Source organism: Tamandua tetradactyla, chromosome 11, assembly GCF_023851605.1.
Source record: "Tamandua tetradactyla isolate mTamTet1 chromosome 11, mTamTet1.pri, whole genome shotgun sequence".
Classification (NCBI taxonomy): Eukaryota; Metazoa; Chordata; class Mammalia; order Pilosa; family Myrmecophagidae; genus Tamandua; species Tamandua tetradactyla.
In genome coordinates this window covers 7,395,277-7,536,652 of record NC_135337.1, presented here as the reverse complement: position 1 = coordinate 7,536,652, position 141,376 = coordinate 7,395,277, and the positions used below count along the sequence as shown (strand labels likewise).

Below are 141,376 nucleotides of genomic sequence, written 5' to 3'. Positions count from 1 at the left end.
ATGGTTTCCTGACTTCAGACAAAGGGATGTAGGCAACTTCTGCTTTTCTTGTTTCTTCCTTTTTCCCATCTCACCTCACCCCTCCTTATTTTGCTCCTTTTTAAAAGAGTGATGGTTTTAGAGGAGGGATATGAGGATAGGACAGTTCTCACTAGATTAGATTTTGTGTTCTTTGAGTCTGGCAGTTAGTTAAAGCTGAGGACTTGTGGAGATTCCAGTCATTGCTAATGCTTCAGACCAGGTGGATGCATATCAATTGTGAGGGGTTATTTGTTATTTTTTCTTAGCCCTAGGAATCTGCCCTTCCCTTCCAGCTTCTTTTTTTCTGGGATTGTTTCATCCTCTAAGTGCTCCCATTGGGGAGAACCCAAGACAACCCACTCTGACTCTTCTCACATGGTCCATATTGGTCTATAGGAAATACTCAGGGATCCCTCATGTGAACGGGCTTTGGAAGCACAGGCTGAACCCAATACAGCTTTCTCTATCCTGTTATCCCAAGCTGATCACTTTTGTTGTGAGAATCAGGAGCAAGTTCAATATCTAATACCCCTCTTTCCATCTCTCCAACTTGAGGGAAGTATACATATAGTACACTCTCTAAGTGGTCCTCTAAGGCCTCTTCTCCACAAGTTTGAAGGAGGTAGCATTTCCCATCTCAGCCCTTCCCCTTGGGTGGAGGGAAATGGCTCTCACAGGAAAACAACAACTTCTTCCAAAGAAATCCTTTGTAAATCCCTCCTTCTTTACTCTGTTACCTCCTTGTATATGCTTGATCTGGTTGAGGGGTTCAAGATTCATGGAAAAGCTCTTGACCATTTCCTTTGTAGATTTTGCATATGATGATCTAGCTTTGATTCTCACACCTTTGTCCCTAAGTGTCTCAGTGGAAACCTCTATTTTCACATCCTGTTACATAGGTAAATAAATAAATTAAAGGGAAGATAATTTCAGATAGTAATAAGCGCCATGAAGAAATGAAAACTGGGTCATGTGATAGAGAGTATCTTGGGGGAAAAAGGGCTCATTTAGAATGTATGATCAGGGAACGCATCTCTCTCAGAGGAGGCGGTAATTTGAGCTGTGACCTGAAGGACAAGAAGCCAGTTCTGCCAAGATCTCTGTCTGTGTGTGCGTGTGTATGGTGGGGGAAGATAAACATTTCAGGCAGTGAAATCATCAAGTACGGAATCTCAGGTGGGAATAAGTTTGGTGTGCTCAAGAAAGGCCCACTGGGACTAAATTGTATTGAGCAAAAGGAAGAGTGGTGAGAGACGTCTTCGGAGGAAAGAGCAGGGCCTAGCTCGTGAAGGACTTCGGAAAGTCACAAGGACTTTGGATTTTATTTTAAGTGCAAGAGGAAGCTGCTGGAGAGCTGCAGGCTGGGAAATGACCTGATCTGATTTGTATTTTAAAAGATCCATCAGTGGCATCATCTTAGTTTGCTAGGGCTGCTGCAAAAAGAACCATAGACTAGTTGATTTAGACAACAGATAACTTATTATCTCACAATTTCAGAAGGTAAAAATCCAAATCAAGTTGTCACAGGATTATGCTTTCTCTGAAGTCTATGGCATTCTCATCATGGCTTGCTGGTAAGCAATAACTCAGTCTCTGTCTCCTTCACATGGCCATCTCCCTGACCTATCTCTGATGGACTGTACAAATTCTCTCTGCATATAAAGATTCCAGTCACCCTGATTCAGTCTGGCCTCACCTTCACTAATAACATCTTCAAAGATCCTATTTACAAATGTGTTCACATCTACAGGACCAAGGGTTAGGAGTTAAACAGGTCTCTGTAGGGGGCATGATTCAATCCATAACAGGCATGATAGGAAAGGAGGGGATGTTAGACTAAAAAGCCTTATGGGACATAATAACCAACTGTAATGTAAGAGACTGAATGTGCAAATGGACAATCACCAAAAAATTCTGATCCACTGTGGTGGTTTGGAGCTGTATATACCCCCAGAAAAGCAGGTTCTTAAACTTGATCCATTCTTACAGCATGAACCCACTGTAAGTAGGGCATTTTGATGAAGTTACTTCTGTTAAGGCATGGCCCAACTCAATCACACTGGATCTTAAGTCTAACTGGAGTTCTTTATAAGTGGAATAAAATTCAGACATAAAGAAAGAAAGCCACAGACAGCAGCTAGAAGGTGAAATGAATGGAACCCTAAAGAGAAGAGAGAGGCTGCCATGTGCATTGTCATGTGACAAGCTAAGGACGGAGTATCACCAGCAGCCAGTCCCAGAAGACCAGCCAGTCTTTGGGAACAAAGCATCACCTTGGCGAAATCTTACTTTGAACTTTCCCTTAGCCTCAAAACTGAACTAATAAATTCCCACTATTTAAGCCATCCCATTGAATGGTTATTTGCTTGAGCAGCCCAGCAATCTAAATCACCAACTACCAGCAGTCACCAGATGAAGAAAGTATGGCCCACTACCTGTAAGCTCTGGGAGCTGGCCATTATTTATAGCAAACATCTCAGTAACAATTGACCCAAAATAGACAGGACTTGATTGATAAGACAGATTCTCTGATTTTTGCCCCTGCGTCCAACTCAGGACCAACAGGAGAAAGCCAAATATTTTCCCCTAACCAATCACAAAGAATACCACCCCCCACCCCACCCCCCTTTTAGCTAGCCTGCCTCTAGCTTCCCCAGGCCAACAGACTCCATCAGGGCCTACTCAAGGCCTTACCTTTTTTTCTATTCTAAAGCTTTCCTACTACTCTGCTTGTTTTTAAGTCTCTGTCAAACACGAGTGATGGTGGCTAACTCCTTTGCTTTAGGAAGCTCTGAACACATTGCTTTTGTTCTCTTTTGGGTATTCTTCATTTATTTCTACAATTATTGTGGAGGTTCTATTGAGATCCAGTCTGCATTGTCCATTGTCATGGCCCCAGCCTTTTACCAGCTGCAGTACCCACAGAGGCGCCTTGTCGCTTGCTACTCATGGATTGTCAAGTCTGTGCCAACATGGTAAGTCAGCACCAGCTCTGAGCTCTGCTTTCTTTGAATTGAGTCCCTCACCTATTTATTCTAAGTTTGGAATCTGAGTTTTGTTATGGGTTCCCCCCACCCCCCTTTTTTTAACATTCATGGTGGATCAGGCCATTCCTGTTCTTCCCTTTTTGTTGTCTTTTGTGTTACTATTTCGTGTTGTGCTGTCTAAAGGCACTGTTTGTCCTAACAAGGAGAATCACAGGATAGAACACAGGTACAGGCCCTATAAGCCTGTTGGAGCCATCCTCACAGAAGGGTGGGTTTGCATCCACTTGAACAAATTGCTGTGGGTCACCAATAAAACTGGACAACTTTCTCCTGCATCAGTTTTTGACCTGAGAGCTGGGCTTTGATCCAAAGAAAATGTCTTCTGACATTTTCTGTCTTCCGGGGTGCACACATTGTTGGGTTAGCATTCAGAGGTGGCCAACCATCAGATTGGGGGCCCCAAACATGGGGTGTATAGCATTACATTTTGGCCAACCATTTCCAGTTCTCATGGATCATTGAAGTTTAAATCCTTTTCCCCTCCAGGAAAATCTCCTGTTTCTTTCATGAGCTCTCATTACAATCCTAATCCTTGCAGCTATTTTTCTAAATGGTATAACTTCACCAAAAACGACTTGGGCCTTCAATGGTCACTTTGAGGGAACATTTGACTTGAACAAAATTGTTCATTTGAAAGGTGGCTCAGAAAAGAAAATAGGATTTCTCTGGCCCAATGAGCAGCATTTTTAAATTGGCATGCTGAGGCCTCCAGACAAAATTCCGAATAAAAAATTGCTTCACTGAAATGTTCTTTGGTCAAAGCTAATGAGCAATTTGACAAACATAAGCAACAACAGCTAAACTTATTTCCCTAGAAAATCGTCCATTCTTGTCTTGCAGTTTCTTCCTTATATTCAGTTCTTCCTCTTCTCTCTTATCCTTTTGATCTCTCTGCTTTTGCATGTCCATCAATGTCTCCCTCCTCTTCCCCCGTCCCAATTCCCTACATTTTCCCAACAATTCTCCAAAAACCATAAAATGCCAGATGTCTCTAAAGGTCCAGTCTTCCCATGAGCCAGATATTCAGGTAGCTGTAGAATTTAAATTCTAGACCTATGCTGAATTAAGAACTACAAGTAAATGTTTCCCTAAACCTCAACAAGACCAACAAATATTTATAGAAGAATTTAGAATTCTTTTGAGTACATATGAACCAGGCTTAGCTGACCTATATAACTTTGTGCATATGCTTGTTGGAACCTCAGATGCTAAATACTTGATGGTGAAAGCTGTTTGGATTGACCTGGAAAAGCCCATGTAAAAAGAGATAATAACGAAGCTAATGCTCAGAAAAATCATTATGCCAAATGTGCTGCCTTCACCTAGGTTATGATCCTATCTAAACCCTCAAAGGATAAATTCCCAGAGGGATTCAAAGAGGACATTATAAAATACCAATGTTTAACCTCTAATGATTTCAAATGGATATTAACTAATTACTCCATTAATCTCTTCATCATGGAATTAGCAAATTGATTACTATATTAAATCAACATTGGTGGGGAAATTTTTAAAAGATACTTGAGGTTAGTTATTTTGGGGTCATATCTCATCTGTCAGCACCATAATCTTGGAAAAGCTGTAAAGGTGGGACATATCCATAAACCAAAGCCTCAAGGGTCCTTTGAACATCTTCAGATGGATTTTATCCAGCTTCCACCTTCCATGAGATTTGAATATGTTTTAATTATTGCATATCTCTTTTTAGGATGGGTTTTAGTTATGCATGGTCTCTTTTCAGGATGAGTTGAAGAATTTCCATGCTGAAAATCTACACCCTCTACAGTTGCTGAAAAACTGCTTGATTTTGTGTTTCCAACCTGGGGCATCTCAACTTTTATATAAAGTGATCAAGGTACACTCTTTACAGGAAGTGTTATGAATACTGTAAAGTGTTACCCCTTACTCCAAAAACTACACTGTCCTTATCACCCACAATCTTCTGAAAGATTCAGTGGCATTCTAAAATTAAAACTAGCACAATTTCAGAAACCCATGAGTCGCTTTGGTCAAAGGCACTCTTACTAGCTCTTTTGGTTATGTGGCCCACTCCTTCAGGGACACTTAAGTTAACTTCCCATGAAGTAGTAGCTGGCAGGCCATATATATTAGTTAGGGTTCTTTAGAGAAACAGACCCAACAGGAGATATTTGTAAATATGAGATTTATAAATGCGTCACACACAACCATGGGAATAGAAGAGTCCAAAATCCGTAGGGCAGGCTGTGAAGCTGGCAACTTCAATGAAGGGTCTGGACATACTCCACAGGAGAGGCTTGCGGGCTGAAGAAGGAGTGAAAAAGTCTCTCTTCTCTCTTAAAAGTCTTCGACTGATTGGACTATCTCGTTTGTGGGAGACATGCCTTAGTTGATCGCAGGAGTAATCAGCCACGGCTGCAATGCACTGATAGATAATTTAATACACCAGCCTTCTGGTTTATCAACCAGCCACAAAATATCTTGCAGCAATGGTCAGGCCAGTGCTTGTCTGACTAGAAAACTGGGCATCATCACTTGGCCAAGTTGACACCTGAACCTCACCATCATCCTGTGCATTTAGAGATTTTACCTCTAATACTAGATTCTGCAGATGTGGCAAAATATTGCGAAAGGCTTACATACTATACCCAGTCCTATAATCAACAGGTTAAAGCTATTTTCCCATAACATCTTCCTAAGCCTTTCCACAAGCCTCTTCATGATCTTCAACCAGGAGATTTTATCTTTTAGAAGAGATATCAGGAAAAACTTCTCTTGAACCTCATTGGAAGGGACCTCATCAGGTATTGCTAACAACAAATGCAACAGAGAAACTCCAGGAAGTCTATCCTTGGGTTTCATGCTTCACAACTAAAGAAGCAATTTAACCATGCTGGAGACCTGGGTTTGATTTCCAGTGCCTGCCCATGCAAAAAGAAAAAAAAAGAAGCAATTTAGAATTTCATAACTGGAAAGCTACTCCAATAAGGGACCTCCAATTGAGGATTTACAGAGATACTTGAGGAGCAGATATTATTTAGGAGCAGACAGCTGACCAAAGACATCAGACCAAGACCCCTATCTAATTCCTGTTTTGTTTTTTATCTGCTTGCTTATAATCATTCTTCTTCTCATTTTCTATGGGTCCCTTGTTGTCATCTATCCATAATGGGCCCTTTTCTCTTTTTTTACCTCCTTACTATAGCTGTTAGGGCAAAACATACTCATTTTAATGCCATTCTTAGATTATCCCAAACAGTTGCCACAATCCTCAATCTTACTGACTGCTGAATATGTTATCCATTACCAGACCACCATGATAAAAACTTCTTGACAATTCCAGTTTCATCAAATAAGACCACAGGGAATTATAACCAAAGGTGTTTCTACTTACATCTACGTGAACTGACATTAAAAAATCAACTTGTGACTTTTCTAGTGTTCTTCTTCCCCAACAAAAAAAATCATTTATTATAGTGTCTATTGATCAGACCCCAGGTAATTTAACAAACTGCATAGAGTGATGGGCCAAGTACTTGCCACTTGCAAGAGACTGATAGTGATCCAGATACGGAACCCAGAGACTTAAGACCTTGACTCCAAACTTGCATCATGAATAAGTCCTTTTCTTCTGGATCCCTACTGGATACTACTTTCTTTGAGGCCAGGATTCCTGGTCCCATTTGTCTCAGAGTGCACCTCATGTACTTTAGGAATAGTATTCCAAGACTGTAACCAGAGACCCTAATTCTATAAATCATGATGGTAGGAAATTCTAACTCAGGCATGAGCTCCAAAATGAGATCATTCTTGATTATTCAGGCATACTACTTGGGGAGTTGCTGACTCATTTTTTACGCAAACAATCAGAGAAGTGTTCTCATCACTGGGAATCATACAAATAGAAAAGGCTGTGAAAAACTTATCACTAACTCTGGCAGAAGTTATTAATGGTACTACCTCTGTCTTAGATGAATCAACTCATTGGCTTAAGTAGTGATGGACAACCACGTTGTTCTAGATTTCTTGTTGGCTAGTCATGGTGGCATCTGTGTCATTGCTAATACATTTTGTTGCACTTAGATTAATGAAATAGGCAAAATGGAGCAGGCTATATATCACCTTAAGGAGAAAGCTATTTGGCTCTCCAAGGGTGATCCTCATGGCCTATGGGATTTTTTCTTTTGGCCTGTGTTTTAGTTAGTAAGCTGCCAGAACACAATATACCATAACTAGAATGGATTTTTAAAAGGGGAATTTAATAAGTTGCAAGTTTAGAGTTCGAATGTCCAAATTAAGTATTCAAAGGAAAGATACCTTAACTCCAAAGAAAGGGTCAATGAAGTTCGGGGTTTCTCTCTCAGCTGGAAGGGCATATGGTGATGTCTGCTAGCTTTCTTTCTTCATTTCATAAGGCTTCCCCAGGAGCATTTTCCTTCTGTTCCAGATGTCTCTGGCTGCATGGGCCCTGTTGGTTCCAGTGGCTCTAAAGCTCTTTCCAAAAATGGTTCCTATTAAAGGATTCTAGTAAGCAACCCCGCCTTGACTGGGTGGAGACACATCTCCATGGAAACCACCTAATCAAAAGTTACCACCCACAATTGCGTGGGTCACATCTCTATGGAAATAATTAGACAGATCTTACTCAGCAATATTGAGTGAAGATTAAAGGGCATGGCTTTTCTGAGGTACGTAATAGCTTCAAACTGGCACAGCTTGGGTTGGGCAACTGGAGTCCCCAGTCCCAAAATATATTGTGTTGACTATTAATTGGTCTTGTTCTTGTCCTAGTGGCCATGGTGCTGGCCCACTGCATTCTAGCTGAAGTCTTAAATGCTTCTGCACAGGCTGTTTTAATTTTCTGGCTGCTAAAACAAATACCATGCAATGGGTTGGTTTAAACAATGGGTATTTACTAGCTCAGAGTTTTGAGGCTAGGAAAAGTCCACAATCAATGCATTATCAAAGTGACCCTTTCTCCTAGAAGACTAAGGTATTCTGAGGCTGGCTGCTGGCGATCTTTGGTCTTTGACTTTTCTGTTATGTGACATGGCACATGGCAGCCTCTCTTGACTTCTCTGGGTTTTGTTGACTTCAAGTGTCTTCTGAAGACTTTCTATGTGTCTGAATTTCATTCTACTTATAAAGGATTCTAGTATTAGAGTTAAGATCCATCCTTATACAAGTGGGCCAAAACTTAACTAAAGTAACCTCATCAAAAGGTCCTATTTGCGATGGTTCATGCCCCCTGGAATGGATTAAATTTAAGACCATGATTTTTTTCTGTGATACATAGCCTCAAGTGACCACATAGCCCTTCTCTCATCATATGATTGCCATGATGCTGCCACGTCAAAATAGTCAAGATCTTGCAGTACAGTTGACTCTGAAGACAATTGTACAATCTCTGAGCTGTGCAGATCTGGAGCACTATCTTTCCTTTATCAAAAGCAGAGCTGAGAGGCTCCATAAACAATATGTATACAAATGGACAACGAGCAGAAAAATCTGACCCACTATCGGCAGTAACCAGACTGAGACAGTCTGACCCACTACCTGCAACAATTGGTTCAAGAAGCTGGCCGTTATCTGCAGCAAACATCACAGCAAGTCAAACCAAAAGCTTTGTAACAATTGACCCAAAATAGACAGGACCTGGCTGATAACACAGATTTTCTAATTTTTGCCTCTACTTCCAACTAAGGACCAATTGGAGAAAGCAAATATTCTCCCCTAACCAATCACAAAGGATGCTTCCTTGCAGTTAGCATGCCTCCAGCTTCCCCATGCCAACAGACTCCTATCAGGGCACACCCGAGGCCTTTTCTTTTTTCTTCTCTAAAGCTTTCCTACTCCTCTGTTTGCTTTTTTTGTATTTACTTTATTTTGTTTTCTGCTTAACTTTAAAGTACATAAAGGTTTATTTCCACAAGCCTCAGGAAATTGGTAGAAGTCACAGGACAATCTCTTTCCTATCAAAAAAGCTTTTGCCTGTTTTTGAGTCTTTGCCAAATGCAAGTGATGGTGGCTGACTCCCTTGCTATAGCAAACTCTGAATAAATAGGCTTTGTTTGTCCTCTTTTGGGTGTCCTTCATTTATTTACACACATGTGTGGACCTAGTCTGGATACTGATTCAAACTAAATAACTGTAAAAAGAGATATCGGAGACTCTAGGAAAGCTGAATATGGACTTAGTATTAGATGACTTTAAATAATTATGGTTAATTTTGTTGAGTGTGATAATAGTGTGATTCTTAGGTTAAAAGAAAGTATATCAGAGAAGCCTAATGCAGAAGTGTTTATTGGTGACATGCTGTGCTGTCTAGGTTTTGCTTTCAAACATTCCAGAAAAAATAACTGAAGATTCATTATACTTTGCTTCCTACTTTTGTGTATGTTTTTAGAAATGCATATTAAAGTTACAAAGACAAGATTAATCTGGCTGTTGTGTGGAAAATGGATTGCAGGGTGCAAGAATGGAAACAAAGAGACCAATTAGGAGACCTTTGCAGTAATCCAAGGAGGAGAGAGGTGATGGTAGCTTAGAGAAGGGTGGAAGCTTTGAGGAGGGAGACGGAAATGGAGAGAGACACATTTTAGAGATAGAGTTACAGAGACTGCAGATTGGGTGTGAGGGATATGGTACCTCAGGTGAGACTAGTATAAGAGTGGCTTTGGGGACAATGTGGAAGCCCATTTCTCTACACCAGGGCTGGCATTCTCAAGTTAGTTCCCACCAGACTGGGAATGGGGGACATGGGGAGCAAAGGTTCTTCAAATTATGTCTCAAGTCAAATGATGTTCGCGCGATCTTGACTTTGCTGAGCCCAAATTAGAAACGCAACTGTGAAGAGCTAGAAAAGAGGCAGGGGCAGCTAAAGGACTGGCTAAAGAGTTTGAAGTAGTTGGACATTTTGTAATTCTACAATATGGGCAACTGGAATAAATCACTTCCTATCAGGAGCTGTAGTCTCCAATCTTTAGGTAAAATCTTTGATTGTTTGGAATAAAATTTTTCTCATATTGGGTATATGATGGTGCATTTCAGCAATGGAGCTCAGAAACACAGATCTTACATTTATTCTGAGTTAGATCAATTAGGCAAATACTCATTTTGCTGCTAGAACCACTGTGTCAGCATTTAGGGAGCGCTAGCACAGTAAAGGAATTCCCCAGCTGCTTGAAATCTGCCCAGAGGCAATGTTGTTTGTTGGGAACTATTTGCTTTTGTTGTCGCTATTTTCTTTTTCTTTCTGTACAACTGGTAATACAAATGGAGATGTGTACCTGCCACTATAGATCTATCAATGGTTTGGGTTTTTCTGGATATAATCTAATTTTATGGAGTCAGGTATTTTTTTTTTGGTCTGAGTTTTTTCCCTACGTGTGAAACAGTTTTTGTTGCTAAAGTGCTCTGATGTCCTGGCACTAAAAGTGTCCAAAATGCAAAGTGCTCTGATCGATCATCAGGAGAGGAGACTCTGAATGGCGCTTGGAATACAGTCGGGAATGAGCCATGCGAGACGGGCATACCTCATTCCTCATCCCTCCCAGGCAGCAGCTGCTCAGCCTGTTCTGTATTCTATCATTCTCCCAGACCATAGATTTCCTCCCTCTGCTGGGCCTACCTCGTCATGTTGTTCTCCAGAAAATCAGGTCACCCTGTACCTAACTTTTTCCTGGCCAATGATTTTAGGCAGCTTATTGAAGCTTGTTCTGTTGTGGCTAATCCTTGCTCAGCCCAGCCATGTGTGCTGCCATCAGGGAACACTATTTATTACTCAGCATGTAAGGATCATAATATACACTGTGATGGTTGGAACACAAAGTAACCCCTCCCTTGTGTCCAAGTAGCAGTGGCAAGTTCCTAGAACAGGTCACCCATTGTCTTCCCATAGCTTCAGTAGCGGCTGAGTTTTGGGTCTCAATTTCCCTCTTCATAGCACATTTCTTTTTAGAACATGCTCTTTCTTGTGCTTTCTCTGCTGTCAGAAATTGATACCTGCTCCCCAGCTTCCTATCTCCTATCAGAGATAGGAACCAGTCCTAGCCACTTCCCATCAGGCAAGTCACTTAAGATATTTGAATCATATTTTCTTCTTAGGTAGATAGGAGTAATGATCCTTCCTTCTTTCTTTCTGGTGTTGGGCCAAGTGCTGGGAGACTTTTGTGTGGAGTTTGCCATGATAATCCAATGAGATATGATTTGTGAGTGTCCTTTACAAGATTTAAGGCTAAGAATCATTGCATTAGCAAAGAAGCACCTACAGGAGATGGGGAAGTTAATACACAGCCACAAACCTGTATTGAGTATGTGCCAAGCACAAAGATAAATAAAACACAGTCCTTGCCTTTAAGGAAGACCTCCTGGACGAGGTGTTGGGTATGTGCAAATGCTGAGGTAAAAGAGGGGCTGGAAGAGACTGGTTTCTCAGAGCTGTAAGTTGTTCAGTGTGGCACTAAGAGTGAAGTCAAGTGATACAGCTGGCAAGGTAGGCAGAGTCCAGATTATGGAGGGTTCTGAAAATCTGAGGCATTATTGAAAAATTTTAAGGGGAGAGTGACATGACCAGATTTGTCTGAATGCTAAATGGGGAATGTTTTGGAAGGACAAACAATTCAAAATGTTTTGGAAGGACAAAACTGGATGAGGAAAATCAGTAAGAATGCTACTGGGATAAACTAGTTTAGGGATTATAATAGCATATAATCTATGATCATACTGGAGGGGTGAAAAGAAGTGGATGGATTCAGGAGACGTTTGGGAGGTAAAATCAATCAGGTTTGATTTTTAAATTGACTATGGGGATGAAGGAGAAGAAATTGCCCAGGGGAATGCTCTGCATTTTAGCTTGGCAAACTGTATGGATGGTAGTGCCATTCACTGAGATCAGGAAGATGGAAAGAGGAGAAAGATTGGGGTGCAGAAAGATGATCATTTCAGTTTGGGTTGTATATTAGTTAAGGTTCCTAGGGAAACATAACTGATAGGGGATATATGTAAATGTTATGAGATTTTTCTCATGCAATGGCGGGTGTGGTAGTTAGATTCCAAGTGTCACCTTGGCTAGGTGAAGGTGCTTAGATCTATTGCTGTGGACATGAGCCAATGGCATGTGAACCTCATCTGTTGTTCATTACATCTGCAGTCGGCTAGGAGGTGTGCCTGCTGCAATAAATGATGTTTGATTTAATTGTCTGTTTCTTAAATGAGAGACTCAACATAGCACAGCTCAAGCAGTTCAGCATACTTTATCTCAGCACTCGCAGCTCAGCCCAGACCTTTGGAGATGCAGAAAGAAATCACCCCAGGGAAAGTTGTTGGAACCCAGAGGCTTGGAGAGAAGGCCAGCAGAGATCACCCTGTGCCTGCCCACAGAAGAAAGAAACTCAGTTGAAAGTTAGCTGCCTTTCCTGTGAAGAACTGACAAATAAATCCCCTTTTATTAAAAGCAAATCCATCTCTGGTGTGTTGCATTCTGGCAGCTAGCAAACTAGAACAGTGGGGATGCACAAGTCCAAATTTTGTAGGGCAGGAAACAAACTGGAAACTCTGATGAAGGTTTTTGATGAATTTTCCAGGAATAGCTGGCTGGCTGAAGTAGAGATGGAAATTCTCTACTTTGACTGCTGAAATCTTCACTTCTCCTTTTAAAGCCTTCAACTGATTGGACGTGACCACTCTCATTGTTGAGGATGATCTTCTTAGTTGATTGTAGATGTAATCAGCCATAGATGCAATCACCTTACTGATGACTTAAGTCTGTGAAATTTCCACATGGTAACAATCAGGACAGTGCTTGCCTGATTAAGCAATTGGACACCAAAACCTGGCCAAGTTGACACATGAACTTAACCATCACAGGTTGTGACTCATTTTCAGGACCTATGACTCCATTAGCGATACACACAGTAGTTGGATAGTCAGCTATTTATGTTTCATGATGCTTGACTGATTGCAACTCCAGGAAGGGACAGAATTACAGACTATATGATTCTTACACAAATGCTGATGCTGACTAGATATAGAATAGATGTATGACACAAAGGTAGCAAATACCTTTGCGGGCCAGTGACTCTTCATGTATGGTGTGGCTCAAACAAATGAGTTATTCTAATCAGATTCTGTCTCTGAAGAGTTTCAACCAAGCCATTGAGTATTGTCAGTTAGTAATGGACATTGGTGTTGGAAGTTCTTCCTGAAAGACTAGGAAAGGGAAGAGGATTGAACAGACACAGATTGATGAAGAACTAGGAGATCTTCTGAGAAGTTATCACACATAGACAGAGTTAGAGAAAGAGAAGATTCCTGGCTTATTCTCTGAAATTTTCATTTCCAGTTCCCATGAATCTGGCTGTCCCTCCAATCTGTCTGCTTATATATCTCTATCTATTTATATCTGTATACTTATGTACTTATATGACATTTTTCTTTTTATTTTAGCTCTTTTGAGTGTGTAACCAAGAAAAGTCCTAATTAGGATATAAACTGATATCAGGAGTGGGGTTTGAAGTCATAGAACCTTAAAACTCAAGGTATCATTGGGATTAGATATAATTTAAAAAATTATTAGAGCATGGGATGCTTGCAGTCTGTCATTTTTGGTGGAAAAATAACTTACATAGTCATCTGCTATTCCTTGAGACCCACCCTATATCATACCAGTGGTGAGGCTTTGGCAGGCTTGATGGCTGAACATAAGGATAATTAAGCAGATTCTACTGGGCGTTAGTAAACTATGTCTAGTTTCAATTTTTTTTTCTCATTGAGCTGTCATGTCAAAATTAAAGCTCTGATAAACAAAGATGGATATTTAGGCCATTGGGAAAAGATTATTTGGTAGGAGAAGGCGTTGGTGGGGAGTATGACACCTGCACAAGCATCTCCAAGGAATTTCTCATTCTGCTTCCCCCATCAAACAAGAAATCCTTCTCACTGAGAGGCGAATCTCAGAGCTTGAGTTGAAATATGGATAAAGAAAGACATTAGGAAAGACATACCTAGGATCTTCTCTACCATGAGGTATCAACCATTTGGAGAAGGACAGTCAGGTTGAAGGAGCCAATCCTGAGTCCTAATCAACAGAACATTGGTGAACCTCCTCCTCAGGATTAGCTGCACCTGTCTTACAGAGCCAGCCAGGGCTCTCCTGTTGCTTCAGGATGTGATACATGCTGGGACCAGGAGCCACTACATAGCCTTGTTCTAGAGATCTTTCTTTCCTCTCTTTTGGTAGTTTGGAGCTATTGTGAACCCCATAAAAGGCCATGCTCTTTTAATCCATTCTTGTAGGTGCAGACTTATTGTGGGTGGACACTTTGATTAGGTTGTTTCAATTGAGATGTGACCCAGCTCATTCAAGGTGGGTCTTCATCCTTTACTGGAGTCCTTTACGAGGGAATAAAAGGCAGAAGCACAGAGAGAATTTAGAGAGAAACGCCCTAGAGATGCTAAGAGAGGACCCACAGATGCTCAAAGAAAAAGTCACTGGAATCAGAAGATGAAAGCAAGGGAACCTGGGAGTAAAGGACCAGCAGACACCAGTCATGTACTTTCCCATGTGACAGAGGAACCCTGGATGCCAGCAGCCTTTCTTCAGAGAAGGTCTCATCCTCTTGATGTCTTAATTTGGAAATTTTCATGGCCTTAGAATTATTAATTTGTAAACTTATAAATCCCCATTGTAAAAGCCAATCCATTTCTGGTGTATTGCATTCTGGTAGCTTTAGCAAACTGAAACATCTCTTTTTCTAAGTAAATGATGTTTTCCTTGTGCTGTTGCCTGTCTTTTGCTCCATTGTTGGATATTGGGGGTATGATGAAGATGAAATTTACCATTTAGTTCATAGATTGCAAGAAGGTGAGGAGTCACATTTGGACAGGATCTCACAGAACTAGCAGAAAAATGGACATAACCTAAATATTGTGGATTGTGAGGTAGGCAAGCAACTTTTGAGGTGACCATAAGTAAACCATAAGCCGTTTCTTAAGGGGAGAATATGTATGATTTATAGTTGTAAATGTGACCAAGTTAGGAAAGAACATCTTTGAAAATGTGTCAAGAGGAGATATGTTGTATCTGCCAGACAGGCAAGCAGTAGAATAAAATTGAAGGGTTTTTGAGATTTGTCCTATCCAGTGACAGTGGATGTGGTAGCTCTATCAGCCACATGATCCCCTCTCTCTAAGTGCCATAGCTGATTGCACCTGGTGGACACCCAAACCAGGGTGGCCAGTTCTAGGCTTTTCTGTTGAAGTGGAAAAGGCTTATCAATCAGACTCTTTCTTCCAAAAGTTGAATTTGAACATGAAGACATGGAATCTACCATCAGTTGGAGTGGACTTTGTAATTGGGTCCTCTACATTTGGGGGATGGTAAGTAGCCAAAGGAAGGTAGGGGTGAAAGGAAAACAGAGCTGACATATGGAGCCAAACAATATGAAAGGAAGGTGGGTGGCCCCTGAGAGGTAAAGATAGAATTGCTGCTTTTGCTTTCAGTGGGTTCCCCTAATTTAAATTCTAGCACCACTCAGGTCTTATTTTATTTTTTGTCCTTGGAGTTCATTGGATTTCTGCTTTCTTACAATAAATCCCAAACTGTAGAAGAACTCTAGAGTTCAGGAGAAAGATCTGGAGTAAAGATCTGTTTTTTTTTGCTTGTTTGTTTGTTTTAGGTGCGGGGTGGGGGGCTCTCCCTACATTTCTGTGGAATTGAGACCCTGGAAGTGAATGAAATCACCCAAAGAGGATAAAGAAAGAAACAGAAAAAGTTGTTTTCTGATCATTATAAGTACTTTACATTACACAATGCTTTTTAAGAATGTTTGCTTTTTAGCTTTATTTTTTATTGTGAAAAATAACATATATACAAAAAGGCAATAAATTTCAAAGCACACTGCAACAATTGTTATAGAACATATTTCAGACTTTGGCACGAGTTACAGTTCCACAATTTTAGGTTTTTCCTTCTAGCTGCTCCAAGACACTAGAGACTAAAAGAAATATTAATATAATGATTCAGCACTCATACTCATTTGTTAAATCCTATCTCATCTGTTGTAATTCCACCTTCTCCTTTGATCTTTCTCCCTATCATTTGGGGTATTTGGACTATGCCCATTTTAGCTTTTTCATGTTGGAAGGGGCTGTTGATAATATGGGATAGGGGGGCAGAACTAGTTGATATTCTGGAGAGGCTGGCCCCTCCGGGTTTTAGGACCATTGCGCAGTGCTTTGCAAGACATTAAATGCTTGTGTATATTATTTTATTTATTCTTCCAATCAACTCTATGGGGTAGTTATTATTATTACCCTCATTTTACAATTGAGGAAAAGGTGATAAAAAGATTTACGTTTTATCACACAGTCTATGGCAGTGGCAGTGACAGGGCCAGGTCTTCTGTACTGAGTCCATTTTTCAGCTCCTTTAGGAACAGTTAACACTTGGAATTCACAGGGCAGAGCTACCTGCCTGGACCAGAATCTTGGGGGAGCAATTCTCTTGGGGCATCACTTTGTAAACGGAAGGATAGGCATTGGTTGATGTTTGCAGAGAGGTTGGAAAGACAGGAAATGAATGGAATGAGGGACATTTATCCCCAGAGCCCCTCATCTCCCATGAGATGCTTTACTGCTACAAGCTCCCTGGGGGTACACCACTGACACCCCCCTGTCTCTGGGGCAGGGATGGAGCTAGGACTCCAAAGTTAACCTTTCCCCAAGCCAAATTCCCATCCCTTAGGGCTGCGTTTATTGCCCGAAATTTTACTAGTTGGGCATAGCACATGGTACTACGTGGGACAGGTATTGCATGGTCAACTCAGTTTGGGAAATGCTGAGTTAAACACAAATGGGTTTCTTTACCGCAGTTCTTACCAGAGTGTTAAACGCATTATTGTGCACCTCCCAGAGGAGAATATTATGGTAGAATTTCCCGAACTTACTTGACTACAGAATAACTTCCTAATGTGGTAACATTTTAAGCAGTAATGGGGAAGAGGAGAAAGAAAGGGTAGCAGGAGGCTTACAAGAGTATCTCAACTCCACCTCAAGAGTTAGCAAACCACCTACTCTCTATTCATGAGCAACTGGCCTTGAGGGATAAGAGGGCCTGTGTGTGTGTGTGTGAGCAAACGTCTGTTTGTGTGCACATGCACCCACGCACGTAGGCACAATTTCTGACTATTAGCTTAGAGTCAGAAACCAGATTGATTTTTATTACTTCGCTCCCGAGGCCGTGCATCCCTTAATATTTGTTCGCCTGTCTTTGGGGACTCCCAGTTGAATAAGGCATCTCGGAGGCTGGGAAAGGCAAGGGTGGGGGTGGAGAGAGAACTCACGGTCATTTTAAAAGTGTAGACAGGAGAAAGGAGAAAAGTTAAGAGAATACTTGCTCCCTGCACAAGAGTCCTGGACCCTCGGGGACTTTCTCTCTCTGGGCTGCTCTATGGACTGAAGATGTGTTGGAGGAAGCTTTGCAGAAAACAGCTCTCAAATCGACACCCTCTGTTTGTTTTTGCACCCCTAATTACCCTTTCAACTTGCACCGTGGTTTATTTTTAGAGGTTTCCCATCCACCTCATTATCAGCTCATTAAAGATCCTGTCTCATATTTCTTCCATTTATACCCTTAATTAAACACAGCGGCCTTTGTTATATCAGAATACTGGTCTTGTTAGAATTTAAATGGGATGACTTAGCTGTTGCCTAACTGAACTTTAAGTATTCCTTCCTCTCCCTTCGATGCTTTTGTCTGCCACAGTGTTGTCCAGAGCCCGGGCTCCCCAGAGTCCTCTCTGTTCCCTTTTGGTGATTCTTTTCAAAATCAGGGGCTGAGCATGCCGAGGAAGAAGGCGTGGGCTTCTGTCTGCTTTCTGTTTTGTTTTGCTGCTTTTTTGGCCTCCTTCCTCCACCCCCACCCAGAGTGACAAGGGGAGAGGTTGGAAGGGATATTTTTTCCCAGCTTTGCCAATGTGTGAACAGAACAGCGATACCTAATTAAATGCCCAGCAGGACACAGATCCCTGATCTCACAGCTGCTGATCCCCCCCACCCCCCGCCTCACCTGGAAAACACTACCTAATTACCTCTTCCCGCTGGCCCGGTTGGTGGCCAAACCTTCTTAGTGGGACTGGCCAAAATACTGAAGGTGTCCATCATCAGAGGCACCTGGCACCAGGTACCCGGCCTCACAGGGAGAAGCCTGGCATGGGGCAGAAGCAGCACTTACAATCTGGTGACTCTTGGTGGCCTGGGCCCAGGTTTCAATGGCAGAAAGGAGAAACAAGGTCTAAGGTCCCCCCAAAGTACCTGGGCAGTGTTTGAGGGCTTCTGGGGTGTCCCGCACTTTGGCCAGGCCAGGGCAAGCAGCCAGAGGTGGCCTGGGCTCCAACTACCCTGTGGAGCTCACAGTCTCCTTGGCGAGGGATAAACCTGTCATCTGTGCTGATGGCTCAGAGAGACCTGGCAAGAAGCAGGCTCTGGCGGTCCACGTACTGCCCATCCCCCATCCCTGCCCCCCTGGAACAACTAGGGTTGGGCTCATCTAGGTTTGAATTGGGGCTTCTTCCCCTCTCTCAGCTTGTTTCCTCTGTATCATGAGACAAGACTAGTAGAACTCACCTCATAGGCCAGAGGTCAGAACTGAACCAGGTAATGCATGTAAAGAACCTGGAGTGGTGCCTGGTATATCATACTCATTTAACGGATGAGAGTTAGAATTAGTATTAATATTAGTATTATTGGCAGACAGCCGTTCTGGTCCTAACGGCTGTCCCAGATAACAGGGACAGTGGGAGCACTTAGAGAATCTTCCAAAAATGGATTCGCTTCAGCTTATTTCTCCCAGAAATGACTCTGTGCTCTGTGGATGGTGGAGTGTGATGTTGGATCATTGTGGTGGTGTTGATTTTAGCCTCTAGGAAAGTCATCGACTCATTCATTTACATTTCAATTTATCCAGCAAATATTTATCGAGTGCTTCCTATGTTCTAGGCACTATGGAAAAGGCAGTGCGGACATCAGCTTTCAAGCAACCTCTACTCTGGTGGTAGAGACTCTAAGAATAATGTATATCAGAATGAAACACATACTAGAATAGAGATATAAGCACTGGACTTATAAGTACAGAGAAGCAGGAGCCACTAATTTTGAACTAGAAGGCATAAAACTTGGGAGAGACAGAGGAGGGTCCTTTGAGCAGAGCCACGAAGGAGAAGGATTTCAGGGGACAAAGGGAGAATACAAGAACATCCGGGATGAGGGAACAGCGTCAGCAACATCACCGAGCAGTGGAAATGCAGAGGTGTTTGGGAAATGTGGCTTGTGTGGTGAGAGGAAGTGAAAATAGCACTTGGACTTGACTGGTGCTTGAAGGAATCTGAAGGAACGGGGGCCCTTAGAGAAGTGACATCAGACCCAGGTTTCAGAAACTGTGAAGACTGACTGGCAGGGGTCCACCTTCACCACAAGGAAGGCCCCTTCATTTCTTTCTCGCCATAGACCTCACAGTTTGATTTTCATCATTTAACAAGCCACATTTGTTAATAGCCCATGTGGTTTTCTTTAGGCAAATGTACAGTTTCCAGGAGTTCCTTTAAACACTGAAGACCTGTAGGGTTCTGAGAGTGCCAGGTCAGAAGCTAAGTGGTAGAGAGGTGTGAGAACAGAGATGGGAGGACCCCTTGGGCAGCTACCCTACTTGTCTGGGCCAGAAGTGGTGAGAGTCTGAACTCAGGCAGGAATGTGGCATTAGAGAGGAGCTGACAGGTATGGACAGAACTTGGTGACTGATTGGATGGGGGTGCTGAGGAGAGAGAAATAGAATATGATTCAGAGGCTCTGAGCCTGGGGATGAGAATATCCGTGCTGCCATCACCGAGAGGGGTCCCAGGAGGACTGCTGATCTGGAGGGGGGAGAGATAGTAGAAGGTGGAATGCAGTGTTTTGAGGTCCTCATAGCCGCTTATGGGGTGTGTACCTGCAGAAAGTTGGGAGTTCAGGAGAGAGGCCATTGCTTTTGGGCATCACTGGCAGAGAAAGTGAGGTTCACTTAAGCTCCCATTGTCAGACTCACTGGACTGACACCAGCCTGGGTATCCACTGTCTTTAGCCTTCCCTTCTGTCCCAATTACTCCCCAGTCATAGACAGTCTACTTCCTGAGATTCTCCTGTGTCTTTCCACCACAGCCTGGGCAATGCTTGTTGATGGGGAGAAGTAAAAGACTGGGAGAGGGGTGGGTGAAGTGGCCCTGGGTGAGGCTTTCCAGGCCAGGGGTCTGCCATTGCCTCTCATCCCTGCTCAACCCCAGCCTGTGGGCTGCCTGGTTTAGAGCAGATGCTCTCAGTCATGACCAACCTGTCTGCTCCTACTTGTGTTCTTTGGAGACACAGGCCGGGAAGTGGTAATGGGGAGCAGATGACTAGTCCCACTGTAGGGATAACAGAATTGCAATAGACTTGGTTGAAGGGTGACTTACAGGGCACTGGGAAGAGTTTCCAGAATTTGAACCAGATTTTCTGGAGTTAGCTTTTGCTGGGAATACTCCTTCCTGTTTAAGTTGACAGTGTGGGGCCCATGGAGCTGCCAGAGAAATGCCCAGGTTTCCTCGGGGAGAACAGTCCCGCTCCAAGACCGTCCAGGAGCAGAATAGGGTAGTTCGGGGTAGACACAGACCTCCTGTGAATACCTGCCATGCAGAATTCAGAACATATCACTCTATGGATGGGCTGCAGGCCAGGCCTTCTCTTCTTGGGAACAACTATCCCGCACTCAGGTAAAATTAAATCCCTGATTCCAGGACCAAATTAGAGACTGGGCTTTACCGGGCACTAGAATCATCTACAAACTTGGCTCTGACCCAGATCTAGAGCCTCAGAATATCCGTGGGTGGGCCCAGAGAGTTCCGTTTTTCACAAACTCTCCAGGTGGTTCAAATGCATGGTCAAGTTTGAGAGCTTCGGCTGGGACAGTCCTCAGTTACTGATAGCTTGGTTCTTTTAGAAGCTGTTTTCTGAGCCAGACATTTGCTATTCTGAATCTGGGCACTTGATTTTGGTCTTGGCCCATGGGTCCTCCTCATCTCTCGCAGTAGGTGGCATTCCCTCCGGTAGGCTTGCCACGATGGGGCACCTGGATTTGAAGGGCAGTGGGAGGGAGCCGGAGAACGGAAAGGCTCCCATCCTAGTTGCTGGTGGAGGTCACAGCATATGCACGAAAAAATAACTAGCAAGCAAGGCGGCACATACCAGCATCTAATCAAAGAGAGTGCACCAGCAACTTGGCTTCAGGAGTGCAGGGAAGGAAAATCCCTTGTTCCTAGCAGAGATTTGGGAAGGCTTTCCCAGGAGGAGAGATTTGAATGGGTGGGATTTAGGTGTCCCGAGAGAGGGCGTCCTCAGGGTGGAGAATCAGCATAAGCAGGGATTGCATCTAGCCGTAATAATGGGTGGTGAGATGTCTGGGGTTGTCAAGTGGTAGAGGGTCTCAACTGCATGGCTAATACATCATCAGTTTATGTAAGGAAAGTCCTTGCCAATTATTAAAGCTTTATGCAAAAACATTAATCATTCTTTTCACGCCTGTGGGCAAAAGGGGAGTCAGCAAATATTTTTGAGTAATGGTGGTTTGCATACCAAAGGTATTAGGATGATTAAACTACCAGGGAAGTGGAGTATGGCTTTACTGGAGCTGTGAAATAGTTGTCTAGGGGACAAATCTGATTAGTTTGTGCAGTGCAGGTTTTTTTTTTTAATTTTAATTTGTATGCATTTATAGAGTTTGCACCCTCCAATTTCCATAATCTGTTACTTAACCTTTGTTCTACAGTCTCCAAAATTTATGCCACCTGCTTAGCCCCTGGAGGTAGAGTTTTCAACCCCTGATATGGCATGGGGGGCTGGGAGGTAGGAATTCCAAGTGGGAGAAATGACGCCATAGTCCAGGAAGGAAAGTTATGAGGTAAAGGGCAGTGCTGTTAAGAAGAATAAATAAATATGGCAAATTGATTGATTAAGGGAGAGAGAGGAGTCAAAGATTAAACCAATGGGACAAAGCCTACTGAAGTTCAAAGATGGCCCAGGAGTTGACTCTTGGGGGTATTCACTTTTGGACACGTTGGGTTTAATTGCAACTAAGTCTTGTCTAACAGCAGACGGCAGATTAGGTCTGATGCTTAGGAGAGTTGTGGGAACTGGAGATGCGAGCCAGCATCAGCAGGGAAGTAGCAGGTGACGTGCAGGTGGTAAAGTTGCCCAGGGAGAAGATGGAGGGTTGGGAAAAGACGAAGAACTGGGTCTGGGGGCTGTCTAACTTCTAGGAGTGTGTGTATAAGAGTAGCGGTGGCAGTAAAAGTGGATCCAGAGTCAGATAAGGTGAAAACCTCAAGGAAGAGCTGATCAATTGCAGAAGACACTCCAGAAGCCACGAAGAAGATGAATTGGGGCTGTTTAGTTTAATAAGCCATAGACTTTTGTATACTGGAAAGGTGGAAAAGGTTGGAAAGGTGGTGGGGGCAAGTCTTCCTGTTATTTGGCTCTGCTGCCTAAATGGGGGCACAACTGGGTGGTGGAACTCCTGGGGAGTTTGCTTCACCTGGGGCTGGAACTGGATACCCTGGACAAGCTGGCTGTAAAAGTGGACAATAGAAGGCTGGCCTCTCCTCCGACGTGTCCCTGTGTAATCTGTAAGCAGCTGTACTTGGATAAGGCTGAGCTGTTAACATTTGTACTGAGCCAGCTTACCCTGCCCTTCTCCCCAGGCAGCTCAAACACCATGGTCCTTCTCAGCATCTCGAGCCAAAAGCTGCACTCTGGTAAATGAGCTGGAGTTGCTGGAACTTTGGAGCCTGCCTAGGCCACTTAAACTTCCAGGTTGGTTGAACACGGCCAGGTTTCCATTTAGGCTTTAGCTGTTCCTCCTCCTTGCACCCCAGCACCCTGTAAAGTTGAAAAGAATGGCCAACTCAGCTGTGACTGGGGCTCACTTTAGGGGGTCAGAATTGGAGTTTGGAATGTAAACTATTCGGTGTTGCTTGACTTCACATTCTTTCCAGAAATGAAAACCCAGCTGGTTTATCCCTCCAGTTAGTCTCTGAAGCAGTATCTGGTATTTATAGAGGGCTGAAACTGAGGTCCAATCAGCTCAGAATGGAAATTCCTGAGCCTGGAGTTCTCTGGAGCAGCCATCTCTTGGCTTTCTTTCTCTCAGAAGTTCAGCTAAGGTTTTCTCTTGAGAGCTTTCAAGCTTGGAGAAATTTGGAGAGACACAAATAGGGAATCTACACTAAAACAAACTGACTGTCTTTCTCTTGGTGTCTTTTGGCATGCTTTTCCTTTTACATTGGTGGGCACCAGGAAACGAACCCCAGTCGCTGGCAGGGCAGACAAGAATCCTGCTGCTGAGCCACCATCGCACCACCCTTGGCATGTTTTTTTTTTTTTTTTTTGCCATGGTCGAAGCAAGAAGGTGGTTGAAGGGCAAGGAGGATGGCTTATGGGGGCGCCTGGATGAGCAGCTGCAGCGTCCAGCACTCTGGGGATGAGGTGGGAAGCCCACTGTCTCCTCTTCACGCAGCCCCCAGGACCTCCCGCTTCTGCAATTACATGCCCGTGCTAACCTACTAGTCAGAAACCAGAGCCGGTTGTTGTGAGCACAAGCCTTCCAGCTGCAAAGAAAAGGGCTTGTGAAGTATTTGACATTTAAAAAGACAACTGGAATGAGTGAGATATCGACTGACACATTTATTAAATGTCACCACTTTTGTTTCTCTTCAACGTTCAGTGCATAAGCTATTCTAAATTAATTACACTGCCACTTGATTTATTCCTTACACCCCCCTCCCTGCTCCCTCACCCTCTGCAGGCTTACGAGCGGCATGGTGGCTTATTCCCAAGTTACCCAGTTGCAGAAGGAGAGCATGGGCCGTCAAGGAAAGGGGAGACCGTTCTGGCAGCTGCCATGATATGCTCTCAGGGTGCAGGCCAGGAGCTGAGCCTGTTCCCTGCCTTTGCAGATGAGGGAAACGAGGCTCAGAGAGGTTACGTGGTCTGTTTGGGGGTGAACTGGGGAAGTTTAAGGGGCCAGAGCTCACACTTTAATGTCCTGGCTCTAAGTTCTTGGGCTTACCGGATATGTGGGTGTCTAAGAAGTGAATCCATCCTCATGTGGCAAATCTGGCAGCAAACAGCATCATGGGCCCGGTCGCCACTGGGGTTAAATAATCTGGTGAATACAAGTTCACCCCCAGCTTCATCACCAGGGAGAGAGAGAGGCAGGAGCATCAGGGAAGCCACAGGTGGAGTCTAGGAGGGACAGGAGTAATCTCTCTGCGTGGTAAGTCAGACGTATTTGGATTACTGGAAGAGAAATTTATTGGTAATTTAAAGAAGACTGTATCTGCAGCTTGTCTGGCTCTTTGATTTCACAATCCATTTTAACTGCTGTGTATCATTGGCGATCATTTCTCCAGGGAGATGAAAGAGCAGTGTACAAAGGGCCATAGTCCCTTCAGCTGTGATTAGCAAGTCCGCTGTCATCACAGAGACTCACATTTAAAAAAACAAAAAAACATTTCGAATTTCTAGCCACAGGCTTTCATTCCTATTGCCCCCAGCCTGAAGCATCCCCACAAACCTAGCTCAGGCACAGACTGCAAAGGTGAAGTCACAGAGAAAAGAAAAAGTGCTACATGCCTCAGGGAAAGCCTGAGGCATCTGCCCACACCCATCCTCTGTGTCTCTCTAGATAATCCCTGATATGTCACCACATTCCCCTCATCTGTGCAAAAATAGAGTCACTTCATGGAAAAGAGTCACACAGCCACCCTCCTCCCAGTACTAATGGACTGTGAGTTCGTGGTTCTCAGCTGACGTCTCTGCAGGAGGAGATTCATGGCTCTGGTACCAAAAGGAAAGAAATGTAAGAAGGCAAGAGAACCAAGCTAGCCTGTGTGAGTTCCTGAGCTTGCATGGTTTCTCTGAGTCCTTGGAATTCTTCCTTCTATCTTTATTCCGTAGTAGCTCACCATCAGATCTCTTTTTCCAAGTCCAATGTCGCAAGCTTTATTTGGAACTGCATATGGTAGAGTGATGAGCTGTCCTGCCTTTACTGAGCTCAACACTGACTTTCCGATAGAGCAGCTTAGTTACACCAAGACTTCCACTCTTCCTTGCATTGTTCATGGGGTGACTGGCTGGGGTTCGGTGCCATGAGTGTTCCTGGAAGAGTAACTCTGATGTGTGGAATCAAATTAGCGTGCATGACGACGGATGGTTCACAAGGAAGACATTGCAGAGTCCTCTCTGAGGAAGGAGGAGACTTGTGTCTCAAAGGATACATTCTGAGGCACCTCAAAGAGGACATGCATAGATGGCTGGATTAGGTAGCTCTTCTCTAGGATGCTTTAAATCCCTGGCATACGTCTAGCATTGTCTTTGCCACACAGTAGAGTAATTCTCATTTTACATGCCCCTCTTTTTCTTGGATTGTGAGCTCCTTGAAGAGTTGGGTTTTATGAGAAGGCAGTTTAGTATAGTGGTTAAGAGTGTGCGCTCTGGGAGCTAATTATTTGGGCTCAACTGTGTGATCTTGGGCAAGTTCCTTAAACTTGCAGGGTTGGAGAGAGAATGAAATGAGATGAAATGTGTAAAGCAGTTAGGACAGTGCCTGACATACACTAAATGCTTAAGGTATGTTAGTTATTACTAATTTTTATATCCTCAGCCCTAGCATGTTGTCTGCTCTACATTAGGTGCTCAGTCATGGTTGGTGAGTGAAAGAATTAGTGACTACCTACGTGCACTCAGGAAAAGATGTGAGCCTGCATTTACAGAACTAACTCCAGCTGGAGTTCTTGAGTGTGGTGGTAGGGTTGGGTGCTTTAAAGTGGGGCGAAGGCAGGGCAGAAGAGAAAAGAAGTTGGGTTGAAGGGTTGAGTTTCATCGACAGATTAGGAGGGAACCAGGGAATTTGCACTTGTGGGAAGTGGTTTCCAGAGGAAATTGGTAAGTCCTGAGTTCAGTGTAAAAGGTCTGCCGAGCTAGGTTTGAGCTCCACTATGTGCTTGGTCTTGCCCTAAGGATCTCCAACAAGCGTGTATCAGTAGGGCCTTGAGGATGGGTTTGTGGATAGAATGTCAGCAAATGGCACCTTGTGGGGCGATTAAAGTAATAAATAGTGTCCTCAAGAGTTGGGCCCCCATGAATGTGGGTGAAAACAGACTTTTATGAATCAGGTTATATCTAAGTAACTTGGATTAGCTTGTTATGAAGATTCATTTTATGAACCCCTTGAAGAATCTGTTTTTGTACATCAGCATTTTCATCAAGCCACTTTGCTTGGACACATCTCCGTTATTATGCACACCACTTTCTTTTTCCTTGACCTCTACGTGTTGATGGTTCCTGAAGAACTTCTGAGTCTCTCCTTGTCTACTTGCACCCACTTTGCAGTGTCAGCTTCCTGTCTTCACATCTAATTTATTTTATTTTCTTTTTTAGCGGTTTTATTGACATATAGTCACATACCATACAATCCATTCAAGGTGTACAATCACTGGTTGCAGTTTAATCACAAAGTTATGCATTCATCACCACAATCAATTTTAGAATATTTTTATTACTCCAAAAGGAAAAACTCCATACCCCTCAGCAGTCACTTCTCAATCCCTCTTTCTTTCCTCAGTCCTGCATAACCACTAATCTAATTGTCTCTATAGATTTATTTATATTTAAAGAATGCTAAAATATTACTGTTACCTAGGTGCATAGTTTGCATTAGCTGTATTTTTTCCCATATACCACCCTATCATTAATACCTTGCAATAGTAATGTACATTTGTTCTAGTTCATCAAACAACATTCTTGTATTTGTACTATTCACCGCAGACATCATCCAGCACAGGGTTCACTATGTTATACAATCCTTTCTAGTAACCTACACTACTTAAAACTACCCATTTCATCTACATTCACACACATAATTCAGGACTGTTGATGAATACTCACAGTAATGTCCTACCATCACCTCTATCCATTTTCAAACATTAACTGGCAATCTAAAGAGAAATTGTGCACAAATTAAGCATCACCTCAGCACCCCATTCTCTACCCCTATTCTATCTCTATATTCTAGATTCTAACTTTACGAGTCTGCTTATTATACTTAGTCCATTGTCCTTTTGAGTCTGGCCTATTTCATTCAACACAATGTCCTCAAGGTTTGTCTATGTTGTCACATACATCAGGACCTCATTCCTTCTTACTGTGAAATAATATCCCATTGTATGTATATACATTTCTTTTGGATATGGATATCCCATTCTCTCAGCACCATTTGTTGAAGAGATTATTCTGTCCCTGTTAAGTGGACTTGGCAAACTAGTCAAATATCAATTCACCATAGAACTGTGGGTCTATTTCTGAACTCTCAATTCTATTCCATTGGCCAGTTTTACCTATCTTTATTCCAATTTCATGCTGCTTTGACCACTGTAGCTTTGTATTATGCTTTAAAGTCAGGAGGTATGAATCCTTTGACCTTGTTCTTCTTTTTCAATATGTTTTTGGCTATTCAGGGCCCTTACTCTTCTAAATAAATTTGATAATTGGCTTTTCCATTCCTGCAAAATAGGCAGTTGGAATTTTGATTAGGAATACATTGACTTTGTAAATCAATTTGGGTAAAATTACATCTTAACTATATTTAGTCTTCCAAACCATAAAGATGAAATGTCCTTCCATTTATATAGATCTTCTTTGATTTCTTTCAGCAATGTTTGTAGTTTTCTGTGTACAGGTCTTTTACTTCCATGGTTAAATTTATTCCTAGATATTTGATTCTTTTATTTGCTGTTTTAATGGATTTTTTTCTTGAATTTCCCCTCGTATTTCTTATTACTAGTGTATAGAAACACTACTGATTTCTGCATGTTGATCTTGTATCCCGCCACTTTGCTTAACTCATTTATTAGCTCTAGTGGCTTAGTTGTCAATTTTTCAGGACTTTCTATATATAGAACAATGCCATCTGCAAATAGGGAAAGATTTACTTCTTCCTTTCCAATTTGGGTCCCTTTTATTTCTTTTTCTTGCCTAACTGCCTTAGTCGGAACTTCAAGGACAGCGTTGAATAACAGTACTGACCGTGGGCATCCTTGTCTTGTTCCAGATCTTAAAGGAAAAGCTTTCAGTCTTTCACCATTGAGTATGATGCTGTGGGGTTTTTCATATATACCCTTCATATACACCCTTAATCATGTTGAGGAAGCTTTCTCCTATTCCTAACTTTGCAAGTGTTTTTTATCAAGAAAAGATGCTAGATTTTGTCAAATGTCTTTTCTGGGTTATCAGGATGATTATGTATTTTTTTCCCCTTTGGTTTGTTAATGTGGTGTAGGAGGTTAGCTAATTTTCTTGTGTTGAACACCCTTGCACATCTGGGATAAAGCCCACTTGATCATGGTGTATAATTCTTTGATGTGTTGTGTGATTTGATTTGAAAGTACTTGGCAGAGGATTTCTGCATCTATATCCATTAGAGAAATTAGTCTGTAATTTTTTTTTCTGTAGTGTCTTTATCTGGCTTTGGTATTAGGATGATGTTGGCTTCATAGAATGAGTTAGATAGTGTTCCCTCCTGTGTTAGTTAGATTCGGTTGTCAACTTGGCCAGGTGAGCATACCTAGTCTTGTTGCTGAGGACATAAGCCAACGGTACGTGAACCTCATCTGTTGCCAGTTACATCTGCAGTCAGCTAGGAGGCGTGTCTGCTGCAATGAGTGATGTTTGACTTAATTGGCTGGTGCTTAAATGAGAGATCACAAGGTAGCACAGCCTAGCAGCTCGGCATTCCTCATCTCAGCACTCGCAGCTCAGCCCAGGCCTTTGGAGATGCAGAAAGAAATCACCCCGGGGAAAGTTGTTGGAATCCAGGGGCCTGGAGAGAAGACCAGCAGAGATCATCTTGTGCCTTCCATGTAAGAACGAACCTCAGTGGAAAGTTAGCTGCCTTTCCTCTGAAGAACCAACAAAATAAATCCCCTTTTATTAAAAGCCAGTCCGTCTCTGGTGTGTTGCATTCCGGCAGCTAGCGAACTAGAACACCTCCTCTTCAATTTCTGGGGAGAGTTTGAATAGGATTGCTATTAATTCTCCTTGAAATGATTGGTAGAATTCATGTGTGAAGCCATTTGGTCCTGGGCTTTTCTTTATTGGGAGTTTTTTTTTGGGGGGTGGGAAGGTTTTTGATGACAAACTTTTTACTTGTAACTGGTCTGTTGAGGTCTTCTATCTCTTCTGGAGTCAATGTTCATTGCTCTCGTGTTTCTGGAAATTTGTCCATTTCATCCAAGTTGTCTAATTTGTTGGGACATAGTTGTTCATAGCATCCTTTTATGATCCTCTTTATTTCTGTGGTGTCACTAGCTCCCCCTCTCATTTCTGAGAATAAAATTTGCTTTTTTTATTCTCAGAAACGAGAGAGAAAAAAAATTTCTCTCTTTTTTCCTCATCCTGTCTTCTAGTTTCCTTATCCTTTCTTCTGCTCGTTCAATCTGCTGTTGTATGCCTCAAGTATATATTTAATATCGGTTCTACCTTTCATTCCCATAAGTTCAGTCATTTTCCTTTCTATGTTTTCAAATTCCTCATTATGCTTACCCAGTGTCCTGATAATGCCCTTTATCTCTTTATCCATATTTTCCTCCATCTCTTTGAATTGATTTAGGAGATTTGTTCAAATATCTTTGATAAGTTGATGCAAGTTTTGTGTCTCCTCTGACTTTTTAATTGTTCCTTTGATTGGGCTGTATCTTCCTATTTCTTAGTATGGCTTGTAACTTTTTGCTAACATCTGTCTTGTAACTTTTTGCTTATTATTTTATTGAGTTTTCTCTAATGGTCAGTTTTTCTCTTTTGCCCAGGGTTTTATTGTTGATCAACTTTGAGTTAAGGCTCTTCTTTTACACCTTATTCTAGATCTTTTATAGTGCCCATTTTAACTGATCAAAATATGGCAATAGGCCCACAAAAGGGGCCCAAACCTGTTCCAAATGGCCCTGGATATAGGATCAGATAAGATGCCATGAAAAGCCCTTTTTTTGGTCAGCTCCCCAAGGCTATACTTTCATGCCTTCCCAGCAGATGGCACTCTTCAGCAACCTACTTCCTACAGGCCTAAGGAGGATGGTGTTAAACAATTACTATGAGGAACCCTGTTGGGACAGGCTACAACTGCGATTCACAGTGTTCCCACTTCATTGATCAGAAGCCACACTTGGCACTTGGCCTCGCCACCCCAACCCCATTCCCATGTCCTGATCCATTCCCAGCAGCCAGCCACTGACCTCATGGAAGCTGTGTGCCTTGAGGGTGGGGTATGGGCGCTGGCCACTGCCACCACATGGCTCACTCACAATTTATTTGCTGCAGCTTCTCAGTCTCCCTGTCCTTTTCTTTCCTGGATGCTGTACAGGGAGCCTGGCCTTTGGAGCCCCAGGACCATTATTTCAGAGAGTGTCTGCCCTTCAGCTTCCTACTCTACCATCATCTTCAGTTCACTCTCCACATCTCATTTTTGTGTGTAAGCTTTGTTTAAATTAACCTCTCATGCCTGACTCTCTGCTAAGCTGCATCTTGAACACAGCTGTCTGCCAGCCATCCATAAGCATCTCAAACTCTGTTTCATCCAAACCAGACTCATCATTTTTGCTTGTTCTGCTGGGTTCCTGGTTGCTATGGAAGGCACCATCACTCTTCTGGTTCCTCGTATATAAGTCCTACAACAGTTTTGAATCTTCCTTCTCTCTCCTTGCTTTCCAGATCTGATCAGCAGGCAGCTCTGTTACACTTTCCCTTTGTAATCACCACCTCTGGTACAGGTACCCTGTGCCCATGAGCACTGTCTCGGCCCTGGCTCAGGCCTCCCCCGGTCCCACCCCTCTCGAGTAGATTACTGCAACTGTCTGTTGGCTTCTTTGCTTGTAGTCTTTCCTTGTGGCTCAGCCACAAGCCATGCTGGCTCTACAGCTGTGAACTAGTTGGAAGAAAAGAAATAGGTAGAAGCAGGTCTTGTTCCCTATCCTAGGAGATCACACATCTGGATAGGAGAGCAGGGCATAGCATAAATCCAGATGTCCCAAGGAGCTTTAGGCTGAGAAGTAGCCCAGGGAGGTGAGGCTGGTTAAGTGGATAAGGTATGGCAGCTAGATGGATCCCTCAGAATCAGACAAGTCTACAGTTCCTGGCAATGAGCCCATTTGAGAACAACTCAGCAATGGAAGGATGGACAGTAGGTCCAGTTTCCAGTAGATGTGTTTAGCGAGAACTAGACAGGACCAGGTTTACAGCCTGGAAGTATGGGGTTCTGGGCAAGGGAAATGGAGGGCTCTTTGGGGAGACCAGGCCTGGGTTAACCAGTACAGGCAAGGTAGTAATTCAGCTTAGGGGGGATACTGTCTCCCTTAGATTCAGGGTACTTGACAGCCCCAAAGAAACTTAACCCCCGCCCCCCGCTCTGGGCCCTTACCAGAAGGGACCCCTCATCTTGGAATAGTCTCCTCACGACTTCCGCATCTCCAAACACCGCCCGCCTTTAAAGGCCCAGATCATACTCCATCTCTTTCTTGAAGCCGTCACTCATCCTGCTGAGCTGTGATACTCTTTCTTGGGCTTCTAAATACTTTTATTTCACCTTCCTTTATTGTAGTTAACAACTTTCTATCTTGGATTATTGTTACTTATATCGCCAGCTTATTTCCCTTCTTAGACTAAATGGTCTTTGTGGGCAAGACTGATGCCTGAGTAGTTTTCACAACCCCAGCCTTTAGCAAAGAGTTGGGCGCAGAGTAGGAGCTCATTAGGTAGTTCTTGATGTCTTTCAGCAATGAACAAAACAATTTGTTTCTCCTGATTAGTTTCTCTGAATCAGCCATTCATTGGCTGTAGAGGTACAGATATGCTAAGTTCGCTGAGGTCCTTGTTAATGCTGTTAGCCAAATATTTCCAGTGGTGCTTCTCCGGGGCATGTGGTCGGACTGAACACCCCAAACCCCTTGTGTGTTGGGGAGATCATGTGCTGAGCAGCGGTTCTGGGCAATGAACTGTGAAGGGAAGTGACGTGTGTTACTTCCAGCCAGACACTGGTATGAGAGCGTCCAGAGTGCTTTTTGCCCTTGGGCATGGAAACCGGCCAAGTTTGAGATGTTGGCCAATCTTTCATCTTGGTCCTTGTGAGTAAATACAATGGGCAAAGCCCCTCCCCTGTTGACCTGCGATAGATATACGGCACTACTGAGAAATAAGCCTTTCTTGCTTTCAGATGCTTAAGTCTGAAGTTGTTCGTTATTGCAGCAAAACCTAGCCCATTCTGACAGACAACATTTACTCTGTTGGCTTATCAGCTGTAGGTATGTCCAGCACAGCACTGAATCCTATTGGCTGATCAGTGACCTGATGGAAAGGCACTAGCATAAGGAAGCCACATCTTTAGGCAGCAGAGTGCTTCTCTCAGCAGTTCAGTAATTTAGATGCAGATGTGCAGAAACGGATAGTACCTTTTCCTCTCCTCTCTACAGGCTGCCTTCTAAATTAATTAAACGCTGGGGATGAGCAGAGAGGATATTCTATTAAGCTAGCATGCTCTTTTTTTTTTTTCAAATTCGAGACTGCAATAGGATTTTCCCACCACTTTGTCAAATTTTGTTTTACGAGAGTTAGCAGGATTCCTCTCCTGGTGGGTGAAAGCATCATACTTTCCAGATATGAGTGTGACCCACTTTCCTAGAGAAGCTTTAGCATCTGGAGGTGCTGCTTGTGGAGCTGAACAGCTGAGGAAACAACCAGGCCTCATACACCAAATGCTCTGCCAACCACAAGCTTGACAAAACACAGGTGGATTTGCAGCCTTATGGTGCATGTAGGTATTCCTCAGGCAGAATGAAAAATAAACAAGCCCTTCTGCTCTACCTCTGATAAAAGGGAAGTGGTTTTCTGAGTAAAAGAAAGATTAAAAATAGAAGCTTTGCAGTGTCCGGTCCCTGTGCTGACTGCTAAACCTCAGGAACATAAAATGACAAGAGAAATGGCCAAGAGACAGAGATTTAATTGAATAAAAACTCCAGGCTGTGACAGGGGTGGGAAGACAAGAAGCAATAATTAACAACATAAATTTTTAAATGACAATGCAATTCATTAACATCCTGAGTAAGCAGAGGAGGGCAGGCATCTCAGTCTAGAAACATAGCTGGGTAAGGAAGGAAACTTTGTGTCTTTTAAAAAAGATCTATATGCAAATAGGTCTAGTTACAGGGACTTGGGCAAAGCTCACAACAACAACCCAAGAGACATCTCATGCCAGAGGAAGTCAGCAAATGAATCACCTTAGTATGTCATTTTATTCTCATCTGGGAAGGAGAGATATTCGGCTAGGTAATGAAGTTGGCAGACATTCAGTTTTCATTCATGCTTCCGGCTGAGAACTAGTTTTCCCGGAGGGCTCTGGGGGTGGGGCACCAGGAGCTAGAAGCCGCCTACGAGTGGGCTCTCCCGCCTGTAGAAATTTATTCGAGCCTGCTGGAGCTGGAATGTAGCAGTTAGTCGGGGGGTTTGACCTTATCTGCTCAGGAAATGATTTTCTGAAATCTTTTTGGGCTGCTTACTCATGTGAGAGCTGCTTGGACACAAAGGGACTGTTGAGAGCAATAAGTAGCCTATGATTCAAACTGATAAAACTTCTTTCTCCAAAAGGTTAGGCTAGATCATCCCCACCTGCCTAAGGGTTTAAAGATGACAACTGGATGTTCATTCTGAGCTTATGTCTAGAAGGATCCCTCACACTAATTTCTGATCTCCTTGTGACGGAGGAAACTCAATTGCCCCCTTCGTAGTTGTAGAACCCCTGGCATCTTCTCAAGGATTGGGATGGCCACTTTGAGGGGGTCAGCCAAGAGGGAAGAAACAGAATGAAATTTATCACCTGCCTGTCTCATCATGACCTTGGGTTTTTCTTCTTCATTCTCAAGCGAGCATCCAGCTGCAGAACTGCCCGACTAGGATGGTCTATCAATAGCAGGACAGCAGGGGAGAAAAATTATCTTTAAACCATGACGCACTAGCCCCTGACTAAGGCTCTTGAAGTTTGGGGGTTAGCTACATTTCATTTTCTAAGTTGAAATTTTTTTTTTAACCTGGGCAGGCACTGGGGATCAAAACTGGGTCTCTGGCATGGCAGGTGAGAACTCTGCCTGCTGAGCCACCATGGCCCACCCTGAAAACTTCTTTTGTCACCATACATTATTACCTTCTGCTTCATCTAGTCACTTTTAAGACTAGAAGACACTATCCAGAGTTATATCAGTAGGGAAACCTGATAATTTGGCTGAAAATGAGAGTTACTTTATTAAGTGACTGCTCCTATAGCACATGACTTATATAAAGAATAAGATGTAAGGTTGGTGAGTAGCTTCTAGGTTCTTGACCCTCCATTGTTAAGAGAAAGGGTTCTTCAGCAGACTTGTCTCTTGCGAGTCATGCACACAGCTCTGGAAATCCACATCATTTAGTCACAAGTTCAAGTGGAAACACACCTCCGTGTGCTTACCAGGGCTGTACAAACTCAGATGGAGCAAATCACCCTCATTATAGGGGTAGCAGGAAGGCCACTATTCATTTCACAGAAGTGTGCTATTACAATACAGAATCGCTTAAACTTTTTTTTTCCTAAACTGAATTTGGCCTAAAGTAGAGATCTAAAGGGGGGGGCGGGAATCCACTAACACTGAAATAAAGAACACTGAAGTACTTAGTAATTTATAGCACTAAAGTTTATGGGTGGATATTGTCCCAGAGTCAATAGGGCTGAAATAGGCGTAAGCTGACTTGGTTTCAATCAAGAAGCGTTTCTTCCTATACAAGATGGACTCAAATTGTTGCTTGCACTTGGAAACCATCCATTCTGAAAAGAACATTTAATCTAGGGTTTTCTTTGATGTGTTTAGGCATTTTAAACAGCTGCTCAATACTTCATGGAATGATAAAGCTATGTATAACACAGAAATCATTTCGCAACATATGTGCCTCTCTCTCTTTCTTTGCAATGAAGGTTATTTTTGGAGAACAAAGATCCTGGTTTCAAACAAATGTGATCATTAACCGTGGAGTGTCAGAAAACATACGGCACGTTTAGTTTCAGCAGAATCATTCCTAAAGAGAATGACTCGGTTCCCATGAGAAGTCAGCACATTTTCGGTTTGTGAGGAAAAGCAAATGAGGAAGGGGAACAAGGAACCTTGCCCAACCAGCTGAAGGTTCACAAAACAGCTCAGAGCACTTGAGATTTCAACATGGAACCAGGAGTCCACATCTTGGTTTATGTCCCATCAGTGAAGAGCTTCAGAGAGTCATAATTAGGCTCAGAAAGGCTCTTGGATTGGCACCATTCCCTGTGGGACACCGAACATGCAGCCATAGCTTCATTCCTCTTCCTTTTCCTGGGCTGGAGGGCTTGGTGGAAACACAAAATTTCAGAAACTTGATACACGTCCCCAGAAAAGTCTGCTATTTTACACTGCTTTTTAAAGAACCAACCTCTGGGCTCGCCACTCTTCATTTTTTCCTACTTTTTTTTCCTCTTCTTTTCTTGACAGCAGAGCCATAAAAAGTGAAAAACCACAAAAACATCACCTCGGAAGACAGAAAAGACTTAAGACAGGTCCGACTACACAACAAGTGTCTCAGCCTTAACCTGCAGAATAGTTAAGACCCTGGAGTGAGAGAGACTCACGGCTGCCGCTGCCACTGCACAACACTGTCTTTAGACTGTTGAACAAGTGCAAAGGAACGTGGCTGAGTCCCGTTTGTGTGGCTCGGCCATGCGGCTCACGGAGTCGGAGGTGGTTTTGGAGAAGGGCATGAGCTCTCACTGTCGAAGCTGGCAGCTCGGCCCTGCCACTGCGGAGAGGAGAAAGAGCCGATCATTGAATGCCCAGGGAATTTATATTATAATCTCCAAAACTCATCTGGTCCATGCACTGAATTCACCTTTCCAAGCTTCTCAGAAGCTTTTTTTGAATTTTGCTGTCAGCCATGCAAAAATGTAAGGAAAACATCTTTAGACTTTCCAGTTTGGGATGTCTGATTTTTAAAGACCTACTGCAGAGATAAATAAAGCGCTCTTTATTATGTGGAATGAGTGTGTGTGTATGCATGTGCACGCATGCCTGTGTGTTTTAATGAGGTGCTACGGCTGGACCATTTCTGAACGCTTCAGCCATTTTTCACGCTGAAAATCGGATTATGTTAGCGGCGAAAGAGGCAGGCTGCAGAGTGTGCACTTACTGCCAAGAACCCATGATCATGAATTATTAGCAGTTTGTCTGGGAGCTGTTAGTACAGCTAAAGCCCTGATATTGCTTTAGCTTTGGGCTCTCTTCCTTAGTCCCAATGCTTCCTATGGGCATTTGCACCCCAACTTGTGAAGGGGTAGGGGGTGCCAGCGGGTTGCAGTCCCTTCCCCTTTCTGGTACCTCAATCCCTTTCTTCTCACCCCTTGGCTCATGGATTGTTTCCTCTCACCCTGACAGTAACCCTTCCATTTGGAGGGGGTGATGTCATGAGGCACTGTGGAGTGAAGGAGAGGGCTGGGGATGGATGGACCTGAACCCTGAGCAATTCAACCCTTCTTTAAATCGAAAAGTCAGTCATAGCGGCAGCTGTGTCTTCTAGGCAAGGATCTGACCCAGTGAATGTTCTTAACCTGTCTGGGGCTGCTTCACTTCAAAGCGAGTCAGTGTCTACTGCTCACCCCAAACTTTTCATGGGCTGAGGAGACCCAAGACCCTCCCAGTTGCCTGTAGGTCAGGGCACCAGAGAGAGAGGTTATTTAGGTAGGTGGTCAAGATGGCCTTCCTGAACCCAAAGTGCTGCGCCTTCTGCTTCTCCTGACCTTTAGGGGTCTCCACCATGGAGTGACGGGGACGAGTAGAGGCTGAAACAATGCAATTGTGCATAGATGCAGTTCTCCCCTCAACACAGCCATCTCTAGAGAGAGTTGAGCCACCTAAATAGACCATTTGCCATCCAGCAACACCTATGGAATGGATGGGAAGCCCACAAAGCTGAGTAGAGACCCAGACCTATTGAACTAGCGTAACACTCCCAGTCTGAGCACCTCTGCTATCTTTCTCTTGGCTCAGTTCTTCATGGGCTCCTTTGCACTCCCTGCACAGGCCAACCTGAAGAGCTTTACAAATAACCAGGAGCTGGACAATCACGTACGATGATCACCATTGTGTGACTGAACCTGAGTGATCTTTCCATGCCAGAACCGGACAAGAAAACAAAGACACAGAAAAAGGCAAGGTTTTACTCAATGTCACACAGCTAGCTGGGGGAGAGCCAGGATCCAAAACCAGGTCTCCTAACTCTCCATTCAGTGCTCTTTCCATGCCATCCTGCTGTCAGCTCGGCATCTGGCCTCACTAGGGGAAGAAGGAGACATGAAATGTAATAACAAACCTAACCTCTTTGGGTCCACACCAGGTACTTACTCCTAACTCCGGGTGGCAGTCTCTCTGCTTGCAGCATCCATGCGCATGAAATCACAACCGAGGGTTTCCCTGGTGAAATATCGTAGATAAATAAATGCCTGGTTGCTGAGCCCATTGTGACTTCTGACTCAAGAGTTTCCCAACCAGAAGTTGACAGGAGCCGATTACTAATGCTTCCATTTAACAGACCTTCATTTTAGGAGTTCTACTTTTTTGGTTACAACCTTTAATGCTGGTGAGAGATACATTGTAATTACCGGCTTCTCCCCTGGGTAAGCATGCCACTTAACCTGATTGGTAGGCCAGGTCAGAGAAGAGAAAATGAAGTGGTTACACAGGGTATTTTTTTCCCCCCCTTTATATAACAGCCTAAAGAGTCTTCTCAGGGAGCTTAATTGTTTACTGGGGACAAAGGAAGAAGGAATACTGGCTCCCCTGCTAGGCCCTGATTTTTTCCTATGCAGATAAACAAAGGGGGGAGATCGGGTTGGTGAATGGTGAGGAGAATGATTCCAGCCGGATTATCATGGTGGCTCTGAAATAGCAGGGAAATGGTCCCTGCACACACAGGAAGACAATTGTTCCAGGGTGGCTGTGTTCCAGGAAAGGTCTTTTTGTTGTTCTGAAATGGGTCATGTTCCAACAGATATCTCAAACCTCTGGCAAATGATCCAAATTTGACCCTTCTTAGTAAAAACAGCTGGTCGCTGGTCAACCTGGACTCTGGGTGGGGTGACACTGGTGACACACAGCACTGAGCTGGAGTCCTGAGCAGGAGGGGACTGCAGCCACTGCTGGAGAAGGGCACACACTATGGCTTAATTAATTTTTATTCGGGAGAAAATCCCAGCAGGGAAAAATGTCTTTTCAGTTAATTTGTTCCCCCAAAAAACCTCATTTTAAAGTCCAAACAAGCAAGCAAGTATGGTGCTCTCTGTTCTCATTAATAAAAAAGGAGCGATCACAGTGCTTGGAACTCCTCTAAGAAAGGTGCAATATAAATACAGAGTGCTTTACAGATGCAATGCCATTTATCTTCCTGGAAGCCAGAGAATAAGATTTCTCTCTGGATCAGACAATTGAGAGAAAAAAGTTCCAAGAGCAAAGCTCTTGCTCAGTGTCCAGAACAGGACTGAAAAGAAGGCAGGTTGTGGGCTCTAAGGATGACGGAAAGGATGCATGTTCAAGTGCAATGCACCATATAAACACAAAGAGGGCTGACTTCATGTTAGCCTGGGGTGGGGTTTAGATACATTTTTGTAAAGATACTTGCACTGTAGATGTTCAGAGTATAGGCTTTTTTTTTTTTTTTTTTTACAAATTTGCACTGGTGAAATCCCAAGATGCCAAGAGGAATGCCATTTTCAGCTTCTTGATACAAAGAAATGATCAGCTGAGCAGAAAATGGTAGGAAAGTGAGTGGGGGAGGGAGTTGTCTCGGGCGCTGGGTGTAAGAGATCAAGAAAAAAAGTAAGCCCAAAGGATATGAATCAATTTATTCTCTTTTCGTTTTCCATATACTGTAACTTTCCCTTTACCGTCTCATCAAATATTCATTTTCAAAGGCTTTACTTTATCTTTTATTCTTTGGCAGTCTAGACTGGTGAGTTGGAGTTCTCAAAGAAATAGGACTTGAAATCAATTATTTGGCTTAATTAGTTGTATTCATCATGAAGGAAAGTGGTTTGGGGCCTGAGGTCCAACACTTCCACGCTTCTCAGCACCCCCAGGCCCAACTCCAGCCCCCTGCTCTGTCCTTTATTTTCAGTTTGCCAAGGACAGGCCCAGTCAATTCAAGATCAGAAAGGCAGTTACAGTGCAAGAGGCAAGGAAATGGGCCCAGTCATTATTTAGGGTGGGAGATTCATAGAAAAGCAGAGTAGGGAAGGGATTGTCTGGCCTTAGAAATCATCTCACCTACCCCCTCATTTTGCCAGTGAGGAAACAGAAGATCAGAGTGGGACAGTGAGTTCCCTGAGGCCCCACAGCTTACCAGAAGGTCAGCCAGGACTCTTAGCTTCCATCTCATGCCCTTGCCCCTAAGCCATCCTAAACACTTTAGTTACTTATTCTATTCTTAAATATCTCCAAATGATTAAGAAAAAAGGGGGGGTAGTTTTGCCCCCACCCCCACCCCATGGTGCTCAATGTGAGGTGCCAGATAATGCCTGGAGGCCTCTGAGACCTGCCCGCAATGTAGGTGGAGGATGGTCCTGCAACATCACCCACACTCTGCAGAGAGGCCTCCTGGAAAAGAGCCTTTCCTATTGTGGACAGAGGCACCCCAGCAGGTGGGGAGCCAAGGAGATGAGAGCTACAGTGGTGGTAAAATCAAAGCAACCACAAGACAGAAACATGAGGTCTCACTGATGGGAACTTTGTATCTATGCCTTGGTCCTTGCTGCTTGCCTGAAAGGCCACATGGCGTGAAAGCTTTGCAAAGCACACACGTGTACCTGGGGAAGTCAATCAATTAGCCTGGCTTCCCTAGGTGCTCTCTCTTTCTCCCACAGCATTCCTCATGTCCAATCCCTTCAGCTCTCAGTCTTTCCTGAGACCCCTCACACTGCTGGAGGCAGGCGGAGACAGGTTTGTCCCTCCTGAGAAGGTAAGAGAGCCAGTGCTCCTCTGGGGTTGCCGTCCGCACCTTTTCTGCTTCACAGAGAGTGGGGATTGTTTTTATTTTTATTTTTTTTATTTATTTATTTTTTTGGCGTGGGCAGGCACCAGGAACTGAACCCGGGTCTCTGGCATGGCAGGCAAGAACTCTGCCACTGCGCCACCATTGCCTGCCCTGGGGATTGTTTTAAAGATGGCTCTGCTCTTCAGTTGATGGCCATGTAGTGGAAGGGATGAAGCTTTAAAAAGAAACTTAGATTTTTCCACTATTATACAGCTATCTAGGCTTACTAAGCTTGAAGGCTGTTAAAATGAGTGAATAATCTCTCAGATTTTCTGGGGGGTGAGATTGGTGAAAATGGGGCTTAAGACTTGCCTGTGCACCCCCACATCTCAATCCATTTGAGAAAAAGTAGTCCTGGGGACCACCAAAGTGATAAACCACAGGATCTTACAATGGTGGGGCTCAGGAGAGGGTGGGATAGACTGTAAATATCATTCAAAGGACATTTTCTTTGCAGTGGAGAAGGAAGAGACTGGCTCAAAGTTATATAGCAAATTGGATGGGGCCAGCATTGGAACCCAAGTTCTTGAGACTCTCAATCCAGTGTCTGTTAGACCAGGTTTCTCTACACAGAAAGTGTGACACCATGAGGCCATGCTACCTTCCCCATCAATGGTGAGAACCAACATCATAAGAACAGGCAGCTGCTCTTGCTGCTTCTCCATCCATCCAAGCAGTGAAAACTACCAAGCGATTGACTGGCCTGAGTCTCGGGGAACTCACTGCTCCAACAGGGCTGGAATTTCTTGCCAAGTTCTGATCTCACCCCCTCCCCCTTGCGGCTGCTCCTAGAGGAACATGACCCAGGGGCTTTAGGAAAGCATTCTGGACTTGGCAGGGTGGAGCTTCTGGGCAGACTTCTTCCAAGTTTCTTATTTTCCATTAATGACTCAGTTTTGCTTTCAGTATGCACAACATCGGGCTTTTTGTCAGGCAGCTCCCTGCCTTCTTTCTCCATTTCCTGTCTGCTGGCCACACACTGGGTGAGAAGCATGTGGCCTCAACTACCCCCTTCCCATGAAAGGCCGAGGGTCTCGCAAGAGTCAACTGCCATTCTCCAGCCAACGTGGCCATGCAACAAACGTGCCAGGGCCAAGCGTGACCTCACCCACCTCTTTGAAGGATTTCTTTACCTCCACCAAGGAGTGCCAGTGTGCGATGGGCTTGCGGGGGTATGCCAGCATCTCGTTCCAATGGTCTCTGCCCAGGCCTTCGGCACTGATCCCCACACGACACACTCCTATGATCTCATTGTGGCCCACTCTGCGGGGGAAACAAAGGCCCAGCATTGGTGACAAGGCCTGGGGCCTGGGACTCTAACCAGAAGGTCCAACTCAGAACTCTGGGCTCTGAAGACAGATGCTTGGCAGAGCCTCAGGGTGCCAGCCTCCTTGGACAGACATTGGGCAGAGACAGATAAGCAAAAGCTTATAAATTTTTGAAATCTCAGGAAACAATGGGCACATGGCCTGACTTTAGGGGGTGGGCAAGTTTAAATCTCTTCCTTTATTTGGCTCAGCCAACACATCACAAACTGGCTTGAGACACCAGCATTTGGTAATAAATCAACCTGCTTTGAGCATCATTTCTCCATACCCCCAGTGGCTGGGATGTGATTGAGTCACTCAGCAAGAACATTGATCATTACTCATCAATCATTACTTGGTGAAATACATTCACTCAGCAAGGACATCAATCACTACTTGGTAAAATATGTTCACCAAGCACCTACCAGACCTAAGAACTTGTGCTAAAAATTGAGGGCTAAAGCATTACTACACGGCTTCTTTCCCTTTTACTTAAAGTAACAACTGGAGAGCTGGAGTAGTTGGAAAACGTTTTCAGCCAACCTTGATGGAAGAGCATGATTTGGATAACTTGAAGAGAGGAAGTATATCTGAGGAAGGGGAAATCAAATTGTATGGATATGCCATGACCAGATTATAAAAGGTCTTGAGAGTCTGGGCAAAGGGTCTGGACAACAGGAGTCATTGATGGTTCTTGAGGAGGGCAGGTTTTTGGGAAGGAGTGTCCTTACTGTGTTGGCTGGATTGGGGCAGCTAAAAGGCTTCATGGCCATCCCAGAGTGAGAATGGCAGCAGCAGCAGAAATGGAGAGGATAGGTAGACATTTTAAAAGATAGATAATAGGACTGAATGCCATGGCATGGTATGGGAATAGGCAGGGATGAATCCAGAGACTCCTATTTTGGGGGGGCTGATGAATGAAGCGACCCTTGATGGAAATAGGCCAACAGGGAAGGGGAGCTTGAGCCCTCTGCTTAAGGGGAATCCAAGCTCTTTCTCAAATCCTTGTACCCTCCTTGGGTGGCGCCATATTTGCGAACAATGTGCACCTGAACCCTGAGCCACACCATCCAAGGTCAAGGCATCTGGTACTGCATCTGAGTCGGGCTGACGGGCAGGGCAATCATGACCTCCTGAAAGGCACACCTACCGATCGTAATCCATAACGGAGATGAGCAGGCTGACTTGGTCCATGTTCTCCGGGGGAATGTCAAAGATGATGGCCTCGTTGTAGACAGGGTTGAGAGTGTTTTTCTTGATGGTTGTTTTCTTCTTCTTCAGCCTCCGCCCATCACAAAGCAGGGACACTTTGACATACGGATCTGTGCCGAGGGGGAGCGGTGGAAAGGGGAGGGATTGTGTTCAACAGCTGTTCTCAAACATCATCTGCAACAGAGGAACTGAAGCCCTAGGCCTGCTGTTGCTCATCAGATGGTATCAGTGGGTTGTTAAGATAATTAAATCACCTTGTATTTATGTAGCACACCTGTCTCCGAGGACGCTCAGGACTTAATAAACACAGTCTTTAGCTACTTCAGTTTTCTTGGGAGAACTTAATGGACTTTCACTAATGGGGAAGCTGGTCCCAAATCAGCCAGGACACCTCCCCACGGGTCCACGGTTTTAAATCTCGAACCCTCGGCGGCCGGCTGGCTCCAAAGGGTGGTGAAGCTGAACAAAGGCACTTTCTACTTCTTTTACCTACTTGGAATCTTTGCCTCTGGGTTTTTTTCAGCATTATTAACCAAAGGATAAGGGTGATAAAAATAGAATTCAGTGATACCCAAGGAGCAGCAACGTGCGAGGGCAAAACGAACAGTGACGATCCGGCTGCTTTTCCTGTCCCCCGCCTCACCTGACAATGTGATTATAAGGCTCATTGTCCCAACAGGCTCATCACCACTTGGCATCAAGAAGGGGACTCGTGGCCCTGCTCTCTGCTTCCCTGGAAGTCATTTCCTTCTTGCTCCAGGGAAGTAGAAGCCGGAGCTCTGGCCAGGGGGAGTGAAAGCAGATCTCATGAGATTCAGGGCTGCAGGTTGACATTTCATTTCTCAGTGGGATCTTGGATTCTCTCCATCCAGAGAGACAGTCTCAATAGGAGACGTCTTTTTACTGAACTCCCACATGCCTCTCCTCTTTGTGTCTTCTTTAGTTTTCTTGGTCATCTCTCTACCCTGAAATTTTCTACTCATCCAAGTGAACTGGCACCTATTGTATCCCATAGCACAGGTGTCTCGTTCATGTAATAATTGTTATTTATGTGGTGTAGCTAAAGAATCAGAGGGCGACTCACAGGTAATAATAGCTTTTGAGATGCTGATGTTCTGAGACACCTTCTTGCCCAGAAGCCAGGGCTCATGTGAATCTGTCAAAAGGTACAGGCTAAAGCTACCTGCTCCCCCAAGCTCCATGATTCATGGGGTCTGGCAGGGTATGGTTCTCTCTCCTGGCATCCGAACACCCACTGGTGTCTCATCCTTCCTGAATGTCATTTAGATAGGAGATGAGGCACAGACCTATGATGGAAACTAGAGACAACTGCAGCACCTGCTCAGAAACTCCAAGCTATAAAGGCATTTTCATAGACATCTTAATGAGCTGCAGACTAACCAATGTGACAGTGGCAGCTGTGTCTTAACCATAGGGACACTTGGGTTTATGGGGAAACTGGGGAGACCATCAGGTGTTTAATCAACCTGCTGTCTCTGACTACACATTTGGAAGGGCCTTCTCTCAGGGGGATTTTCAGTGCAAAGAAAGGAGGATTTTTTTGAGAACTGAGGCAAGACAGCTTTCTAGTTCCCACAAGCTTCACTCTCTGTGCATAGGCCCTTGGGCATTTCTCAGGTCCAGGCAGATAAGGGGGAGACACTAGCTCCAAGACCCGTCTTTAATGTGGAAGTTTCTAAACTCCTTAAGGGTGTACATTGCCTTGGAAAGCGTCTTCAGGCTTGAGGTTGCTCAAGTGCTACCTCATTCCCCCCGGTCATGCCTATTCCCATACACTCAACTGTCAGCATATTTTCATGTCACCAGGCTTGGAAAAATATAGGCAGAGGCGCCTGGCCTATGGGTCACTGAGCAGATGCCTTATTACTGTCTGGGAGATTCTAATCTTCCTTCTCCCAGCTCCATCTACCCCTGCCAAACATGTCCAATTTATAAAGTTCAGTGGATGTGCTTCTTTGGCAGGAACCGATCTTACCATCAATCAAGAGACTCAGCAGAGAGATGACTATTCCCTAGGGTTTTCTGAGGCTGGAGAATGTGGCCTCTGAGGCCCCTTCCCTCCCCAACAGCCGAGGGAGAAGGCACAAAGACCAGCAATGAATTTCATGAAAGCCATCAAAATTCATCTAGTAGGTGCCAGGCGCTACGCTAGGAGCTTTATATATATCATGCCATTCGAACTTCACATCAACCCTAAAAAATTATTTTAATCGTCCCCATTTCATAGATGGGGAAAGTGAGGCTTAGAGAGATTTAAAAACTTGCCTAAGATTTGAACTCAGGTTCTCATCCCACAGCTCACATTTCTAACCACTAGACTCAGCAGTAAAGACCAGATAAATGAGCTAACTCATTCACCACCACTTTGTGGTATACTGATCCTCATCGTTATTTGGTATTATTTTTCTTATCATGTTTCCAGCAGTAAGGCCTAGAGAATTGAGTCAGGGGTAGTTAGGGCCAAAGAAAATAGGAAGGTTTTTAGAGATCAGGGCAACATAAGCCAAGAACAGGCAATAAATAAGCTCTGCTTGCTCCCAAACCAGTCTGGGCTGGTACCTCCAACTCATTCTCAAAAGCAGGAGATCCAGTAGAAGAGCCTCATAGCATGTACATCCTCTAACCAGGTTCGTTTTGCTTCAAACGCAGTCATTCATTCTTCATTCAATACATATTTTTGAATGCTTTTTAAGTGCCATTTACTGTACGAGGCACTTGCTTACATTAGTGAGCAAAATAGAAACCCTGGATAAAAATCCTTTGCATTTTCAGAAGCAAGCTAACTTTTTTTTGTTTTTGTTTTGTGTGCTGTATGGCAGGGTCACATTTCATTCTCCTTCCATGTGAGCATCCTATTATTGCAGCATAATTTGCTGAATTGTTTTTTGTTTGGCTGGGTTTTTGCTCATTTGCTTGTTTGTTTTGGGGGTGGGGAGTGCAGGGGCCGGGAATCAAACCTGGGTCTCCTGCACGGCAGGCGAGAATTCTACCACTGAACTACCCTTGTACCCCACAAGCTGACATTTTATACCAGTTTTCCAAACTCAGGTAGAAAAGAGGGGCAACCAGGAGAGGAAGGTTAGAACTTACAACGAAAAATCTCTCGCCCCGAATCCCCTGATTTGAAGCAGTGGAAGACCTCAGTGGTTTCACCAGGACCTCACTCTCCAGCACATCGGTGCAATTACATCAGAGCAGATAGTGTGGGGACTTAGGCAGCAAAATCCTATTTCCCTCAGCATCCTTGAGAATCCTCGGTGAATTTCTGTCCCTGGTACGTGCTTATTTTGATATTAAAATGAAATCTGCATTGGTTATATTTTGGGAGAAGCAGATTTGCTGCTGCATAAGAGCCTTTCACACGTCAGAAGAGATTCTTTGAGTTCTTCACCAAGTCCTAATGCGTGTTGGGAAGCTGCCCTGCGATGAGCGGCATTAGGGAAGGCCTGATTTGGGGAAGGGATTTTGGTCTTAAAGGGGTGAGTATGGCAGAAAGAAAAGGAAGCTGCATGCAAAGCCTCCCAAGGATTCAAAGTTCAAATAAATACACATTGCTTCAACATTTCCCAGCTGCCTTTCCCTGAAACCTCAATGTCCAAGGCCTGATACCTCATCATCTTCCAACCGTGCCAGGTGACATCTGGGCCCAGATGTTTGCAACTAGACTGTCACCTCTTTATGGCAATTGTGATTATAGTAAGGAGCTTTCGAGGAGATAAACAATAAATACATTGAAAAGTCTCCAGTTGATTCTTATTCAAGTTCAGAGACATCAGCTGAGTGGTTTTATTTTGATAATCTAAATAATCAGAAGAGGCTCTTAGAGTGGGAGGAACTAGGGAAAGTTTCCCCATGTTTGCTATTCTAAATGCAGCCTAGCCTGGCTCGATGCGCCTCTTCTTTGGAAGGCTTCACCTCATTTCACCTCTTAGGGCAGTTTGAGCCGATGGAGGGAAGAAGGCTCCCAGCACTCAAGCTGCTCGTCTATTATTTTCAGACTCAAATACCTTTCCCTACAATGACTTGCCGGGATCAACCTCCGATACCCTGTCCGGCTGCAGGTCTCTGCGGCTGCACCCCGAAGGAGCATTTCCTCTGTTGCTAGAAGAGGAATTTATTTCTCCTCCTGAACCCAGCAACTCTCCTGGTGCTGAGGCTGAGGCTTGGAGCCCTGCAGGAAAAACTCAGATACAAGAGCACTTTGTTTTTCAGTGGATTTGCTCCTTTGACTCAGCGCACGGGCCTGCCACAGGCTGTGTGCATCCACAAACATTTACACATTCAAACCCGACAAAACCCTCCTGGAGGTCCAGAATCCTCACCCAAACTAGAGAGAGTCTCTTCACTTCTCATTCTCTTCTTCTTCTAAGAGAAAGGCAGCTAATGATAGGTGATATCTGCTGAGGCCTTATTAGGAGTCAGACAAAGTTCTAAGGGCTTTATATGAATGAACTTGTTTACCCGTAAGGCCACCTGTGCAAGGAAGGCTCATTCCCATTTTGTCAGATTAGGAAACCAAAGCTTTTGCATAGCTAAGAAGTGGCATTGCTGGAACTCAAATCCAGGCACTTTATCCCCAGAGCTGGTGCTCCTATCTTAGAATTCTGTCCTCTTCTCTCCAACACCCCTCCATATCCTAATGTCTGGGCTGCTGGGAGGCCACCGTGGCAGGGACGCTGGGTGAAGGAGGTACCTGAATAGCCTGTGATGTCCATCGCCTTGAGGTTCCGACACTTGATGACCGTGAGGGTGAGCCTGCCTGCTGTGGGCAGGTAGCAGAGGGAGAACATGATCTCGCCCAAATCCACACTCTCCTGAAAAGAAGCAGACAAGAGGGCAGATGAGCCTCGCTCCCTGTGCAGCTGCTGCGGGGGATGTCTGGAGCCCAGGAGAAATTCTTCAAAGCAGAGTGCCATGTTTTTAAGACCCCAAGTTCTGACCTCCATGCTGGGAGTAACTGAGTAGAAAAGGCAATGATGCCCATATTGCCTCTTCAGTAGGATTTGCCTCCTTCAATGCTCCCTCTCAGTCTTGCTCAGATTCTGGCCCTAGTCCAACATGTGCTTACCTTGCAGCCTCCAGACCACCAGCTCCTTGGTGGCCCATTCCTCTTTTCCCCCAGCATTCCCTTCTCAGTCCCTGACCCCTTTCCATCCCTCTCCAGTCCTGGCATGAATGGCATGACAAAGTCCTGTGCATACTCTGGCCATCAGGTGTCCTCTCCCCCAGAAGATCTGCAATTCTTTTCTGTTTCTGTCCCTCAACTCTGTGTTTTTGGTCAACCCCATTGCCTTGGTAAGTTCCAGTTCTCTGGCTGGAAGCATGAAGAATCCACTGCCCTGATCTGGACATGCTGCCAACTGAAGAAACATCTGCGCCCCCATCCTGTGTTTGATGTCAGATCTTGGACACACTTTGTCCCGTCTTCTGAAATGTGACATAGCCTTCAAAAATACACTGGCTCATCTCTCTCTCTAGCCAACACAACAAGCAAACTCACCACCCTCCCCCTGTCTACGTGGGACATGACTTCCAGGGGTGTGGATCTTCCTGGCAACACAGGACAGAGATCCTGGAATGAGCTGAGATTCAGCATCACGGGATTGAGAAAAACCTTCTCCACTAAAAGGGGGAAGAGAGAAATGAGACAAAATAAAGTGTCAATGGCTGAGAGATTCTAAACAGAGTCGAGAGGTTATCCTGGAGGTTATTCTTAGGCATTAAATAGATATTACCTTGTTAGTCAAGATGTAGTGGAGAGGCTAGAAGGAACTGCCTGAAAATGTAGAGCTGTGTTCCAGTAGCCATGTTTCTTGAAGATGATTATATAATGATATAGCTTTCACAGTGTGACTGTGTGATTGTGAAAACCTTGTGTCTGATGCTCCTTTTACCTACCTGATCAACAGATGAGTAAAACATATGGAATAAAGATGAATAATAGGGGGAACAAATGTTAAAATAAATTTAGATCGAAATGCTGGTGATAGGGGATGGGGGGGGTATGGTATGTATGATTTTTTTTCTGTTTTCTTTTTGCTTCTTTTTCTGAATTGATGCAAATGTTCCAAGAAATGATCATGATGATGAATATGCAACTATGTGATGATATTGTGAATTACTGATTTTATACGTAGAATGGAATGATCAAAAGTTAAGAATGCTTGTGTTTGTCGTTTTTGTTTTTTTTTTGGTGTTTTAAAAAGAATTTAAAAATTAATTTAAAAAGTCAAAAAAACCCAAAAAACAAAAAACAAAAGAAACAAATATTTATTGAGCACCTGCTATGTGCTAACAAGTGTTGATCTGGATGCTGAGGATGTAAGACAGAACAACATAGACTAAACTCTCTGCCCTCGTGGAGATGACATTTTACAAGGGAAATGGGTAGTACAAAGTAAAGTAAAAAAATGTCAGATAGTAAGAAGTACCAAAGGGTAAAAAAATAAGGCAGGGAAGAGGATTATGAAACGCCCATGGGGAAGACTGCAGACGTTGAAATTTAAGACAGGATGGGCAGGGAAGTCCTCCTTGAGAAGGTGGCTTCTGAGAAAGAGAGGAGCCAAGGGTTTTTGTCCACTCTCCACAGAAAGAATCATCATTTCCAGGAGACTCCTAACCATGAGAGGGATAACCCGCCATCACCCCACTCCGCTCTCCTCCAGAGCATGCGGTTCCAGAGCTCTCCTCTAGGTGGCGCCCACACCCACACTTTCCCTAACCCTAGAAGTGTCTGTCCTTTATTCTGCCTTCCCCCATCCCCCACCCCCAATTAAATCCCAGAGGTTGCAGAGGTTGGGACACCCCCCACCCCTGTTCCCCAAGAAGGGGGTCTGGTTGAGGACACAGTCTGGTGCTCTGTAAAGATGAGCCAAGAAGAACATCCTTGGAGCTTCCGGGCTTTGCAAACTTCCCCCATTAACGGCATTTCCGCCTCTGAGGTTCACAGCAACGATGTGAGGCGGGGATTCTTGTCCTTATCTCCTCCGTTTCACAGAGGGAGAACTTGGGACTCGCTCCTGGGTTGGCATAGCCAGTAGGAGAGGCAGCTGGATTCCCCACTCCTAGGAGAATCGTGAGCCCCCACCCGTCCGTGGCCAGGCTTTCCCGTCTCCCCTCCGCCCCAGCACCCGCAGCGGCCCCTTGGCTTGGCTTCTGGAACCAAGACCCGTCTTCTTAGCTTGCCTTCAGGGCCCTCAACAATCGGGTCCCATCTTAGGTCCTCACCTGGTCCCCTCCCACTGTTCCTCTTTGTCAACCCACTGGTCCACAGGCTGGTCTATCTTTGACCTTTTGTCAAAAGTGCTTCCCCATCTCATTTCTGTTTGGACAATCCTCCATGGGCTGTAGGGCCAGGCGACCCTCGCCCTGGGTCCAGCCTAGAGGACCTGTCCCCACATCCCTGAAGCACGCTCCTGCCCCTAAGCTGCTGGCCAGCTGAGCGCTTTCCACTGGAGTCTCGGGATGGGGTGAGAGGCCCCTGGGGCGCGGGGCTTGGCCTTACACCTGCCAACGTTTCAGAGGCGCCCAACAGCATGCAATAGGCACTACACAGATGCAGGTAGAAAGAGATGGTTACATTTGGCCAAAAGGAAAGGTTCTCAGTGTTAGAATTATGATCAAGTCAGGGCCCTGGTGGGGGGTGGAGGTGGGGGAGGGGTGCAGGAGTTGGAGGTGGTGGGTGTGTGTGGGAAGGGTGAACCAAAGGCTGCCATCACCTTTCCCCCACTGCTGCTATCCTCCAGATGGAGAATTGCACTTTCAAAGCCTGCCTTCCTTTTATGGGTGGGGATGGGGGTTGCTGATTTGTCTATAGACCTGAAAGTCCTGCCTGGGGACATGAGAGAGACCTCAGGGGAAAACGATTGGCTGAGGGGCTCTGCGAACCCCTCCCAGGATTGCTCCCCCAGTGGGCGCCCTTGTCTCTGTGCCTTTTCTCCACTGGACCGTGGCAGGCTGGCGTCCTCAGTGGGGTGGGGGTGGGGCACCTAGGATCTGCAGTGCCCTCTTTCTGATGCCCCAGGACCAGCACCCCCACACACACACACACTGAACCGCAGCCTGCATCAATGGGCCCAGACAGGGGAAGGGACCCGGTGCAGGGTCCCAGCTCATCTCGGAGGCAGAGGGGAGCCAGGAGACCTGACGCCCAGCCCCCATGACGTTCCTCTGTGGGTGACTGGGTCTCACGGGTCCCCACAGCCCTTGACCCGCTGGCTGGAGGGTGATGTTGTTATTCTGCCCACGAGGACTGGGTTATTTGATAAAGGAAAAGAAATAGGTTAATTGTGAGTAAATAGAGAGATGGGAACTAAACAAACAGAGAAGACAGCAGCATCTGCTGGCGGCCACCCTCCCTCTCTGGAAAGGCCGAGGGCAGCCTGACCCCTGGCCCTCCCCAGCAGGTTGTCTTTCTGCACTGTCCTCTCTTTTCAGGAGGTCTTGGCTGCAGGTCCTGCGTGCCTCCCTGATGCACTCTCATGGGCCTTTTATCCTTATTAGGGATGCCTGAGACTCCGGGCTGTAATAAAACCGGGAGTGAGGGGGGCTGCAGAGCAGTGAGGCATTATAGCTTTCATCTTCACTGGCTGTCAGGAGAGGCTGCCGTAGAGCCCCTGGCCAGTAATGAGCTCCTCAGCGCTGGAGAGGTCACTGCTTTGTCCAGAAAGTGGCAGGAACCAGCGTGGCATTCTCAACTCCTTTTTAGCAAAGGGCTGAGAGGATGGATCCCCGAGCTCTGTAGCAGCTGGCTAAAAGAGTCTCGGCAAGGGCTTCCTGAGGGTGGGCCTGTGGCCAGAGGAGAGGGTGTCACGGTGTTGGCTCCTGGATACGTCTGTCCTGGAGTGCAACCTGTGCACCTGACATTGCTGCCTACGTCGATGCTCTCCGCTGGCTGCAGGATCCGGTGCCTCTGGGCAGTACATTTCCTAAGGCCCATCCATTGCCCAGCGCGGCTGTCGCTGGCTCCCCAGTGGCCCATCTCCAACAGCCTGTTAAAGCACTTCTCCTTCCCTGATGCACCCATGCAGCTCTCGGCAGAGGGAATAAAGCCCTATGTGTGGGCTGCCCATGAGCGGGCAGTGAACCATGAGTCAGGAGACCCAGACTTGGGCCTTCTCCTGCTAACTAGCTGTGAGACCTTGAGCAAATCATTTCACATCTCTGGGCTTCAGTGCATTGACGGAAGAGTTGTGCTAGACGATCCGTCTTTAAAGTTGGGACCAGGGATTCCAATTGGAAGAATCTGTCATCAGCCCTCACCAATCAAGATGGCCCAAGGATGTGCCACTGGCGCCTACTGCCTGCCTCAAGCAATCTAACCATTTTGTTTTGAAATCCAAATGTTCTCCACCTTTCAGCCCCACTGCCCCCAAATGTTTTGTTCTTCTCCAGAGCCAGCAGTGCTTCCTCCTAAGTGGGCAATGAGTGGTGTCAGTGCCTCCATGCCTGCCTTGGGAATCTGGGCTGCGTGAAGAGAGAACTATACTTCCCCATCTCTTAGAGAACACTTCTGGTCTCTTAATCTTTAAGTGGCTTGTCTGAATCTCTCAGCAGCAGCAGAGAAGCATCCGCTGCACTTTCAGGAAAACCACAGGAGACCTGAAAGGATCTCTGAAGAACTGGGCAGGAAGTGCTGTTAAGTTACCCTGGGATCCAGGGGCCTGGACGAGAGAAGGAGCTGAAGCCCATGGGCCTCCAATGGGTAAAGAAACACCCAGTGAGCAACCTCTGGGTGTGGGCGCCAGGCCTGGTACTGGGGGTCCAGAGATGAGTTGGATGTGGAGACCTGACGGTTGCAGCTCGGTCAGCTCACCTGGTATCTGCTTCCACAGTGCCACTGACTTTGTCTCTGTAGCAGGCGCCACAACCATAACTCGAGGGTTGATTTGGGGGAACTATATGATTAATGCTTGTGTTCCACACAGGATTACAGGCTCTTGAAGGGCAGGCATGGGGTCTGGTTTCACGGTGATTATGGCTCCGATACTTAGCCCAGTGCCTGACTTATTGAGTGCTAAGTAAAAACTTGCTGGTGAATAAATGACTGAGAACATGGATTTTGGGTCAGGCAGCCCTGGGTCCAAGCTCCACCTCTGACCCTTATGGGTAGTGTGGCTTTGGGCAAGTTATTTAACCTTTCATAGTTTCAGGTTTCCTAATCTGTAAAATGAGGTTAATGATTGCACCTAGCCCATAAAGACTGCACGGGGTAATTTGTGTGACATGCTTAGTGCAGTGCCTGGCAGTAAGTATTAGCTGTTACTACTAGCATCATTGCTATTGTTACTGTTATTATTATAAAGAGCTCACAGTCCTGGGGCAGGGGAGGGAAAGGAACATAAGTGAGCAGGCTGGTTTGGTTTGTTTAGTGCTGTAATGGAGGTGTGGATAAGATGTGGGAGAGAAGTTGAAGGGGCAATAAACTCTGCCAGGGATTTGGGGGCAGGCTTCCTAGAGGAGGTGACATTGAAGTAGGATTTGGAAAGATGAGGAAAGAATGTGTGGCCACTTCCTGGCAACGTGGACAGGATCTTGAAATGAACGGAGACTCAGCATCAAGGGATTGAGAAAAACCCTAGAATGAGCTGAGACTCAACATCAAGGGATTGAGAAAACCTTCCCGACCAAAAGGGGGAAGAGAGAAATGAGACAAAGTGTCAATGGCTGAGAGATTCCAAACAGAGTCCAGAGGTTATCCTGGAGATTATTCTTATGCATCAAGTAGATATCATCTTGTTATTCAAGATGTAGCAGAGAGGCTGGAGGGAACTGCCTGAAAATGTAGAGCTGTGTTCCAGTAGCCAGGTTTTTTGAGGATGATTGAATAATGATATAGCTTTCACAATGTGACTGTGTGATTGTGAAAACCTTGTGTCTGATGCTCCTTTTATCTACCTTGTCAACAAAGGAGTAGAACATATGGAATAAAAACAAATAATAAGGGGAACAAATGCTAAAATAAATTTAGTTTCAATGCTAGTGATCAATGAAAGCAAGGGGTAAGGGGTATGGTAGGTATAATCTTTTATTTTTTCTTTCCTATGTTCATTTTCTTTTTCTATTGTCTTTTTATTTCTTTTTCTGAATTAATACAAATGTTCTAAGAAATGATGAATATGCAACTAAGTGATGATACTGTGAATCACTGATTATGTATGTTGTTTTATTGTTTCTTTATTTTTTTAATTAATAAATAAATTTTTAAAAAAAAGAAAACAAAAGGAAAAAAAAAAAAAGAAAAGAATGTGTGGCCAGAGGGCATGAGGTGGGAAGGGGCAGAGGGGAGGCTGGAGCAGCAGGGATGAGGCAGGGGACAAGGGCAGGGCCAACCTGGCCTGCCTTGGGCCCCAAACGTAGGAGTTTGCCCTGACTCCGCAGGCTATGGGAAACGCCTCTCCACCTGCGCCTCCTTCCTATTCTCCACTCAGTCTGCGGTGCCATTTTCCACCCACGATCGCCAAGCTGGAGAACCTCTCTGTGTGGTCACTCTCTAACCAGCGACTAACCTCTCGGGGATATGGACAGACAGTGGGGACTACGACCGATGAAGTCCCATCCCTCCAGGCACTTGTATTTTAGGGCAGGGGAACAAAAATAAACAAAGCAAGAGAATGCCCCAGTGTGGTAAGTGAACCAGAGCCTGGAAAGAGTGGGAATGGGGGTGCGTTAGACAGAGTGGCCCGGAGAGGTCACTCAGGACCTGAAGGGTAAGGAGGAGCAGAGGTAATGTCAGGGAGGGAAAGTGGGTCCGGCACACCTTTCAGAGGGGACCTGAACACTCTGGTTGGGGTGTAGCAGGAAAGGGGTGAGAGGAAGAGGGTGCTGGAGAACTCCTGGGATGAGCTGGGACCTAGCATCATGGGATTGAGAAAGTTGGCTTGACCAAAAGGGGGAAGAGAGAAATGAAACAAAATAAAGTTTCTGTGGCTGAGAGGTTATTCTTACGCATTATATAGATATCCCTTTTTAGTGTATGGTGTATTGAGGTGGCTGGAAGGAAGTACTTGCAACTGTTGAGCTGTGTTCCAGTAGCCTTGATTCTTCTTTTTCCTTTTTTTTTAACATGGGCAGGCACCGGGAATCAAACCCGGGTCTCTGACATGGCAGGCAAGAACTCTGCTAGTGAGCCACTGTGGTCCGCCCTGCAGCCTTGATTCTTGAAGGCGATTGTATAAAGATATAACTTTTATAGTTTGTGCGATTGTGAAAACCTTATGTCTGATGCTCCTTTTCTCCAAGGTATGGACAGATGAGTAAAAAAAAAAAAAGGCTAAAAAATAAATAAATAATGAGGGGGATAAAGGGTAAAATAAATCGGGTAGATTGAAATACTTGTGGTCAATGAGAGGGAGGGGTAAGGGATGTGGGAGGTATGAGTTTTTTGTGTTTTCTTTTTATTTCTTTTTCAGAGTGATGCAAATGTTCTAAAATTGATCGTGGTGATGAATACACAACTATGTGATGATATTGTGAGCCACTGATTATACGCCATGCATATGTGTGAATAATATGTGTGACTGTATATGTGTGAAGATTTGTCAATAAATACATGAGAAAAAAATAGGGTGGTCACAGCAGGCAGGACCAGAGCTTATAGGCCTAGAAAGGGATTGAGATTTTTATCCTAAGTGTAAAGTGGAGCCATTGGAGGATGTGACCGCAGCTGGCTTGTGAAGAAAGTGAAAAGACAACCTACAGAATGAGAGACCATATTTGGAAACCACATATCTCATAAGGGTTTAATAACCAGAATATATAAGGAACTCCTACAACTCAGCAGCAGAAAGAGAACCATCCTTGCCACCCTCACCCCCTGGGGGAAAAAAAATAATTGGCAAAGGACTTGAATAGACACTTCTCCAAAGAAAATACACAAATGGCTGAAATGCACACGAAAACAATGCGCAACAATGGTAGTTTGATGCAAATCAAAACTGCAACGAGATACCGTTTCATGCTGACTAGAATAACTATTATTTACTAAGTGGGAAAGAAGACATACTGGAGAGGATAAGGAGAAATCAGAACCTCACACGTTGCTGGCAGGAATACAAATTGGTGTAGCCACTGTGGAAACAGTTTGGCAGTTCCTCAGAAAGTTAAACGTGGGGTTACCAGATGACATGGCAATTCCAATTCTAAGTATATACCCCAAAGAATTGAAAGCAGGGACCAAAAGATAACTGAACGCCCGTGTGCATGGCAGCATTATTTACAAGTGCCAAAAGGTGCAAGCAATCCATGTGTCCATCAACTGATGGATGGATGAACAAAACATAGTATAGAGTTCTTTCCTGCCATGCCAGAGACCTGGGTTCAATTCCCAGTGCCTGCCCATGGAAACCAGCAAACAAACAAATAAACAAAAAACAAAACAAAAAAGCATATGTATAACTATATAATGGAATATTATTCAATATTTAGAACTTCTTCCTGATGCATGCTACACAATAGGTGAATCTTGAAGACACCATGTTGCGTGGAATAAGCCAGAGACAAAAGAACAAACATTGTATGATTTCACTTAGATGAAATAGCTAGAATACGCAAATTCATAGAGACAGAAAGTAGATTATAAGCTACCCGGGGTCAGGGAGGAGAATAAAAAGTTATTACTTAATGGGTACAGACTTTCTGTTTAGGGGGCTGGAAAAGTTTGGCAATGGATGGTGGTGATGGTGACCCAACATTGCCAATGTAATTCATACCATTTAATTGCATACTTGAAAGTAATCAAAATGGGAAATGAAATGAGTGGAAATAAGAGTTATTCTAGATTTCTCTCTGTCCTTCAGTCTCTAGTCGGTTGGCGAGCCCGTGCAAATTCTTTCTCTTAAGTACCCCCAGACTCTGAGGCCTCTTCCTCTCCCTCCCCACTGTGCCACCTCAGCTCTGACCCCCACCATCTCTGAATCATCACAGCTTTCTAATTCCTCTCTGTCCATCCTCCCTCCAATTCATACTCTGGCTGTAGCCAGAGGGTTGCTCTCTTGCTTAATTTCCCATTTCACATTCGCTTTATAGTTGGAAAGTGAAAACCCCTTCTCTGGATGAAATATCATCTGGAGGCCCAAATACATACAATGGGTGAAAAATGACTCAGAGATCGGGCATCTAGAGCTCCTGCCTTCAATCCTTCAGCCACTTTCTTTGAGTTTTTAGGAGTCAGTTTGCAAGTCAGTCATTCCGAGAATCAAATCCAAATTCCTCATCATGGCATTCAAGCTTCTTCATGATTCACACCTCACCTTTCTCACCAGCCTCACGTTCCACTTAGCCATTTACTGAATGCTTACCATGTGCCATCCTGTCGCGTACCTGTACCTATCATGTCATATAATCCACACAAAGGCCTTATGAGATGGGTACGATTATTATTATCCCCACTTTTCACATGAGGACAGGGAAGTACAGAGAGGCCATGCAACTGACCCAAAGACACACAGCAAGCAAGTGGCAGAGATGGATGAACCCAGGCAACCTGACGTGAGAGCCCACGTTTTAACTCCTACACCAGACCACCTCTCTTTGACTTTCCCTCCCCAAATGCTCCAGGTTCTTTTTCACTTCCACACCTCTCCCCCGTTCTCTCCCCTGCCTGAAATAACCTCTCCCTACCTCTAACTGCCCTGGACAACAAACACTCCTCTCTCCAGGCCAGCCATACTGATACCGCCCCTGGGGTGTGCTACCATTGCCTCTGGGCGGGAAAGGCCTAGGGACAAGTGCCACAGATGCCCTGAAGCAAAGGCAAAGCATTTCTGAGACAAAATAGGCCAGATCTGGTGACACATTGGTTGTGGGGGTGGAGGCAGAGGGGAGGAGAGCAGAGACGGCCCTTCTACACAGCTCCTGCGCCCCCATGGGGGGCTGGCTCAGCTCCGTCCCCCTTCCTCTTCCCTGGGTGCAGAGAGAGGGCTCCTGCTGAGAGCACCTGCTTTGGGTGATGTGGGCCGCTCCCTGCTCCTCCTCAGGCCTGGACCTCTGGGGCTCCAGCAAGAATCTTGGGGGCGGCGGAGTTGGCAGGGTGGGATCCGTCTGTTGTGACACTTGGGGCTTCCTGCAGGGGGCTGGGGCCAGTTGTACTTGTTTTGAGTTCTACGCTTGCTTTTTCTTTCAAGTGCTTTCCTGCCTATGAATACATGATTAGCCAGAACGGAGGCACCTTGAAGGAGCTCTGATATGCTCCAACTGCAGCTTGTGGTGTGGGGCTTGAGAACTCAGGACCAGGCCTGCGTGGAGGAGAGGCAGACCCTCCTCCACTCTTCTGAAGAGTGGAGGGACAGGAGGAAGCAGCTGAGAGCCTTGTGGCTGGGTTTGGTCCTGGGGGACTATCTGAGAGACAAAAGCACGTCCGTGGGAGGCAAATGTCACTGTATCTGAGCATCCTCAGGGAAATAGATGGTTTTATTTAGAAAACTTGTTCTCAGTTTCTCCTTTGTGAACCTGCCCTTGAAAAGAGGTTTGGTGTTTCACATGCATCGTTACTTTTGGGCAAATATCTGTGAGTCAGAATCACACTAGGGGGTACAGATTTCTTCCTAGTGACTTTTTTAAAAAGGTGGGCGGAGAAGGGGAGGGGCTTAGAGGGGGTGGAAAGGAGCTCGAGGAGAGCTGAGGTTGGGGAACTTTTAGAAGTGGCGGAGGCAATATCTGGTCAAGCCAGAAAGCCTGCAGCTTGGGATGCTTGTCCACGAGAGAAGTGAGGGCTGCGGGCCTCACCTCGGATCAGGTTCTTGCACTCGGCGTTTTCATTAATGACAGAGAGGAGGGAGTGGGCAGAGCAGTAAATGGTACATTAATGAAGTTAATGATGAGAATCTGTCTTCATTCCTTGCCTCGTGTCCTACTGGGTAGTTGTCAAACAGCTGTCAGTTTCCACTGGGGAGAGGGCAGGCATCTCAGCGGGAAGTGATCTCATCTCTGTCCCACTCAGCACTGTGGCAGCAGGAGCTCTCAGCAAGAGGGAAGATGCCCTGCTTTCAGCAAGAGGGAAGATGTAGTGGGGTGGTCTCCTGGGACAGCTGAGGACTGTCTATGTTTGGCAGATGCCAGGAAGGCAGGGCTTGTCTCTACCAAGGGCATGCATGTGACAGTGGCTTCAGCTTCATCATCTCCATGCCAGGAGGCACCCTGAAGATTTAGATATTCACCACCTCCTGCTCCACATACTCCTGGGTGGGCCCAGGATCTCTCCGTCTTGCCATGGGGAGGCTGCTCCGTGGAGAGCCTCTTTACAACCTTTAAGAGAGTGGACCGTGCTCTTGAAATACCTACTGCCTTCGGGTTCTCCTCCCACCTCTCTGTTGTCTCCTCTGCCAGATCTTCCTCCTGTCCCTGCCTCTGAAGAGTGGAGCTTGTTACAGTTCACGTCTGGGCTCTTCTCTTAATATCAATGACCATCTTGTTCCATGCTCATGACTCCCAAGTTTATGACCCTTTCCCAGACCTCTCTTCTGGCTTCCAGACTCATATTCAATGTGACAGCTCCATGGGATGGTCTCACAGAAATCGAAAACATCTCAGATGCTAAGAAGTAAAGGTTTTTGGTTTTTGGTTTTGGTTTGGCATGGACAGGCACCAGGAATCGAACCCAGGTCTCCAGCACGGCAGGCGAGAACTCTGCCACTAGCCACCATCGCACCACCCCAGAAGTGAACTTTTGATCTTCCAATTATATTCTCTTCCCATTTCCCCCAACTCAGTACATATTTCTCCATCCATCCTGTTGCTCGAGTCAGACACGAGATCTCATCGTTGACACTTGTTCTCCTTCACCTTCAGTTCATCACCAAGCGCTGCCAGTTCTATCTCCAAATCAGAACTCCACCCACTTCTCTCCATCTTCAGTGCCACAGCAGAGGCTAAATCATCGTCTCTTACCTGCCCTCATGCAACTGCCTCCTAACTCACCTGCTTCCCTTTGTTCTCCTGCCCTATTTTCTACACAGCAGCCAGGGTGATTTTTCAAAAATGTAAAACGGGTCACATCACTTCTCTATTTATGACCTTCTCATGGCTTTCCATTGCACTAGGAATAAAAGCCAAAACCCTTACCAAAGACTACAGGGACCTACGTGGTGGAAGCTTACCCACCAATCTCACCCCCCACTGCAGCCCCTCTTAAAGAAAAAAGCCATGCTTTCTTTCAGCTTCTCAAGTGCCCCAAGTTCTTCCTTCCCTGCCCCTCCTCTTTGCACATTCGGTTCCCTCTGTTTGATTATTCTTTCCCCATCTCTTCCCATGGCAGATGCCCATCCATCCTTCAGGTCATTCCCCAAAGACCACCTTCTTCACTCCAGAGTGTGGGGTCCCAAAACACAGGGACTGTGTCTGTTTTACCAGGGCTAGGATGAGGGCAAGGCAAGTGGGGTGCCCAGGGTAGAAAAGTTAAGGAGGTGCTCACTCTCTGGTTTGTGCCTGACCCCGAGTCTCTTTCTGAGGTGTCTCCTTAGATTTTTTTAATTGAGATCTATTATAGCCTCAGATTTTGTGCCCTAGGTTCCTCATTTGCCTTACCCTATTTCCACTCTTGTTTTCTACTCACCACCATATCCTCAGGACTGAACATAGTGCCTCATATTTAACAAATGCTCGACAAATATTTATTGAATTAATGAGCAACTCAACTTTGTTGGGCTGTCCTGGTTAAGAAGGTGGTGAGAAGAATTGGTGAGAGGAGTGGACACTTGCTTAAGCTCAACCTTTGGACCATCCAGGCACACCGTTGTGGGTAATGAGATGGTTTCCGTCAGAGCTCAACAGAGAGCCACATAAGGTTTCTCTAGGTGTGGTCTGAAGATCTGTGCTGGGATCGCTTGGAGCAGTGGGAACTTGATTCCTGCGCTAAACACAAGATCTACCGAGTTGGAATCTGTAAGGTGGAACAGGATATATGAATGACTGGCAAGCTCCCTGGGTGGTTCTTATGTGTCCTCAAGTGTGAAACACAAGGCCAAAGAAGAGATTCTGAGACCTTCCCGTGTCAGACTCTATTAGAAGCTCTGTGATATGGCACGTGTCCTAATGCAACTGAGACCATGAAATCCTAGGGCTGCCAAGCAAAAGTGGTGATCATAAAAGGCTCTCTTCTTCTTTGTTAGGTCAAACAAGGCTTCCAATGGATCGATGCCCTATGGGATACTGGGCTCCTCCTTGGCCCCCGTGGAGCAGCTTGCTCCCCATTGCCCTTTGTCTTTTGCCTGTGCACCGCTAGTCACTCTGGAGAGCTAAATTTATCAAGAAGGTACCTCACCAAATATAGAAGGTTTAAGAGCACTGGATGCAGGTAATGACAGTGTTTTGCAGTGCCTTAAAGATGTGTAAACATCATTCTGTAAATATTCCTTATCATTTTCCTCATGTGGTTCCCTGACCAGCAGCAACAGCGTCACTTGGAACCTGTTAGAAATGCAAATTCTTGACCACGCTCTTCCCCTCCCAGGTTTTTGACTCTGGATTCTCCCTGCCTGGATCTTCTATTGTGCTTCCTCAGGGTGCAGCTCCCAGGAAATTCATATATGAAAAAATTTTGAGAAGATGATGTCGTTCCTTCTGCCTACTGCAGAATTGGGGTGATTTTCCTCACTTCTATTTTCCTGTTTCCTTAGGTCTTGAGATGGGGTGAGATGGTTTCAGTCCCTCCAAGCTTCCTGGGAGAGTTGAATGTGCAACAGCCCACATGCATTCTCCTGATGTGGGTGGGACCTTCAAGGATCAGAGCAAGGCATTGCCAATTCTGTGTTGCTAGGTAGCAAGAGCTCTCAAGTGATGGGTCAACTCATCCAGTCCCAGTTTCCAAGCAGGACCATTCTTCACCTAACAATTGATGCCTCTTTTTAAAAAACTAACACTTTTCCCAATGTTCACAATCTGAGAACTCAGGAAATTCTCCCTGACATCAAACCCAATACCTATGGGGGCTTCCCTCCTAATTCCCACCTAGGGTTTCATCATAACTTAGACATTATGCTTTTAAAGGCTGGAAGACTCTATCAGATCTTAAGCCATCTTCCTTTCTCCAAGGCAGAAATTCCATTTCCTTGGCTTTCTAAAATTTTCGGACATTTTGGTGACTTTCACTGAGATCTGTGATTAGGAGAAGTATTAAACTTAGGGCTGGGAGGTCTGGGTTCAAATCCCAGTTCTGCCCCTACCTAGTATAATAATCTAATCACCGCCTCTCCAAGCTGTATTCTTCTCTGATGCAAAATAAAAGCATTGTAACCAACAATCTCACACCGTCATCAAAAAATGAGGTTTGAATGTGAAGATTAAATGAATTGATGAACTTAAAACACCTCGCATAGTGTCTACTGCAGAGCAGCCTCTTAATTCATTTAATCAAAATTTCTAGCCCCTTCCAGCTTCATTCTGCTGTGGAACTGCGTTCTGCTGCCTGACTAGTGGGGTTTGGCTTCAGCCTCACCAAGCTGCATTCTGACATCACTGGAAGGAGATGCTAAAGGTGGGGGGTGTAGGAGAGAAGGCCAAGGGAGGGAGCATGACGCCACGACCCCTAAAGATTCCCGAGGAAATGCAGAGCTCTTTACTGGAAGGTTGCTCTGAACCAGGTCCCAGGCTTCCCTTCCCCCTCTGTTCACCCAGGCGCACAATGATGAAACACCAAATTAGCTCCATTATTGTAACACCTCCAAAAATTATAGGCCGCGTGTTCTGCCAGAGCCAGCTAATGGCTCCCACTGGTGAGCAGGTGACACTAATGGTTATTTCCTCTCATCCAGGCACTGAGCACAGAGTGGCAGAAACAGAGAGTAAGAATTCAGGCTGGGAGGCAGCCTTGGAGGTGGGGAAGAGAGGGATGCTTGGGGAGGCTGGAGAAGCTGAGGCTTCTGCCTGCTCCTTTACCAGAGCTTGGTGACTCTAAAGCCAACCTGAGTCATGGTGAGGAGGAATGCCTGAACTGGAGAGCAGAACTTTAAGGTCCTTCTTTCCTTCTCCCACCTCCCCTCTCCAAGATGGACTAGATAGCCAAAAATACCTCTTTGCAATGAACATTGGAAAATCCCCCTAGGCTCAGTAATAGCCCAGCCTGGCACAGGGCAAGACCATACCCTTTAGCTCAACCCCTGGCACCTCCCTATATCGGCCTCTCTACCTGGGTGTCCCCAGAGTTCCTGCTGGTGCTCCTGCTTCTAAGGAGGGAGCTGCTGCTTCCTGGATCTCACTGCATCTCAGGTCCTGTCTCCAAGTTGATGTCCAGCTTTTCCTGCCCTCCCACACAGCAGCCAGCATTTCCTCTCTCACCTCTTCCTCCCTCCCCCCTCCTTCTGCCTCTCCTCTCAAGCATCAGACAAAGCTATCTCCTGTCTGTGTCAGCTGAGGCCCCAAAGGGGAGTAGAAGTAGCCTCTTCCCAGGCAGACCCAGGTGCCTTCTTGCCAGGCCCGGCAATGGGAAATCACAGATTCCTGGACTTAGAATGGTTCCTGCAAACCTGGGTTCACTGACATCCACACACCCCACTGTTCCACAAAGCATCTGGCAGCCCTGTTCGAGTCCTCACCCACTCCCTTCCTGGACTCTTCAGGGCTGTGAAGGGTGGGAGCTGGGTCTGCCTAGTGCTTCCCTGTAAAAGGTTCCCAGCAAGCACCTTCTGCAGTTAATACTTTCTGAGTAATGGCATGTCTGTGATAAGCAGCATTCACACTCAGGGGTCCTCAGAGATTAGACAGATCTCCTCCAATTTTACAGATCTGAAAACTGAGGCTTTGAAAGTGTGTGGCCCAGTTGGTGCTAGATGGAGCTTTCCAGCACTTAGATCACCGTAGATTTCCTTTCTCTCACTTTCAGATTAAAATACATTCCACATGTGCAAACTGAGTACCTACTAGATGCAATGCCAGGGACACAGGGATCCACAAATGAGCAAGACCAGTGGGTAGCAGTGGAAAGCTGGGTGCCCTGGACTCTAGGGACTGCCCACCTCTAACATGGCAAGGATGGGTCTAAGGAGACCCCTCAAAGATACTACTAGTAAGTAGCTAGCATTCACTGAGCGCTTGCCATGTGCCAAGCAAGCCCAGATGCCAAGAGCTCCATGTGGATTCTCTCTTTTAATTCTTATGACAACTTTATAGGATAGTGCTTAGTCGCACCCATGTTTTACAGATGAGTTAAGCACTTAGCTAAAGAAGAGGGGGATGTGGCTGGAATCCAGGCAGCCAGACCCCAGGGCCCATCCTCTCGGCCTCTATATCAAAGCATCTTGGTTCTCTGAAAGGTTGTCATTGAGGTTTGTTTTCATGGTACTCATTACCCAATGTTTTGGTTTCCCCTAATGCTGCTGAAACCCTGATTAAGTAGTGTGTGGCAGCACTTTCGCCTATGTTCTCTGACTCGACTTTTTAAATCTTTTCTTGTTTTTAATCTGATTAAACAAATTGATGGGCCAGGTTTTATTATTATCCCTCAGATGGAGAAACTGAGGCTTGCAGGTGTTAATAAGTTCTCAAAATTCAAAGACCATGCTCTGATTTACCCCCCATGATGTTGTTTATTATGTTATCCTTTCTCTGTGTGGCCCTGAGTACAAATTCTTTCCTGTCTTATGTCAGGAATAGCTTTGTTTTTCCTAAGTGCCTGGTCTGCTTTTACTTTATGGACACTGAGTTCTGTGACTGTGTTTCTGTTTTGCATTTGCTGCTAGAATGCCTAAACCCAAGGTGTGGCCTACTTCTCTGCAGTGCTTGGACAGCAGATCATGCATTTTGTGTAGGAGCCTCTCTGAACTCCCTTTCATACTCTTTCACTTTTCCTTTCACTACATTTGCATTATGCTTTAAACTTATTTTAAATCTTGCTATGTGCTTTGTAAGCTACCCTAAATCTCTTTTGGAGCAACACAAGGTGACAAACAAATATGCTTTTTGGGTTTTTTTTTTTTGCTGTGCTTCCGCAAACAATGCACCTGATTTCTCTTAGTTCAGTCTTCCCTATCTGCAGAATTAGGATAATGCCCTCTGCAACGACGTGTTGAGGATGAAATGAGACAAGGTATGTAAGAAGACTCTGTAAGTTCAATAGTGCTACACGAAGGAAAGGTGGATTTGCTGTTCCTATCCTTGTTATTAATAACAGGACAGAGTTCGTGCCCCTGGGGTGCCTGCACCAGGGGTTGTCTGCACCCAGGGATTGGCAAGGAGGGCCTGGCTGACTGGGAGTCAATCCCACATTCCTGGAAAGACACACTCAGAGTTGTGTGGCCCGAGGGAGCTGCCGAGAGTCTCCTCGGAGCCACCTAATGCCATCCTGGTCAGAGCCGTGCCAGGCCTGCTTCCCGTACCCGGGACAGGTCCTTAGTTGGACCTGACCCTGCTGTTCTCCCAGTGAGGAGCCAAAAGGCTGGAGAAGAACAAGGCATGTCTCCAGGACCACCACGGGCCCCCAGGGGGAAGGCTGACAATTCTCTGTGAGGTTGTAGGACTCTCCAGAAACCTTTTAGGATATGTCAGCCTCATCAACTGGGAAGAGGACACCAGAGGCCCCTTCCACTGACCACATCTTGTCACTCGTTACAGAGGAGCAGTGGCCGAGGTCTGTGGTGAGAAGGCAGCGGGAGGGCCACCGGCTCTGAGTGTGTCCTCGTGGTCCCACCTGAGCCTTGACCTGCACACCCACAGTTCTCCTTCCTCTTCTTCTCCATGCCGCGTCACTCCCTTCTTAGAACTCTTCCAGAATTACTTAATTCTAGAAACTTCCAGGATGAACATGGCCAGACAATTCATCAATCCACCCTCACAGTGTCCAGCCCAATCCTGCCTCTCAAGGCATCTGTATGATTTTCCAAGCAATAGGAGGACTCTGGGTCTCATCAAAGTATTTGCGGTTATCTCGGGGCAATGGATGAATGGTGAATTGCATTTGTTTCTTTCTGTGCGTGTGTGTTGCTTTCCATGTTTTCTAGACTATCTAAAGCAAGAATGTAGTATTTTTGCCTTGAGTCAACACATTACAGTAGTACAGCTTTTAAATAAAATGCTCTCGGTTTTGGTTCTCTGCCCTATCACTTAACACTGTGTGACTCAGAGAGGAAGGCTGTCAGTTTTCCTCATCTACAGAGTGGAAATGCTGCCTTCTCACTGCACTGAGAGGTTAAATATGACGGTGCACTTGGAAAGTTTATAAACACATTGGGTATTGTTGCTGTTGGATCTTGAGAACAGTGAACCATGCTGAGAAACCTGAAGGCCCTTTCTCTTTGAGGTTTTCATTACATCCTCACTTCAACCCTGTGAAATAGAGGTTCTTTTCCATATTTTACAAATGAGAAGGCAGAGAGGGGATGTGGTCTGTCTGAGGGCACACAGCAGAGGCAGCCTTGGGCTCCTGAGTCCAGGTCCCGCTTGCCCGCAGGTTTCTGAGAGGGGTGTCAGGTCTGAGTTTGGATCCATGCCCCTTGCAGAGGCCCCCCAGCTCCTGGCTTATGGGTAGAGCTGACTGTGTGGCCTGGAATAGTGCTATCATCAGTGCCTCAGCTTCCCCAGGAGTCAAATGAAGAGATAGCTTTACCTTCTCTTCTCAACATGTGGGAGACACAGCCTGAGATGGAAGCAGTTGGGGGCCGATGAGATCCCTCCATATGGGTATGTCACAAGCTGCATAACCTTCAGGACACAAGGTCCCAAAATCCTTTTTTCCAAACATTGTCTCTCAGGGCAACCAAAAAGAATCTTTTTGACGGCGACAGGCTGAAAACCCAATTAGACAAGCTTGGATGGGATATGGGAAGTAGGCTGCATGCTGCTGGATTCCCCCAGTATGGGAGGGGTCCAGCCTGTGTGTGGGGGGCTTCCTGGGACTTGGCCCAGGAAGGCTCAGCCTGGCTCTGAACCTGATTCCAGGTAGGTAGCAGGGGATTCTGCTGAGATTCTTCCTTCCTGTCTCACGTGAGAGAAAACAGGAGCTTAGCCAAAATACTCCCCAAATAGGGTCGGGGGAATATTTTTCCTTAGGGAACACTCATTCCCTTAAGAGAGCTGGGTGTCTGCCCAGTCTTGGATAAGATTTACTAATCCAAAAAAAAAAAAAAAAAAAAAAAGCCCTGTCAGCAGGAATCGGAATTACAAAGGCATTTGCTGCCTGCCTTTTTCTCTGGCTTCTTTTTCTCCCCAAACCTACCAGAATGGCCCAGAGGCAACAGTAAAGTCTGGTTCCCATGTTTCTACCCTAAAAAGCCATCTCAAAGCCCCAACCCCCACCTCCAAAATGCCTGCCCCGGGTCTGCCCTCCCAGGACTGCTTGCCAGCTCCAGCCATTTGCCGGAATACACTTCCTGTTCGAACAGCCCTCTAGGTGACACTCAGAACTTAGCAGTTCCAGGTTTCTTTCTTCAGAGATCCTGGTTTTTTTCTGATGCATTGACCTTGGGAAGGGCTAAAGCGTCTCTCTCACAGGGCACTTTGGGAGTGACCTAGCTGGAGTGGTTTCTGACAATGTGAAGGAGGCATCTTCTAGCAGGCGCCTCAAGTCACAAATCCAGCCCTGTCCCCAACTTCTCAAAGAAGGGCAATGCTTATCTCTGAATTAAGTCATATTTTCATGACACACCACCAGAGTTGTTTTTCTCTCCCTGGAAGTTGGGCTGTTCTTGGCACATGGTCCAATGTGTCACAGCTGAGATGTGAGTCAACCGAAGACTCTGGGAGGCCAGGGATGCACTCAGTCCCAAAGAAGAAAAGGGAAGTGTCCCAAGCCAGTGCTGTGCTAGTGGGTGGGGGAAGGGAGCAACCTCTCCCTATTCCCACTCCACAAAGGGGTGGCTTCCCCCATAAAAACGAAGTAGGGAGCTTGTCTAGGGGAAGGCTGAAGCAATGTCCTCCTATCTTATCACCCCAAGTTACCCCTTTTCTTTTCCTTCTGGGTTTTCTCTTTGATTCTAGCTGCCTGTAGTGGTTTGGAGCATGAAAACATGTTCTCAAACTTAATCCATTCCTATGGGTGTGAATTCTTGTAAATAGGACCTTTTGGGGAGGTTACTCCAGTTAAGGGGTGGCCCAGGTGAATCAGGATGGGTCTTAATCCTATTACTGAGGGCCTTATAGGAAGGGTTGCAGAGAGAAAGAGAGAGAGAAAGCTGGCGGGGGCAACCAGAAGCTGAAAGTCAATGGAAGCAGAAGAGAAGGGAGAAGCCAGGAGAGGCTGCCATCTGCTTTGCCATGTGACAGGGGAGCCATAGGACCAGGGATGATTGGCAGCCAGCCCCAGAGTGCCAGTCTTTGTGAAGAAAGCATTGCCTAGATGACTCCTTGATTTGGACTTCTCCTAGCTTCAAAACTGTGAGCCAATAAATTCCCATTGCTTAAACCAACCCGTTGTATGGTATTTGCTTTAGCAATGAGGAAACAAAAATACTGCCTCACTGCACTCTGCCTCTGTTCCAATTCAAGTACAGACCCAAACGCTACCCCTGGTTCCTGCAGCACCCCTAAAATAACCTGACAATGTAAACAATAACTTCTCGAAATACTAAGGGCAGACAAAAGAAATCACCACAGACAACGCAAATGGCTGACACATAGAAAGTCTTTGGATTCCTTAATTGCTGAACTCAAGCCCCAAAGGACTGAGACAACTTCTTAGGCCCCCGCTCTGGGCTCCTTACCTGACAGCTCTCTGCTCATTTTCTTGGACTGGCATCCTTTCTTTTTTCGACGTTTGTTTGTGGTCTCCTAAACAACCTGTCTCTTTCATGGCTAAGGCCCCATCCAATCCTCCCACCCTGCTGGGACCTCCCTCTTAGATCTCATTTTGGTGGGAAAAACTGGTTCATTCTCAGCCATTGGCCACATCATTCTTAAGTAACAGAAAAGAACAAATACCATTTAGAACCACAATTGCCTTCTATGGAAGGTGGGTCTTGTTAATGGCCATATAACGATTTCTATGTCCCTGATGCTACAAGAGGTGGCTTGGCTGTTCAACTGAATATCTTGTTGGGTTCTTAATGTGTGATGGTGGGGCTGGAACTGAGCCTGGGTATAGGAAATGGAGAAAACTAAATTTCTTGGTACACAGAGGGGTGTTGCTTGCTTATTTGTTCCTGTTTTGAGGTATGGAACCTGAGGAGATGATGGAGGGCAGCCAATGGGAAGATGGGAGCCAGCACTTATGGCAGAGCATGGCCAGGAGGAACCCGGTGACAAGTGCCCAGGGGACTTTCAAGGATAAATGTGTCTACTGTGCCATGCAAAGCTGCTCCCTGTGCAGGGAGTGTGAAGACCCATCTCCCCATGACTGTGTCAACAAACCTTCAGCTGGCCATCTTTAGTACTTTGTGTTACTTGGGGTGGGGTGGAGGTGGGGTTGTTTCTCTGACTGGGTAGATGAAGGAAGAGTCAGCACAAGAAGAGAGGAGAATGCTATCTCAGAAGAGGCAGAAAATTGGAGCCACGGGGGACCATGAAAACATATGTTCTTCCCACCAGGAATAGGCAGGAATCTTGGGAAGAGCCTGTTTGAGCCAGATCACGAGAGGCAGTTTAGAGGTAGACTAGGAGCACATACTGTGAAGCCAATGTGCCTAGGTTTAGCTCCTTGTGACCTTGAACAGGTCACCTGAGTCTCTTCATCTGTCAACTACCTCTTTTGTAGGGTGGTTGTGAGAATTAAATGTAAGCTAAGGCACCTAAAACAGAGCCTGGGACACAGACACCAAGAAACCCTAGCTGATGTCAGGCTTACACCTGCAATAGCAATTCTGCACGTACATAATAATTTGAGTCTTACTCTCTCGCCACTTCCCCATCTTACCTACAGACTCTCTGTGGTAGACTGAATAAAAGGTATATTCTTAACCTTTGTCCATGTTCCTGCGGGTATGAACTCATTTGCAAACAGGACCCTTGGAAGATGTATCCTCAGCTAGGGTGTGGATTATTTGTGCACAGGATCGTCTAAACTTCTCAGGATAGAATTTTAACCCATATTACTGGAGGTCTTACAAACAGAAGCCAGAAACCAGAGAATGTTACAGGAAATCAAGGTTATCACCTTGTGATGGAGGACTGCCCGCAACAGAGCACACGGACTCTGGGAGAAAACATGGCCTGGCCAACATCTTGATTTTGGGTTCTAGCCTTCAAAACCGTGAGGCAATAAATGCTTGTTGTTTAAGCCAACCCATTGTGCGGTATGAACCATAACAGTGCTGGCAAACCAAGCACCCTCCTGCCCTATAAACATTCACACCCGTGCTTTCTGATGACACTACAAAAGAGAAATCGGTCCCATAGTCAAGGATGTTGGAACTGTCCCTGAACTCCAAGCTGTGACAAGTCCAAACCACCAGTAGAATTAAAACTCAAAAGTGACAGACATGGACGTCTTGTACACAGTCATTGGCATTTCTCAGGCCAAGACTGAAGACAATACCAGCTGCACTGATCAGAAGTGAATGTTTAAATGTCCTGTCCACTCCCCCTCACAGCAGGAACTGCCTCCTTCTTCTAACTGCCTCATCCCAAGGCCAAGTGGACTCCATGGAAAGCTCTTCATCTCAGGTCTCTCCAGGTCTCAGGGACTTGGTCCAGAATGAAATATTCCTGGAGAATTAGCAGGTGTCAATTCAGACTCAAGAGGAAAATATGGCTACAGGGGACAACTGATGAGGATGAAGAACAGATGGGCACAGGGTTGGAGGTGTATGGGGGGGAGGGGGCTGGCTGCTGTACAAGTCACTTTTTTCTACTTTGTTCCAGACACTAAAACACCATAAAAATATGCTAGCAACAGGATGCGGGTTGACCTAAACCCCCATAGCTCGCCTTCTCTCCTTCCTCCTCCAAGGTATAAATATGTACAGTAGAGAAGGTTTGAGAGTGGGGGCTAGCTGGCTCAGGGTTTGAAGCTCTTTGATAAATGGCCTCATCTTTCCTCCTTGGTTTTCCTGCTGACATTGCTTGTTGGTTTACCTATTTCCAGAGTCTTAATCTTTCTTGAGTGGAAGAGACTAATAAGTTGGTAGAGGGGATGAAGTCTTTGCTCTGTGTCCCTTAACACTTCATGCCTTGGGCTCCAGGTCTCCGCCTTCCCTCTCCTTCTCCCTTTACAATAGAGAGGCTCATAGGTGCACAATGAAGGCAGTGAATGGGGAGGGGGGCAGGAAAGCAAAGAGGGGAGAAATCAGTGAAAAGAAAAACAGGGCAAGAGAATGCTACAACATCTATAAAAACCTAGGGACAGGGGAGGCAGTAGGAAGAGCACAGAAGTGGGTCACACGAAACCTGGCTTCAGGGTCCAGATTTACACTACTCACTGAGCCACCCTGGATAAGCTGTGGGACTTCCCTTGCCTTCAACTTGTTTCTCTGTGGTAGGAGAAGGCTGGGCCAGTTCATCTCTGGGACTCCTCTCCAGTTCTGACCTTCCCCAAGTCCAGGAGACCATGGAGTCACAACACCGTGGTTTGTAGCAAAATGACAACCCCTCAACAGACAGCCCCAATTCTCCCAAGCCTTTTGCTACTCTGCTCTTATTTATACCCATGACCCAAATCTCTCTGAAATACTGCTGATCTCCAGGACCCAGCGCAGCCCCTTCCTCAGGGATGAATCCAGGAGTGCATGCATTCATGACAGGGGATGCTTGACTGTTGCTTCCTTCGTGACCAAATAATCTCTCTCCAGGAGACGATGTCACTGTGGGTTATCAGGTGATAGAAGCAACAAGACAAGTGCATAAACTCTGTGCAGCAAGGGGGGGGGGGGGGCAAGCACAGTGAAATGCACCAGTGTTGGGGGAATAGATTTTTGTTGATGCCTGAGCTTGTTGCCAAATGATTTCTCATTCATTCTCTTGTAAAGGAAAGTTTAGCCATTCATACCATTGAGATGCACAGCATACTAATGAGGGGAACGCAAGGCCGGGGGAGGGCAGGGTCTGCTATAGCAGGCTGTGGGCAGAGGAGGGGTTAAAATAGGACTGTTGTCTGGTTGCCTGTGGGTGCTGGAATCTTCAAGAAGCTAGCCGGAGTGGGCAGTGAGGCTGTCTGGATAGAAGAGAATTTAACAAGGATGAAAGTAGAACTATCTTCACTATGCTGAGCCTCCAGCAGCCCCTTAAGGCCATTTCCTCTGAAGTTGCAGGAAAGGACCTATTGTCAAAAGCAACTTAAAATGAGAATGCTCAAGGCCAGTAGAGCCTTTATTGAACAAAACTGCTTACAGCCAGGTCAGAGCCCTGTCTGGACCAATTAACATTGTTTTCCAGCACTGCATGGGAAACCTTTAACCCTAAGCACCCAAGAACGACCACCGGTCCCAACTGGCCCAAGTGAGAGGGTATGGAATGGTTACGTAGATCACCTTTGCAGAAAGAATTCACAGGTGTGGAGTGCTCGTCTTTGGCGGAGCAGTTGTCTCCTGGGCCCAGCCCATGAGATGGAGCTTGCACCCACACCCCTCCTCTTTCCTTTTCCAGGTTCATGATGATTCCAGAAAGATTATCAGCAGTCCTTTACTAGGGGAACCTTGTGGCTTTTGAGTAGCCCCAGCAAAGTTAAGGTCCCATTTTCTTCAGAATCTGGGGTTCGATAGAGTGAGCACATTCTCTGGACCTGAGCTTTGACCATGGAAGGACACCTTGAAGCAACCACCTCCCCCTTGCACACACACACACACACACACACACACACACACACACCCCGCCATTTGCTCCCAGTCTCTCTATAGGATATAAGCTCTGAATATAGGGCTGTAGTTCTTATCAGTTTGGAGCAGGAAAGCTTCTGGTTTTGATGTTCCCATCTGACCAAGAGATCCTTCCAAGGAGGCAACCAGGTCCCTCCAACCTCCCCTCCTCAGTGCGGACAGCAAAGGAACGGCCCCATACCGCTGGCCTCTGCATTGGCAAAGGTGGAAGGAATATATTGGGCAGGGGGAGTGGACTGGACATTTGTGCCCACCAGCCTGAGGGAGGTGGACTGCTGGAGGAGAGTTTGGCAATCCAGAAAATAATGAGTATAATGAGGCCAGGCTCTAGGAAGTGTGGGGGTAAATGAACATCCAGCAAAGACAATCAGGCGGTGAAGCAGCTCCTGCTGAGCACCAAATAAACAAGAAAGCATTATGGTCCCCTCCGGCGACCCAGGCCGCTTCTAACTCAGGCGGGCAGGGGGTCAGGCAGCCAGGAGGGCCACAGCCGGGCTCATTTGGGCGGCTCAAAGTGCAGTGCAGGTCAGGGCTGGCTGTCTTCATACATTATTCAGAGCAGCTCTAGCTGCAGGGCTCCAAGAGCAGGCTTCACGGGCTTGGGCAGACAGCCCAGGCACAAGCAGCCTTACTCCCTTCACACTTCCTGGGGCTTCCGATTGACTCTAATTTGCTCTGTAGGCCTCTCCTGGAAAGTTCTCCCCACTCTGCTTCAATCCTGGGTCAGTCCCCCATGCAAGAGACCAGACATTGGGGATTTTAAAGCAGAATTCTAGGGATACTGAGCCCTGGCTGCAAAATCCTGATGGAACGTTTTTTGTTTTGACTTGAGTTGCTTTCGAGGGGCAGGGGCTTCTCATTTCACTCCCCACTGCACCCCCAGCTTTCTTCCAAGGTATGGCCCATGCACGGAACCAACCTCCTGGCACACTGTAAGCCAACTTTCCTCATCCTTTAAATCTTATTTCAAGGACTACTCCCTCCAGAAAGTTTCCCTTAATCAATGTCATGGATGCCCCAGTCTTCCACAAATGATCTTCTATCCAAAAGGCTGTAATGGAATGGTCAATTTCAGCCCTCATCTTGCTCGATTGGTCACAGCATCTGATACGTTTATCCTTCCTTCTCTCCACCTGGGAACACTTTCTTTGTTTCCCAGGACACTAAACTCTCCTGGGTTTCCCCCTATTTTATTGGCTGCTTGTCCTCTGCTAATTTTTCATGGCCTCCATGGTGAAATGCCAGCGCACGCTAACACTCAGTCTCTGTCTTCTTTTCTTCCCTAAATTTGCTCCCACTGGGATCTCAACTAGTCTCATAGCTCTTAACATCATTTATATGTGACGTCTCCCAAATTTATATCATTAGCCCGTGCCTCTCTCCAGAACTCTAGACTCTATATCCAACTTCTTACTCAACATCTCCACTTGGATGTCTAAAAGGCATCTCAGATATAGCATGACCATATTATGAACCCTTGATCTTCCTCCCCAAATTGATTCTTCTTCCAGGATTCTCCAACTCATTAAATGGCAATTCCATTCTGAGTTGTTCAAGCTGAGAACCTTGATTCTTTTCCTTGTCCACACCTTAGATCCTACACCCAATCTGTCAGCAAATACTGTTGGTTCTATTTTCAAAATACACCCACAAGCTAGCCGCATCTGACCTCTCTACCAACACCCTTGTTCAAACCACCATCACCTCTTTTATTTTACAATTGCCTCCAACTCATTTCTCTGCTTTTGCTTTGGTGGTATAGTCTATTCCCAACCCATCAGCTAGAGGGATTCTTTTAAAAATTTTTGTAGTAGAACTTCATTAACCTTTCTTGCTCCTTTATCTCTCTCACTTCATCTTCCTTACTGCCCGTCTCTCAGCTCAGCCCCATTTCTGTGTCAGCCACACTGGCCCCTTGCTGTTCTTTGAACAAGTCTGGCATCCTCCCATCTCAGGGTCTTTGCATTTGCTTTTTCTTTTTTTCTTCCTGGACCTCAGGCTCTAGATATCTGAATAGTTTCCATTTTTCAAGTCTGCCCAGATAGCGACATCTTCTTAGGGAGGTCACCCCTAACCACTGTGGTTTAACTCTGCAATCCTCCCTTCACCACCATGCCCCCACCCACAACCCAAACACTATCTATCACACTTCCCTGCTTTATTTTCTCCTTACCACTTGTCACTATCTGCTGCTCTATTTATCTTACTGATTCATTTGTTGTATGTCTCCCCCACAAGCACATATGCTCCATGAGAGCGGGGAATTTGTTTATTATTGCACCCCCAGGGCCTAGGACTGTGATTGGCACTTAGCAGGTGCTTCAACAGATAATCCTTGAATGAATAGTTCTCCAAAACTATTGTTCCTTTGACTTCTTCCAATTGCTTTTGTCTTGGACCTCCTCCTACATAGTATCCTTTGATGGCCCCTCTTCCTCTCTTCCTGACTGTGCATGTTCCTCAAAGTTCACATTTTATTCCTGAAACCTACTGCTGCCATCCAGACCCCCATCCCACTCATATACTCTCTCAGCTTTAATGATCACCTCTATCTCTCTTTTTGCTCAAATGCAATTTGTTCTTTTGATGGCATTTTTGCTAGCTCTGACACATCTATTAACCTGTAAGCTCTTTAAAAGCGAGGACTGTTTGTTTCTTCAATATCCAGTTGTTCTAGCATCCAAGCATGTTCCTTGAGAGTAGTTGAGGAAATGTTGAGTGTCTCCCTCTTGCTGTTGCCAGCCTCCTGGCCAGGATATACCTGGGAGTCTGAGATCCAAGGCGAACACCTGGAAGACGTTGCATCAAGATGCTAATCAATAAGCCTTCGGGAGGCTTCATCTCACGGTGATTTAACAGATCACAGTGGATCAATCAGCAGATTATTTAGCTTGAAAAATCCTTTTGTGGCCCCTCTTGGGTTTCATTCAAATAAGTATGTGGGTGTGAGAAAGGAATGTAATTAAATTTTTTCTGGCAATGGAGGCAATATCATCCCAGAAGACCAGCTTTCCCTCACAACTGATGAGCCAGCAAGGACCTACTTGCCCCCAGGACAGTCCAGAGCTGCTTTCCTGCCTCCCCCATTAGTCTTGGGGGGCCTTGAGGACTCAGCTGGTGTTGGAGCTGTCTGTGCTACCTGGTATCTGGTACATAGCAATTACACCACAAGTAGTTAATGAATGAAGAAAATAAACTCCTGATCAGTTCTCTCTAGACACTTCCTCCAACCCAAAGAAAATAGAGAAATACACTCCTGTCTCTGACCCCCTCTTATATCACTTTCTAACTCTAGATGCCATCAAAGCCTGACCTAGAACTTTTCTTTTCTAGAAAGTTTTTCAGATCAAACTCATCTGATTCCGATTTCTTTTCTTCATCTCTCAAACTTCTGCACATGGCTTGTAGTACAGCCATTTATGTAATTTTGCTGTAAGACTTTTGACTTGGTCTGTCCCAAGTGTGCCCTGAGTGTGTGTGGTGGGGGGGAGGGTTGAGGGACACAGGGTGTGCTCTACAGTTTGCATTACCCTGGGTGCTCTGAGGTGGAGGGTTCTTTACCATCCCTTCTCTTCCCAAAGCCCGGCCCATCCAACAAGTGCTCAGTGATGCAGTTGGCAGCACATGGTTGGTGTTCAATAAATGTTTGTTGAATGAAGGAGGAATAAATGTCAAACAATGCCCGCAGGAAGGAATTCTGGAAAAAAAGCAAAGGAATGCAAGTGGCAGTACAGAAGTTGTCCCCAAATTGAGCATATTTTAAGAGGAATGACAGAACCTAAGCAGCCAACAAAGGAAAAAACACCACCACTCTTCCTAATTCCTTGACAAACTTCATGATGCTTGGCTCTATCTTCTGTTTCAAGGAACAATGCAACCACTCCTTGCGGTCATGCAAAAATCATGGGGTCTGATGAGGTCCTGGGTTCAAATCTGTGTTCTCCTACTTTCTTTCTGTGTGACATCAGGTAAGTCACCAAGCTTTGGAACCCTTGTTTCTTGATTTATCTATAAGGGTTGTGGTGAGGATAAAATGTGATAAAATAGGGCATATACTTGGCACATAGTAGGGGTTGATAAATGCTAACCCTCATATTTCCAGTAAATGGGGGATCTGAAAGTTGATACGTGGGGATGGAAGCTGAGCTTGGAATAGGGCCGGCCTCATGGGAAAAGCATGTTGGAGGGGATTTTCCTTCCAGCAGGGACCGCTGGACATTTCTCAGGGGCTTGTGGAGACCACTGATTCTTACTGACATTTAAGGGAGAAGGGAGAATGTCTGGAAATCCTGCCCAGGAGCCTATCATCTTGGGGTTTAGGTCTACTGTGGAGACTACCCTCCTAGGAATTTGGTAGGTCTTCTCTGTGAAAGCAAGAGAGCCAAAAACCTCCTTATGAGAGAAGCCAAGAATCTGGGAAATTTGAAGTTGGTTTAATATTTGCGAGAACTGCAACCCAGAGAGGGAAAGTGACTTCTCCAAGGTCACACAGAGAACTCATGGCATAGCTAGGATGAGAAATAAAGTAGGAATAATCATCACCAACCAATCAGATCAGGAGGTCTGGACTGAAGTAGGGTTGGGCCTAGGGTATGGTAAAAACAGTGCTCTACAGGCTGAGCCTCAAGGGAAGACGCCATGAGGATGCGGTCAAGAGGCTGTTCTGTGCCGAAAGTGTTGCCCTAGGTACCTGCATCTTTTATTTCACTTACTCTATATAATACCGCTATGAGCTATGTATGATTATTGTCCCCTTGTGGCTGGTGAGAAAACTGAGGCACAGATTAGATAATGTCCTCAAGGTCACAAAACTAGAAAATGGTGACGCTGGAATCCAAAACAGATTAGTTCCTGTGTCTGTTCAACCCAGGGGGAGCACTAGAGGCTTCTTGAATATAGTTCTGCTCATTCCCAGGCTAGAGGCTGCTCTAACCATACTAGGTCTCCCTTTCTCCTGGACTCAGGCCCTGAGTCCAGGCTCCCTAGAAGTATACGGAGCCTCAAACCACGACCCCCAGACCACACCCATGCACACGCACGCACAGGCATGCACACTCTGGCCAAGTCCATTAGCGCCACCAAGCATAAGGCATATTTACGGCCCCAATTACAAGCCTTCACCTGCCATCACCGCAAAGGCACAGGAGTAGCAGCAGGAATAGTTGTGCGCCCTGGGGTCTGAGGCATCTGTAGCAATAACTACAAGATTACAAAGATGTTAGCAAACCCCGGTGATGGCGGCTCTATTATAATGATAAATCTACCGTTTTATATAGAAATAATGAGACTGGGGGCAGGGAAGTAGGGAAGGGATGAGCTGCCTGATTCCAGCCAATCTGAGCTCTGGGTGGAGAGAAAGAGACGAACACCCGGGAATGCCTGGGAGGCCACGAGGGATGGATTTCAGTCAAGCCAGGCAGGAGCAGGGACAGCCTGAGGGGTCCCCTCCGGGTTAGAATGGACTCAGTGAACCCCCATGATTTCCTTCCCAAGCCTGAACTTGCAGGTGGAACACCAGAAGCCTCCAGCTGCCCTCGCACGTCCAGTTTGCCTGCTTCTCGCCCTCCAGCCCAGTGGAAAAGGGGGGTCTAAATAGCAGCTGTGCTGCCCAGGCCTCCCCTCCCTGACAAGCTGATGGGTTGGATGCTCCTTGCAGTTTAAGATCTACAATTAATAAAGAACTCGAAAACCCAGTTGTACATTTACCCTTTACTAATACTGAAACTTGCAATTCAGAGGCTGTAAGAAAAACCGCACATGTGTTCCAGCCTTTGCTACTTCAAACCAATTCAAACACTGGACCAAGGACCAAAAAAGGGACCTGCCTCGTTCCACCTGACCCTCTGATAAGAATGCGAGAAGCTACACAAAACACGTGACACTCAGAGCAGCTTCCTGAGCCCCCGCTGTCATGGGGCTTCTCCTTTAGTGCAGCCTGTGGGTCACTGACCTTCCATTTGGGTCCAGACCACCTGATCTGACAGGTTCATCTCTTTGCTGCCCCAGACCCAAACCATTAACCTCTGAATGTCTGCACAGACTGAAGTTTCCCCTACCAAATCTGACTGTACCCATTTTCAAAATACTACCAACACTTCTCCTCCAGGAAGCCTTCCCAGGTTAACCCCACCCAATTCTGATTGCTTCATTAATAAGCCTTTCCTTATGCATCAGTATCTAGAGTTTTAATTGAATTCACTAAGCCATTGGCCAGTCAATGAGAATATACTGGGCTATTACTATTTGCATAAAGCCACATGCTCAGCCCAGAGGTGAAATAGAAGGGGGTATGAGAGACAAGCCATTCTTGGACCATTGGAAAGACTTTACAAGTCAGGATATGATTTGGAATAACTGAGGGATACAGAAAATAAATTCAGAGGAGATGACTGCTGTGATGCTGGAAGGCCAGGTGCAGGAGGGTTTCAGGTAGGCTTTAAATGGTGTCGGGTTGGGCCAGGCAGAGAGATGGTGAAGGCCAGACAAGAGGCACCCACCTGAGCAGAGGCAGGAGGCAGGAGGCAGGAGGCAGGAATGACTGGGCATGTAAGGGAATGGCTTGGCTGGGGCAGGGGAGCTGCTGCGGGTTCCCGGGCAGAGCAGCTCAGGCTCAAAGTGCAGTTCTGGGAGCAGAAGCTGGCAGGCAGGATAGATGGCAGCAGGTTGTTGGCCGCCCTCATTTGTACCCATTTCCCACTGTCCTAGCTACAGGACTTCCTATGCACAGAGCGCTCAATCATTCCCAGAGTTGGCGAACTTGAGTCTCCCAGACCCAAAATAATTGTAGTTTTAGAGTCAGCACCAAAACAGGTTAAGAGTGCCCAGCCTTTGGTTCCCTTCCCCCTCTTTTGTCCGAGTTCTCTCCCTCCTCCTGCAATACAGCCAGCGAGATGAGCCTGGCTTGTGAGAGCCCTGCCTGCTAGTGAGCCTGCAGGCCAGAGAGACTGAGGGGCCTCATCTGAGGTGGAACCTCCAGTTTTCAGATCAACTGCAAGCCAAGATAACTCACACGGTCACCCATTCTCAGGCTTTGTATCCTCCTGGGCCTGGACTCCTCCAAGGTTCTGATCCTGGCTAGAATGCTTCCCATTGCATCTTCTTTTTTTCACATGGGCAGGCACCAGGAATCGAACCCAGGTCTCCAGCATGGCAGGCGAGAACTCTGCCACTGAGCCACCATGGCCCGCCCTTCCCATTGCATTTTGCCTGTAAATTTACACCAGCCCTTCCCCACTCAGTTTAATTTCCCCTCTCCAGGAAACCTTCCCTGCCACTCCTAACTTGCAGGGATCTTGCACTCTCAAGCAGCATATATTATTGCTACCTTACATTGTTAACTACTACATGGACATTTCTTGTCTCTGTAATTGGATTGCACCTTTCGGTGGGTCAAAGAGGGGGCCTTCATCCCAGTCCCATCCTCACTTCCCAGTGCCTGGCACAGGATTCTGCTTAGGAAGAGGAGATGGAAAAGGACTATGATGATACTGATTGAGGAGGATGATAAGGACGAGGAAGAGGATGAGAATGGCGAGGATTTGTTCAGTGCCCTTTGCAGTGATCTGCCTGTTTCTGAAGCTGGGCTGGGGAAGTGGGGAGAGGAAGACAGCAGGGATAGCTCCAAAGTTTGGAGCTCTGGGATGTTAGCATTGAGGAAAGGCATATGCTTGGGCATGGATGGCCTACTCCAGGACTGAGGCTTCCACTCGTGCCTGGAGCTCAAGACACAGAGAAGGGAGGTGACTGTGGTGAGGAACAAAGGAAGCTCCTCAGAGGGCTGAGCTGAGCTCTGCTTCCCTAATTCCCTGGCCTTCTCCTCCCTCCTCTAGGCCCCTCGCCCCCCCGGTCGTGGCCTCAGTGTGTGGAGCACTGAGCTGCTTTCCTCTACCAGTTCTGTCACCACAATGAAGCTGCTGCCCTTGGAGACCACAAGGGGAGAGCCACACCTGATGTAAACTTCAGAGTGATTTATAGATCAGGGGGACCGGGGTGGGGGGGCCGCAGCTGCTGTTCCTGCCCGCCCTGTCTGCCCGCCTTGCTGTTTGTGCTGTTCTTGGGGGTGACATTTCAGGAAAACAGAGGTGGGGGAGGCACTGGGACATCTGATTGGATTGGTGAAGGTCAGCACCATCTCGGAGAATGGGGCACCCCAGAGACCTTCCCTGGGGCAGAAGCAGAGCCCACCGTGCTTTCCCTTTTGTCATAAAACAAGATTCCTACCCTTCTCCCACCAGAGTGGGGCCGATTTTTCTCAGCCTTTTCCCCCACAAATTTAACCTGTACATATTGAGTATTGATTATCCAAAGGGCGGGTCTACAGACTAAGGAGGGTCACTCCTGCCCCAGAGAGATGTTCTAAGAATCCAAAGGGGACACTCAGCCAGTTGAAGTCCATTGGTGCTTGGTGGGAATGTCCCTGGGGCTCTCACCAGGGGTGATTAGAGAGAGGCACACGACCCACACCCCTACAGCTGCAGGATGCAACTACACAGCCTCCCCAGCACCTCATCCAGTGGGCTGGGACATATCATCCACCCTGGACCAAAGGCATCGGGACGTGCCCTCTCTCATTCTCTGAGCCAAACTTTGTCTTCCCTTCTCTGAAAACCCTACTTGAATGTGAGACCTGAAACCATTCCTGTGCACAGCTCAGCACCTCTCTTCCCTGAGTGGGTCAGCCAGCTCTCCCTCCAGGCCTGCCTTTCCCTACCCTAGACTGGGCTGGGGAGCCTCTGCTGTGTGGTGGTCATTAGTGTTGGTTAACTAGAGCCAGTTCTCCTGGGCACATGGCAGGGTCACTTTGCCCCCTTGAGGTTAGGAGTTGCCGTGGATCCTGCTTTGGTTGCTGAAATGTGAGTGTAAGTGACATGTGTCACTACTGCGTGGAAATTTTAAGGTCTAGCGTATGATTTGCCACATTCTCTTTCTCTTAATGTGGTAACTGTGGGAACACGTGTGGAGATGGAGCCTTTGTCGGCATGGATCCCTGAGGAGCAAGGGCGAGTAAAGCCCCCAGCCAAGCTGCAAAGCACACATGACAGGAACAAGAAATAAACCTTTGCTGTTTTAACCACTAAAACCCTAGGATTGGTTATTACCGCAGCCCAATCCGATTCATCCTGATTGATGCAGCTTGTCTTCGGTTGCCTAGTCCAGCTCAACACCCTCCCTAGATACTCCCATTTAATTCAGCCTGTAGGCCTGGGCCAATCCTCATCCATGAACTCGAGGACATGCAATTTATTATCTTACAGTTGGTAAACCTGCGGCCTAGCAGAAGCTGAGGTTCTGATTGCACCGCGGCATATGCAATCAGAAGCAATAAATAAAAATTCACTTCCCTTCCCACCCAAACGGGGACCGCTGCTTCCCCCCACCCCCGGGGCAAAGTGCAGGGACTTCCCCGAAAGCGCGCTAGGGTCTTTGGGTAGGTCCCGAGGCGCCCTTCACATCCTGATGGGCAAAGGGGCGTCTGTCTCTGGGGGAGACACACTCAACCCAGAACTGCCGAGGGAGCAGGGCTGTACTCACAGTTGTAGCATACTGGATGTCCTTCCAGATGGAGGTTTCCCGGGACAGATCGGAGGCCTCAAAGAGGTTGTCCAGGATGACCTCCCCGATCATGTCGTGGCGGGAGAAGCGGTCGAAGTCAAAGACGCTGAGATGCAGCTTGCGGTCGGCCAGCTCCTCGTAAGGCACGGGGAAGTGGAAGTTCTCATCGAAGGTGGGGTTCAGGGTTTTGCGGTGCACCCGCGTCTGCAGCTTGCATTTGCGGTCGGGCAGGAGGTAGATCTTGACGTAGGGGTCCGAGCTGCCGCAGAAGTCCTTGGCCGGCAGGTCGAAGGCCTTCAGGACGCGCACGATCAGGGTCTCGCTCTCGTAGTCGTAGCGGAGGCTGAAGTTGATCTTCCCGCAGCTCTTGGCCGCCTCGGACTTGGCCTCGTCCCCCTCCACCGACTTCTGCTTGTAGAGCTCAGGCTTGATGCGGCCAATGCTGGTGGGCTGCTCGGCCGCCGGTGGCAGCTCGTTGCCGTAGTCTACGCTGGAGACGTGCATCTGCCGGGGCAGGTGGCGCTTGAAGGAGGTGTGCCTGGAGAGGGCAGGCGCGGGCAGGCGGCGCCGTCAGGGCTCAGGGAAAGGACGGTGCCGGCAGACACACCCACCCCGCAGCCCTGGCTCACCCTCCTTCTCGTTTCGCCCCCTCTGTTCCTCTGCGCACACCTTCTGCACGGGTCGTTGTGAGGATTACATGTCTTAATATATGTAAAGCTCTTGGAATGGCGCCTGGCATATGGCAAGCTCAATAAACGTTAGCCATTGTTAGCACTGTCATTATTTCTGCTTCTCTGCTGCCTGCTTTCTAGGGCTTTTCCTAGTAGATGTGACTCTGGTCCTTCCATTAAACCATGAGACTCCTTAGGAGAAGGACCTTCCTTTCCTATTCCCAGTGTGATACTCCCTTTATCATCATCATCATCACTCCAGCACAGTTAACATTTATTGAGCATTTACTGCATGCCGGGCACCGCAACAGTTAAGAGCATGGGCTCTGGAGGCAGACTGCAGAGATTAATTTTGGCTCTGCCACTTTCTAGCTATGTGACCTTGGGCAGTGGACGTAACCTCTCTGTGCTGTGAAATGAGGATAGTAAAAGTGGCAATTGCACAAAACTGCTGGGAGGAGGAAGTGAATGGATACATATAAAGTGCTTAGCCACAGAGCCTGGTACATAATAAGCGAGATGTGTCAGCTCTCGTCGTTACACGGAGACGTTCACCGGCTCCTCACTACAACCCTGTGAGAATCACTAGCCCGTTCTCACAGTTGGGGAAAGTAAGACTTAGAGGTGAGCCGCTTTCCCAAGGTCATGAGGAAGAACCATATATGTCGATGTGACCTCCAAGCACCTTTCTCCCTCACCTCCTCTCTGAGGACCAGGCCTCCTTCTTTCTGGTTGGTTCCCTGGGAGACTGGGGAGCCACTGCAGGAATCCACAAGAGCCCTAAGTCTTGAATAAAAGCAGTGCCTCACACATGTATGCACTGCATCTTTTGAATGTTTCTGAATTCGGAGTAGATTTTTGCCATTATGTGTGTGTGTGTGTGTTTTCCAGTTAAGAGATGCCAATACACAGTTACTGTCAAGCAGAGAACTCTGCGGAAGGTTGGAAAGGGGTCCCCATTCTCCAATCGTTAGGGACCCCTTCTGTGGCTGTGTCTTGGCAAGTGCCCACCTCCACTCTGCAGGGCACAACAATGTCTGACACATTCCCCATCTAAGTACCTGTGTCATTATTTCTGGTCTCCGTTCCTCCCAGGTGGAAACTCACCGATGTACCGCAGGGATGAGGAAATATGGACGTGTGGGGTGGGGAAGGGAGGGCTTCTCCCTTACCTGGTGGACGATGCTGGCTCCGTGGTCTGCCGCTGCAGTCGCGTGTGGCGCATGATGTGCTCCCTGACCGACATCTGCACCTCGGCCGGGATATCTGGGGACGTGTGGCTGATCTTCACGGCTGCCTCTAGGAAGCCCAGGGAGCTGGGGTCCTTCAGCTTGTCCGCCATGGCTTTGCCTCTGTAGCTGGGGCTCTGGAGGACCTCCAAGGGGGGGTTAGCAGACGAGGGACTGGAGGCCTCCTTGTTCCTCCAGGGTTTCCAGCACAGCTTCCAAAATAGAAAGAGAAAAACTGCCACCAGAGCCACACCACACACAATAACTACAACTGCGAGAAGGCTGACAGGGCCGCCTGCCCTCGGCATAAGCCAGCAGGGAGGGACAGAGACAGACAGAGGTGGGTGAGAAGCAGATGAGGGGGTTAGGAGAGGGGGCACACAGAAGGGACAAAGACGGAAGAAGAGAAAAGAGTGGTCGTGAGAAAACTGCCAAGTCAGAGCAAGAGATGGTTTTTGGTTGACTCTCGAATGTTTGCTCTGTGTAATATCTGCAGCCACGTGTTCCTCTGGGGCTGATTTCTCCATCCCCTCACCCCCGCCCCCCACCCTTCAGCTTGAAGAGCGTTTGGTCTGCTACAGGCTACTGGCAAGTGTGCAGGGAAGGGAAAGTAATTTAAATAGCAGCCTTAGCAAAATGTGCAAATTCTTGAATCGTTCCACATTTGAATGCTGGTTGAGTTTCTATTAGAGCTGTTACTACGGCCAGACTTAGAGTCATTTTTGAATCTAGGGGAACAGAGGCTCTGCTAATGCATCCTCTCCTCTTCCCCACCCCACTGGACCCAGTCCAAAGCGGGAGCTCAATAAATATTTATTGACTTGTCCTGAAGTCAGCGAGATCAAACATAGCCTCCTTGAGGGCAGGGGTTGGGTCTAATGCTTTTTCTGTACTCCCGGAACTCCACACATAGCTGGCTCAATAAATGCAGGTATTAATTTGGAATCTAATCCACGCAATGTATCTCATAGCTAAATACAAATGATTCTTGGAGCTGCCACATTTCCATTCTTGTGGCTAATCGAGAGCTTTCCTGTAAAGCTAGTGTTTTCCAATGTTATGGAGGGTGGAAGGAGATTGTGATTTTGGAGTCCAGCATTCACTACCCCAATCCAGCCTACTCCAGGAAGGTGCCCATTATCCCAGGACAGCTGTGAGAGATGTCTGCTTTGGGGAGAAATTATCAAGCAGCCCTCTCACTCTATTTGCCTCCACAAATCTGGGAACAAACTTTGGGCCCAAGTCCCCTTCTTGGTAAAATGGTCAGAGGTTCTGGGCCAATGGGAAGCTGGCAGTGTTTGCAAAATGACCACTTGTGGACAAGCTAGCAGGACAGTTTTGTTTAGTTCACACGATGATTGAAAGTTGAGAAATTCCATCATGATCATCGCAAGAGAATTCTGACCACTCTTGTAAAGGCCGATGGCCTGATGGGAACTGGCCATTCCCATTTGGTGGGGTGTGTCCTCACGGGCTCTCCCCTCCACTCCCTGATGTCTTATACACACATTCTATTACCTGCCCAGTTATGCAGGTATGAGTTTGTGGCCTCTGGATTAGCATGGCCCAAAGCCTTAAGGATCTCAGGATTCTAGGTGAGAAATGACTTCAGAAGTACTGAAGCCAGGCTGTCTTTTTGCAGATGGGGGCAGTGGTCCAGAGAAGGGAATTGCCCAGGGTCACGTGGTTGGTCAGAGGCAGAACCTGGACTAGGGTCCAGCTGTCCATGCTTGTTCCACTGTCCCAGCCTGTCTGTCCCTGATAGAACTGCAGGCTAGCGTGACCTGAGCTTTTCATATTTGTGTGACTCGGGGCCTATGATAGAAATGGGCCCATGGAATGAATAAGTGAATGAATGAATGGTAGATAAAAGGGCTGCATGATCTCTTATTTCAATTGAGTTCAACAGCCTTACTGAGTGCTTGCCATGTGCCAGATTCTGTGCTAGGCTTGGGGTACAAAGAGGCCCAGGTCTCCCTGGGAGGGACCCCGGGTACTCTCACAGCGCACAGGCCCCAGGGAAAGCTGTCCCATGTCCAGAGGAACCTGAGAAGGAGATGTAAATACCAGTCACCCTCTCTGCACTGCCTTCGGACTCCTTGCTGCAGATTACTCATCTCGATTAGCTATCACCTTCATGAGCTAGGGAAAAACGGAGAGGCCCGAGTCCTTACACAGCTTCCCCTAACCAAAGGCCCCTTTGTGGAGACACTGGGGTCTTTGCCTGGCCAAAGAAGCTGAGGTTAGTCCTTCATCCACAGATGGCCAGGGACCAGGAAAGCTGATTCTAAATAACTTTTTTTAAAAACTTTTTTATTGTAAAATATAACATATTCACAAAGCAAAAAAAGAAAAAACAATAATTTTTAAAGCACACTTCAACAAGTAGTTACAGGAGAGATTCCAGAATTTGTCATGGGCTACCATTCCACCTCTCAGATGCTTCCTTTTAGCTGCCCCAAAACACTAGAAGCTAGAAGGAACATTAATATAGTTATTAATATAATTCAGCAGTCATACTTGTTTGTCGGATCCTTTTTTCTCTGTTATACCTCCTCCTTTTCCTCTGATACCTCTCCCAATCTATAAGGATCTTTAGGCAATGCCCATTCTGACTTTTTCATGCTGAGAAGGGGTGTCGACACTAAAGGATAGGGGATGTGATCAATTGCTAATCTTGGAGAGTCTGGTCCTTCTGGCCTTCAATTTTATCTGACCTGGGAACCCTCTGGGAATTATAGATTCCAGGAAAGCAAATTTAGGGCATGAAACTTTTACGATTCTAAGTAACTTTTAAAGGTCTCCAATGTGGTATGCACATACCCCCAGAGGCACAAGAGAACCAAATATTGGATCATTTCAATATTCATTCATTCTCTTAAAAATAAGGAATCAAAATTTTAACATACAGGTTGCTGGTCATAGAAATAATAGCATTTTATTATTGAATTTAGTCAGTTTATTGAACATTACTGTATCCAAAGTACTAAGCGCTTGTTTTATGCAGCTGCTCATTTCATCTTCCCCAATGAAACAGAGGCAATTACTATCCCCATTTTGCAGATGAGGAAAAGTGAGACACAATGGGGTTAAATAAATGTCCTGATCACACAGCTAGTTAAGTGGTGAAACCGGGATACAGCCCAGGTAGTCAGGTCTGGCTCTGTAATGTCACCTCTGTGATATATAACTTGGGAACAAATATACATTTATTGGAGGTACTAGATTGAATTTTTGTTTTTGTTTTTTTACTGTGATGAGTTCATGGTCAAAAAGATTTGGAGACTGTTACTCTTCATCCACTAGGGTTCACCAAGAAAGCTACCATAACTATGCGACCTTATTCCAAGTATCTGGGTTTCTCTAAACCCTTAACATCTGTTCTGTTACAGCTGTTCTTTATGCATTCTCTGCAAAATATGAGTCACTTTTAAACAAAAGGTACTTCTAGGGCTTTGCTTTCCTTTCATCTTACATCTTCCTTGTTCTGGCAATAATTAGAATTTTAATGAGAAAGGGGAAAGGGAGAATGGGGGGAACCCAGAGAGCATAGAGTGCATTCAAATGTTTCAGCCTGACAAAAAATCTGAATTCAGAAATGAAAAGAGAAGTGGGGAGAAGGGGATGGGCTGGGAGAATCAATTTTCCCTTGGTGTGGTTGCTATTTTGATTCCTTCTCCACGTGATCCGTGGCTGCAGTTCCCTCTGAGCTGTGATTAGGGAAGGCAGAGGGTATGGGTTATGGGGAACCAGCACCCAGCCCTTGGTACTGGTTATGTAAGACCAGGAAGCCCTTCCCAAGCCTGGAGAAGCTGCTTCCAGGATGAGGGAAGTCTGCGCTGTTGACATTGCACGGGCAGGCAGTGCAGGAGAATTGGGTTCCCTGGCTGGGGGGGTTCACCCCCGCTGGGGATACAGGGCAGCAATAAGGTTCCTGAGAATAGAATCAGGCCAGTGTGTAGGTGGGTAGGTGGGTGATTGCAAAGGATTTAGCCCCTTTAAAATTCCAGATTTTATATGTCCTTGAACTCAGCCAGGTCTTGCCTTTCGCCTTGGTAAAAGGTGCTTTGAGACTGGGAAGGGATGGCACCTCCTGTGCAGTCCAAGGGCTGCACAAAGGCTCAAATGGCATCAGATATTTGCCTTCTCATCCCAAGTCCAGCTGGGGCCAACCCATCGGGACAATTTGCCTTCTAGGAAATGGCAGAGGCTCAATAAGCCTTCGAAGCCCTTTCCCCACTCAGACGTTGTTTGGTTTCCAAACCCGGGAGGCAAGAAAGAACTTTTATCAGCAACTCAGCCACCGTTTGGAATCCTGATCTGGGGCTCTTCCTATTTATACCATGAGTTAGCTTCAGAAAAGAGAAAGTACTTCCTAAGTATGTGTAACTCTTCTTCCATCTCTTCTTTCTTCTTTTCTTCCCTGTTACCCTGGAGAGGAAGAGATTGGAATCGTTCAATGCCCACCTCCACTGCTTTTGACCTGTGTGCCTTTGGCAAGTTACTTAATGTCTTTTAACCTCACTTTCCTCATCTGTAAAATGGGGATAACAACAGTATCTACTTCACTTGGTCATTGTAAGTTTTAAATGAGGTCAAAAGTGTATTGAAAGTACTCAGAGATAGTATCTGAAATATAGTAAGAAATATCACAAATATAAGCTATTTTTATGAGAATTACCTATGCCCAGCCATATCCTCTAGTTTTAGAACTTATTTAGTGGGGAAAACATCTGCAAGCCATGAACACTGATAAATAGAGATAACTTTTATCATGACAAACCAGGAACAATCTTACTAGCAGAAATCATATGACAATTTCATACATAACCAGGTCTCACTGAACCTCAAAATATAGTACATATTGTATTCAAGATCTCAAATCTCCAAGTTTTTCTGTTACTATTCATTTGTTTGTTCCTTATCCAATTTTGTCATTGCTGCCATCGCCAGCTAGCTGGTGAACAACATCAAGTTCCAAAGGACTAAAAAGAAAATCATGGAAGAAATACCTACTTATGCTTTTGCAAGTGTTTCTTGGACATTGGGGAAAAGTAGTCTATTACTCAATATTAGGTGTGAAACACTTTTGTTCAGGCATCAGAGGATCTCCTGTATTCCGTGGGAACCTGGTTTGGGAAACCATAGCAGTCAATGACCTAAAAGCCTCTGGCAGAGAAAAGCACTGTGGGACAAGCCTTTGGAAACACACCCCAGTGACTTGGAATTGTGCAGGGGCATAATTTTCTGGCCCTGGCTGGGAAACTGGACTTCACCAGGTGCTCAGACACCTCAGGTGTCAAGGCAGACATCTCAGGTGTGCACCACCTCCTCGGAGCACATGCCGTCCACAGGATTTTCTAATTATATGATCTCGACCAAGTTACTTGACCTCTCCAAACTTGGTTTCCTCTTATTTAATGGGGATTCGAATTATCCTTACCTCACAGAATCCTTGTGAATATTCAGTAAGTTAGGACTTGGAGCCCAGGGCCTGAATTTGGTGAATGCCCCCTGTGCCAGTTTGAAAGGATGTATGGACCCTAGAAAAGCCATGTTTTAATCTTAATCCCATTTTATAATGGCAGCCATTTCTTCTAATCCCTATTCAGCACCATACGTTTGAAACTTTAATTAGATCATCTCTCTGGAGATATGACTCAATCAAGAGTGGATGTTAAGCTGGATTAGGTGGAGATGTGTCTCCACCCATTCCAGGTGGGTCTTAATTAGTTTACTGGAATCTTGTAAAAGAGGAAACATTCCAGAGAAAAGGAGAGATTCTGAGAGAGCAGAGAATGATGTAACCATGAGAAGCAGAGAGTCCACTAGCCAGTGACCTCTGGAGATGAAGAAGGAAAACGCCTCCCGGGGAGCTTCATGAAACAGGAAGCCAGGAGAGAAAGCTAGCAGATGACACTGTGTTTACCATGTGCCCTTCCAGATGAGAGAGAAACCCTGACTGTGTTTGCCATGTGCCTTCTCACTTGAGAGAGAAACTCTGAATTTCATCGGCCTTCTTAAACCAAGGTATCTTTCCCTGGATGCCTTTGATTGGACATTTCTATAGACTTATTTTAATTGGGACATTTTCTCGGCCTTAGAACTGTAAACTTGCGATGTATTAAATTCCCCTTTCTAAAAGCCATTTTGTTTCTGGTAAACTGCATTCCAGTAGCTAACAAATTAGAACACCCCTAAATATAAGCTGTGATGGCTCTTTTCCTTTTTGGGGGGGGACAGAGGGTGCATGGTCCGGGAATTGAACCCTGGTCTCCCGCATGGAAGGTGGGCATTCTAACCACTGAACCACCTGTGTACCCTCCTTTTTTTTTTTTTTTTTTGACATGGGCAGGCACCAGAAATTGAACCTGGGTCTCCAGCATGGTAGGCAAGAATTCTGCCACTGAGCCACCATCACACTGCCCTACTATGATTCTTTATGCTGTTTTTTAGTGGATGATAATAGATTACTGTATACAGAACAGACCCAAAGGTAGGCCCTCTGAAGCAGGGAATGCTATACATTATCACTATCCTAGAAGACAAAGCATCTGAGAGACCTCAGGCACGTCTTCTCATCTGGGAAGTTGAGATCCCTCTGAAGGCTGACAGGGCAGGACTATTTGTCACCCAAAGCCTGTCTGACCAGGATGGTGGCTGATGGCCTCTCTCCTCTCCCTGAAAAGTGCTGGGTTATTAATTCACAGCCCAGGGCTTTCTAATCTGCCCCACTGACACTTCTTTCTCCAAAGACAGAGCCCTGGAGCCCCCTTCCCTTTTCTCCACCAATAGTGTTAGAATTCATCAGCAGTTCTTATCGCTTGTTATTGTTCCTATTTTTCTAATGGGCTCCCCATGTCAGGAAAATCCATTTTGTAACAGTAACAGGCATTCTTACTAACAGATTGTAATCACAAAGATAAACTGGGGGAGAGGATGCAAAAAGAAAGGACCGTTTTCCTTGCTCACCCCAGAGCCAGAGGATGTTTGGTTTTAAGGCCTGAGGTTGCTGTTGGACCTCAGAAATGATAAATGCAGAGCAGGATCTGCTCAGCGGAAAGAAGCTCTCTTAGTTACAGATGGAGACACAGACAAGCTGCAGCCCAGCGACCAGACAGCAAAAGATGCAGCGGCCCAGGAGTCTGAAGGGAAGAGAACCTAGTCTGGGAAAGGCAGAGACTCCAGGCAGAATCATTAATATTAATACCAATAACATTTGCTATTTCTTTCTACATGGTTAGCTCTGTGCCTTTATATTATCTCATTTAATCTTTTATGGTGGCCTTAAGAAATTGGTCTTCAACTCTCAAAGATAGACAAACTAAATTTAGAGAGGCTGAGTAACTTGTTCAAGTGAACATCGCATTAAATAGGAGAGGTAGGGTTTGACCCGAGGACTTTCTGAGGCCGAAGTCCAGGCATCTTTGAGGACCCCGAAGGCTGAGCTGAAGAGCTGTGGTCCAAGGCTGGCCAGAGAAGCCAGGGAGGGCGGGGGAGCTCCCTGCTTGGTAGTCTGACCGTCCAAACCTGGGCAGAACCCTGAAGACTCAGATTATGATTGGCCCATTACACACACACACACACACTCACACACACACACTCACACACACACAATCACACACCTGCTTCCAACCTCCCCCCACTCCCAAATCTCTTTCTTCTTTCCTGGAACGCACAGACATTGAAGGTTACCCACCAGTCATTAGGCAAACAACCAGCGGCCTCTGGAAAAGTTCCATCCAGAGATGCATCTGGGGAAGAAGCTGAGTGTGTATGCATGTGCGTGAATGCGTGTGTGTGCGTGTGTGTGCATGTGTGTTGGGGGAACAAGGGCTGTTCTATGCTGAGGCTCACAGATTTGGGCCATGAATAAAAGCTCTGCTATTTGGCTTGTAAATTTGCTAGGAGAACCCGGTATAATCAAATTTGGGGGTCGTAGGGGAGGGGCAGTGGAGAGCCTCGGCTTCCCTTCCTTCTTTCAGAGATCCAGGCCAGGGAGCTACCTATGGGGATAATTAGCAGAGTCCAAACAGAGAAGGAATTAGTGCTCCTAGAAAAGCTGTGAGGAGAAGAGACAATGCCGGGCTAATTACGACCACACCAAGCTTTATGACTGGGCACCTGCTCTGACCATCATTAGGGGAGTCAGAGATAAATTGGAGACTAATGTGGAGCGTTAAAGCTAACAGAGCATTGGTTCTGATTTAGCAATTATTAGTTTTATTGTTTTGGCAGATGGTAACTACCATCTTTCTACCTGATCAGTCAGGGCATTGAACAGGGTGGGTATCGGGGCTGAGCAGATGGAGGGGTGGGTAGATGGAGGGTCAGGAAGGTTCTTTTCCATCAGTGCTTCTCTCCCCTTCCATATCTGTAAGTAAAGGGAGGAGAGGCTAGCCTGGGTCCACTTGGAGCAAGAAATACAGTTCAGTGCCCCTCTCCTCAGAACCCGCCGTGAGAGAAAAGGGAGTGAGGAGGCAGTGCCATTGTGCCTGGGAGCCCCCAGAGCTGGATGCCCCACTCACTTCCACTTTCAAAGGCCCCTTTCATTTCAGGTCCTAACTGTGGCCCCATCCTTAGATGCTTCTTTTCCTAAGAAGGACCAGCAGGGGTTCTACTAACCTCAGGAAGGACCTTCTTTTATCTTGCTTTTCCCTATACAACCAAACAACCCTATACAACCCCTAAAGAAATCTGATTGATCCAGATGCCTCAATCCTAGTCTTTATTTGTAGTCACATGTTCTACTCTCAATTCTGTGGGCAGAGAAGACAGAGTAAAGTTAAATAGTTAACAGAGAGCATGTCTCTTCTAGAGAGCTTGGAGGGATGGAGCATTTTGAATGTACCATCTCAACTCTTGAAGTTCCTACAGTCAGAGGAAGAAGAGAACTTCTAGAACTATAAAACCAAGGGCTCTGCAGCACCTAGTTACTGGACCCTGGTTCTAGAATCCCAAAGCTCAAACCACACGAGAGCCATGAGCTCTAAAGGATCATTCATTGCACCTTTCCTCAAAGAAGGCAAAACCTACAGAACCCTTCCTTCCAGCAAGAAAGAGGGAGAGAGTGACTGATTATTCAGTTATAGAAATGGGACTTTTGGGTTTTTAATGAACCACTGTACATTTAATTTGCCATGACAGAGAAAGAATTCTCTGTAATGCAAATGACCAACTTCAAAGCCAGGTGACTGAGTCACAGAACATCTCCAGTTTAGAGAATTGGACAAACATCACATACATCTCATGGCCACAGGTAAGCTGGAAAAAAACCACTCCCAACTGCCTGTCTGGGAGGGCTGGGTTTTGCATTTTCTGGAACATACTTGGATCTCTGCTCACTACCTCAAGTCCAGAATCCACACTTTGCACACCCAACACTTTGCAACTTAGCCTATGGAAAAAGTTCATTGGTAAGGCCAATGACACAAGGAAACGTGGAGAACTGTCTTTCAGGGTCCACTTAGTTGGGGCATATTTTGGAGGAAAGAAGACCCCTTGTCTTTGGAGATGTTAAAGAAAGGGGGAAATTGCCTTTAGCTGAGACAATTTGTGTAGAACTATTTCCAAGTTAGGGTTTGATTAACTGAGATGTCCTGCAATTCCTAGCACAGATCCTGATATACAGGAGGGCCTCAACAAACAATAGTGGAGTGTGAACATCAGTTGCTGAATCTCAAGATGTTACTTGAAATCCCATGAGCTAGAGACTTAGGGGAAAACATAAAATGATAAAGAAACTGGACATGCTGTATCCATTTGCATTTTTCATGAAACTGTAAATGAGCAGGTCCGGTATTCCTCTGGCTGGAGAACCTGGATCCAGGCAGTGGTTCTGGGATGCAGGGAGCAGGGATGGAGATAGGACACCTCGTCCTGCACTCCACAGCATTTCCCTAGACTCCAAACTCACTTAAACCCCGAAAGCTCCAAAGCTGTTCTCAGTCACTTATTTTCTTTTGCTATGATCAAGAGTCTCCTTTTGCCTCCCCCATCCCTTCCAGCCCCCCAACTTGGCCCCAGGGCTTCCTGAGGCTCATGACTCAGCAACCAAAGTTAAAGTTCCTCAGGGCTGGCAACTCAAACTCACCTTCTGAAGCTGCCTGCAGAGAAAGCACACTGATTCATCCGGACCTGCTGGCTGCCACCCCTCACCTTCTCTTACCCTCAGTCTGGCGGTCCCAGTGCCTGTCACTCCAGACTACAACGTGTCCCTCTAGAGTCAGAACACTAGAGCTTCCCTCCAATAAGATATGCTCCCATACCGTCCTAACCCCTCACCCTCATTCCTGCCCTAGACAGGCAGGAGGGGCAACTTCCATCCCAGGTGCCTTTGTACAGGTGTGTTCTTTCTTTGGATTATCTCCTCTAGGATCAGGAACAAACAGTATTGAGGGCTCCACTGGAGATGGATCACTGGAGGAAAAGATAGACAAGATTTGGGGAATGGAAAAGAATCCCTGACTTGGGGAAAATTGTTGTGTTTGTGGGTATGAGTTGGGTGGTGTAAGAAGGGATAACACCAGAGAACGACGGTCTAATAATACTTGTTGGGTTTGATCTATTTGGCAGAATCTCCAAGAAGGAGAATCAACCACCCCAGCTTCCATCATTGTACCAGCCTCTGAAAGTTCTTCCTTATGTCCAACCTCAGTACCTTCTGCTGCAGTGATCAACCTATTGATTAAACATTGCTAGGGCTAAAGAGAAAGCAGCGGCCCCTACCACTCACACAGGGGCTGAAGTGGGCTCTGCTCACCCCAAGGCTGGACACAATACCCAAACACCCCCACGCATGCAGCCCATTGGCCCACTTCCTGGGTCCAGCGGTCCTGCTTCTGAACCGGAATCTACCGCTGTCTCCGACCTTTGACCCGACGTGAAAACAGGGCCCTGGAACCTGCAGTCACTGAAGAGCTTATTCCTCCTGTATCTGCTCCAGTCCCTGGAGAAGCGCATGGGGACGAAATTCCCGCCTCTCGCGGCCCCTTCCTCCCCTACGGGCGCCAGCGGTGCGGAGCCGCGGGGCGATCCCGGTGCCCCCCAGGCTGCATGCCACTGGGGTCGGAGTAAGGGGACCGGGATGGCAGAATCTGCGGGGGCCTCCGGCAACTCCGGCGCCCTGGTCCCTGCAGGATCTCCCCACCCCCACTCCGCAATCTCTCGAGGCCCCGCACTGCCCAGTTACCCCCTACCCACCCTCCTGGAGACTTGATTCCGCATCTGCCACCGCCCGGGACCCTTCAGACGCCTGTACCGGGACAAAGAAGCCCCGCCGCAGCCGGCGAGTGTGGCCGCAGGGCGGCTGGTGCAGCAGGTAAATACCCGGAGCCGACCGGCCGCCACGCAGCCGACCCTCCCGTGGCTGCCGCCGCCGGGGCGCGACAAGCCACTGCCGCTGTCGCGACTCCCGGGAGACGCCGCAGCCGCGCGCCGGGAGCCGGCCCCGCGGGGCTCGGGCTCGGAACTCACCAGCTCGAGCAAGCTCGGCTCGGCTTGTGCACCCCCTTGGGCTTGGCGGCCGCCTGCCGGGGCTGCGTCCGGCGCAGGGTCCGCGCCTTTCTGGCAGGAGGCGCCCGCTTGGCAAAGTCGGCGAGAGGCAACGGCTCAGTCTCGCGCCGGCCCCGAGTCCAAGTGAGTCAGGGAGAGACCGAGGGAGCGAGTTATAGGGGCGGGGGTGGGGGGGGCACGCGGCGATACCACCCCCCCTGCTCCCCGCCCCCCCGCCCCCCCAGGAGACGCAGAAAGCCACTTGCAGCCAGAGAGACACCCTGGACACAAAGACCTCGTGCCAGCTGCAGATCCAAGTTTCTCTCTGAGAGACCCAGGGGCCTCGGGCCGCGTCCCCCGAGAGCACAGACAGACGCTCCAACCTCAATATCCCCGCGGAGACTAGCTTCCTTCCTCAGCCGTGATGTACCATCGGGCCCTACTCGGCAAATCGCCCTGCAGGGCGAGCGGAGAGACACGAGGGAAACTGAGGCCAAGAGGGACGCCGCGTCCCGGGAGCCCGACTTCCCACGGCGGCTCCTTTTGTAGCCACCACGGGATGGGGCAGGGGGATTCTCCTCCTCCAGGGTCCCCTTCGTGTCTCTCTGCTGGCTGTGCGGGGGACTGGCTACGGGAGTGGTTGAGGCTGGTTCCGAACCCCGAATCCCGATCCAAGAGTTCTCTGTCTAGGTTCCGGGACTCCTGGGGCTGGAGCTTTGGGGAAAGGAGAGAGCCAGCGGCAGGTCTCTAGCAAGGGAGGGGGCTCCGGGGAACCTGTTACCTGCGTCGGCCGCGCTCGGACTCCGCTCCGGGGGTTGCAGCTCCAAGCTTCGACAAGTCTCCACGTCCAGCCCGAGGGGGAGCGGCCGGGCCCTGCACAGCGAGGTGAGGACCGCGAGCGCTTCCTGGCACCGAGGCCCCGCGGCCCCCCACACCCCGCTCATGCCCCGGACGGCCTGCCCCCCCCCACCTCCCCCGAGCAGCCGCCGGAACCCGCGCTGCGACCGGCCTGGGGCGGGGCAAGGCGGTCCCGGGAAGACCCTCCCCGCAGCGCCCCACCCCACCCCCCGCGGCTCCGTTCGGCTTTTAATCACTTCGCCGCAGGGTCCCCGCCCCTCACGTGGCATCCCGCGGCAGCTGGCAAGTCTGGCGCCTCACCGCCGCCCCCTCGACACTCCAGGACCCGCCCGGGTCAGAACCGGTGAGAGGTGGGAGAGCCCGGCTGGTCCAGCATCGTGGAAGGCACAGCGCTGGATAAAGAGCTCCGGATCAAGACTTCGGTATACACTACCTCGTGTGACCTTGGGCCTCTCTGGGCCTCAATTTTCTTCTCTGTAAAAGGGGTATAGTGGTGACGTGTACTGCACGGGCCACCTGGGGGATATAATGATAGTGTCTGTGAAAAGCGCTGTGTAAACTGCCACGCGCTGTACAAGTGTCAGCGAAATGGATAGACCTATAGAAGAAAAAGAGGTGGCCTGGCTGGGTTGTGGGGGCGCGGACGGGGGTTTCGCAGAAGGATCTTAGACCGGAGAAGTTAGTCCGACTTGCTCCAGGTCCCGGCTCCCGAGGCAGAAGGCCCCCAAGACTACGGGGTGACGCGAACTGCGAGTACACTTTCTGAGCCCCGCAATCCTGCGGTCCGCGGTCCCCGCACGTTGCTATGGAGACGGGAGGCAGCGGCCGTCTCTCTCCATGGCAACGGGAGGGGAAAGTTTCTATCGACTAGAAATGGGCGGGGGGGGGGGGGCAGTTCAAAGAGGACTCTCAGTTCCCGCCAGAACCATCACCCCACATCGGTGCAACGTCACTGGAGAGAATGTGTCGTTCTATGAAACATAATAGGGACCCGAAAGACCACGAACTAATTGGGGGAATTGAGGCTAGAAATGAGGTTGATCTTCCCTCCAGGAAATTTGGGGTGAAGCCCAGGACCAGGTTGGCTAGGTGTTCTGAGGATCGTCACTCAGCACTGGAGACCTGGACAGCTGCAGGGTGCCGCCGCAGGAGCGGATCCAGTTAGGGGAGTTTCTAGCCCTTGGCCCGTAGGCGTGTAAGCCTCCTCCACGGTGGGACTCACCCGCAGCTCCAGACTCGGATCCCTTTGCTTTCCTGGCGCTGGGAAGGAAACTTTTGCTGGAGCCTCCGGACGCCGTGTGGCTGGTGTGGGACGGGTAGAGGAGGAGGGTCTTTCCTCCTAATTACCACGCTAATTGGAAGTGGCTCAGGCAGTGACTCACGTTCCGGAGGGAGGAGATTCGGAGCACCACTCCTGGCGGGCTCCACAGCGCACCATCTGTGCCAGCCGCGCCAGCCGGCCCTTGGACTTGCGAGCCCGGGGCAGCATGTGCCACCGGTACTGCGCGCCAAGCGGAGGCCACAGAAGACCCTGGCCCAGCCGGGAGGTGTTTCCGTCCTGTACGTGCGCCTGCCTGACTCTGTCCACGGTGCTGAAAGCCCAGTTGGTGCACTGATCCAGTGGACACAAGGGGTGGGATGGGGTTTGAGGGTGGGGGCAATTGCGCCGGGTTTGCAGCTTCCATCCTGAGCCCTAGAACCTGCTAGAGGAGGGGTGAGGAACTCACGCGGAAGGGATAGTGTAGGCGTGATCCGGGCGACATTATGCAATCTAGGCCGCCTTCCTGCGGGAGGTGCTCGGTTGCCATTCCAAGCACAAGCGAGGCTGTGGCGTCCCCATTCGCTTTCCCGGTGCTTCTAGAACCCACCTGAGGATTCCAGAAGCTCCTTCACGTTTTCCCTCCGCCATCCGAGGCAGATCTCAGCATCCGGGAGAAACAGGAGCTCGGAGGCCCTTTGGCTACCCGCTCATTAGCATTTCTGAGGCCGCAGGTTTGTTTATGTAAAATACAAATGGAAACGAACTGCTCTCTGCCCGTGTTTATGGCAACTCTGTCACTCCGCGGCGATTTCTCCCTCCCCCTCCCGAGTTCCCAGGGAAATTCGCAGAACAAAGCGCCTTGTTTTGCTTTGCAGGGAATGAAAAAACACAGGGCAGTTCCAAGGGCCCAGGCCTGTGATGCAGGGAAATCAATATTTTGCTTACAACGAGGGGGGAGTTTGCATCAAAGTGAAGGCAAAGGAGCCTGTTCGGAGCAGAGCAGGTGGCGGGAGCCGAGAATTAACAGATAATTTCTCATTGTTCCCGGATTCAGCCTCCACACTCGGCAGGCGGTTCTGCAGCAACCATCTCTGGCGTCCCAGCAGCAGCTCCGGACCTGGCATTTCTCAGCCTGACAGGGAGGAAGAGGTTTTTCTCTTCTAGGGCTGCGGAAGGGACTGGGGTTCTCTGGTCAGTCAATAACTATTGGAGTGCACGAGTGAGTATGTGTGAGAGAGAAAGAAACAGAGACAGAGACTCAGAACCAGGTTGAGGATGAATCAGAGACGCATAGAAGGACAGAGATAGGAGGTGCAGAGAGAGAGAGACAGGGATGCCAAGAAACAAAGCCACATGGAGAGAGAGAGAGACAGACACAGGCAAAAGGACAGAGAGGCACACATTTGGAAAGAGAGATAGGAGAGAAAAGTATTTTTTCCCTTCCATTAAGAAAAAGGCTCCCCTCAGTGGCCCTTCCATATGTCCCCCCACCCCCACCCCGCCCCCGTGGGTCAACAAGCCGTTGTAGTCTCAAGCCACAAAACAGAGAAACATCTGGGTGTAAAGATGGGAACTTTCCTTCTTCAAAATCCCTTTCCCTCCCTCAACCACTCACAAAACACATCTATGCTTCTTCCCATATGAGGAGACCAAGTTCAGACCCTCCGGGTTCCTCCAGGCCTGGGGGGAAGGAGGTAGAAAGAAGCTGAGAGAGTTGGCAGCACAGTGACAAGCAGGGGCACAGGGCGGGTGCTTGGGTTCCAGGATTGGGGCCCCAACACAGCCGTGGGGCAGTGGAGTCCCCTGTCTAAGCCTCAGTTTCCTTATCTGCAAAATGATGCATTTGGAGGCTCCTTCCAGCACCAACCCCTTAGAATTCTCTGTGAGAGGAAAGGAGGAGGCTGGGTAGGGAGAAGGAAGGAAGGGTGACTAAAGAGCAGATTTTCCTGGTTCTGAAGAAGGGAGTTGTGTTTCAGATATTCCAACTTACTTCTGATTTCCCCTTCCCCATTTCTGTCATCTCATCTGAAGCCAAGACTGGGGTATCCTGAGTCTATACTCCCCCAGGCTAGACTGCTCAGGAGTAGGAATGACGGCTGGAGATGGGAGCAGAATGAGAGGAGATTTGAAACAGAAACCAGAGTTCTCTCACTCCTATGGCCCCTCCCCCTTCTTAGAAATAGCGGAAACGCATATACTTCCCCCCACCCCAGTCTCTCAGACAGTGGCCAGATTGCCCTTGCTGTCTCCATCCTGCTCTGAGCGGTAATGTCCTATTGAGTTGAGCTACAGATAAAATACATTAAAACCAAATAATATTTTTTAAAAAAGTAATCCTCGGTAGGAAATTGCTCATGCTGTAGGCGGGAAGAATGAGCTCCTTTGACATGAGCTGATGTGTCATATTGTCTTTCCATCTCAATGCAATTTCTAAATAAGGAGACCTTTCCCCATTCCCTCCTCCCTGCCAAGCCCCCAGCAGAAATGGAAAGGGAGCAGTCTGACGTTTGTAGCTGGATTGTCTGACGTTCCGGGAGAGACACAGAGAAATAGACACAAGCTGAGCCGACCCACAGCATTGCCAAGTGGATCACAGCCAAGGGGTTTCTGATCCAGTCTTGAGGGACCCCAATTCCCTCTCCCTGCTTCCCTTATTCCCAGCTTACTGAGGCTTGTGGCCACTTTCTGCAAAGGTTTTACATTTACTCTAAGAAAACACATCAAGAAGCTGGTCTACTACCGGTGGAAAATAAGGTTGATGTACAACAAGGGGGAGGTTGGGGAGTAACTAAATATGTTTATTTGGAACAAATTCTGCTATGCAATCCCTGTGGGGATTCTGCCTGAACTGCTTTATCAGTATTGCCAGCAGATTTCACCCTCTGTATTCACCCCCACCCAACACTCCCACCAGCATAGGAACCCTACCCAAAGTTGGGTGACTCTGCAAGCCACACCATTCCAAGCCATCAGAAGAGCTTTCAGGGATTCCTCTTTGCCCAGAAAGGTCCAGGAGACATCGCAGTGCCCTGAGCCAATGCCCAGGTGTTTTCTGAGAGTCCAATCTTGCTCTTTTTTTTTTTCCAGGAAAAACTCTTGGCAATTCTCAAACCTCCTGAGCCAGAGATATACTTACTTCCCTCCCATTCCTCCCTCATTTCAGAGGTCTCATCTCTGCTCTGTGCTCTCTGTCCAATCAGACCTGGGAAAACTGGACAGGGTTTGATGATTCCAGCCCAGCTTTGTGGGCTAAAGTAGTCAGGGATCTTGGGAAGCAGGAACAGGTTTAAGGTCAGAAGGCAGCAGCACCCATGAAATAGTTTTAGCATTGGATCAACCCTAGTGGGACCAGGGTGCTGTCTGCTTTATCTGTGAAGTGAAAATGCTGATGGAGGGGTAGAGCTAGGGAGGAAGCCAAGTGCATTCCTCTCCTCAATGACCTTGTCTGGAAAACTACAAAACCAGTCAGACCTGTGTTCAAACCCTTGGTCCTTCACTTCCCAGCTGTGCCATTTTAGGCACTGTACTTTAGCACTCTGAACCTCAGCATCCTCATCTGTAAAATTGGAATATAAGGCCTGCTTCACAGCATACAAGGATTATATGAGTTAGATTAAATGCCTTATGTACTGTGACTGACTCATAGCAGTTGTTAAACAAACAATGATTCCTATCTCCTTTTTTCCTTCTGTCGGATAGTAGAGGGACCTCCAATATGCTCACTGCCCAGAGGTTAACCCATATTCTTCCATGGGGCAAGTCCCTGAAGATTCTCATAAGAGAATTTATCTCATTTAATCCTTATGAGAACCCTGAGTGACAGGATGGGTGGATGATAATAATAGTCCATTTTGTTGATGAGGAAATTAAGTGACTGCTCCGTGGCGGTACAAGGTAGGAGGTAGCAGAGAACTGGTATCCAGTCCTTCTGACCCCGTCAGTGCCCCTTTCTTCTACACCATGTGGGGGTAGGTCAAGGGGGAGGTAGATAATTTTTCCTCTTTTCTTAAAGGGATTTTCATCTTTTAAAATGGACTTTATAATAAATTTTAAAATTAGAAATGAACTGCAAGACAGTAAGACGTTTATTCCTGTGCCTCTTTGCAAAGCTCTTGGCCCTTTGTCTTTAGGGGACCCAAGCTTGGGCAGCTTGCTGATCTACAGGAAAGATAGTGTCATTGATAAAACACAGGACTGGGGGTGGACAGTTTCATGGCTCAGGACATGCTTGGTTGCTTCACTCTTGACACAGATAGGGAATGCAGCATGGGGTATTTCTACTGTGCCTGGGTTATGTCCTGCAGTCAGAGCCCAGCTTCCAGGAAAAGGGCAAGCCAAGATCCTTGTAAGACCAGGGTCCCAAAGACTGGAATTTCTCCCCAAGGAGTCTGGAGAGAGTTTGTAATCTCAGGACTCTGACTGTTCCACTAATGAAAAGAAACCAGATAAAATGTCAAAACTAATTAAAGTGACAAATCTGAAAAGGCCCTGTCAAAACCAGGAAGCCTTAATCCTTGCTTTCAATAGAATTTAAGCTGGAAGAATCAACAGAGGACATTTTGGGTCAGGAGTATGAAGCCCCTCTTTGACATGGAATTGGGGGGCTGGAGCCCCTGGAGACAACTCTGTTTAACAAATATAGCCTCCATCCTTTCAGTGGAATAAAAATCCCTTCCTGTCCCAGGCCCCAAGACTTAGCTACATTTCTGCCGTTTGTTGGCCGCGCAATAAATGGTTTTAGTGAGTCAGTCCCCAACCTTTATTAATAATCCCGTACATTTGTAAAGCATGGTGCAGTTTACACAGCACTCTCACATATGTTATCTCATTCCATACTCACAACAACCCTGGTGAGGTCCAGACAGGTTAAAAATAGCTGGCTTGGGATCCTGCAGCTAGCAAGCAGCAGAGCCAGAACTTGAGGCTGTCTTTTCATGTCATTCATTCATCCATTTATTAATTCATCCATTCAGCATTTTCCGAGGTCCTACAAAGTCCAGGTCCATGCCAGGCACAGAACCACACAGCAGGCAGAACCTTGAGCACACAGACTCTGTCCTTGGGGAGTCCACATAATTGGTTTGGGAGAGAGGCAATATGTGAAATTGATTTAAAATGAGTTATTTGACCTCTCTGCTGCATAGTTGCCTATGCCCACATTAAATGTGAAGTTCTCTTCTGTGACATGATTCTCTCTGGATTTCCCATCCTTCCTGGCTCTTTCACTCTCTCCTCTGCCTCCTCCCAACCCTTCCATAGTCTCCAGGTTCAGCTCTCATCCCTTCTTTGTTCAATCTCTGCACATGCTCTCTGAGTGATCTCATCCATTCTTAGGACTTTGGATGATAAATAATACTAATATTAATAGTGGGAGCATGAACATTTACTGAGCACTTCATCTGTTCCAGGCTCTATGCTATTTGCATAGTATGGGTTATATCATTTAAGGCTCACAGCACACTTATTATCTGCAAGTATCAAGTGAAAGAGCCAGAATTTGAACCCAGGTGTTCTTTTCCACAGCCCACACCCTAAAGTTTTTCCAATTCTGTATCTCTGACTCATCTCTCTTTCATTGGCTCTGTATGTGAATTTTAAAATTCCTGTTTTGAATTCATGCTTCCTTCCTAAACCTGCTCTGTCTCCTTAAAGGACATAACAAAACCAAGCTAGTTGCTTGAACTAAAAATTTCGAAGCCCTCCTTGATGCTTTCCTTTACCTATGCACCCATATTTAGTCAGTCAATGAGTCTTCTTGTTTTTATTCTAAAAGATATTGAACCCCATCTATTTCCTCTCATCTACCATTCCTGCCCTGGCTCAGACACTTACAACCTCCTTCATCATGATGGTCATTTATGGGATAATATGATTATATCACCCACTTACTGAAAATCCTACAAAGGCTTCCCAGGGCCTTCAGGATGATGTTGACCCTCTCTAGCATGGCATGCAAAGCCCTTTCAGCCTTGGCCTCTGCTCACCTTTGCAGCCTCCTCTCCAGACACTCCTGGTGTCCCCTGTAGGCTGTCTGAGCTGTGGCCACACACTTATAAGTCTTGTCTCTCCTTCTCACTTCCCACTTCACTTTCTGTGCTTTTGCTCAGTATGTCCTTGCAGTTCCTCTGCTCCTCCACCTGTGTTCTCTCTAGATTTTGGAACTTTGCAACAGCTTATACTTTGCCTTGAACATCTTTCTTATTTCCTCCATCACCCGGCTGGTTCCTACAATGATGTAGTAGGGCATAGAGGTTAAGAGTGTGGAGCCAGTCTGCCTGGGTTGAAATCTTGGCTCTGCCATTCAGTAGCAGGTTAAGCTTGGGCAAGTTACTAAACCTCTCTAGGCTTCAGTTTCCTTATTCATTGAGATAACTATATAGTATCTCTCCCATCAATTTACTGGGAGATTTAAATGATAAACATGAAGCACTCAGAACAGTCCCTTCCCTTGACTTCCAAGGTTGACTTAGATGCCTCTTATCTAAGTTCTTATCAGCCCATTGCACCCAATACTTGCATTTGTTCTAGAGTTTAGCAAAACATACTGATGACATGCTGCTAGGCAAGCTGGCATCTGTCCTTTGTTGTTCTTTATGCCTTCAGTGCCTCACACTTGGTCCACATTTGGCGAATGTCTATCGCTTTGCAGGGAGGTCAGCATGTGACTGAGGTTTGTTGCAAAGTGAGTGTGAGGGCTGGAGGAACCCCAGGGCAAAGGTTGGACCTGTGTTAGTAGCTGTCTCAGGGAAACCTTCCTGGGAGAGTAGAGTTTCAAATTGATATTTTGAAGCAAGGGAGACTTGGATTGGAAGAAAAATGGAGGACACATCCATTCTAGGATGCAGAAACTGCCTGTGATGGTCTGTAAAGCAAAAGTAACCACATCCCGTGAAGAACGAGTGAGCAGATTTTCTTGGCAGGGGCACAGATGACGGACAAGGTAAGAGAGAGGATTCCCCTCGTGCATCCCCATATTTTCTGTGACGTTGCTCAGTGTCACTTAAATGGAATTTTATGGGATTTAACAAAAGAGTATGACTGCTGAATCACTATAATAATTATTCCTCCTAGCCTCCAGTGTTTTGGAGCAGCTAGAAGGAAAAATCTGAGATGATGGAAGAGTAGACCATGGCAAACTCTGGGATTTGCTTTGTAACTACTTGTTGATGTGAGCTTTGAGCGTTATTGCTTTTCTCTTTCTTTGCTTCATATATATGTTATATTTTAAAATTTAAGAAGTTAAAAAAAAAGGCAAGGAGGGGGAAGACCCACTTCCAGCCCTCAAGAGATTATAATGAAGCCACTGAAAGCAGGGAAGAACCAGTTCAAAATTCTTCTGTGAATTACACCAGAGTTGGGGGTCATGAGAAGTTTCTTTGTGAGACAAAATTGCTCATTTTTCTAAGTGTCAAGCTATCGCTGGGAAGCAAGAGTGTGTCTGCTGGGGCAGCTGCCTGTTTTCCAGGATAAATGTCTGATAATAACATAAAGTCATTACTGTGCAATTAGTTCTGCTAATGGGGAATGCAAAGTTCCCTTCCCACTCCTTCCCTCCCTCCCTTTTTACCTCTCCAGCTCTTCCTCTCCCTTCCACAGACTTCTCATTCTTCTCAGACCCCTCTCTCCCAGTCATGGTGCTGGTGGGGTGAAGAGAGGGTCCAAGGGGAAAGGGGGGCCTATGGAGCTAGGAATGAGGCTGAGAACAGAGGGGTGAGGGTAAAGGGGAGAGGGAGATTGGCATCTGATGAGAGCATCTGTAAAATTTTAAAGGAAGGGGCTCAGATATCTGCATCCTAGAGACTCTGTCTAATGCCCTGGGATTAGGGGGACTTTCCCATGGCAGTGGGGAGACAGCCCAATGTCAAGGCCAGGTAATGTGGCCATGGGTGGGTAAAGCTGTATTTCTTTGGGCTGCTGGTAGGAGCAGCAGTTTAGCTTGATGGGAAAATATTTTGTTTCATTCTGAGTGATTATTTACCCTACACACACACACACACACACACACACACACACACACTCACTCAGCCACACACAAATAGGCCACATTCAGACACCTCACCCCACCCCCGACCCAGGGAGATTTTTCAGCCCTGCCCCTGACCATGGGTGGGTAAAGCTGTATTTCTTTGGGCTGCTGGTAGGAGCAGCAGTTTAGCTTGATGGGAAAATATTTTGTTTCATTCTGAGTAATTATTTACCCTACACACACACACACACACACACTCACTCAGCCACACACAAATAGGCCACATTCAGACACCTCACCCCACCCCCGACCCAGGGAGATTTTTCAGCCCTGCCCCTGAAAATGCCTGACAAATTCTCTGACATGCTTTCCTTCTGGGTGGCTATCTGTGCTTTTAGGAAGCCTCGGCAGCCTTTGTAACATGGGGAGGGGCACGTTTTAAAACTGCAGTGAAAAGTCCATAGGGGAGGCTCAGAGCCAACTGAGACCTCTGTTCCTGGGTGGGTTGCTTAAGGTGAGGAGAAACCGGAGAGGAGAGATCAGCAGTGGCTGACGGAACCTGACCTCCCTGTCCAGGGGTCAAAAGGAAGACTCCGAGGAGAAAGGCAGGAGAACAGGGAAGAAGGAGGAAAATGATTAAGCTTACAGGGCTGTGAGGAATCAGGGACAAGGTACTGAGAAGTGGGGCCTGGATGCAAGGGAAGGGCACGGGGGTCGGGGGGGGGGGTGGCAGCCGGGCCACAGCTTCAGGGCTCTGGGGAAGCTGCAGAGAGGGAGCCCGCCTTAGCGCCAGCAGGAGAGGGATTGGATGGCCTGGCCTGTCTCATATCCAGTTCTTTATGATTCTTACGCATGAAAATTGCTGAAAACCAATCGCTTTCCTCACAGCTGCGCTCACCTGGGGTGGGGGGTGGTAGGAGGGCAGCGGGGCTTTTCATTATTCATTGGATGAAACTGTGAGAGCCAAACAGCGTGACAAAGGGAAGCCAGTTGCCTCCTCTGAGAGTCATTGTAATTGTCAACTGAGCTGGTGTGTGAGACGTTGTCCTAGGGGGCTTGTGGGGACTCCATGCTGCCTTTGGATTGGTGGACGCAACTTGGGCAATGCTTTCCTTCGTCCCCTTTGGTCACCCTCAAACCCTGCTAACAAACTTCTTTGGCTGTGAAAGCAGCTCCCATTAGCCTCCCTCAATTCTGGCTACTCTCTCATTCTCATGCAAGGCTGTGCCCTGAGACTTGGATGTTGAGCTTTTCCTAGTTTTGAGCTTCTTTTTTGGGAGGAATGCTCATCCCCCTAATGTGGGTTAGACTCCCATAGAACCCCAACTGCCTTCAGACTTGATGGCAATTACTTATTTGATTACCTGTCTCCTAGAGCAGGCAGACTAGACCGTAAGCGGTGTGAAGGTAAACTCTCATCTGTCCTTTACATCTTGCTATTCCCAGCCCTTGGTCTAGAGTCTGCTACCTCATGGTGTGCAATAAACTTTAACTGAATGAATGCATTCACTGAGCAAGGAGTTTCAAAATTTGCAGGGAGGAGTTGTTTTTAATTTGAACTGATTCCTCCTTGCCAGGGAGGGAAGGAATAACTATGAAGTGTCTAGATGCAAGGGATAAGTTTTACTGGCCAGCGAGATCTAGAGTGGGAGGGGGCACGTCCTTTAAAATTCCTAAAAACTAGGCCACAAGGTGAGAACAATTACTTTGAAGATCTACCAGGGAAAGCTTTGAGATCTTTCGGTAGAGTTCAAGCAATCTTCTTTCTCTGGTGTCTCTGGTGCTAGATGCCACCAAGGAGAGCCTCAGGACAGGATATTGCCTAAAATTCTCTTCCTTGAACCAGTAGCCTCATTTCTTCCCCTCAGCTTCCCAGGAAGCTGCTGCTGATTTCTGCTGCTGCCTCCATATTCTGCTTCTAGCAAGTGCTGCTTCATCCTCATCCTTTAATGTCCCCACCCCGCCCCCCCCCAGTGAAGACAAAACTCCTCTTCCTTGGTTCTCCTCAGCATGCAATGCCAGACTGACAATTTGGAAAAGAACCTGAAGAACTGGTAAGGAAGGAATTAAAGACCATATAAATACTTTTGGAGTAGTCAGTTTCTCAAAGCACAGCCCCCTGGTTTTTGGGTCACCAAATTCCAGCCACAAAGAGCAGTGCCCTGTCCTGGGTACCTTGCCTGGGTCCTGGCCTAGTAAGGTTAAGCCAATAAGGTGGGAGCCAGAGCTCAGTTCTCAGGCATCACCAGTTGAACAATAGGAATGAACAGGTCCTGATAGTTATCACAAGCCCTGGAGCTGCAGCCGGGCTGGCTGCTTGCGCAATACCAGAGATACCAAGGCAAAGACCATCCAGGACCAGAGGTAGGAGCCAAGATCTCAGCTGCAGATGAAGAATGTCACAGGCCATCAGGGATAGATCAACATAAAGCAGGTCAGGTCCCAGGGCAAATGTCTTAAACACTGTGAACGGTCAAAACTTGCCTTTATGGGTTGGCAGGGGTGTGCTGTGTGGTTGAATGGCTTTGACAAGGTTGAAGCATCTGGGGCAGGAAAGAGCCTCCCTTCCTTCCAGCCACTGCCAGTCTTCATAGGAGCTGGTCAAGCCACACTGCCCCTCTAATAAAATCATGAAAGAAGACTGCAGGGAGTTGGGTAACCCTCACTTTCAGCTAAAGACAATTGTCATTTAGCAAGACTCAGAGGAGGTTAAGGGCATGGGCTGTGAAGTTAGTCAGAGGTGGATATAAATCCCTGCTGTGTAATTTATTCACAGTTTATAATCTCAGTTCCCTTTTCTGTAAAATGGGGATAATATGACCACCTATTAGTCTAGAGTATAAAATGTGATAATGCCTGAAAAGCAACTAGCATATAGTAAGTGCTTAATAAGTGGTGGCTCTGTGATTATATTTGGACATGGTGAGTGATAACTGGGTGACTTCAAATACAAGGGTAGGGCCTTGATCAAGTCCCCTATTACATGTCACCACTGAACACCCTAACCACATGATAACAAGGTATTAGTTTCCTAGAGCTATTGTTACAAAGTACTACAAACTGGATGGCTTATGTGGTAGTTAGATTCTGTTGTCAACTTGGCCAGGTGAAGTTGCCTAGTTCTGTTGCTGCGGACATGAGCCAATGGTACATGAACCTCATCTGTTGCTCATTACATCTGCAGTCGGCTAACAGGCGTGCCTGCTGTAATAAATGATGTTTGATTTAATTGGCTGGTGCTTAAAGGAGAGAGCTCAATATAGCACAGCCCAAGCAGCTCAGCATACCTCATCTCAGCACTCGCAGCTCAGCCCAGGCCTTTGGAGATGCAGAAAGGAATCACCCCAGGGAAAGCTGTTGGAACCCAGAGGCCTGGAGAGAAGGCCAGCAAAGACCATCCCATGTAAGAAAGAACTTCAGTTGAAAGTTAGCTGCCTTTCCTCTGAAGAACTAATGAAATAAATCCCCTTCTATTAAAAGCCAATGCATCTCTGGTGTGTTGCATTCTGGCAGCTAGAAAACTAGAGCAGCTTTAAACAACAGAAATTTATTGTTTTACAGGTTTGGAGGCTAGACGTCTAAAATCAAGGTGCCAGTAGGGCTATACTCCCTCTGAAACTTACAGGGTAGAATCTTCCTTGCCTCTTCTAACTTCTGGGGCCTGTGGGCAGTCTTTGGCATTCACTCCCTGGATTGTGGTTGCATCCATCTCTCCATTCTCTTTCTCCATCTTCTCATGGCCTTCTCTCTGTGTCGGTGTCTCTTTTCCTCTTCTTCTAAGGGCACCAGTCATACTGGATTAGGACTCACCCCAGTGTGACCTCACCTTAACTTGCTTACATTTGCAAAAACCTTATTTCCAAATAAGGTCACATTTTCAAGTACTGGGGGTTAGGACTTCAACACTTCTTTGGGGGACACCATTCAGCCCGTAACAAACGTAATGCTCACACACCAAAACTTGCCCTCAGCCACAGAGGGTGATCTGCCCTCATGTAAGGTAGACAGGTGTCTTCGATGGTGCAGAAGCTTTCAGGTGGCCCCTTTCCCTTGCTGCTGGGGTGAGTACTAGTGGAGGAGGGGGCCGATGGTTAAACTTATAAATTATGAATCAGTAACCTTTCCTAGCTTAATTACTTCCACTGCTGCATGGTCTGGGCTCTGGCTGTAGGCCCCGGGGGGGGGGGGGGGCGGGGAGGGGGGCAAATTCTGCCCACAGTTAGAAGAGTCCTGGCCCCCAAAGCTTCAGCTTTCATCCACCCTGGCTCCTGTGGCTATTTCTGCTGCAGGAAAACTATCCCTCTGTGATGAAGTTCATGGTCTAATCCAGTGGCTGGTCCCCTTTGGGCTCTCCTAATCCCTTTGACCTTTGTGGAATCACCTTATCCTTCTTTTAAGCTTGTTTTGACATCAACTCCAGCTTTAAAAAAAAAGAATTGAACCTGACAGTTATTAATAAAGTCATTATGATAACAGATCTGTGGGTTTATATTGAACTGATGCACAGATACAAACACATCAGACAAATGCAGAGCACAGGGCACTTGATGAAAGGATGACCCCTCTGGGTTCTGAAAGGGATGCTGTTACTTTGCAGCCTCGGCATCAGAGACCCAAGAGGTTGACTTTTTTCTTTTTAATTGAAATTTTCAAACATATACAAAGTAGAGAGAATAATAAAATAAAATACCGTTTAACCATCCCCTAGCTTCAAAAATTACCAGCCTTGTCATAACCTTATTCATCCTTCCCCCCATCTTCACCTTTCCCCCCCACTGGAGTATTTTAAAGCAAATCCCAAACATTATATAATTTCACCTGTTAGTTTTTATCTGCAGGTGTTTCTAACGGATAAAAACTTTAAATAGATGTCTATATATGATTTTACAAATGCATGAGCATTTTCATACCTGACAAAAACTAATAGTGTAACAATTTTCTAATATTACCTGGACCATGTTCAAATTATCCCAGTCGTTTGAAAAAAAAATGTCTTTTTACGGTTGGCTCATTTCAATTAGAAACCCGAAGTGGTTGGTTTTAAATGTTAGCTTCAAGTGGTCCCCATTCAATACTGGTGATGCGGGAGAGTGACCTAGAAAACAGCCAGGCATGAGCAATCGTTGTTGCGGGGGTGTGGGTGGGAGACGTGGGAAGAAACCTACATTTTTCCCAAGACAGGTCTGAGTCCCAGAGAATTTCTGTATCAAGCTTGGGCTTCTTGGGGTTGTATTTGGAGCTTTGGATTCACAGGCATCCCTTATGGTATATGATATAACATATCCTCTGGGATGGGTCTCACATGATAACTATAAAGACTGGGGTAAACTTCTGTGTTAGTTAGATTCAGTTGTCAACTTGGCCAGCTGAGCATACCTAGTCTTGTTGCTGCAGACATAAGCCAACGGTATGTGAACCTCATCTGTTGCTCATTACATCTGCAGTCAGTTAGAAGGCGTGTCTGCTGCAATGAGTGACGTTTGATTTAATTGGCTGGTGCTTAAATGAGAGAGCGCCAAGTAGCACAGCCTAAGCAGCTCCTCATTCCTCATCTCAGCACTCGCAGCTCAGCCCAGGCCTTTGGAGATGCAGAAAGAAGTCACCCCGGGGAAAGTTGTTGGAACCCAGGGGCCTGGAGAGAAGACCAGCAGAGACCATCTTGGGCCTTCCACGTAAGAAAGAACCTCAGTGGAAAGTTAGCTGCCTTTCCTCTGAAGAACCAACAAAATAAATCCCCTTTTATTAAAAGCCAATCCGTCTCTGGTGTGTTGCATTCCAGCAGCTAGCAAACCAGAACAACTTCCTACTGGAATCTGCTAGAATCTTTATGCACTTTTGTCTGAGAAGTTATGGTTGTCTCTTCCATTCATGGATTCAAGGGAAAAATTTGTGATTATTGGGTACCTGTTCTCAAAGAGCTGGGGGAACAGACAAGGAATGAGCCTAGTCAGGATGCTCCATGAGTGTGCTGCAAGAACGTGTCTTTAAGCCCCTTGTCAAATGTATGTACAAAGGGCAGCAGGAGCCAGAGGAGGGAGCCGGTGAGTTGGGGAAGGCTACCCAAGAGGGGCCATTTTCAGCTGATATTGGAGATGGTGAGGCTTCGGAAAGGGCTGAGTCACATCTCCAGATTCCGAGCAGAAGCAGACATGGGAGTTGGAAAGGGGTCAAATATCTGCTTCATTACTGGTGAAGCTGAATTGGAGAAGACAGCTTGGATCCAAGGTCCAAATGGCCTCCCTGCTCCTCGTCATGAGCGATTTTAAATTAAATACAGTGGGGGTGCATATAAGATGCGGACAACAGAAGGAAGCATTAAACGAATTCCAGACTGTGAAATGTCATTGTGAACAGGTGGACTGTCATTTCATCAGAGGGGACTCAGTGATGCTGGGAAGTTTGTCTTAGACAGGATGGGCTGGGAGAAGCTCTGGGTTGCCCAAGGAGAACTCTTCTATGAAGAGAGAGGACAGCTTCCTATTCAGTCTGTGGCCCCTATCTACTTGCTCATGGTGTTCTCCTGGGTTGGAGTCCTTGCCCAAATCCTCTCAGCCAAACCGTATCTCTCACATGTTCTCCTACCACTTCTTATTCTCCAGGTCAACCTTTGCAGACACCATCCACTCACACCTCACTGAAACACCCCACCCACATCACTGTCAAACACCCCACCCACAAACACCATATGCACATACCTGGCATTGAGCCCTTGGCGCTTGCCACAGGCCCTTTCACATTCAGAATTACTTGTTGCCAATGCTGATGAGTCATCTTCTATGAACTACTGGATCGTTACCCTTGTCTTAGATTTCTTTCGTATCCCTACCATACCTTCTATAGGCAAGAGCCTGTTTAATTCACTCATTCGTTTGCTTATTCAATTAATGATTAAATTACCATCTAAACATAGGAAACACAGTAGTGGAGCCAAACCAAACTGCCTGGCCCTCATGGAGCTACCTAATATAGAATATGGACAATGAGCAAATGAACAAGTATACACTATTATGTCAAGTAGTAATAAATGCCAAGAAGAAAAATTAAACCTGGGAAAGGAGAAAGAGATAGACAGTTGATGCCCTTCATGTGTAGGGTTCTCAGAGAAACATTTCTGAGGAGATGGCATTCGAAAAGAGGATTGAAATGTGAATAAGTAAATTCCAAACTGAGACAAGAGTAGAGGCCATAAGGTGGCAATATGCTTAATGTATTCCAGGAACAGCAAGAAGATAAGTGTGGCTGGAACAGGTGAGACAGGGGAAGAAGAGAGGTGGCAAAGTTACAGAGGGGGAAAGAATGCTCTGGAAGGGTCTGGGCAAGAGCATGGAATGATAGATTTGCATTTTAGAGGATTGTTCTGGCTGCCATGTGGAGAAGACAGTGTAGGGGTTCAAAGGTGAAAGTGGAGAGACCAGTTAGAAGACTGATGCGATAATCCAGGAGAAGATGATTCTTCTAAGAAGCAGCATCTTAGATTGGGCTGGTAGTGGTGGAAGTGGTGAGACCTAATGGTGAGACCAATCCTAACTTTGGGTATATTTTGCAGGTAGCACTGAAAGCACTTGCTGATGGATTAGATGTGGGATAGGTGTGAGAGAAAGGAATCAGCAACGACTTTGCAGTGTCGATGTGAGAAATCAGATGGGTTTATGGGGTTTGAGATACCTGGGGAACAGAGACTTCTGTGCGAATGAGAGTGGTATGAAAATTGTTCATTCAGTTTGTACATGTCAAATGTGAGATGCCTAGTAGGCATCCCTGCGGAGATATAATGAACCAGTTGAATAATGAAGTTTGGAGTACAGAAGGAGGTCAGGGCTGAGGATAAAAGTCTCGGAGAGTTGATGAAAACATGTTGGTAATGGATGGTGGGGATGGTAGCACAACTGTTGTGAGTGTAATTAATGCCACTAAATTGTACCCTTGAAAGTGGTTAAAATGGGAAATTTTGAGTTGCATGTACATTACCACAAGAACATTTTTAAACTAAATACTTGGGAAATGATCTTTAAAGCCATGAGACTGAGCCCTGAGGCTTGCACCATTTGGATGCTGGGAGACCTACAGGAGCCACAAAAGTAATGGGAAAGGAGCAGCTGGTGAGGTAGCAGGAGAAAAAGAGAGTGTGGTGTTCTGGAAGTCAAGGAAGAAATTGTTTTGAGAAGGATCAACTGTACCAAACACAGCCAAGAGGTCCAGTAATATGATAGCCGTGAGTTACCCACTGGATTTGGTAATGTGGAGACCACTGGGGAGCTTCACCATGGCTCTATCAAGAGGGATAGGGGTTGGGAGAAAAACATGACTGCAGAGCACTCAAGAGAGAATATTAGGTGAGGTTGTGGAGGTAACAGGTATGGTCACATTTTCCAAGGAGTTTTGACATAAAGGGACACAGAGAAATGAGGCAATTGGTGGAGAAGATTGTGGGGCCAAGAGATGACTATTTTTAAGATGAGGGATAGTATAGCATGTTTGTATCCAGTAGAGAGGAAAAAGTGATGATGCAGAAGAGAGGAAAAAGTGATGATGCAGAAGAAAGAGGAGTTAATGCAGGAGCCTTGATCTTGGGTAGGGGAGAGGGGAGGAGATCCAGTGTATGGGGGCATGAACTGAGCATGCTTCTAACAGGAGGGATGTGGGCTCTGGGATTCAACATGCAGACAATTTGATGGATGTGGTAGTGGGAATTTCTACTTTCTCAGTGAAATAATATGCTAGGTCATCAATTGAGCATAAGGAGGGGGTTATGGGTATAGAGAATTTGAGGAGAGAGGAGAAGGGATGTGTTGTAGTTTGCTAGCTGCCGGAATGCAATATACCAGAAACAGAATGACTTTTAAAAAGGGGAATTTAATAGGTTGCTATTTACAGTTCTAAGGTCAAGAAAATGTCCCAGTTAAAACAAGTCTATAGAAATGTCCAATTTAAGGCATCCAGAGAAAGATACCTTGGTTCAAGAAGGCTGATGAAGTTCACGGTTTCTTTCTCATTTGTAAGGGCATGTGGCAAACACGGCATCACCTGTTAGCTTTCTCTCCTGGCTTCCAGTTTCATGAAGCTTGCCAGGAGGCATTTTCCTTCTTCATCTCCAAAGGTCGCTGGCTGGTGGACTCTGCTTTGTGGTGCTACAGCATTCTCTGCTCTCTCCGAATCGCTCTCATTCTCCAAAATGTTTCCTCTTTTATAGGACTTCAGAAACTTATGAAGACCTACCCAAATGGGTGGAGACATGTCATCACTTAATCCAGCACAACAACCACTCTTGATTAAATCACATCTCCAGGGAGATGATCTGATTAGTGTCAAACATACAGTATTTAGATTAAAACATGGCTTTTCTAGGGTACGTAGATCCTTTCAAACCAGCACAGGATGCTTGGAGAATGGGAGATGACTTAACTAAGGGCATGTAGAAGGACTGCCCGGCGGTGCAGACCTGAGGTTTGTAGCCATGGATTTTAACTTTATTTGCGGGTGGGGGTGGGAGAGGGGTGTGTGTGTGGCATGGGTGGGGAATCAAACTGGGGTCTCCTGCATGGCGAGCGAGCATTCCACCACTGAACCACCTGTGCACACTTGTAGTCATGACTTTTAAATGAGACAAATCAACATGGCTGTGTACTTTTCTCCAGGCGTGACGGCACGTGAGGAGTACACAGAGAACTGGATTTGATCAGGATTGGAATCTTGCCAGGCAAAAATCAAGCATGAGACCTGGGGCAAGATAGTTGATTACGGTGATGCAAGGCAGTGATCTATATTGATGCATGTGGGAATCTAAACTGTGTAAGGAGGGCTTGAGCACGGGGAACAGATGGTGAAAGGATGGTAGAGTCAATGGTTTGAGGTCCTGATTATGCGTCTGGTGACTTTTCAAGTAATGACACATGGGAGGGGGTCCTGAGAAAGAGGACAGGATAAGCGGTCATGAGCAAGCCAAGGAACTGGAAGGTCGGGGATGTTTATATGGATATGGAAGGCATCAAGAATCATGACAGGTAGAGAAAGTGTAAGTCAGCTGATAAAAGAGTAGATAGGGGAGTGTTTAGGAGGACAGTAGATTTTGCTAAAACGGAGGATGCTGGGTGATATAATCTGATAGGCTGAGCTTCAAAAATGCAGAGGAATTCTAGGGAGGAAAGAGGAAACACAGTCCGAAAGTGGCAAAGAGGAGTGAGGACACTGACCTCACAGGCCCAGAGTGGTGAGCGTCTGTGGTGGAAAACTCAGCTGCTCCAGCTGCTGTAGGAGATGAGCTGTGAACCAGACAGATGAGGAACCCGATCTTATGGAGATTCTTAGTTTAAGAGGATAGATAATATACCAAATAAATATACAAGATAATATCAGGTAATGAGAAGTGCAATGAAACGAAGGAAATGAAAAAAGTGATGATGCTATGGAGCATGTCCGGCCGAGGGAATGAGAGTAGAGCTGTTTCAGTTTTAGCTGTCCGAATGAGTTGACAAAGGGGGCTGGACATCCCTGGCAGGGGGCGAAACTAAGTGCAAAGGCACATTTGAAAGTATGGTATGCTTGAAGCAAGTTGAAACATCAGGATTCCTCCAGATTCAGGGGACCGGGCTCCATGTTGGAAAGAGGAACTTTGCTAAACAAAGCCTCCAGGAAGCAAGGAGCTGCGTCATAACTGTCGACGATGCCCAAAGATGCACTAAAACTGAAAATAACATGCTGGATGAATCCCTTTGTGTGGCTCAGAAAGGTGACAGTAGTTCCAATACCTGCTTTCTATAAAATTCTACCATGTGTTGTGAGTTTTTTATTTTAACCAAATTCTTCTCCCTTTGTCTAAAATTGGAGAACATTTTTATCCTGTTTACAATTGTTGGCTGAACGTTAAAATTGCATCGCTGGTTTTCTCTCCTGCTTGCCCCGTTTTTTATTTTATTGTTATTCAGTGCAAAACAAAAAGCTGTGATCAGGGAAAGACGATAGAGGAATGGTTTGTCGAAATAACCTTCTGTTTAGCAGTTTCGCTACTGCTCATCCTTAAGACTTTCATAGGCATAAAAAGGCCAGAAATTTATCACAAATGGCAGAAAATTGCATTCCATTAATTTCAGAGCCTTTGGCTCCGACAGTTCAATCTTCAAGAGTGGTTGTTTATAGGATGCTCAAGAAAACAGAGCACATCATGATAAAAACTATTTTGTTTATCTGCATTCATATTTTAGAAAAATATATTTCACTGCACATTATCCAGAGAGATTTTGCTAGGAATCTCATCAGTTTATTTAGTGTCAGCTTGTTTGCACAAGCCCTTGACCTCAGCTTGGAGACGAAAGTTTAGAAACTGTGGATGAGATTGGAGAAAGGTCATCTCTTACAGGAAGCAAATTAAGAAAAGTGGGAGCTTTTCAAAATGAATTGAGCATTACTTGAGAAGCAGAGATCAAAGAGAGAACTCAGAACCTTAGAGCTGTAGTGCTCCTAACCTTGATATTTAATCATTCAGCATCTGCTTGAATTTCTCTAGTGACAAGAAACTACTTGCTATGACACATCATTGCATTTTTAGCAGTTTTGATGGGGAGGAGGTCCCTCTTTTGTAAGAGCAGAAACTGGCTCCCTGTACCATGCTCCCAGGTCTACCTGCCTTCATACAATTCTTCATGTATCATAAGATGATCTCTCTGTCTTCCTTGGATTCAACATTACAAATGAATTCTCCTTGGGATTAGTCTTTCAAACAGCTCTTCTGCTGTATCGGCCGTCTAAAATCCAAAACAGTAGGATTCCGAGGTTGCTACTCAAATTCAGACATGTTTTTATCCCATTGTGTTTGAAAGTGTTGAGCAGAGTGACAGATAATCTGCAGAGGCTGGATGGCAGGAAGGATTCTGTCCATTACTCAGTCTCTCCAGCCTTTCCAGCGTATGGTTGGTGCTGTCCTGCAAAACCAGAACTTACTCTCCCATCTCTTTTCCTCTGCTAAGGCCAAGGTCAAACAATGCAGGAGCATATGCATTTCCTATGCTTTTTGGGAGGGTGAAGAATTATTTTGAAAAACTGATAAACACTATGGGTGCTCTCTCCTGAAAAATGAATCTACAGTAAATGTTGCATTCAATTTCATCAAATTTGCATACCCCAACCCTGAATCTCATGCATGAATCTCACCCCACCTCTCCCACAGAGTCCATATACTCCAGGTTAAGAATCCCTGCTATAACTGAAGCACTTCCCAGCTCTAATTCCTCCATGATACTTCAAAAGAGGTTTCCACTGAGTGCTTGAAATAAGTCATTCCGTCCACCCATCTTTTCAATCAAATTTACGAAATATGCATTATGTGTCACACACCAGGGATGTAGCACTGAACATGACACAGTCTCCATTCTCTGGGAACTCACAGTCCCACTGGGCGGAGAGAAAGTGAGAACTTACACCATGAGTCTATTGTAGTGACCACACTGTAATAGATATAAGAATAGGGTCCATGCTAGCACAGAGGTGAGGCACCTAACCCAGCCTTGAAGGTTGCAGTAGGATGTCTTAGAGGAGGCTGCTGAACCCTGAAAAGGTTTCATATTTGATTTTTTAAAAATCCCAGCTTTGGTACTAATTCAGTTAGTCAAACTGGCCGCACTCTTGACACAACCTAACTCCTCACAATAACAACTCCTTGTAATTCATCTGGCCCAGAGGATGCATCTCATAGCTCCATAGGAAATACTCCAGGTTCACCCCCCCTTACCTTTGCTCATCACATCGTCTCCATCCTGGGCACGCGGTGGTGATTTCCCACAGCCGCTGCTCCTTCCAAATATCCCTGGCCCCCAGGCAAGTGAAATTGGGACACAACTCTGAGTGCTAATGAAGAGATGATGTTCCCTTAATGAAAACAGGACATGGTGCTGGGAGCCCACTACGGATGACTAATTACAGCTTAATTAAGCACAGCTCCTTGTTTCCCACTCATTTATTCAGTATTAAATGTGAATGAAGTTTGCTTCATGCAAGACTCAGCGCTGACACATTCCTATAGAGACACCAAGCAATTATTTCTCTCATGGTGTTAATATATGGCACTTGGTGCGCTTTAAAAACTCAAGACATGTATATATAACTTTGTAGGTGGCAAAAGTTCCCATTGTAACTCTGGATTCCGGTTCTCCTCGGCATGCTACTCCCCAGTGATTAAATCCACTCTTCAGTATGATAATGACTAACTTTGTTTCCTCTTCATGGCCCCTGCAGCCAGGAAGGAAAGAGTAAGAAAAAGTCTCCTTAGCTCAGTTCTTGGCATAATTTTAAGAGGAGATGGCTGACATTTCCCCGAAAAGAATAGGGCTGACTTGGGAGAACTGGGCTAGTTTTCAAGTCCTTGTTGGTTATTTCATCATAGTTTGGCTTTCTCATCTGCTTAGGAGCTTTGCAATGTCTCAGAACACTAGATATCCTTATATTTAAGTGCATTTCAAAGCCCAGGCAGGACATCTTCTGGGCTAAATACACTTATCTAGGCAGTTCTCTCTGACATGGAGATTCAAGAGCTGTCTGTATTTTGCAGTGATCCTGACCCCAGATGGGCAGGACATAGCACCACTGGTGAAAGAGAACCAGATGGGCAGGCATAAAAGAGGGTGGCATTTCCTGGTCTCCTCGTGTCTGGGTCCGTGTGGTTTGTTTGGGTCAATGAATTGTAAACAAAAGACACTGGACACTTTCAAACTAGAGCTTTTAATTGCTGGTGTGAGAGCCTCCAGGGCATTGGAGCTGGTGGCAGCTCTATCAGCACGGGTTCCTGGGTAACTACCATGGACAGACCTCCTGCCCATAGGTATAGAGATGTGTTTATTTATAAATTATAAACCTGCACCGCCATCATTAAGTAATACCTCAAAATTCTCAGGGTGAAGTTCATCACCAGTAAAAAATCAATGTAAATCCACATTTCGAAGAGTGCTTCTGACTGTTTTTATTTTTTCTTTTTTGACCAATGTCTTGTCATATCTAATTAGATCGCCATTGTTTTTTACTGCAGATGCAAATGCAGATGCAGACCTCAGATCAGTCTGCCTCTCCAGGTTCACCCAGGCTTACATTATTAGTGTAATAATAGTCTTCAAATCACAAGAATCCTTTTAACTCATTTGTCTATTTTATAAGAGTTAGTTTAGTTAAAACTAGATAACATAATTTCCAACTCAACAAAATAAAAATATATTGGAATACATAAAAACGTTAATTGACAAGCGAGGATACCGCATTAACTCCCCTGGATATGGGGCTCCCACTCTTACCTCTGGGTCTCTCTGGACCATTTGTACTTTTAAATCACCTGACATGTGATTCTGGGGTCAGGCCATAATATTCAATATTGGTGAAGTGCAATTTAATTCCTATTTTCAAAATTATAAAATATCAATACTGTATTTTATGGATTCGAAAACAGACACTTTTGCACGTTTTAACATTTCTGAAAAGCTAGGAAGAATCTTACAATCAATAGCATGTCATGGTTTAATTGGTTGCTTTTAGAAACTTTCTTAATGGAACATAATGCTGCATCTTACATGGCAACTTTAATAGATGACATATGCTAAATAGAAATTCCAAAATCTTCTCTGGATTGCTTTGTGATCACTTTCCGAGACCACTGTTCTAGGGCCTTGCTACTCAAAAGCGTGTGTCTTTTTGAACCAGCTCTGGGGGCATCACCTGGGAGCTTGGTAGAAAGGTAAAATCTCAGGTATCGCTCCAGACTTCCTGGATTAGATCTATAATTTAACAAGATCTCCAGGTAACTCTTTTACAAATTAAGGCTTGGGAAGCTCTGCTCTAGAGACAGTGGAATTTGGCCCTTGTCCTCTGATAACTTATACTCTACTCAGTGAGAGCAGACATACCTCCCAGGTAGAAACCTTATCCAACTGGTTGTTGTCTCCTCTCTTAGAACTCATCTCTGGGGGCACCTCCTCCGTGGTGTGTTGATAAATGTTTAACAACTAGCTCTTCAGAAAAGAAGAAATAAAACCTGATTTGTAGACATTGCCCGTTTCCATGGTGTAAATATTCCTCCCATGGCTGATTTCGAGCTACCAGTGCTTCTCCCCGCTGGGAAAATTCCTGGAAATGTGACAGTTGGCTCTCCAGAGTCAGCATGCATCAGCTCAGCACATCTCTCACTGCACGTCCTCCAGAAAGTCCTTCCTGAAACCATCTCCTCTCCCTTTCCCAAGTTGGGTTAGAAGCCTCGCCTGAGTTGTGAAGAACTTTAATATAAATGCCAGAAAAAAAAAGTGACCCCAGTGGTTTTCCTGCTCAGCCTGCCCCCTCCTCTGGGCTCCCTCCATATTTGGTACCCTAGAACTCAGAGGACACAGCAGGAAGCTCTCGCTGCAGGAGAGGAGGCAGGGCCTGGAAAACAGGATGCTAGGCATGGAAGGTCCAGCAAGGAGCCAGTGTGGCCCACGAGCTGAGCCATCCCTGAAGAGATAAGAAGCCGTGAGTCTTCTGGAGCACAAGGTGTTGATCTTATCAGAGAAAGCAGGCCCAGGGCACAGTTAGATGGAATCAAGGTCCAGACATGACTACTGCGCAGGAGGACGAAGGCAGACGCAGGGTCCAGACATCCAGACAGGACTCAGACAAGGCACCAGGGAATGGGGAGGCCTGAATGCTTTGCTTCCATTCACCTGTAACTCTATTCCAGATTTAAAGTCCACTAAGAGAGAGTCCGGCCGGCTTAACTCAGGGCCCATACCCTCACCCCACCTCCCCTTGGCTTTGAGAGAACAAGTCAACTCCGTTTACACTCCTATCAAAACTCTACCCAGTGCAACAGTGGTAACTCACCTAAAGGAAATCAAGGTGCTGATGGGAATGGACCCCCAAAAAACAACATAGGTCCATTATGGGCAGGTAGTGTTACCCTCATTTTCCACAAGAGACACTGAAGCTCAGGTTGGTTAGGAAACTTGCCCCACAAGAGGCCCTAAGTGCTGGTCCTGGGGTTTGTACCCAGACAGTCTGATGCCAAAGGGCAGCACATTGTCTGGTAAGAGTCTAGTGCCTGGGGCTGAGACATATGGGCAAGGCAAGATCTGTGCATGGCCGTGGGTGGGGGTGACTCAGGGGTCCCAGGCTGCCTCCTGTGGAGGACAGGATTGGGGCTGAGCCTATGGTTAAGGACTTGGGGGGAACAGGTGGGAGGAAGAGCCAGACAAGTCAGCACAAGAAGGGGAGGGCAGCCCATGCCACCAGGCACCCCTGCTGATCCCAACCAGGATGGCTGTCCCTCCACCCCTGTTGAAGTCCCCTTCCTGGTGCCAGGAGAAAATTACTGGCTGATGTAGGCTCCTCCCTAAGTCAGGGCAGGACTGTGCACAGGTGTGTTTTTCCCAGGAGTTTTTGAAGCATCTGTTGTGTGCCTGGCACTGAATTCCAGCCGTCGTAGAACTCACAGGCTACTGAAGGAGAAAGACTTGTAGCTGGGCCTTTAGTGCCCTGCCAGATGCAATTTAGCGCAGTGGTTAAGAGCCCAGAATCTGCGACCAGATGGCCTGGGTTCAAATTCTGACTCTGCCACTTACAAGCAGTGTGACCTTAGACAAGTTGCCCAATCTTTCTGTGTCTTTATAAAATAGTCATAATAATATAACTTGTACTTCACTGGTAAGGATTGTGGCAATTTGAAGCTATTAGGTACCCCAGGAAAGCCATGTCCTTTAATTCTCATTCAATATTGCTGGGTGGAAATTTTTTATTGTTTCCATGGAGATGTGACCCACCCAATTGTGGTTGGTAACCTTTGATTAGAGGGTTTCCATGGAGACAAGTCTCCATCCATTCAAGGTGGGGTTGCTTACTGGAGCCCTTTGAGAGGGGACATTTTGGAAAAAGCCTTAGAGCCACCAGAACGGACGGACCCCTGGGAAAGCCATTGAAGAAGCTTGGAGAGAAAGCTAGCAGACGTCACCCTGTGCCTTTCCAGCTGAAAGAGAAACCCCGAATGCCATAGGCCTTCTTGAACCAAGCCATCTGTCCCTGGATGCCTTAGATTGGACATTTTTATAGTCTTGTTTTAATTTGGATGTTTCACAGCCTTAGAACTGTTAACTTACAACTTAATAAACTCCCCTTTTTAAAAGCCATGCTGTTTCAGATATATCACATTCCAGCAGCTTACAAACAAAACGAGGATAAAATGAGTAAACTATATCTGAAGTCGTTTAGCAAGTGCTATGGAAGTTTGTTGAATCAAACCATTAAAAGTAAACCCAAATTGATTGTGGTGATGAATGAACAACTGTGTGATGATACCGGTGAGCCAGTGATTGTATACTTTGGATGACTTGTATGGCATATGAAGACAGCGCAATAAAATTGCATTTAAAAATAAAAGGAAAAAACAAGAAGCAAAAGGAAAAGAAAAGTAAACCAGGGAGCTAAGGAAGCACAGAGGGAAGGTGCCTAACCCAGACTCAGAGGGCTGAGGGGACAGTCAGGGAAGCTTTCTGGAGTCAGAGGCAGGTTTTGCCTGAGGGAGGCAGCAGAGGATTTTCCGTGGGGCAGGTATTGCTAGTCCTTTAGGGCAGTGTGGGAGTGGTGGACTGGGGGCTTCAGCTCCCCTGGAATGTGTCCTCCTGCTGTAGACCAGGCATGGGGTGGGGGCAGAGGGAGGCTGGCTCAGATCAGCTGCAGTCGGTTCTTGGAAGGGGAAAAATATAACAAAAACAGCCCAACCCATCTGATCCCTTTTCTGCCTGGAAACAGGATTGACCTCTCTCCTCTCAATGCACATACCAGTTTCAAGATTTTAATCCAAGTCCAGCTACCTGTGTATGTCTAAGTTGCCTCTACTTATGAGTTCATGCATATTCAAAGGAAAAGAAAATTGAATAAGTCAATATTGAGTCAAAAGGCAAATCCAACCTTCTTTTAACCCCATCCCAGCGCTTCTCCCCCCATCCCTCCTCCCAAATTGTTTTTAATAATTTCACAGGCTTCCTATAGTCATTTAGACATTTCTGGATAAACTGCAGTTTTAAAACTTGCCCAGGACCCCAGGACCCCACCCCAAAGGGCATGGATAATTAAAGGCAACCTGATTCCTACAAATTGCAAGTAGAGCCACCTTTGATGTTAGCTTCCCTTGGCGCTAATGAGCTCTTCTGCCTGCAGGGAGAGAGAGGGCCGCAGAAAGAAGTCAAAGGCTCTGCCTGCGAAATGGGGGGACGGGAGATGGCAAACGCTGTTTAAGAGGCTTCTCTCTGGTATCTGCAAACGGAAGCCGGGGATTCACATATGACCACGCCACGCCAAATCCCTTGGTCCACTTGCGGAGCGCTTGTCACTTCTCTCTTCCCAAGTGCTCTGGGAAATATCGATTCCATATTGAGATCACTCATTATTTCCATTTCTTGGCCTATCTGGATTTAAAAAATTTTTTTGTACAGTGAATGACTCAGGGAGGGGGCTAACAGAGACAGTGTCCTGCTCCTGGGTCTCTATCCATTATTTACAAGGAGGTGACACACACTGAGAAGGGCCTGCCTGTCTGGAGGTTGTTTCCCCTTGAGACGTCACATGTCCTACAGGCCTTAATGAGGCTGATGTGCAGCGAATAAGAAAATGAGTTTCTTGCCAGGTGCCATTATTGGTGAACGCGTGCCTATTGGTACACTGAAACTGCAACAGAGCAGCCCATTAAGTGGTTTAGATCGGGAAGGTGTCCCCGCTCTTGAAGATGGGGAAAGGAGCAATTGGGTGGGAATCGAATTTGCCAGCCTACTGGAATCTCCAAACGTGTGCTGGAATTGCTGTCTCTTTGTCATTCATCTCAGAGAGGCGAGGGCAACGTAGCAGAGAGTGAAACTGAACTGCATTAAAGTAACAATGCAAGGAATTGTTGGGCTTAGCATTTCCCCTCTCCTGTGTGAGTGAGCTTCTCAAGGCGTGTCATTTATTTATGGTGAAGCTGGCCTCCCACCTGAATGCTTACCTGTGCCCTCACTAAATCAAGTTCGAGGGCTGGTGCAGAAACTTCTTTGATGGGAGAGGGGACTGGGGAGACAGGAGCCCAGTGAGAGGTGGTGAAAGATGGCAGCGGCTGAAAAGAAAGCTGTCACTTCTGCAACTTGAGCCCCTCCTCAGGGACAGGCCCTGAATTAAGCACAGACCCCTGGGGGAACATTTGTCTCCCTCCACACTGACTACTTCTCTCTCAAGGATCCCACCACAATGAAAAGTGGTGCCAGGTACCAAAACAGTAACCAAACTTGCTGTTTTCTGGGATTTTTGTCTTTTGCATTTTTCTTCCTTTTTTTAAATAGAGTGTGCTAGATGTTTCTATCATTTTGCTCAGATGACTGCAGAACCTGGAAAAGCTTTTGCTGCTATTGATGCATAGCATACTGCTATCTGTCTTTTCATATAGATAAATACATATAATTTGAATCTTTGGAAATGTTAGCTGTGCTGTCAACTTTGGAAAAAGTGTCCCAGTTGCACTGTGTGGAGTTTGCATTGTACAGAAATTAACAGCCCTGTTGGTCTAGAAACGTTAAGCTTGATTTTTCCCCCATTTGTACAGGGGTATCGTACTGTAGTAAATATGTAAGGTCCTATCTACATGGATTTGTTTTGCTTATTTGTTTGTTTTTTGGGGGAGCGTAAGGACCAGGAATCAAACCCGGGTCTCCCACATGGTAGGTGAGAATTCTACCACTGAACTACCCTTGCACCCTGTTTTGATTACAGAAACGAATAAAGTAGTTTCTAAATAATGAAAAAAAAGAAAAAACAAACAAAAATAAGAATCCCAGCCATGCTAGTCCTTTCTTCTCAGAGTGGAGAACGGAAAAAAGCCAGCCAGCCATGCCCAAAGGCTCTGTTGCAAACTGCAGGGCAGCTGTGGACCCCTCCATATTAATTTTGCTGTAACACATGTACCTCATGATGTTTTAATTTAATCTTCATAGCAACCCTAGGGGATAGGAACTATTATTCCCAATTAACATAGGAGGAAACTGACACTGAGTCAAGTTAAAGAATTTGATTAACAGCTGGTAAAGGGTAGGGCTTGGATTCAAACTCAGCTCTGTCTGCCTCCAAGGCTGATGCACTTAAGTCTTTTTCCTGCCAAATATCCATCTAGGAGATATCTGTGCCTAAACACAAATAAAGCATGTGGTCATTGGTACGACACATTTGTAGGTGCTTCTCAAATACAGACTTTGGGGCACATGTTGTCCCCTGAGGGTTAGCTATAACTGCGTAACTTTGTCTGCTGGCCGGGAAAAGCTAATTATTACGCAAGCATACGAGAGCCATGCTTTTATATCCATTCTATTCCAAAAGTAAATACATCTCTATGAGAGGAAACTCATGCTAGTGTTTTTGTTTCCATTCAAACATCTATACATTCCTTTTTTCACAGAACAGGATGTTTCTGTTATTAGAAATATGTATCCAAAGCTTTTATATTCTCTTAAATCTATTTAACATTCCAGATCTTTGGGGCAAGGACAGAGAAATCCGAACAAGCAGCTCAGACCATCTTTCTTAAATTATCGGAGATGATTGACTTTATGACACACTCTGTTTCATCTTAGATGTGGAATTTTGTGAACAGACTGTTAAAAAACATTCAGGTCCACATAGCTAAGGCAAGTCATCTTTTTCTACCTGAGAATCTGTGTAGATCAAAGAGCATCCACTATTGCAACCTTTCTGTGATATGGGTCTGGATGCCGCATTCCATGTCTGGCTTATACAGTCTCTGCAATTTGATTTGGTTTAGCGTCTTCAGGGTTATATTCAGCACGCTGCCTGAGCTATGTCCAGACACACAGGAATGTGCCTGACAAAAGTCTGAAGTCGAAGGAGAAGCAGGAAGAGATTTAGTACGTTTCGATGTGCAAACTGGAGACCCATTAGATCTACTGTGGGGCTTCTTGTGTCATGGCCTGAAGTGTACAGGAAACCGATTATTGTACATGGTTAACTCTTGTCTAGTTGGCACTGAAAGTTTAGCCTTTACTTGAGCATTTACTGTAGATTTCTAATGAAGCAAGTTCTATATTTATTATGTCTAGAATAATTTGAAATGAGCTCTTTGATATGTTTCAAATAAAGTAAAATCTATGCATGTTTTGTACATAAATATACACAATTATGTTAAGAGGTTTTAAGATTTAAAAATTTCACATATCTGTAATTATAGTATTTCATGCCAATGAAATTTTTTTTTAATGGTTTCCTGTTTACAGATGTATTAGGGCCATTGCCACATTACATATAAGAATTTTCTGAACCCGTCTAGGCAATAAATATTTAAAAATTATTCCTTGAAGCTAAATTCTTTAGATAATTAACTAATATCACATTTTAGAGATTTTTTACATTAGATTTTTATTTTATATATATATATAGTATTATAATTTTTAAAAGCACTATTGATTATAGAGTAATAGGGACAAGACAGCAAAAGTTTCTTTGAATAAAACAGTGTGAGAATATTGGTTTAAGATATTTGGATGGTAAATGATATTAAAGATAGTTAAGATATTTGGACGATGATATTTTCTTTAGCAGATGGGGGCATCAATACAGTCATATCCACACCAGATAAGGCTCTGGATAACGGGCAATAATTTTTCAGTGAGACATTGCCCACTAATGGTGTGGAGCTATGACAATGCAAAAACATTTAGTTTTATAATCCAGATATGATGTTACTCTGCACAAAGGTATCAATTCCTTTGCAGAGCAATCTTATGCTCTTTTTCTCTCTCTAATGTTTCTATTGCATGTTTCTTCATGAAAAAAATATATTATTACTGATAGTAACAATAATAAATATAGCCTGGATGAAGTGCCCAACCCTGCTTGTCTCTGCACACAGAGGTCTGCACAGAACGAATCCTCACTAGATTCTGTAGCTCAGGCCCATCTGCTATCCCAGTTTCCAGCAGTCCAACCACTTACTTAGACTCATCCTATCTGTGGCTGTTTCCCTGAAATTCATCATATTTTCTAAAAGCTTATTTTGTCACCCATTCACTATATTTGGTTCTTTGGGGTCGTGTGGCAGCATCCACTTTTTTCAGGATTAATAGGATCTCATTAAGTGTATCTTCTGAGACGTTAATGAAACTACTCATAACACAGTAACCATTATTTATAGCCTCAAATATCCAGCTCTTGAGTAAAAGCAGGTTAGTCACTCACCACCCTCAGTCTGATGCATGGTCACGTCTGTACTGTTTAAAATATTAGAAACTGTTACAAATTCTAGAGATACTACCATATTACAGATGTAGAAACCTAGCTGGGATACAATTTTTCTTCTGCTGCTGAGCCAAAGAAAAAGGAAGAACAGGTAATTTGAAATTTAAAAAGTCATTGATACATTTGTTAAGGTTGATCTTTTTCCAGGAGTTTCCATGATGTGCTTTTAGAAATAAGCCTTCTAATTTTTAAAGCAACTTTCTTACTTTAGGGAATACTGTAGTCCACGACAATGAATTTTTAGAAAACAAAACAAGCAAATAAAAAAGTACTTCCCCAAATTGGGTACCTTGAATATTATTCGTAACAAATTATCTGCTACTTCCCTCATAACTTGAGTGTGACATATGGACATCACATAGAAAGAAAAAGGTTTCTTTGAGAAAATTCTCCAAGAAAATAGTGTGCGTGTGGCAGATCCTAGGCCCAGCCCCATTGACTCTGATCTAACCCCAGACACCTGCATTTTAAACACATTTTCCGGGAGATTTTGAAGCCATTTGATCCATAGTCCCATTGCAAGGAATGCTGCCTGGAGTATGCTGTGTCTTCCCTATTAAGTCGTGGGGCAGGGAGGGAAGGTAAGGCCGGGATCAAGAGCCCTGGGTTCTAATTCCTTGCAGCCGCTCCCCAGCTGTGTGGCCTCAGACCCTTCTGGGTCTCAGTTTCCTCCCAGGCATTGGACTGGATGAACCAGGCTCCCTCCAGCCTTAGGAGTAGATGCCCACTGGAAGGGAGCTGTGGTCTTTCTGAAGTACGTTCTTAAAGGGAGGGAGGAGGGAAGGGAGCCAGAGGGAGCAGGCTAGGAGGACTTAACAGACTGATGTGATTTTGCCATCCACTAAGGCCCAGTTGGACAGGACTGTGCCCAGATGCTTCAAAGCAGTTGAGTCCCCTGGACCCAGATTCCTGCAAGCTCCACTTGTAGCCCGACCTGAAGATGAGTTTGGGTTCCATCTCTGATGCAGACAGATTTCAGGTAAAAATATTCAATACCCCAACAGGCACTGAGGAGGGCTTCCCGTGCTGTGGGAAAGCAGTCAGGTGGGGGTCCGAGCCCTGGATTCTCATCCTTGCTCTGGCACAAACCTGCTCTGTGTCCTTTTCTGAATCCCTTTATCTCTTGGGTTTCAACACTGCACCATGAAACAAGGCTATGGGATCAGACCTATATCCGAGGCCCCTTCTCCAGCTACAACGTGATGATTCTGAGACTTCTCTCCTCCCTGGCGGGATGCTGTGTCTTGTAGATACTGTCATGGTGGCCGAGTTGTTGGAGACAGCCCCACGTTGCTCCACAAATCTAAGCTGAATGAAGACTGACGGAGGGAGGAAGCTGTCACAAGCCTCACTTCTGTACAAATAAAATGTCTCAGCTCAGCGTTGCCACTTGTACCTCTGCACATGCTCAAAATTAATGTGCCATTGCTACTCAACAGCCTGTCACTAATACCGCAACTGAAATCACTTTGCTCCTGAAGCAACATTAAAAGAGGAGGCAGAGCGCAGCATCGGCTGTGCCCACGAAAATGGCTTCATGTGGGAAGCACGATTCTCTTCGTATTGTGTTAATCTGGGCTGCAAAAGAAACAAGGGGATAGCGACAGTGAGAGACAGAGGGGAACCTGGGAGGAAGGCAGGGGCAACACTCTCACCTTGACTCAATGTTCCAAACCTGCCCCAGACTCCTTAGCCAACAGTGGGGGTGGGAGGGTGGGAGGGAGAGGTGCAGGGAGGGGGCAGTGGGAGCTGTGTTGAGTTAGGGGTCCCTGTCTTGTGTGTGTGTCTGTCAGTCCTGCAGTCCTGGCTGGCAGCAAGGGCTGCAGTGAAGCAGGGAATCGTTCCCACCCATAAGGCACGTATTTATTTAGGACTTTTGACGTTGTTGAGCCCTTTGTTCAATGAAAGGGGCAGAGAAATGATTCCCATCCCTTTCTACCACCAGCCTTGAGCCAAGTCTCCATCCAGTTCCTGCCTCCAGGAGAAGCCTGGGGAGCAGGGAGGAGAGGGTCTCTCCAAGATCCACCTGCAGGAAGCCACGTGGGATAGAAGACCAGGCACGTGAACAGGGACGCTCCATGCCCATGTCACCAAGGAATCTCTCCCTTGCCCCCTTTTTTCCTGAACTGTCCTAAGCCAGGTCTTTATAAACCATCACCTAGATGTCCCAATGGCCTCCTCACAGAGGGGAAACCATGGTCTGACAGCAGGATGAAAGACGGGTTGGAGCCTGGGCTGTAAGTTGACAGGTCAGTGTCTCAGGGTCTTGCACTTGTTCCAGTTCCCCTGAGTCTTTTTTAATATCACATTCTTAAGAACAGTCTTGTTAACTTACCCCTTTAAGTAAAACTGTGGAAGAGGCATGGCACTGGCTGCTCCACTAGGAAGGGGCACTCTCTCCTGCTGTCTTTTTTTCCCTCCAGCTTGGTCTTCTGCTCCCCATTTGTGCCCCCCAGCAGTGTGAGGTGAACCTTCTAGAAGCGCCCTTGGATGCGTCACTCCATTGCTCAGCTCCCCTTTGAGGTCAGGCTGACTGATGACAAGGCCAAGTGTCAGTACCACTTATCGACTACCTGCTACATCCCAGAAGCTGTGCTGGAAGCTTCCTGTGCACCACTGTACTTGACTTTCCCAGCAATCCTTTCAGGCAGGAAGTATTACCAGCCCCATTTTGCAGATAAGAGAACTGCACTCTATCAGCTCAGCAGTCTGAGGTCACGGTAGATCATGGCAGAACAGATTTGCATCCCCAGCCCATGCCCAGGCCACTGCCCCCCAGTGTCTCTCTGTCCTTCCACGTGTTCATTAAATTATCTCAGAAACTGGTCTGTGCTGGCAGGCAAAGATCAGAGTTTGGACATTGACAGCCATCTTCTAGTGCAGAATTTTCCAAGGTCTGTTCGGGAGAACGAGTCCCTGAGATGCTGAGTAGAGAAGCAACTCCCAGGTTGCAATCACATCAGATAAGCTTTATTCAGTATCTGCCCCTCTGGGTGTTCACAATGCACAGCAGCTCTGAGAAGAGACCAGTCTGCCTTTGCATGCCAAGGCAATTTAATGAAATAATATTTATATTGTGTTCCCACTGCATTTTTTCCCTCTCCCAACTCCTTCTACCCCCAGAGGTAACAAGTCTTTTATGCCTTCTTGACAGAGGAGAGATCTGTTTTTGTAGGATCTCACTAGCCACTTGTTAACACACCTGCTTATTTTTTTCTTTTCTTTGCATGGGCAGGCACCGGGAATCGAACCTGGATCTCCAGCATGGCAGGCAAGAGCTCTGCCTGTTGAGCCACCATGGCCTGCCCAACACACCTGCTTTTGAGGGGGGAAATTCTGCTAGATTCTCCCAGAGGAGGAGGTAAAAGGCAAGTGCCTTTGCCTATTGGAAGGTGGGGTAGGAGACAAAAGGAAAGAGGGAAGCTACACATCCCCCAACCCTGAAAAGGGAAGAGAGGTCTGTGGATTCTAGGAGTAGCTGGCCCCAGGGCCCTTTGGGAGTTGGCAAGAACTGACATGGGCCTGTGGAAAAGCCAGGCTCCAGACACTGTGTCTCCAAGCCTCAGAAAAGCTCCCAAGTCCAAACCTGGCATGGACACAGCAGAGCCACGCCCCTTCAAGTGGCCACATGGGCCTGGACCAAGAGCTCATTATTGATGTCCACTCAGTCCATGGGATCCTACTCTCTGTCATACCTTAGGATATTGTCATGACCTTGGAAAGAGGGGCAGGATCATGTGGAGTCTCGGTGATGACTAAGGATGGATTTTTCATTAGCCCAGCATGTTGGAGGCTCAGACATGGAGTCCATCTGACTTTTTTTTTGCCTGGGCAGACACCGGGAATTGAACCCGGGTCTCCAGCATGGCAGGTGAGAACTCTGCCTGCTGAGTCGCCATGGCCCACCCCCATTTGATTTTAAGAAAATAAGATAACCCAATGGTTTTCACATACACAAATTTGAATTTAAGTTCTTACCCATGAAACTTTATAGCTCAGATACCACAGAAATCTCTTGAAACATGTACAACCAGTATTGACAACAGTTGGTTGTTGAAAAGCATTTTGGAAACTTCTGACTTCAGAACATTGCTTCTCCATCTATGACTTCACCTCCCCGTAATAATGGGGGCAACCAGAGCAGGTCAGGAGGGCAAGAGGGATAGAGAGAAGGAGAGGAGAGTGGGAGAGCAAAAAGGAACAGGAAGAGGGAGAAAGCAAGGGAGTGGAAGTGGGTAGAGGGGTTGAGCTAGAGAACGATGGGCAGAGAGGGACAGACAGAGGAGGAGAGGGAGAGAGAGCAGGAAAAGGAAGGAGGAAGGAAAATCTACTGTGGGAATAGGAGGGGATTTGGCCTGGCTGCTCAGAATACCTGGGACAGGGTCGGCAGACCCTAGAGGAGTAGAAAACCCAATGGGCACCCTTTTAGGAGGAGAGGGCTGGATGTGAGGCTGAGAAAAGGCCCAGCTCAATTTTGAGGGCAAAGTCCTTGCAGGGAGGCACCCTGGCACTGACAAGAGTCCACTGTGGAACTGAGGAATCCCTCTATCAAGAGCAGAGCAGCTAAATCTGGGGGCTCAACCAGGGGCTGAGTCTTTGAGAGCACAAGGCAAGTAGGGTCTGGATTCTTTCTGCTTGTGACATGCGCCGTCTGTGAGCCCACCTCCCTCTCTGCCCTTTTCCTTCTTGAGAATTGCTTCTCTCACTCATGTCCAATCCCTTCCAGGAACCTTCAGAGAAGATATCTGATAAGTCTGTCTTCTCTATGATATGAGTGTCTAAATATGTTATCCCTCCCCCAAATATGAAAGTATCTCTGGTTGTGGGATTTTCATATAATGTGTCTAGGTCATGAGATAGATGCTTAGGAAGGAAGAAGATTGGAACTTTGGCCCAAATGTACTCTGAATTTCCTTAGGGTTAGAAAGACTAAGCAAAAAATGCAAACGCTGAACATGGAGCAGAATGTCATAGTGAACTGGGAATCAGAAACTAGGTAGAGATCTGCCTGTGTCAATGGACTGAGTGAGCTGGGGTTGGTAAGGAGTGAAACCCAGCAGGCATTTCCTTCTGTGGGGTACCTCCTAGCGCTAACATTCTATGGTTTCATAAATTGAATTTAATGTAAAAATCAAGTAAAACTTACAACTAAACTAACCCAATATAGATTTACGATGTCCATGGTCGTCACTAAGCTATATAAATAAGCAGTCGGCAGTTCATTTAAAAAGCTATACTCAGCTTGCTCCAGAATTGTCTTAGGGGAGGAAGTTGCAATGCGACCTTAAATCCCTTTAACAGGCATTATTCCCACAACAACCTTGAGATAGTACACCAGTAAAGACTTCTGCTGATGAATGTCAGAAAGCCGCTCTGCAATATAACAACAAAAAAAGGTTTTATTGGTTCAGATAAATGGGAAAGCCAAGGGTGCATCTACTTTCAGACATGGTTGGAACCAGGTGCTCGAATAATTTCATTAGGACTCTCGTTTTCTTTCCTAAACCTCTGTTTATTTCTGGTTGGCTTCCTTCTCTCCTTGTGGCAGGATAGATGGCTTCTTATATGACTAGACTCAAATCCTCCCAGTTTGGAAACTCCAGCACTATAGAATCTGACTTTGTGGTCCTACCAGAAGGAGGAGGATGAAACACTCTGATGGGACCTGGGCCACACGCCTACCTGTGAATGGCAGGATGCAATGGAGGTCAGCCTCACTTGAACCCCATGGAATAGATTACCTACAGGAAAGAAGGGGTTCTTTTATATGAAGAAGGGGGAAGAGAAGGTGTACTGAACAGAAAGAAAAAATCAGATTTCCTCAAATGGATTGTTTTAAAGTCCATTTATTTCACAGATAAAAAGAAATTGAGGATCACCTAAGGTCATAAACCCAGTAAGTCACAGAACTTGAACTTGAAGTCATGTTTTTCTGCTTCTAAAGTAAATATTTTTTCACCACTGTTTCAGTTTGCTAAAACTGCTGGAAAGCAATATACCAGAAATGGACTGGCTTTTACAAAGGGGATTTATTAGGTTACAAATTTACAGTTCTAAGGCCATGAAACATGTTCAAATTAAGGCATCAACAAGAGGATACCTTCACTCAAGAAAGGCCGATTGCGTCCAGGGTTTCTCTATCAGATGGGAAAGCATGTGGCGACATCTGCAGACCCTTCTATCCTGGCTTCTGATTTCAAAAGTTTCTCTCAGCTTCTGGCGTCTCTTGGGGCATTTCCTTTCTGCATCTTCAAATATTTGTGGCTTATTTAATCTCTCTGCTTTCTGTCAGCTCTAAGATCTCTATTTTTTCTGCCTTTTATTCTCTTCATATAGGACTCCAGTAAAAGGAATAAGACCCACCTTAAATCGGGTGGGTCACGTCTCCATGGGAACAACCTCATCAAGAGCTTCCACTCAATAATAGGCCTGCCCCCACAAGATTGGATTAAAAGAACATGACAGCTCCAACCAGCACAACCACTAAACTCTACTACTTAAACTGTCCCAGCACGCCTAGGAGCCCGATTACCTTTACTCTGAATACTTAGGACTCGTCATTCAGGGCTTCCAAAGTAGTGAAGTTGCAAGGGGCCTGGCAGTAAGTTAGAGACGCCTGAACATTCAAAGAGTCTCTTTTGCCCCCTTCCTCTTCCTCTGCCTTCCCCCAGTTGGAAAAAAGGTCTGCAAACATGCACTCATTACCCCTTTCAAGGCTGACTACACATGTGGGTGGAATAGATTGAATGTCAACATTTAAGGCAAAAGTTCTCAACTACCGTATGGCTACATTGGTGTGGTGGATCATTTGTGGAGTGTGTTGCACGCAATTTTTTTTTTTTTTTTTTTTTTTGCATGGGCGGGCACTGGGAATTGAGCCAGGGTCTCCAGCATGGCAGGTGAGAACTCTTTCTGCTGAGCCACCGTGGCCTGCTCAGTAATATATTTTTCAATAGTTAGAATACTGGAGTTTGAAAATGATTCACCTTTTAAAGAAAATCTGAGAAAAGTCAAGGTTATCCCTCTAATAGCATCCATTACATTCACTTGTATTTTTATATGCTTTCTTGAATAGGAGAGAGAGAGAGAGGGAAGTTAAAGCAAGCAAGTATGAATTTGTCTTTATCCTGGTTATCACCATGGGAGATTTTCTTGCTTGTGTGTCTTAGTGGAAAAGGGCTGGGAATTATTGATTTAAGGGAGGATCTCTGCCCACAAATACCCTCTCAAACACTACTTTCAAGGCCACCAAGCAAAGATCTATTGGTGCTAAAAGCTAAAACTGGACAGGGGAGTATTCAACAATCACTCACATATTAGTGTGGATTATAGGATACCCTTGTTCAAGAATAAAGTATTCTATATCTCACAAATGAATGGAGGAATTTCTGAATACTGTCAGATAATAAAACCATCTGAGGGATTAAAAAAAAGGCCAAACTTTTAAGTGAAGCTTTAAATAGAGTTGAAAGCTTCTGAGTTAATAGATAATTTTATGCAAAATAACTTTCACACTAGCAAGCAGCTTCCAATGTGATTGACAAAGTAAGCAGTGAAATTTTTGCCATAAAGTGGAGCTTTCACCTTTGAGTTTCTTTTGCCTAGTGGGTATTTTGAACGTGGTTGTGTATAAGGAAGAGCCAGAAAACAAGGGTTGCATGAATCATTTGACACGCACAAAAAAGTGGGGTGAGAGGAGGTGGTAACTCATCCCAGAACCTAATTCTAGGACCCTCTGGAAGTAAGCATGATAATGAACACACCTCTGGTGAGATACATGGCAAAAGAAAAGGCTACATGGAATAATGTATTTCAAAATAAACACTCAGAAGTAGAGAGAATAAGGAGAGAGGAAGAGAAAAAGGAATAGTGAGGAGCAAGCTGAGGTTTAGTCTTAAAAAAGGAATTATTTTCAATAGTGCCGCATAAAGAAAACAATGCAGCAACGCAATACCTAGAACTGTACAGAGTGTACAAGTTGCAAAACCCCTCGAAGAGAGAGAGATGCTTATGACCAATCAAAAGAAAAGCTTAGGTCCATCAATTATTTAATCAGATTCCTCTCCCCACACCTAGCACAAAGAAAACGCATGGCGATAAGGAGTAATTAGAAGCCGTGGAACCCTCTGAAGACGACCAGGCCGCCACAAGACGGGGTCTGCATAGTCAGAGGGGAGTTTGTGGGCGCCAGAGTGAAAGGGGATGGTAGGAGCAGTCTAGGGGAAGAAGGAACAAGGCATTGGAAGGAAGGTGAAACAACGGCTAAAGACAAATTTTACCAGTAGGAAAAATAATTGCCAAACTTTGGCTTTGCCTTCTCCCTTCCTGGAAACAAAATCATTTTTACTTAACTTTTATTAGTTCCTGCCTTCCTCCTCACCTCCCACCCCATGGACACTGGAGGGTTGAGACAAGGTCAAGACAAACATGCTGAGGGGAGGTGGCTCAATTGTGCAGTTGGAGGCCACAAAGGATTGCCCAAGGTTGGCCGCAGGCACAGGTGACAGTGTGCTGGGTTCTTGATGTCCTGAGGCAGTGTGCACAAAGGCAGCCTGGGACAGTTCTGACACACAGATGGCTAAAAGAACACCAGCCTGGCCGGCAGCCATACACAGTGTCATCTTAATCCGCAGCCCTCTTGGCCGGGGAGGGGGTGGCCGAGGCAGTGTCCTCTAAGTGACGCTGTTATTTGCTCCGCCCACTCGGGACACCAGAACCCGGAGTCAGCAGTAGTTAGTTGGCACTCTCGCAGCCAGATTCCATTTATGAAAGTACTTGGAAATATTCTTTCATTTAAACTTCAATAAAGGGAAGGCAAAGGTTAATTGAGAAGGGCTGAGCCTCGACTGATGTAATGAGAACTACCTACGATTTACTACACGGTTAATCTGGGAACATTGCAAACATTTTGCATCTGGGTTCTGACCTTGATTTCCGCTCCTTCCGAATTAAGGAACTGATGAATCTGTTGATTTTTGTATTACCCAGGCCCATCTGATTCTCTTCTTTCGTTCCATCTAATACTCACACCGCTCTGGGTCCAGGTGGATATTTTCCCTTGTATCAAGACTCTCGTTACTAATTGCAGAGAATTCTCAATCCCTAGATCTGTAATGTCTGAAAGTTCAGGTTTTAAATAATAAAGGCCACGTCAATTGATGTCTAGGGATGCTGCAAATTCCAATGTGTTTTGCAAAAACGCCGCCCGGCAGTTATTTATAACCCACAAATGGCTCCTTTCTCTACTTGGAATGTGCTGTTCTGCCTCAGCATCAGCGCCTGCATCGCTTGCCTCTGCTCGGCTGCCTCTGTGGTAGGTTAGGTTTGGTAACTGGCTCCTTTTGGCAGGAAGAACTGCTTCCAGACTGCATCTGGGCTTCCTCCTTTGGAAAGAAATACAGATTGTAAGATACTTCTTGAGTGATGCCATTTAATATCACCCTTTGGCTTCAGCTGATTCGGGCTTTACTGTAAGTAGTTCACATTTATAGATGAGATCAAGGAAGAACTTGAAGACCATGCCACCATGGATGGATGTAAATTTATACATTATGTAAAGGTGTCCAGCCAAGGAGGCAAGAAGGACTGAATTTCAGTCCTGCAGGAAAGGATGGCCTTTCTTCACACAAAGACATCAGCTTTCCACCAAGCCAAGCCCCACAGAGGGGGTATCCTTTTCAATATGCACAGGTATTCTACAGGCTGGCAGGAGTCTCCCCACAAGCAGATGTTATAGGTTGGGGAAACAAACACCACGAGCAGCCAGTTCAAAGATGCATTAGATGAAAATCCCTTAAGCAAATGAGGAAAAGGGAGGAATTATTCAATTTCCTTATTTGGAGAATTTCTCATATTCTCACAAGCAGTGGAGTCAACCAAATCAACAAGCTGAGCCCTCAATTTTGGGGTTTGTCCCTATTAAACTTATTCTTGCAAAGAATAGGCTAAGCCTAATTAAATTATGCCTAAGGGTTACCTCCAGAGAACCTCTTTTGTTTTTCAGATGTGGCCTCTCTCTCTAAACCAACTCAGCAGGTGAAATTACTATGTCACTCCTACATGGAACATGACTCCCAGGGGTGTAAATCTTCCTGGCGACATAGGACAGAAAGCCTGGTATAAGCCAGGACCCGGCATCTAGAGATTGAAAAAGCCTTCTTGACCGAAAGGGGAGGAGAGAAATGAGACAAAATAAAGTTTCAGTGGCTGAGAGATTTCAAACAGAGTTGAGAGGTTATCCTGTAGGTTCTTCTTATGCATTATAGAGATACCCTTTTTAGTTTTTGGTGTATTGGAGTGGCTGGAGGGAAGTACCTGTGCCTATTGAGCTGTGTTCCAGTAGCCTCGATTCTTGAAGATAGTTGTATAAAAATATAACTTTAAAAAAAAAAGGTGCATTGGGATGCCGTAGCCCACAGACACATCTGCTTGTCCAGCGGAGCAACTCTGAGGATGGATAACCTGCAGCCGCAGGTGCAAGGGGGATCAAATGCTCCAGGCCAACACCCAGCAAAGGGCAGCTTTGTTCAGTGCCATGGTGTTTGCGCTCAAGTCCCTTTTCTCCAGGAGTCTCTTTCATTCCCTCCTCTTTTCCGCATTCTCCCTTGCTGTTCATGTTTTGTGTTCTGGAATTCTCACTGCCTCCCAGACACGGTGGTTTGCTTTGATTGATGCTCTTTGTTCTTCGTGCAAGTGGAGTACTGCTAAGTAGAATGATATACCCTCAGCCGGCTCCCTCCAATGCTCAGGTGCAGCAACAAACATGGGAATAAATATTTTTGAGTACCTACTATGTGCCACGGATGAGACATGATTCTAGGCACTGGGAATACAGTGGTGATCAAAATCCCTGCCCACACGGAACCTACATTCTAGAGGGAAGTGCCGCAGAGGGAAAGGCAGACAATGAGCCAAACAAATAAGTAGCATATATATAGTATGTCAGATGGTGACAAGTGTTCAAGAGACAAATAAAGTAGGAGAATGTCAATGTGGCAGGGGGAAGGGGGGGATGCAGTTTTCAAAGGGTGGCCAAGAAAGCTCTTAGCAAGAACATAACAGTTGATTAAAGAGCTAAAGGAGGTGAGTGAACCTTGACAATATCTGAGGGAAGAACTCCCAGCAATTTTTTTTTTCAATTCTTACCCTTCTGATTGGCTACATTGGATATACATTTTAATTGATGGTTACATATCAAGTGTACTAGTTATTGGTTGCTATGCAACAGATCACCCCAAAACTTAGTGGTTTAAAACAAGAAAAATTTCTTTTTCCACAGTTACTGTGGGTCAGGAATCTGGGTGTGGCTTATCTAGGTATCTCTGGTTTAGGGTCGCTCAAAGCTATAATGAAGATGTTGGCCAGGGCTGTAGATGCCCCAAAGCTCAGCAGGAGAAGAATCCACCTCTGAGCTCACTCCTGGCTGTTTGCCAGCCTCAGGATCCTCATGGCTGTTGGCTGGAAATATCAAATCCTTGCCATTTGGACCTCTCCATAAGGCAGCTCACATAAGAGCAAATCAAAGATGTCAGCTAGAGAGTGAGCAAGACAGAAGTTTTTCTACAACTTAATCTGACAAGTGACATTCCGTAATTTTTGCAAAATCCTATTCAATGGAAATATGTCCTTAGGTCCAATGCACTCGAGGGGATTACACATGGCCCGAACACCAGATCCCGATCATCAAGGCTCTCCTAGAAGTTGCCACTAGGCTAGGAGTAGAGCAAAGACATGCACATCTTTTAATAGTCACCTGGGCTATACCTCCCGGTTTTAAAACAGGGGCAAGAGTGTACCGCTTACCTCTGCAAAGCCTGTATAACATCTTATAACAACAGCTGTACTTCATGATCTGGCCTCTGCCTGATTCTCCCACCTCTTATCCCACCACCCACTAGACTCACACTGCTCAAGCCACAGGAGCCTTATTGTTCTTGCTCAAATATGCCAAACCCATTCCAACCCTTTGTGCCAGCTATTCCTGCTGCCTGGAACACACTCCCCTCAGTTATCTAAATGACCTTCTTCCTTTCCATCACTCAGGTCTCCGCGCAGCTGCCACCTGTTCCATGGGGCTTTTTCTGAGCACCTTCTCCCCACCCCAATCTGAAACACCCCCCTGCACCTCACCCTTCTCTCCCTTTTCTCTACTGGACTTTCCTCATGTTACTTACCACCACCTGGAATTGTATATTATTTTTATTTGTTTGCTGTCTGTCTTCCTATCTAGAATATAAGAACCTTGAGGGCAGGTTGTCTACTTTGTTCGCTTTTGTATTGCCAGTGCCTGGAACTTAACAAGACTATTGGTAAATGTTTCCAGAATGAATGAATGTATGAATGAGTGGCATTTGGCTGTATATAAAGATGAAATCATCTCTAACATAGTCATAATACTATTTCCACTGGGGGAGTGGTATTATGTCCTGGGCAATTTACAAATATAATTTCATTTCATCCCCCTAACACCTCATGAGTTGGGTACTATCATTACACTCATTTAATAGACATGGAAACAAGGCTTGGCAAGGTCAGGAAACTTATAGGAGGTCTCACAGTAAAAGGAAGGGCTGATATTTATGCGCAGGGTTCTCTATGCCCACAGCCCACATCGTTAGCCACAGAGGTAGAGTGTCTCCCAGCAGCAAAGCAACTAAAACAAGGGGCTATCCATGCTGACCACACACAAGAGCCTCTGTGGGGACAGTCTTCATCACCACGGTATGAGTTACTGTAAGATTATTTCTAAAAACTGCCCCCTAGAAAATTCTGACGTATGACCTGGGATAAGAATCATTTCTCTAAAGAATTATATCTCGTGCTTCAAGATGGAGTGAAAAACAGTAAAAATTCAGTATCTACCTCAGTCTATCATTGAACAGAAACCTTTAATCCCAGGCTAGCTTTAGGCAAAACTGTGGCATTTGGCTTGGGGCTACCCAGAGACCCTACTGTGACTTGGGCAGGCCCAGGTTTCTGTCCTCATAGCCATACCTGTACTTACCCATCCTGAGCCCTCTCCCTCAGATTTCTGAGCTGTTCCTTAGGGAAAGGTGAGAAGATAAGCCAGGGCTGTGCCCCAGGACAGAGAGCCCTCAGCCTCCACGGCTGCCACTGCTAGAGCTCGTGGACAAATGAGGCTCCCACCCTTTGATTTATCCTCGCCTCTCTTTTCGGTACAACAGTCAAATCATCCATCATCTGGAATCTCTTTCAGTCCTTAAACTCGCCATGCTCTCTCACCTCCTGGCTTAGTTCATGCTCATCCCTTTACCTGGAATCATCTTTCCTTCTGATCACCTGATTGATTCCTATTCATGTTTCAGCTCTCAGTGTAATTATCACTCTCTCCAGAAAAACTTCCCAAGTAGCTCACTCCCAGCCTGGATTAGGTTCTTCTCTATTCTCCCGGCACCAAGAACTCCCTTTCTCATAGGGGTCAGCACCTTGGATTTGTAAGTACTTGTTACTTACAGAGACTCCTTGAGATCTGGGACCATGCCTGTTGGGCATTCATTGTGTGCAGCCCAGCATTTAATTCCCCTTTCTCTAGGAATCAGTTTACCAAATTTCTCTTGGGAAACCACCTTGTTCCTCATTTCAG

General features: G+C 46.2%; 2 protein-coding genes across 4 annotated transcripts; both read right to left on the bottom strand.

The window, feature by feature from the left end:
- Nucleotides 1-35,921: 35,921 nt before the first annotated feature.
- On the bottom strand, nt 35,922-96,369 carry SYT6 (synaptotagmin 6). 3 transcript variants are annotated; one of them, XM_077119451.1, is made up of 7 exons: nt 96,207-96,369; nt 83,876-84,227; nt 82,012-82,570; nt 47,508-47,628; nt 42,732-42,903; nt 41,387-41,537; nt 35,922-35,993 (listed from the first exon to the last, which is right to left on the bottom strand). In XM_077119451.1, the coding sequence occupies exons 1-7, from the start codon at nt 96,367-96,369 to the stop codon at nt 35,922-35,924; spliced, it is 1,590 nt and encodes a 529-aa protein (XP_076975566.1). The 3 variants fall into 3 exon arrangements, with proteins under 3 accessions (XP_076975566.1, XP_076975567.1, XP_076975568.1); XM_077119452.1 differs by lacking the exon at nt 35,922-35,993 and adding an exon at nt 37,643-37,660; XM_077119453.1 differs by lacking the exon at nt 35,922-35,993 and adding an exon at nt 37,643-37,660 and having other exon boundaries at nt 41,408-41,537.
- Nucleotides 96,370-96,525: 156 nt separating this feature from the next.
- On the bottom strand, nt 96,526-98,261 carry LOC143649370 (uncharacterized). The gene is made up of 4 exons (XM_077119454.1): nt 98,011-98,261; nt 97,666-97,895; nt 97,506-97,543; nt 96,526-96,675 (listed from the first exon to the last, which is right to left on the bottom strand). Exons 1-4 carry the CDS (start codon nt 98,089-98,091, stop codon nt 96,542-96,544), a joined length of 483 nt encoding a protein of 160 aa, XP_076975569.1. The 5' UTR covers nt 98,092-98,261; the 3' UTR covers nt 96,526-96,541.
- Between the last annotated feature and the right edge of the window lie 43,115 nt (nt 98,262-141,376).

What these genes read in the sequence shown, in the direction of transcription:
- LOC143649370 (XM_077119454.1), bottom strand. Translation starts at nt 98,091, where the DNA reads ATGGCAACCGAGCACCTCCCGCAGGAAGGCGGCCTAGATTGCATAATG. An exon ending in GCCTACACTATCCCTTCCGC is followed by an intron (nt 97,896 to 98,010) that starts GTGAGTTCCTCA and finishes CCACTGGATCAG; the next exon opens with TGCACCAACTGGGCTTTCAG. An exon ending in ATCCGAGTCTGGAGCTGCGG is followed by an intron (nt 96,676 to 97,505) that starts GTGAGTCCCACC and finishes CTCTTTATCCAG; the next exon opens with CGCTGTGCCTTCCACGATGC.
- SYT6 (XM_077119451.1), bottom strand. Translation starts at nt 96,369, where the DNA reads ATGAGCGGGGTGTGGGGGGCCGCGGGGCCTCGGTGCCAGGAAGCGCTC. An exon ending in TCCGAGCGCGGCCGACGCAG is followed by an intron (nt 84,228 to 96,206) that starts GTAACAGGTTCC and finishes TGCCGAGGGCAG; the next exon opens with GCGGCCCTGTCAGCCTTCTC. An exon ending in TAAAGAAATCCTTCAAAGAG is followed by an intron (nt 35,994 to 41,386) that starts GTGGGTGAGGTC and finishes TCCTCTCCGCAG; the next exon opens with TGGCAGGGCCGAGCTGCCAG.